The sequence below is a fragment of the Chaetodon trifascialis genome, chromosome 10 (genome assembly GCF_039877785.1).
Source record: "Chaetodon trifascialis isolate fChaTrf1 chromosome 10, fChaTrf1.hap1, whole genome shotgun sequence".
NCBI classification, from domain to species: Eukaryota; Metazoa; Chordata; class Actinopteri; order Chaetodontiformes; family Chaetodontidae; genus Chaetodon; species Chaetodon trifascialis.
Window position 1 is genome coordinate 3,194,884 of NC_092065.1, and position 141,050 is coordinate 3,335,933.

At 41.4% G+C, this 141,050-nt stretch overlaps 11 protein-coding genes and 1 non-coding gene across 18 annotated transcripts; 5 read left to right on the forward strand and 7 right to left on the reverse strand.

Annotated features, from left to right (window-relative positions):
- Positions 1-1,168: 1,168 nt before the first annotated feature.
- swap70b (switching B cell complex subunit SWAP70b) lies at positions 1,169-26,638 on the reverse strand. Its single transcript, XM_070972749.1, has 12 exons — positions 26,360-26,638; positions 24,975-25,115; positions 17,318-17,491; positions 16,186-16,413; positions 15,454-15,600; positions 15,045-15,153; positions 14,097-14,278; positions 9,165-9,272; positions 7,851-8,017; positions 6,252-6,450; positions 5,400-5,496; positions 1,169-2,576 (listed from the first exon to the last, which is right to left on the reverse strand). The coding sequence occupies exons 1-12, from the start codon at positions 26,453-26,455 to the stop codon at positions 2,458-2,460; spliced, it is 1,767 nt and encodes a 588-aa protein (XP_070828850.1). The 5' UTR covers positions 26,456-26,638; the 3' UTR covers positions 1,169-2,457.
- Positions 26,639-29,839: 3,201 nt separating this feature from the next.
- On the reverse strand, positions 29,840-37,166 carry wee1 (WEE1 G2 checkpoint kinase). The gene is made up of 10 exons (XM_070972371.1): positions 36,537-37,166; positions 35,806-36,020; positions 35,314-35,380; positions 34,966-35,138; positions 34,255-34,523; positions 34,028-34,117; positions 33,814-33,899; positions 33,539-33,709; positions 31,261-31,406; positions 29,840-30,926 (listed from the first exon to the last, which is right to left on the reverse strand). The coding sequence occupies exons 1-10, from the start codon at positions 37,023-37,025 to the stop codon at positions 30,770-30,772; spliced, it is 1,863 nt and encodes a 620-aa protein (XP_070828472.1). The 5' UTR covers positions 37,026-37,166; the 3' UTR covers positions 29,840-30,769.
- A 1,342-nt stretch (positions 37,167-38,508) lies between these two features.
- Positions 38,509-52,356, reverse strand: znf143b (zinc finger protein 143b). Of its 4 annotated transcripts, none has more exons than XM_070972316.1 (15): positions 51,891-52,356; positions 50,423-50,538; positions 47,984-48,172; positions 47,669-47,749; positions 46,861-47,057; positions 46,454-46,522; positions 46,262-46,378; positions 46,020-46,095; positions 45,740-45,865; positions 43,312-43,491; positions 42,922-43,149; positions 42,553-42,701; positions 41,359-41,511; positions 39,936-40,064; positions 38,509-38,929 (listed from the first exon to the last, which is right to left on the reverse strand). In XM_070972316.1, exons 2-15 carry the CDS (start codon positions 50,526-50,528, stop codon positions 38,846-38,848), a joined length of 1,884 nt encoding a protein of 627 aa, XP_070828417.1. In that variant the 5' UTR covers positions 50,529-50,538; positions 51,891-52,356; the 3' UTR covers positions 38,509-38,845. The 4 variants fall into 4 exon arrangements, with proteins under 4 accessions (XP_070828417.1, XP_070828420.1, XP_070828419.1 ...); XM_070972319.1 differs by having other exon boundaries at positions 39,896-40,064; positions 51,891-52,030; XM_070972318.1 differs by having other exon boundaries at positions 50,423-50,535; positions 51,891-51,909.
- A 1,511-nt stretch (positions 52,357-53,867) lies between these two features.
- LOC139337719 (nuclear receptor-interacting protein 3-like) lies at positions 53,868-60,827 on the forward strand. Its single transcript, XM_070972443.1, has 7 exons — positions 53,868-54,178; positions 54,568-54,741; positions 54,889-54,971; positions 55,051-55,190; positions 55,295-55,347; positions 55,448-55,536; positions 59,619-60,827. The coding sequence occupies exons 1-7, from the start codon at positions 54,011-54,013 to the stop codon at positions 59,638-59,640; spliced, it is 729 nt and encodes a 242-aa protein (XP_070828544.1). The 5' UTR covers positions 53,868-54,010; the 3' UTR covers positions 59,641-60,827.
- Positions 60,828-62,713: 1,886 nt separating this feature from the next.
- akip1 (A kinase (PRKA) interacting protein 1) lies at positions 62,714-67,923 on the reverse strand. Of its 4 annotated transcripts, none has more exons than XM_070972521.1 (5): positions 67,629-67,923; positions 66,826-67,017; positions 66,640-66,714; positions 66,427-66,552; positions 62,714-65,940 (listed from the first exon to the last, which is right to left on the reverse strand). In XM_070972521.1, exons 2-5 carry the CDS (start codon positions 66,982-66,984, stop codon positions 65,791-65,793), a joined length of 510 nt encoding a protein of 169 aa, XP_070828622.1. In that variant the 5' UTR covers positions 66,985-67,017; positions 67,629-67,923; the 3' UTR covers positions 62,714-65,790. The 4 variants fall into 4 exon arrangements, with proteins under 4 accessions (XP_070828622.1, XP_070828621.1, XP_070828620.1 ...); XM_070972520.1 differs by having other exon boundaries at positions 65,509-65,940; positions 66,820-67,017; positions 67,629-67,921; XM_070972519.1 differs by having other exon boundaries at positions 65,510-65,940; positions 66,412-66,552.
- Positions 67,924-68,503: 580 nt separating this feature from the next.
- Positions 68,504-71,486, reverse strand: rpl27a (ribosomal protein L27a). The gene is made up of 5 exons (XM_070972280.1): positions 71,458-71,486; positions 70,743-70,806; positions 70,563-70,638; positions 69,548-69,722; positions 68,504-68,680 (listed from the first exon to the last, which is right to left on the reverse strand). Exons 1-5 carry the CDS (start codon positions 71,458-71,460, stop codon positions 68,552-68,554), a joined length of 447 nt encoding a protein of 148 aa, XP_070828381.1. The 5' UTR covers positions 71,461-71,486; the 3' UTR covers positions 68,504-68,551.
- On the reverse strand, positions 70,072-70,199 carry LOC139338249 (small nucleolar RNA SNORA3/SNORA45 family). The gene has a single exon (XR_011602573.1). It is a non-coding gene; the product is annotated as a small nucleolar RNA SNORA3/SNORA45 family (small nucleolar RNA).
- A 535-nt stretch (positions 71,487-72,021) lies between the features above and the next one.
- On the forward strand, positions 72,022-78,611 carry LOC139337032 (E3 ubiquitin-protein ligase TRIM33-like). The gene is made up of 9 exons (XM_070971320.1): positions 72,022-72,155; positions 72,445-72,609; positions 72,724-72,863; positions 74,413-74,590; positions 74,684-75,285; positions 75,862-75,985; positions 76,184-76,258; positions 76,533-76,685; positions 77,567-78,611. The coding sequence occupies exons 1-9, from the start codon at positions 72,048-72,050 to the stop codon at positions 77,768-77,770; spliced, it is 1,749 nt and encodes a 582-aa protein (XP_070827421.1). The 5' UTR covers positions 72,022-72,047; the 3' UTR covers positions 77,771-78,611.
- A 10,116-nt stretch (positions 78,612-88,727) lies between these two features.
- rerglb (RERG/RAS-like b) lies at positions 88,728-96,777 on the forward strand. The gene is made up of 5 exons (XM_070972773.1): positions 88,728-88,806; positions 91,477-91,533; positions 92,069-92,142; positions 93,714-93,862; positions 96,136-96,777. The coding sequence occupies exons 1-5, from the start codon at positions 88,755-88,757 to the stop codon at positions 96,419-96,421; spliced, it is 618 nt and encodes a 205-aa protein (XP_070828874.1). The 5' UTR covers positions 88,728-88,754; the 3' UTR covers positions 96,422-96,777.
- Positions 96,778-106,743: 9,966 nt separating this feature from the next.
- Positions 106,744-117,514, forward strand: LOC139338135 (rhombotin-1-like). Its single transcript, XM_070973073.1, has 5 exons — positions 106,744-107,208; positions 107,786-107,999; positions 112,822-112,947; positions 113,288-113,396; positions 116,869-117,514. Exons 1-4 carry the CDS (start codon positions 107,187-107,189, stop codon positions 113,391-113,393), a joined length of 468 nt encoding a protein of 155 aa, XP_070829174.1. The 5' UTR covers positions 106,744-107,186; the 3' UTR covers positions 113,394-113,396; positions 116,869-117,514.
- A 1,633-nt stretch (positions 117,515-119,147) lies between these two features.
- ric3b (RIC3 acetylcholine receptor chaperone b) lies at positions 119,148-123,774 on the forward strand. Its single transcript, XM_070972365.1, has 6 exons — positions 119,148-119,421; positions 120,074-120,300; positions 120,735-120,813; positions 121,371-121,464; positions 121,819-121,949; positions 122,222-123,774. Exons 1-6 carry the CDS (start codon positions 119,196-119,198, stop codon positions 122,695-122,697), a joined length of 1,233 nt encoding a protein of 410 aa, XP_070828466.1. The 5' UTR covers positions 119,148-119,195; the 3' UTR covers positions 122,698-123,774.
- A 150-nt stretch (positions 123,775-123,924) lies between these two features.
- psma1 (proteasome 20S subunit alpha 1) lies at positions 123,925-127,636 on the reverse strand. The gene is made up of 10 exons (XM_070971939.1): positions 127,564-127,636; positions 126,584-126,628; positions 126,363-126,464; positions 125,956-126,059; positions 125,763-125,851; positions 125,498-125,568; positions 125,195-125,324; positions 124,810-124,889; positions 124,371-124,475; positions 123,925-124,229 (listed from the first exon to the last, which is right to left on the reverse strand). The coding sequence occupies exons 1-10, from the start codon at positions 127,564-127,566 to the stop codon at positions 124,167-124,169; spliced, it is 792 nt and encodes a 263-aa protein (XP_070828040.1). The 5' UTR covers positions 127,567-127,636; the 3' UTR covers positions 123,925-124,166.
- Positions 127,637-141,050: the final 13,414 nt, after the last annotated feature.

A 141,050-nucleotide genomic window follows, 5' to 3' on the forward strand; every position in this document is an offset into this window, starting at 1 on the left:
AAAATGACCATCACAATTTTATGACGCCAATGTGACGTCTTGTTATGTCTGACCAACAGTCCAGAACACAAAAGATACTGTGATGTTTACTTCTGAGAGCCCAGAACTAAAGAATGTTTAAATTATTGATCGAAAATGCCAAACAACAGTTAACAGTAAACTTTTTGTAAGTCATCTCATTGATAGTTTCATTTCAACACTAATATTGACATTATCGTTCATCAGGTAGCCCATTTAAATCAATGCCAGTTTAAGAGAAGTTGTTATTCAACATAATTTAGCATCCTTCAATGACATTTGTAAAACAAATTGTTTATATTTCCCCTATGGTATGAGCAAAATCATATTTTGGTATTGGTATCAACACCAGTGTAAAATAGTGAATTATTGTCCAGTTCTAGTTCACAGTAGTAAAAGCACTAAAACAGCACATGAAATACATCACATACATTACGAATACCCCCCAAAATGTTTAGTTTGATAATTGTGTTCAACCCACGTTTGTCTAAATATTAACACTTTCAATGACCTGCAGGAATATTTAATTCACTGTCTTCATTAAACTTCCCTGCCTGCCACAGATCTCAAATTACTTGAAATCCTTTATCAACCGGATGCTACAGAAAGAGGATGGCAATTACATGTGTTACGGTTACACAATTATATAACAACACATGATCCCGATGATGTTCTGTATCATTCATAGCCAGACAGGAGACAGTGATCGGCCGTATTTTGGAAAATAGAAGGTCTAGACAGTGAAGTCATGGAAATGAAGTCACCTTTTCTCTGTAACTATTCAGTCCCAGATGAGCCACAGTTAACACATTTACTACAGTTGACAGTCAGTGTGGCTCCCTGTGTGTCTGTTGTATTTTGCCATTTGAAATGCTGTGCTTCTCTGAACGCTTTCTGTAGTGATGTGGTGTTTGTGGCACTGTAGCGCCCTCTGGTGAAACAGGAGGTTAATGCAGTTTTCTACGAGACATCAGACTGATAACTGAGGTTCAGACATGTTTGTAGAAGTGCAGCTTGTTGTGGTTTTATGCAGTAGCCATGTGTGGTTGTGTGTAGTACTGTATGTAGTTTGTGTAATTTTTCAATTTTGATTTGTATTTATCGCATTCATGCAGTGCAGAGTCGAAAACAAACTACAGTCAATGCAGTATGCCAGTTATTCAAGATGTGTTTTACTACATAGTTCAGTCTTCAGCTTTTTACATATATATAAAAACATAAAATGGAAATTACAGTGTTCACTCATGACGGTATCAAAGGCACTGATGGTTACAGTACAACAAATGTTCGGCAGTTATTCTGGTTGGCAGTGAGACTTTGGCACAATGCCCTATCTCTGGCTGTTTACAACGAGGATATGTTTGAGAGCCAGCCATGTTTGAAACGCACTGTGATGGTAACAATGAAAGATTTAGTGAATCGTACATGGTATTTCAATTCAGGTAGTTTTTTTCCAAGACGACTTTGTTTAACGTCATTGGCTTTACATCAAACATGTCGTCCTCAGGTGCTACTGATGGTGCCTTCATGTGGCTAAACTTTAGTGCAGAAAACAAAAACTTTGACAAAACACAAATCATTGTTAAAATATGTACAAAAGGCCCTTCATGTAAAAAATGGTCCCACAGAGTTTAAAGGAAAATAGTGACAGGAAAGAGAGTGGTAGATCTTAACTTTACAACAGCCTCAACTTGACGCGTTAACGATTTGCGTTGGTCAGAAGTAGTGCATTTCATAGATAAAAACTGACAGTCAGGATGAAGTGGAATAAAAGGTAGTAGTACACACGGTTTTCCACTCGTGACTTTTAATAAGCTGCACAGCGGATTTAAATAATGTGTATTGTTAACTTGGTAGGATTTTAGCCATGGTCTTATATTTGTGACATTGTCCAGTGTTCATAGACTTTGAAGTGCTAACAGATTTGTATAGCTTCAATATTGAGCTGGTCACTGGTTCTACAGGAGCCTCAATGGTCTAAAGTAGGTGGAGTTGGAGAACTGATCCTGTTGCCAGTGTTATTGTACTGTTAGAGTAGGACCGGTGTGTTTTTTTAGGTAGCTAGTGCTGGGTGAATGTTGGATCAATGCTAAACCACAAAAAAGGTAAAGTTATTTCGACTGAAATGATTGTAATATACTGTATTTGTGGTGGGTGTTATGGGACCAATCAACTGACACAGTAATCAATACATTTAGCAACAAAAGGAGACAAAGCTGTTATTATTCCAGCATTTTCCTGACATTATCACTTCTTCACTTAGTATTTTTTGTTGGATCACTGCTAGAATTAGTGAACCTAGTTCTCAAAATGCAATAATGTGAGTCTGCTGCTTTATCTATGGTGACCTACAATGAAAGAGTTCACCAGGTCTATCAGTGCTGGTTCTCTCATCTTCTGAGTTGTAGATGTTTAAGGTTCAGGGCTTACAGGGGATCTCTACTGGGCCTGGGTGGGCTGGTTCTTCATCTCCTGCCATTTCTTCTCCCTCAGATTGAGCTCAGCATTGGAAAAAGCTGCTGGGCCCCAGTTGGTGATCAGCGTCGGTCCCTTGGATCCTGGAGGGGAAAAAAAAACAAAACAAATAAAGAGACTATCATCAGAGAGGTAGGAATATTTCATTCAGGGTGGACTAACCTTCAGTTATTTGTCACTAAACTGCATGGTAACCAGCAAGTCAAAGCAACAGTCACAGAGTCCCATTTCAGATTTTGGAAGTGGCTCAACACCTAACTGAAAAGCAGCTTCACCTGTCTGTCTTTGCTCCTTTTAAGTAGAGGCCAGGCTCACAATCATTAAACCAGATGCAAATAAACAAGTGTAGCTGAGGAACAGAGTACTTCATTAATGCTTCACTTACCTCACAGTGAAGATAAAACACACCTGCAGTCTCAAACTCCACTTTAGCCTCTTAGGTTTCAATTGAGCATGATTTTACTCAGAACAGACAAACTATTCAAAGTGTGCTTCCATTTTAAATTCTTGACCCTTCTCTCACCAAAAGAATTTGGACAGACCATTAATTCTATTAAAGTTGTCATTTAACTTTGTAGTAAACAACATTCTTAATATGAAGCCTCCAGCCAAAAGTGTCCATGAAATTCAGATATCTCATTGTTATGTTTTCTTGGCTGTAACCTGCTTTAAGGGAGCAGCCTGTACATAGTTGACTAAGAGCTCATGACAGAGTTTCAGGTTTAAAAAGAGCCAAGATGTTTCTCCTCGCCTAATTTAACTAATGTACTCTATTGGGAAATTAGTAGAATGAAGGCTCCAATCAATTTATTCATGGCAGGAGTCTGTTTGTAGCTTTGGAGGGAAAACAATCCAAGCACATACGATGTAATACTCTCAAACTCACAGATTAAATGTGGGTAAAAAAATAAAAATCACCTTTTAATAGTAACACATTTAGCACTATGCATATAGCAAACAGCTGCACTGAGACATGAAACGTTAGACAGATGTACTTCCACTGATGATGCATTTAAAACTGGACAAATTAATCACTCCTTTAAATCAGTTAAAATGTATATAATTTTACATGTGTACTTTTTTTGCAATGTTTCCCAACAGTGCAACAACAGTCAGATAATGTGACAATTTGTCAAAATCAGAGGTTGTGGAGCCTCTTAAAGCTGTCTGACGCAGCTCTTTGTGGTCAAAGATCCTCCATGTCTGTTTTTATAAACACTTTTCAGTCCAAGTCTGTCAAGCACACTTCACTTGTTGCTGTGCTGTCAGTGAAACGTTTGCTCTTTGATGTTTTTTCCCATCATGCATATTATTGTTACTGAGCCTAGAAAAGTGCAGGTGGAGATGTATATGAACGAGATTTATTTTTCCTCAGTGGACGTAAATACCACACATGGGCCCACCAGTAACTGTGCTTAATAAGATATTTAGGGCAGACAAACAGTAACGTTAACCTCAAACAGTGTCGCTCTGACTATTGTTACCCATTGTCATGCAGTGACTCTCAAAAGGTTTTAAATGTGCCTCTAATGACTTTTACAGCTCCATCAGACTCCCTGTTTTCCAGCAGAGACTCTGACAGTAGCTTCTCGTGGCTGGTTAGTGCTAACTGACGGCTCGATGGCGCTATCAATGCTAAACTGAGCAGGGCTCGGCCAGTGCCCCCCATGTTCCCACAGCCCTTATGTCACACATTAAGTAGCTAAGAAAAGCCACACCTTCTATAGTCGTACATGTAATTGAGCCTGATGTGGTAGCAGAAAATCTTCATTGTTGGTACCACTAACTCAACTGCAAGTCTGCAGCTAATGCTAAGCTAGATAGCTGAATCTGTTGCCGAGCTGTGGGTGCCGCTGCTACTTGATGGGTGATCAATCATATTCATTATATTATAATCATTATATGATCAATCATAGGGCTGTTATGATTAGCGAGGCTGTGACAGTTTTTAGTGGGTGTAAAGGCATAGAGCTGAGCGTGGTGGTAAAGCTACTCCTGAACTCCTATGGTGCATGTAACACAGCTATTCTATCCAATAGCAGTATCAGGTTCAAATCCTGGTGGGAGTGTCGGACTTGAACATCACTTTTTGGCCAATGTTCCTTGAAGGAGTATGATAGTGAGCAAGTTGAAACCAGAGCTATATCTTTATCCTCAAGATGTAGACGTGCACTTTGAGTCCTGTTCAGGAGGTGGAATAGATAATGTGGCTGGCGCCAGACATGACAGGACATTTAGTGGTGTGTGAGATGGAACAGAGAGAGCCTGATAGCAAGGCAGACTACTTCTACAGACAGGCAGCATCGCTGATGGATCACTGGATGATGAACTTATTTTACCTCTGAGGCCTTTCTCAGAGTGAATCCACTGACACATTTTTCACATAATTTCATCATTTGAAACTTACTGGAGAGCAAATTGATTTTCTGTTTTATAAAGTCTGTCAGTGGACAAGCACCGAATAAGAGGACAATAAGAGGGATTCTCATTTAGTTCCTATCTGGAGGCTCTTTATGACTCTTTTACAATATTTCCTAGTTTATTTAAATGTTTTTATTCTCTTTGTGCATATTGGGCTCTGTGCTTCTGTGAACTTTACGTTAATCTCACAGCATCAGATTGAGACTTTTACTGTGTTGATACAGAAATGTTACTGGATTTCTCCAAGCAACACTGCCATTGGTACTTTAATGTGAAAGTGAGAGGATTCCGTACCATTAACATAAAGAGGTGCATGTCTGAAAAGGGCTATATTGGCCAAAAACCCAAACTGTGTTTGGTGCAACTCTTATTATAACTTTGAACTAAGCTAATTCTAACTTAAAAATCAAGTCTCACCCATCGAACAGACTGGTCCTAACAAAGATGGAAGTACAGACAGACAGTGGTTGGTGTGCTGCTGTTACCTGGTTGAATGAGCCGTAACAAGCCCTCGTGTTCAGCCACCTTGTGCTTCCAGGACTTGGTGTTGTTCGCCGCATCTTCCAGCTTCTTCATCACTGTCTGGCTCACACCAGGAGGACAAACACACAGGACATTAATAGATAGGTTTTTTTTCTGATGTTTAAATAGCTGTCACCCATCCCACAGTCATATAGTGACACCCTGTGGTAAAGAAAGGAACTTTTTAATTGATGTAAAGTGGCTTATTGATCTAAATATGTCTGTATTGTTTCATATTGCATTACTTTGCTTTACCCTCTTAGTTAACATCCTAAATAACAACAGTGATGTGGGTTTCTGTGTTTACCTGTTATCACTTTTACAAACAAGCACACAGTGTTCAAACACGAGGTTGTTCCTCATAGCTTTGTGTCAAATTAATATTACAGAAGAAACTTCTGAAAACTGCAGAATCTGAAACAAAAGCACAAAAATGTTGAGCCGTATGCCTTCCAATCAATTTTATGCTGGCCTTTGTGAGTGTTACGTATGAGGAAAAATCTGTTTCTAAATATTTTGCATTGCTTTTCTTCACTTTATGTGGTTTTTGTATATGTGCTCTGTTAAAGACACAAACTCCTCACAGCTCCCAGTTGAGTTCCCGCACATCAACACTGAGCTGAAAGGACATTTTGAGAGTTGCTGCCGATAATTTGAGAGTTTTCTGTAATGCCATTTTTGGCCTTTTATATGCATGACTGTTAAAATAATTGATAGACTTGTATGTTGAAAATTGTTATGTGCGGTTCCACTAACTACTGTGACATAGTTTACTGGAAATGCAGACCATTGGCTGCTGTAAGTTCTCGGCTGACCTGGTACTGCTCCAGCGCCCCCTGCCTCTCTTGCTCCAGCTGGTCCAGTTGTTTCATGGCGGCCTGCAGGGCGTTGTCCTTGGCCAGGCGCTCCTTCTCCAGCTCCTGTTTCTCAGCCTCTGTCTCAGAGATGGCACGCTGCTGCCTCAGGTGGATCTGCTCCAGCTCTGCCCTTTTTTCAGCCTCCTCCTCCAGCAACCTGCTCCACACAGACATTAACACGGGTGAGGGCAGCCTATAATAGATCTGTCTAGATGCATGACTTACTAGAGGCAGGTTTCTCAATTCCAGCTGGTATGGGACCTGCTTTAGAGTGTCACATAAAACACTGTCAATGGTGATGCATATAATAACCTAAACAGAGCTACATTTTCTTCCTTTTTTCACCGACAGAAACCAAAATATTAGATTTCTCTTTCAGGGCAATATTAGCTGCTGTAAAATCCCAACATTTTTGCAGTTTTCACAGTAAGTACATGCGTTATATATATCTATATTTAACTCACTTTAAAAACAAACTCTCACAGCATAGAGACATTTATATTAATCTGATAATATCAAACCTATTGTCTTAATTTAAAATTTGTCAAAGATGATGCAAGAAATCTTTCCTCAGTCCAAAAACTAATCTGAGACAACTAACATATAATTCAGTTTTAAATGGAGGTGGCTGTGGCATGTCAGCAGGTGGCGCTATAGTGCAATTCTGGATTGCCTGTTTAAGATTATAGTTCAAGTGTAAACGTAACTACAGATTACACCTCTGGATAAATGTTATTTGCATTGTTTATCAAACGATATTAACACTCGTGTCTTCCTCAAAAGCCAGGACTGTGAACCAAAATCTAAGGCCACTTTTTACTTTCTGCAAGTCTCCTCTCATAATCTGATAATTTCCATAAGTCTCTTACTTCTCTAACTAAACGACCCCATGTGGCTGAGTCCCACAATTACACTGCTACAACTGTAAGCTTTACAAGAAACTTCCAATTTTGTGGCAGAAGGTTGAACAACCATCATATGGTGGACTGTTTGGATGATTAATGATTAATTTAAGCATTGTTGTGAGCGCGGTGGTGCTCACTGCTGGTTCGTCAAATGTGAGGTGGAAAGCAAAGTCAGCAGAGAGGAAGGGAGGACAAGGGAGGAAATGTGGTGGAGAGGGAAGTAGAAGTTGACTGTCTGGCTGCTTTTGTGACTGTGTCAGAAAAACAGGAGCAGGCGGTTTCGTGCTAAAGGATTCCCATAGACAGATAAACATGCAGTGGAGGACTCTGACTAGCTGATAACAGAACATTTACCCACAATCCAGTAAATGTTCTATGAAGTGTGAAGGGCAAAATAATAGTTGTGGCATAACAGAATTTCTACATTCAGTCAAACCATTAGGAGAGGTTTTACAGTATGTCCTTTGTGATTTTGGATTCTGGAAGGCTCTTTAGACACCTGCGCTGGGTTGCATCAGCTATGCTTATTTTTTATTTTTGGACTTTATGCCAACAAAGTTAAGATGACCCTCACGTGCAACCAAATGATGACAGACAGACTAGTTCCAGCGTATTGTTAAGTTTCTCCCTCCTACGCTCTTTGTTGACTGACCGTGCCTGCAGCCTGCGGACGGCCTCCTCGTCCTGTCTGGCATGCCTCTCGTCCTCCAGAGCGTCCTCCAGCTGACGGTACATGTCCTCCAGCTCCCGAACCCTCTGCAGGTACTGCTCCAGCTCAGTGGACTTCTGGGCCACCTGCTCCTCCATCTGCTGACGTACCTGTTGAACCAGGAAGTACTTGAAATACTTAATCTGGAAGTCAACATCAACACTTGTATTGAACAGTTTTATTTAATAAGTGGTTCTAAAGGAATACATCAGGTTTTCAAATAAGACGCCATTTATACACGGTGCTCCTGATCTCTGATGATGAACATCAGTAATGACAGGAAACTACCTTTTGCTTTATTGAGAACAAAGCCGGTTTTCTTGATTATGAAATAATTCTTGTGATCTTGACAAAACTGCATTGAAAAAAAGTAACTGCAAGCACCGCTGTGCTCTTCACCGTGATAATGGCTGTAAAGTACACACAAAAGTACACTCGACTGTGATTAATAAATATCTCACTTAAAATCATCGTTTCAGTTATTTGTCGAGCTAAATGCCAAACATTGACTATTTCCGGCTTCTAATAAGTGATGATTTGCAGCTTTTTTCATTGTGTTTCATTGTAAATTTAGTATATTTGCTTGTTGGGCCAAAAACAAACAGTGCAGAACTCAATCTTAGAACATGACCTAAACTGTGGTGAGCGTTTTATAGACCGAATGATCAGAAAAGTAATCAGCAAATAATTGCTTGTTTGAGCTCTGTGATGAATGACTTGACATTAAATGTGAAGGTACTGCAGTCATGTTATACACCCATCAAAGTTAGATGAATGCGTTGAGCCTTGGTTATATTGCGCTGCTTTGATACACTGATGTAGCAAAATCAAACTCAAGTTGCTTTTTTGTGAAAACGAGCCTTAAAGTCAGTGATGGACGATAAACATCGCCTGCACCACCTGTGGTGCACCACATCCATGCTGTTTCTCGGAGCACATGGACATGGTGACATTTACCAAACACACCTGCAGAGAAACCAACTCCAATTACAATCAAACAGAAAAGCCAGTCAGTATGAACTGAGCCACCAAAAAACGTCTTCTCCACCTCCAGCATGACTAAACGTCAGCGCAGCTTTAAATGACCTTTGCTTTGAGCTGTATTATGCTTTGACTTTAAGTTTTTGTCAAGTTATTCACGTGATGATCTGTATTACGCTCACAGTCTCCTTGCGGTATTTCAAAAAGAGGAAGTTGTCTTTACGTTTTCTCTTGCTCCATCACTTCTTCTAACTGATTTGGTGGAAGATGACGTACCATTTTCTCTCTCTCCAGGTCCATCCTGTAACGGTCCTGGAGTTCAGTTTGGGTCTGAAGACGCCTTCGTTCTTCTTCTGCTGCATTCGTCGCTGCCTCCTCCAGAGCCTGGCCACAAGAGAAACAGACGGCAGTCAGAAAAAGGTCACATATTCTCAGCAGATTAAAGCACCTTCTTTCATTTCTGATGGCAGACACACGTAAACTAATGTTACAAATGGAGATGGTGACCCCAGCAGGCAAGCTGTGGTCTACAGTAAGGAAACTTATAACACATGTTTCACACAGAGGCAGATTCATAAACAGAAGTGATTGCTACTTTAAAATAGGTCTTTAAGGTAATACTTTCTTTAACACAAAGAGATCTAAAGAGAAGAACAAACATGAGTTGTGTCCAATGGAAAGAAAACATTCCTTGCTTACAAATGCTGATTAACTCAAAGGAAACTGGGAAATTGTAACTGCTATGGCAAAATGTGTTAATGGACTGTATAACTGAGTGTTTTAGCTCTGAAATTCCTACAAACTGCAGTATTTTACACCGACAAAGGTTATTTTCCCTGTCTGAAAAGCTGGCGACAGATAGGTAAACGGTGTTGGATCCAAGCAGCGTCAATAAATACACAAAAAACTGCAGTCAGTAGTCACGAGCAGATATTGTCAACCTGAGGACCCCCCCTCTGCTCCTCTGAAGAGATCTATCCAACCTTTGCTTGCTTGCTTCAACTGCAGTGTAAGACTCAATGGACCACACAAAAATAAGCATTATTCTCTGACTGATTTACTGATACTCCACTTCTGAAAAACTAGCCGAGTTATGTGATATACAGCTAAAGTACTCCTTTCTGCTCTCTCACTGTACCTTCCAGAACGCTGTCAGCCCTTTAACACACACACACTGTAAATCTTCGAACGATGTGTCACAGCCGCTGTCTCACGTCTTCAATCTGTATTTTAAATAGTACAGTGTGAACTTCCTGTGTACTGTGACGGTGGTGGTGTTGGGTTTCTTTTGCTGTCTGTTGTTGATTGCTTTTATCAATTAAAGAAAAACGTATTACGTGAGACACAGGAATGATGTTTGTGTATGGTAGTGAGTTTGGAAATTCAGCTTTAGGAAAACATTGTGGTCTCTTCACATTTTCCATTTTTATAACTCGTTTCAAACTTTGGAGGATGTCTCCGTTGTTGCGTAGGTTAAAAGCAGAGAAACAGGAGAAATTCATCTCTCTGTTAATTAACTTGTGGTTGATCACTAACTCAGTGCTGACTCGTGTCACCCAGCTGTCAACTGTCTCAAGACGGTGACAGTCCACTACTTATAGCAGCACAGTGTGACTCTCTGCAGAGGACGTTGAGTCTGTGTGTGTGTGTGTGTGTGTGTGTGTGTGTGTGTGCGTGTGTGCGTGCGTGCGTGCGTGCGTGCGTGGACATACGTTCATTGTCCATTCATGCAACTGTCCATGTGAGACCAGACTTAAGCTCAATGGCAGATTGTTGTGCATTCATGGCAGAGCGGTGTCACACCAGACAAAGACAGACTGTTGTCTCTGCTGTCAGTTTGACTGACTGTCGCTGCATCTCACGGTTTGTCACAATTCTGCGGCCGTCGCAATGGTCCCACTGGTGTAACTGTAACCTCGTATCTGTGTTTTCAGTTTAGTAAAAGAATAATATGCTCTGAGACTAAAGTTTCATTCGTAAGACAGACTTCTGCCCAACGACTGTGGACAGTGCAGTAAGACAATACGAAGCCTTCAAGCTGGTTATGACTCATTATTTCTCAGATACGTTTTGTCTGTCCGCATCATGATTAAGTCCAGGGGTCAGATGTATAAATGGTACAAAACAATGCATGCACCATTTCCCCACACACAAATGGTTATTTATAAAAGCAGAACATGTGGTGAGAGTGTGCACATGAGGCCTACCTCAGATCAGGTCTGCACATGCTCGACGCGAGTGCAGTTATACAAGGTGGAGATAGTAAATAACGAGGCAGAATCTAAATGAAACGCTGCTTTGTTTTCGGTTGTTAGAAACTTTGTAAACTTTGCTAACAGCTCTGTAGCCATTGATTATCTTTCTGACACTGAGTAACGATCATTGAGATGTTGCTGCCGCTGATTGTTCACAGATACATGTGATGGCTTAATGACATAAACAGCCACAGCTGTGTGGACTGACAGCCGCTCTGGTGCTGTTTTTCATCACTGGTCTGCAGACAGAGATGTGCTGGATATTTAGTGGATGGAAATGAGTCATTAAGGGCATCTACACCCATTTATGGGCAACTGCAGGAGCAGAAATGAGGCTTGTGTAAATGTCTCCAATTCCACGACAGGTGAAATTTAGAAAGGAGAACTAAACGTATGTTTGTTTCTTTTTTACTTTGACAACTTATATGTACATTAATAGCTGGAGCCTACACAGCGTTATGCCTCTGGACTTCCTCGTTCTATACCTGACAAACCTTTATGTATGTAAATACACTCAGTGGCCACTTTATTAGGGACAGCAGTGCAGTCCAATCCAGCTCAGCCATAAATTCAACCTTTACACAATATAATAATGTTTAGTTTGGATTGACACTGTCAGAGAGGTGTTCATTTAACCATATGTGTTTATTATTGAGGTTTTACTTCGCAGTAACTGAACTGCTTTATATTGAGAAGTCTTTCTAACGTTGTCTGCCCCATTTAAAAACTACAATGTAGACCAGTACAACACCAGCACTAACAGCCACAGTGATAAACAGAGTACAGGTTAACACCTCTCTGACAGTGTCAACGAAAACTGAACATTATCATCTTCCTAAATGTAGAGTTTGTGCAGGTCATTAGGTTGTGTCCCTAATAAAGTGGTCAGGGAGGGTTTAGTGTGATCAATCAACCAAACCAAAAACCACCCTGAAAATACAAACTGCTGTCATATTTGAAATGGTTTGATGTGATAACACTGTAAAATCCATCCACTGCATGAACAGAAAGCCGTCACTCACCATCTGCATTTGGGGAATCCACATAATGGCTGAGTTTTAGCACAACCAGCCGGTCAGCAGTGCCATCAGACAGGAGTGTGAGTCCGGTTTAGGGTGATTTACTGGAAAAACATGTTTACTGGAGGCTTAAGTCGCCTCACTGCCCCTTCCTGGTTCAGTACACATTCCTCTGTTTGCAGTGAGCAACAGACTATTCATGACTCGAAGGCCGCTGGGTGGAGCTGATCTATTATTGGTATTCATGAGCTAGCAGTGAGTTTCAGAGGAGTTTTTAGGTGACCTACTTTAATTGTTGCGTGAAACAAAGCAGCAGCGGAGTGTTTGAGAGAGGCTGAAAGCAGCAGCGTGAACAGAAAAATGACACTGTTGTTTATAAAGAGCTGCACAGACGATGCATGTTGCTCTCAGGTGGTGTTACTTTAAGGTGCAGTGTCACCTCTGAGGAATGCTGTCGAATCAGCTTTCAGACTTTGTTTTAGCTGCGGTTGTGGTGACACAACGCTGACTGTAACTGCAGGGATGATTGAACTGATTGGGACAATATCTCTTTACGGCACTTCCTTCCAGGAAATCAGTTTCCATCTATGATACATGACATAATGCTACGATGCCCTGCAGGGTTTGCTGCTTTCACACACTATCAGAGGTGACAGCGCTCATGGAAGCACTGATTTTGTCTTACTGCAGGTTAGACAGTGGAAATGTAGAGTCTGCGTTACAACCATCTACCAGCAATGTGTGCTTGCAGATATTTGGTTGTATTGCAGCGAAAAGTTAAGCCAGGTTTTTTTTATTCCTCTGCAATGGCAAATGAATGAGAGGACTACCTGAACGCAGCCTTCAGTCTGATAATCAAACCAATGTTGAGATTTCTGTCTGTGTGAAGTTTGATCTTCTTGGTGAGACAGAAACTCATCTCTCTGCTTCAGTCAAGAAGTGACTGATGTCTGATTACAGTACAAAAGAGCTCCCATTTCAGTGGAGAGACGAAACTTGATGGACGTGGAAGGTTTCCAGATAAAGTTCTTATCATCACATCTAAACACTTTACTCAGTTCCTTTATACTGACAGCAATCACTGTATTTTGTCACTTTGTTTAATTTACCAGCTGTTCATGTTAACTTTGACTGTATGTTTTGATTCTGATTATTTAAGGATGCGACAAACAAACACGACAACATAACAGGATCGTTTCATTTCAAATATGAAAGTATTGAAAATGAAGCATTTTCCAAAGGGTATTTTTTAAGTGTAAGCATATTCCTAATCTTGAACAGTTAAAATGAAGCCTTTTCCAAACAAACTTTTTGTTTTCCTCCCCTCATTCATCAGAGTGTGCCTCGATTAATTGCCTTTTTTTAATCTTTCAGGATTAGATGTTCCCTCTGGGGAAATCCCTCAGGTCTCACTCACACATTCCAGTCAATCGCTTCCTGCACGCGTCTTTCCTTGTTCACCTTTCCTGGTGTTTCAGGTGAACAGTGGTGACGTTCTCTACAGAAGGTGTTTGTGTTTACAGGTTTTATTTACAGTCTCTGCCAGTCTGTGTGTTTTATGTTGTTTATCTTGGAGTGGGCTGTTTTATGAGCCTCTTATCTTCGTGTTTGTTTTTAGTGTCTTTTAATCAGCAGTTTGATCCTGTTTTTTTCCCTTGTATATAAAAGGTATGTGCAACTGATGCACTGCTTAAACTTGAATCAACACACAGAAGCTGCAGTCAGACTCTGGCCAGTCAGCACACCTTGTTTCCACTCCTGCATCGTGTTTACTCTTTACTCTGTCCTCGTGCATCACTCCTGCCCTTCTCACTTCCACGCTGAACTATTTTAAATCAAAGATGCTGCAAAAAGGAACTAATGTGGCAGACGTTTCCTGACCAGACCGGATTGACGGGTGAACATTCAGTGTTTGCGTGTCTCCTCCTCCTCACCTTCCGCATGTTCTCCAGTTCGAACTGTTTGGCCTCATTGGCCGTCTGCAGCTCCCTCATCCTCAGCTCCAGCTCCTCCTGTTCAGCCTGAAGTTTCAGCCGCAGCTCCCGTCGCTTCTGTCGAGCCTCGCGGTGCGGCGCCGGCCGTCCCTGACGCAGCAGGTTCACGCTGGTCTGAATGGCTGAAAGGTGGAGGAGAAAAACCTGTTCATTCAAAGACGTCTGCGAACGAGTGCACACGAACGTCAAGCTAACAAAGGTCCAGATGATCAGTGAAGAGCTGTGAAGCTTTGGAGTCATTATCATTAAAATTTTCAAGTACAATCGTGACAAAGTTGAAGGAAAACACAAAAATCAATGTATCAGTGGCCTTCATGTTAGAACTCTGCTTCCAGCTCCTCACATGGGAGATTTGCTGCTTTTCTGTCTTTCTGTAAAACGAATGTGTTTGGGTTTTGGACTGTTGGTTCTGCAGAGGAATTTCATATTTTCTAACATTCTGTAGAATAAACGATTAATTGACTGATTCAGATGATAATGTGCACATTAGCCAGTAACTGAAATAACTGAGTTGCAGCCCTGTTTTGATTTTTAAGAGAAGTGATGTAATGACATGAAAGTAAAAAACGTTCATTTACCTGTTTGTCAAAGTATAAACTGTATTAAAATAAATTTCACAGTGCTGCTCAAGTTTGTGTGAAGGTTTTAAAAATGCAGAAACATGTTGAATTTGTATTTCCCATTGAGATCAAAGATGTATGTTGGCAGCTCAAACAAAAAATTAATCATTCACTATCACTGAAAGACAGCGTTGTGCGCGTGCATCATAAGAGTGAACGAACTAAAACAGACTCAGTCACCAGCTGAGGCTTGAATAATGATTATGTGTTCAGTAATAAAAGGAATGACGCCTGTGAATTTTAGATATCACATCACATCATGACTCACCCTGGATCCACTCCTGCTTCTTCTTCTTGTCCGACGCACTGATTTCGAAGCTTTTCTGTGTCGACTTGATGAGGAAGAGACACTTCTTTCCCTCTTTATCTTGCAGAGGCTGCAGCGAGAACAACAGACGGCGATTAAACCAGCCGATGAATACACAAACACACAAGCAAACAATGAAATATTGTCATGAATGTCTGCTAAAGGTCCACTTATTAGCTTTTTTTTAGAGCTTTCAGTTGTGCTGGGGGGCAGTGACATTAAGCACTGATCCCAGAGTCCAGAATAATAATAAGAAATCAGCCCCGGCTGTGTGTGCGATGCAGGCGATACTGCTGATTATTTCATACAAGCTGGTGTCAGACATCACATTGATCTCTGTGGCTGACTGATGGAAGCAGCAGGTTCTTGCCTCCACGCAGCACTTCCCGTCCAGTAAGATGTCTCCTTTCTGTTCTGCCAGGTCCTCGCCGACGTAGTAGGAAATGGAGTTTGGTTTCAGCACGAACCAGCGCTCTGTCCAGTTCTTCCTCTTGTGGCCTTTCTTCATCATGTAGCCCTGCAGAGGAAAAGGAGCACATGAATGAGGGTAATTCAGACTGGATTCTCTGTTTGAGACCTTTGTCTTCTTCTTGTAGCTCTTTGACAATCATTTTCTGCTTTTACAAGCTTTTTTTTTTCTCTGCATGACCTCAGTAACGACATACAGCTCTGCCCCACTTGACCACAAACTCTCACTTCCTTAGTTTATATATATTGAGAGGGCTGTTTTCTTCTGTTCAGCTCATATTTCTAATCCATTGATCATGACATCACTGTAGAGCCTTGGGTGAGGCTTCCTGTTCCTGTATTTTATATGTGGTCATCAAATCCCCTGAAAAGATCCAAAACAAGGTGTTATTCCATCTCTCAGCAGCTTTCAAAGACTGCCTGTGGCACTCTGCTCCAAACCCATTGGACAAATCTTCAGGTCATGAAGTTCAGTTTTAAAAAGACATTTGTTTCATCATAAAGAATCTGAGGTGTTAATTATCTGTTATCGTTGTAAACGGCTCATGTGCTACATGAGGCAGAAGGTAAAGGGACCGGGCTTCGTGTCCGTTATGGGGACTGTATCGTCAGCCTGTGCAGGTGTGCTGCCCACCTGTTTGAGCACGTCCAGGATGAGCTCCTGGTAGACCTCGCTGATGCCCATGGAGAGCGTCTGGCGGTCTATGCCCTTGCTGAAGTGACCCGACCCCACCAGGCGGATGAGCTCCCAGGCGTTCAGACTCTGCTGCTTGGAGTTCAGCTGCAGCTTGTAGTCCTCGAAACGCTCCTCCACCCAGCTGCCCCCCATCGCCTCCGTCAGCTTACGCAGGAAGTACTCAATCTGTGTATGGAGAGACAATCAGAGATCATACGGTGGACCAAACACTTTTTATTCAAACACATAACCGTCACTGACCTTCAGATTTCCCACCGTTGGTCTCTACGTGGGCTGACTGGAGCACATAAATACAGTTTCTTTTGCAAACCATCTTCCTGTGATTCAGCTCAGAGGTTTGTTAAACCCAACAATAAATCTTCCAGCATTTGTTAAAGAACAGGAAGCTGGAAACTTCCTTTTCTGCTCTTGAGCAACAGACGCTTTCAGCAGGCCAGTTACTGCAGCAGCGAAGCCCCACGTCTGAGAGAGGGCAACTAAAAACCAGTCCTGAGCTCATGTTTGAGCACCTGAAGCCTGTTGACACGAGTCTCAACTGGAGTGGGAAGTTCACGCTGACAAACAAACGCTGACTAATTTGATTGTATTGAAACATTTACATGAACAACTTCCCCCAGTTTGACAAATAACCAATCACGTTGGAGGAAGTGCTTTTCCAGATCTAAACTGGGAGATCCTTCAGCCAGTACGCAGTAAGCTTACATGTTAGTACTCGTAAAAGTAAAACTGTGGACGGAAAATCATCTGAAGATCAGAATTTTGGAAATCAGACAATCCTGAAGTTTGGAAGAAAAAGCAGTGAACAAACTGCAGCTTTAAAAAGAGTTTTTTTTGTTGTCTAGTTTTGTACAATCTGAGGTTTGATTTATTAAAAGTTAATAAGTGGACGTGGCAGCCATTGCTGTTGTCTGTTGATCCGTACGGTGGTTCACCGATATCTTCATGTTAAAGGACCCAGACCCAAGGTGAATGTGGAGTTTTGCAAACTAAATGACGTTTGGTGAGAAAAATGTCACTGATCAGTTTATGAGACGCAAAAACAGGAAAACACTGGTTCTTCAGCTCTCACCTCCTCAGTGACGATGATCAGCGGGTATCTGTCCTCGGACAGGAAGTTGAAGATGCACCAGATCTTGAAGGCGTCGTCGTTGGAGATGAACAGCTGGCTTTGATCTAGGTTCTTCCTGGAGCATAATGTCCAGCACATTCTGTTGAAGTCCTGACGGTCGAACTTGTCCGTCACCTGTGACAGAGAAGAAGAAGAGCGAAGGTGAGTCACACTAAGAAACAACAGTCTGCAGGCCAGATAAACCCTGAAGCCATTCATTAGAACTTTTGGGTTGCCAGATTGTGAAAAATCCCTCTTAAATGATTGGACCAGACAGCCACTTTCTGTCTTTCTCAATCTAAATCAACATATTATTACCTCATAGAACACATAATAAGTTATGACCAAAGAGAACAGATAAAGACCAGCTGAAGGGATTTTTCACAACATTTCTTATCATGGCTCATTGGCTAAAAATCTGACCCTGTAAAGAAAAGGGGTGGTGTAGATAAAAATGGTACCAGATTAGGATATGATTTAATATTTGAACAGATAGTATATGAGAGGGAACAAACATGAGGAAAAAGGGGACAGTGGACAAAATGTCAACAACTCAACTGTCAAAACGAGTGAAGGGAAAGCAGTGTGTTTGAGGACAAAGTGCAAATCTGTAGGATTCAAACTCCAGAGCTGCATGTGAGGAGAGCTCTTGAAAAGGTACAATCGGCACTGTGGAGGCAAAATGTTCTCCTCGAGCTGCTGAACAGGAGCGTCTCCATGGAGACTCCTGGCAGGCCCGGCGTGCACTCGTGTGGATTAGCGGCACGTCTCGTCCTGCTGGCGGTCGTCCCGTCAAACAACCACCAGAAAACCCCAAAACAAGCACCAACGCTCGCTGATTAAAACCCCGTCTGAACACGAAGCGGACCCTGAAACTGAACTCCGAGTTTGATGAAACTGTGAGCTGGAACGATGTGAGAAACGTGGTGTGGCTGCTCTTGCGGTTTGAGCAACCGCTGAGGCAGAACCTGGTTTCATAACATCAGATGTTCTTCTCCACGCATGGAGGTGAACAGCAGCTGAAAGAGCTGCAGATTCGTCAAGGACGTGAGCAGCTGTAACAGGGCTCAGTGCTGAAACAAAGAGGAAAAACTACTGAAACGACCGTCAAACAAGTGACAGATCTGATGTTTTGCTCTTGTATATTAGACAGCAAACAACTTTCTGTGACTTTATTTGAGCTGAGGCTGCTCTGTAAGGTCTCAGGAGTACACGATAATTATTATTATAACTCCATAATGCAATTAATATAAAATAAAAAGCTTTTTAATGAATTTCTAACTCTTAAAGGGTCATTCTGGTGTTTTTTAAACATGGGCCTATTTATAAATATTCTGGGGTCTAACAAATAAATGCTTATAAAATGTTTTGGAATTTAGATTGTAGATTGTGTCAGCTGGCAGAAATGAAACAGGCTGCAACATAATCCTACTTGTACGTCCATTAAAAGAGCCTATTTGTGCCACTGATTGGCTCATATTGTTATTCTAAGTGTCTGATAACATTATGGAAAGGATCCTCGCAGAGATCACCCCTTTGGTGAACAGTAAGATCCTTTTGTTCTGCCAGAAACACGTCATGTCACTCTCAGTTCAAAGCCACCAGACTCCCTTGAAAAAAACCAGTCATTTGAAGTCGGAGAACATGGGAGTTGCTGGTCCACCACTGGCTCCATCGGTTAGTTTGTTTGTGTAATGGTGTGACTTTTAAAGGGTTAGTTCAGATCTGAACTAATGTGTTAAAGTCACTCTATAACACAGACAAACAAACTGATCGAGGCCGAGGTGGACCAGCAACTCTCTGAGCTCTGAGAGGTAAAATTACTGTGTTCCTCAAAGGCGTCTGGTGGCTTTGAACAACAGCTTCGGTTCCACTTAATAAAAGGTCCATCTCTGCAGAGATCCTTTCCATAAGTTTGTCAGACACTTAAAATAATGATCTGAGCCTGTCAGATACAACTGGACATAATTCAACAGGCGCATTTGTCCCAAAGGATTACTTTGCAGTCAATGCAACCTGTTTACTGGCTTTCTGATACTGGACGAACTCCAAAACTAACCTTAACCTATCGGCCAACTCTATCTATATATCTGCTATTTACTGTATATTATCAATTTTCCATAATGTTAAGATCTGCCTGCTTAGAGATCAGCCGAAGGCTCAGAGTCAGCGGTGCTCTGCAAAACAAATGATCCTGAATTCTCTCACGGTGGTTTAATTATTTTCATTTTCTGTGCTGCGAGAGAGACATTCAGTCCAAGTGAATGACTGCAGTCAGGGTGAACTTTTCTAAAGCTCCCCAGGATCTGATGTAACTCTCCATTGTGCTAATTGAGGGCGAGTGCCTGTGTTGAAACCTGTGCTGGATGTTAAAGTGATTCTTCACCTACAAACCTCTGACACAACTCATATCCTGCAGTCACTTAATCATTTATCGTTTTTCTGCAGTTCAGATCAGTTACGATGTGTTTTCACAGAAGAAACAGAAACTCATCACTCTGCTGTCTGTTGACCTTGAGAGTAGGATTAATAGGAAGGTTCTTGGATCAGCCTGCATCAGCTTTAGGCTGGTGGACCTCATAAACTGCACCGATGCTACAGTTGGCAGAGCTGTAGAGCTGCTGCAGAGTCAGACTTGAGTTACAGAGATTAGGATCAGAGCCCAGCAACTAACAACAGCACAGACACACTGCATGTTTCCCAATTTCTGTGACGAAACGATCAACACCACTTTGGAAATAAAAGAAAGACACATGTTCACAAGTGTTCGCTTTTGCCACTGACAGGATCAGATTGTTTTTCTGTCTGACAACATTATGGAAAGGATCCTTGAAGAGTAACATCCCTTTTGTTCAACCAGAAACACGTTAATGTTGCTCTCTGTTCAAAGCCACCAGACTCCTTTGACAAGACAGTCATTTTAGCTCACAGAACATGGGAGTTGCAGGTCCACCTCTGCCTCAAGCAGTTGGTGTTTTTGTGTTATTGTGTGAGTTGGTGTTTTGAAGGGTTAGTTCAGATCTGAACTAATGTGTTAAAGTCACAATATAACACAGACAAACAAGCTGATCGAGGCAGCAACTGTCGTATCCTGTGAGGTAAAATGACTGTTTTTGTCAAACACTTTGAACACAGCCATAGAACAGCATCAGTTCCACTTAATAAAGCTCTGTGTGAAAAAACAGGCGACATCAATTCAGTCTGCTTGACTTTGTGCCATAAATCAAGCCTCCATCTTTCCAGGAGATTCAAGCTGAAAACGGCTCAGAGCTGAAGTCCTCCCGTCATGACTCAGCAGCGAGGCCGTGTCCCTCATGTGAGGATGAGGATGGCAAAGGCTCGGCTCGTCTGCATCGCCCTGCTGGTTTTAGACTTGTGGTTTTGAATGTGTCAGCTCAGACTGACTCTTGGCAGGGTGACACGGGGGGAGGGGACAGCGGTGATGGCGTGAAAGTCGGGTTTGTTATGAAGGAGCAGCTCTTCTTCTTCCATTGTTTCATCGCTGTCCTCTTGTTTGTCTTTGTCCTCGAGGCTTGCTGGCTTTCTCTTTTTTCTACTCCTCTCTCACTCCTCCCGTCGCTCCCTCTCTCCACACTCGAACAATGAGAGCCTTGTCAGTGCTGCCTTCCCTCCCTCTCCACAGCCACATGTTCATTAGGATTCAGCCTCCAAACTCCAGCCTTATCTCCTGCATCCCAAACCTGACGAGGCTTCAGCAGCGCACTCACAAACCCCACAGGGCAAAAGCTGAAGCGAGGCAAGAGGCGTTGGGTTAAATGACGACAAGACAAAAAGCCTTGTTAGCAGTTAATTAACAGGACTATCAGCAACTTAATCAATGAGTGTGTTGAGACTGAAATATTCATCAGGGGGCTCGATCAGCGTATTGAGACGTGATGTGAAGTTAAAGTCCCGTAAAAAGGAGAAATGAGAAGTTTTTTTAATGGTCCAAAGCACAAAACTACCAAAACAATCTGCAGGTGTGGAATTTTTGGTTCAACGATTGAGTGACTTTAAAAAGGTTCAGTTCACCCAAATTACAAAAAACTTATCCATTGCTGTCCAGTGGAACCATCCATCTTCACATTTAGTTAGTTTTTATTCTGTTTATCCAAATTTTCAGGTACTAGTCCTTCAAATTTATGCCTCCAGTCTGATAAACAATCTATAGCAACAAATAATCAGTCACTAAATCTCCTGCAGAATCTGAGAGTCTAGTCATTATCTAGATGATCTGCACGCTGCCAACAGGTTTCACTAGAAATATCTCAGACTGAAGAAATCTTCCCCTGAATGGTGCTACAGCTAAGAGGGGTTTCTAATATTTCCATGCATCTTAATCCATCCATCCATTATCTATACTGCCTATCCCTTTCAGGGTTGCGGGGGGCTGGAGCCTATCCCAGCAACAATGGGCGAGAGGCGGGGTACACCCTGGACCGGTCGCCAGCCGATTGCAGGGCCACATGTAAGGACAAACAACCATTCACACTCACACTCACACCTACGGACAATTTAGAGTCATCAGTTAACCTAATGAGCATGTTTTTGGTCTGTGGGAGGAAGCCGGAGTACCCGGAGAGAACCCACGCATGCACGGCAACCTTCTTGCTGTGAGGCACGCGCACTACCTGCTGCGCCACCGTGCAGCCCCATGCATCTCAATGAGTGTGAAAATTAGAACACAGACTGCATTAGCACTTCAGGATCACTTGGCTGTACCCAATAAACTGCACACTATGTGTACTGAAGAAACAGATCCTTAAGGGACTCAAGTCGGACTTAAAAAGGACATTGGGGGAAATGAAAAATAATATTCATCTGGATGTTTTCATCAGTCCAGAATCACCTGAAAATCAGCATAGTTGTGTTTTAATGAGGTGGAAGTGACCCTTAAAAAGACACGCTTGGTATTTTCAGGGTCACTTGTTTCAGTGCAACACTCCATCAAACCACAAGCATCTACAGCATCTCTTCTGTCTGCAGCCTGCAGGCTGTCAAATGTCTGAGGTGAGCACTTTGTTTTCTGCTGCTTCATACTGATGAGTGAAGTGAGTCAGGCGGGTGAGGTTCACACACACACACACACACACACACACACACACACACACACACACACACACACACGCACAAACAAATGCAACCCATCTAGTATTACAAAAACACACACAGGTGTCACTATTACTGTTTTATTTTGAAGGACTTCAGTTGGTCTAGACGAGCAGCTCCATTCATATGTAAAACAGGACTCCTGTTGGCCTGCTTTCTTAGTTTCTGCTCACACACACACACACACACACACACACACACACACACACACACACACACACACACACACACACACACACACACACACACACACACACACACACACACACACACACACACACAGAGTTTCCTTGTGTGATTGTGTGACCAGGTGGAGTTTCCTCAGGACTGAGCGGAGTTGAATGCACTGACCGACGCCCTTGCTCTCCACGGCCCCTGTCACCTCCACTTCAATGGGTGGGTGGGACGGTTGTGTGTGGAAAAATACGTAAAAGCGTGTGCACTGGCATGTTATTAATATCTTCCCATGATGACATCACGCCTGCACTAATGAACCTGAAGAATTTAGGTTTTCTCAAAAAAAAAGTGCCCACAAAAGGGTGAGAATGAGGCCGACGGCACAAAGTTTAACCTCCATGACAGACGCAGAGTTCAAACAAAACACTGAAAAGACACACGCACGCACACACACACACACACACACACACACACACACACACACACACACACACACACACACACACACACACACACACACACACACACACACACACACACACACTTTGAATCCACAGAAGGATTTCACACAGCACACTGTTCAGATCTCTGTGAAGGAAAAGACTTCTTCACAAAAACCAGCAGAACAGAACTGCAGCACAAACCCTCCAGACATCAGAGTTCAAGTCTTAAAGAGATGCCAAAGCTCAGATGATTAAATAAAGGTGAGAAATAACTCAGTTTTTAAGCACCACAAAGTAAAACAGCTCATAAAGAAGCCGTCACTCATCACAGAGATGAGTGACATGTGTGAGAGAATCAAACATTTACAGATGAGACATTCGGCTTCATGCAGGGAGACCAGAATAAACTGACTTCTACTGTTTTAAAAAGTAAAAGTGAAATTGGCTTTAAAAATGAAAGTTTTTCCTGTGTTTCTTCTCTCTCATCATATATCGTCTGTCCGTCCACCCACGGAGCGGAAACAGGCACTCTGATTGGCCTGACCACCTCCAACACTTATCAGCTACCAGTGACATGGACACAAACAAAACAAAAATCCTTTTGAAAATAAAATTTGCTATCCATCCATCCATTGTGCATGCCCAACTATCCCTTCGGAGTTGTGGGGGGGCCGGATTCTATCCCAGCTGTCATTGGCCAAGAGGCCCTGAGCCAGTCGCCAGCCGATCGCAGGGCAACATATAGAGACAGACAACCATTCACGCTCACACTCACACCTAAGGACAGTTTCAAGTCACCAATTAACCTAATGAGCATGTTTTTGGTCTGTGGGAGGAAGCCGGAGTACCCGGAGAGAACCCACGCATGCACGGGAAGAATATGCAAGCTTCACACTGACCCAGGGATCGAACCGGTGACCTTCATGCTGTGAGGCACGCGCACTACCTGCTGCTCCACCGTGCCGCCCATAAAATTTGCTATTTAATGTTTAAATTTAATGATAATGTCGTCATTTAAAGACAAAGGAAAATAAAATATTGGTTATGATTTCAGTTTTTTGCTTTGTTTTAGAAGTGCATCAGTTACAGTTACAACTTAATTCATGCATTTACTAAATAATAACACAATGCAATCAGTGACACGTCTTTTCTTTGAATTCGTTAGTTCTAGAACTTCAGGAGAGTCCACGTACAACTACAGTGTTCCAAACATGTTGGAATGTAATGACATCATACGAGAAGAATTCCAAACAGTCTGTTGGCGTTCTGTAGCTGCTCATGACATCACAAAGAGAGAGAGGATCTCAGCTGTCAAAACAATCAGCACAACGCCATTCATAGCTTGACCCCTGATGACATCACAGAGGGGCAGATGAATGGGCTGGGTTGGCACTCAATAGCGGGTTTTGTGTGACTGACTGACTGGTTTCTGGTTTGTCACCAGCATCTTTAATGAGCGGCTGCTGCTTCATCAGACAACAAATAACATCTGAAGGTTTAACATTAGCTGCTTCTTCAGCTCTGAACAGCACAGAATCCTCTCTGACCCCAACAAGCTCATCAATCAGAGGGTAAAACGCAGGACACACACAGAGCCTGACACCCCTCACTGCTGCTGGTAAAGCCTCTGGTTAAGTGTTTTCAGTCCTGCTGTGGAGTTTGTTTGTTCTGCTGATATTGTTTCATTCCCCTTTAGGAAGAGAAGAAGAGTCACTTCCAGCAGCAACCGGTGACTCGTTTTACCTCAAAGAAACCTCAGATGTCAAAACCATTGACCATCACTGTTACCTACAGAGAAATCACTGAGGATCCTGCTGGGGAAGGCTGAGGCCTAATGCCTTGCTCACAGGCACATTCTCAGTCTGAGTATCATCTGGACAGTTTCCTACCTTATCCAGGATGAACTTGTTCAGGTACGGCATGTATCCCTGGTTGGAGACGGGCCCCTCGTCGTCATCTTTGAAGTGCTCCTCCAGTGCCACGGGGTCGTGTGGGATCTTCATCACTGTGCACAGGTTGTGGGACAGAACCTGGAATGAAGGACAAATGATCAATGTTCTGTCACTAATTGATTAACCGACTATTGTTTTAACACTAAAAAACAAAAGGATCTCATTCGTAAAGTTTATCTTCCAAGACTGAAGTGAGTATGACATGAGACTAGAGGATCTACCTTCAAAATAAAATACATTAAATATTCACCTCCTCCTACAAAATAATGACTTCCTTAAACGTGACGTGCTGATGGAACTCTCTGTGCTACTTCAGTACATGTGAAGTTATTAAAAGACCTGAAGTTATTTATTTAGAAGAAAGTATAACAGTTGGATATTTCGGTGGATTTCCGTCAGAACTCTGTTGCTCAACTGTTCCGGAGAACATTTCTGCTGTGATTTCCTGTATTTCCCAGGTTGCCTTTCGACAGCATGTTGGCTTGTCATGGGGTCAACGTGTCACCATGTGGACGCAGCAGAATGTCTTCTAGTCAGAGGACAGGGAGTTTTGAGAGTTTCGGCCCATTCGTCACATCAGACTTGTTGAGGAAACTGGTGCCAATGAGCTTCTCCCCCTCAGACTCAGAGGCTGCTGCCACCAAACTTCAAATCCTGATTTCTGTCACACTAGACAATGTCCAGATGTTGAACATGAGACATGTTACTTTCTACTTTTACTCCACATGTAAACATTCTTTCTAGAAGACAGTTCAGACTATTGATTGGACCTCACTTTTTTCTGAACTTTTACAAATCAAATCATCACCACGTCCAACACAGAACAGTTCACAATGAGCTCCACCACAACCAGCGACAACAGCCAAATCCTGCGTTTAACCAATGCATGAGTCACAGTGATCTGATGGTATCACAGTACAACCGTCACAGGTGACATCTGATGCATATTTTTAGTGTGGCATCAGTACTTTTACTTAGTATTATCAGAAACCTGCTTCTCTTGTGATAACAGATGATTTGCTCTGATTTTGTTAAGTTTATAGTGATTTGAAGCTGTTGTTATTCAGTGCAAACGTGCAGATGTCGCGTTAGTTTTCGCGTTATTTGCCTCAGTCGGTCCGTGGAAACTTCGTACAGGTGCGTCTGCGCCGCCGCGCACGGACAGCAGCGCGTCGGTGTTTTTCCACGAGGAAACGCGTTCAGCGTGAAAAGCCGAGGTGGTTTTAGAGTAAAGACACCCAAAGGTGAGAAGACAGTCACAATGCTTCCTGTCGGACCGAACACCAGCTCAGAGAAGACACAGACACGGACACAGACTTTACCTTCAGCTGAGATTTGGACACTTTGCCGCTTTTGTCCACGTCCAGAGCCGTGAACGCGTGCCAGATGGACTTGAGAAGTTCGTCCCGCAACGCCATGATAGTGAACTCAGCCTGTCTCCCGTCTGTGGCTGTGTGACTATCTCTTCCTCCGTCCGTCCGTCTGTCTGTGAGACTGAAGCGTCTGCTGGATGCGATGAGGAAGAGTCACATGACGCGCTGTCAGAGCGTTTGCGGCGCAGGAGAAGAGCGCGGAGCTGCAGCACCGCTCAGCGAGAGAACACACACCAAACACACCGAACAGTGTGTGTGTGTGTGTGTGTGTGTGTGTGTGTGTGTGTGTGTGTGTGTGTGTGTGTGTGTGTGTGTGTGTGTGACTCCATGAGTGTGTGTCGTGTTTCTCCAAGGCCAGCGCTGGAAGAAGGACAAAAATACAGTACACGTATTTAGTCACTTTCCACCAGGGACGGCTGGCCGATAGAGGGCGCTAGGGCGCCGCCCCGTCTGTCTCACATCACGTAGAATCAAACAGCCCTTCCTTTAATGAAACGTTTTTGAAAATGACTTTTACATGTATATTCTAAATTTTAAAAAGGCAAAATGAATAAAATAGTAAAATGTAAAATGTGCACTAAATAGTCAGAATAGAAATGTCCCACGTTTCTACAGTTAATAGCTGACATATATCTAGCCAGGGGCGCACACATCTTTCCCCATTGATTCTCGTTATAACTTTGACATGCGCAGTTCGTTCCTCTTTAATAGGAGATAGCGCCCCGCTGTCTCCCTCTGATCACTTTACACACCACCGGCCATGGGGTGGCAGCAGAGAGCGAGCGGTTTGTTCACCCTCAAGCCTGTAATCAAAACCGCCAAGCGAGTGACGTTGAGCGCAGAGTGTCGGAGTAATTAGCAAACAAGGTCATTAGCTAGTCACAGGGAGAGCTGAAAAAGGAGAAAATGGACAGAGAAAATTCAGTAAAGTCACTGAAAACTACGGAAGCAAAACAACGCCGTTCGAGAGGAGAACACTGCAGGAGAAACTGAGAGTGAAGGAGCTCGGACCTGACCGACTGGAGGTCTTAATTAGACAGCAGTCCCATTGATAGTCTTAAATGAGGATTTGCTGTGCTTTCATTGTCATTTAAGGTTGTTAATATAAACGTTAGCTAACAGAAGCACTTTGGGCTTTAAGCCTGATGGTTTGATTGTTTTTTAAACAAAACGTCCAGTATTTGTTGGTTTCATGTGTATGTATTTGCAGGTTTTTTTTATTATTATTATTAATTTGAGTATGTAAATATACATATGTTGTTCCAAGCAGTTAGCTGGACAGAAGAAGAACTTGGTGCTCTTGGAAGCTGTGAAAATGAATTGTTTCTCTTTTTACTTTTGAAGTAAAAAATATATTTATACATTCTTGGTTTGTTTAATGATAGAAAAGAAGATTTTAAGGGTTTGTGTGTACCAATTATAACTTATCTGGAGCAAAACATATCAAACACTGGGGAGATAAATTTAAATTCACTAACTGGTAACATTCACCTGCATTTAACTGTCTATTTGACTCAGCATAGTGCTTACGTGTACCCTAGTAGTGATACATAGTAATAGCACATCAAATGGTTGTAAACATAATATACATTCAATCTTGTGGTCTGGCGTTGCCAACTCCACTTTTTGGTTTGGTAAATTAAGAACAAGCTTACTGCAGCCATAGCCAAGTAATGTTCATTCTTTCTGGAGAGAAATAAGAGGCTGCATTGATCAGCCTCTGGTGAATAAACTGAAGAGCATCACAGTCTGACTGCTTGTATGTTCAAAGGAAACTGAAGAAAGGAAAGTTTAAGCCATGGTTTAACTGCTCTATAGCCTGAGTCCTAGTTTACAATGATGTGCACTTTGTAACTTTATCTTGGATCACCGTTTTGATCCCTTAGAAAGGGTTGTTGAAGGGGCTTTTTTGTAACCACGTATTTATTTTTTGTCATCTGTTTATTGACAGTGTTAAATTGTGTGAGATTTGATTCATTCAAATGTGAATGACTGCTCAAAGTGAGAATGTTAGTGTGAAATAAAACACTACACATTGTTTTCAATAAAAACATTTGCATAAAGCAAGCCTATCCACTTTTCCATGTTGATAACAGTATTAAAATGATAATTAATGGGACATTTAGAATAGATAAAAATGTGTGATTAATTTGCGATTAATCGCGAGTTAACTATGACATTCATGAGATTAATCGCGATTAAATATTTTAATCGACTGACAGCACTAGTGCTAATATTTTTGCAGTTAATGAAGTAAAAAGATGAGTACATGACTTTTACTTGTAACAGTATTTCTATAGTGTGGTACTAAAGTAAATGAGCACTTCCAGCACTGATGTTACCTCTTGTTCTTCCTTTCATTAAGGAACAAAACAAATCTTAAAAGATTTTTTCTTCAAACAAAGTCATTGAAAAACTCTGGTTTATTGATTACATATTTATCGATTTTAGTTTCACTTGGATACTGATACACTGATCTCAAGAGCTACAAACATTGATGGGATGACGTGTGACTGGATAATGTTTCACAAATAATGAATTTAACAATTGTGTCAGCATAACAATGCTTGGGCAGATTATTCATCTGTGGTATAATGCAACTACGTACATTTACTCAAGTACTACACCTACGTACAGAGTTGAGTTACTTCAGTGTTTTCTCCTCATATAAACGTGATATGTCAGAGAGGGCTGACAGTTCAGAGGGAAATATTGTACTTTTTACTCCACTACATTTTCCTGACAACTTTAGTTACTTACTTACATGTAACTAAATATATCTGCTGTAACTGCAGTTCAATACATTTCCAGTTGGAATACACTTCATGAAACTAATACACCATAAACTGATTGGAAATTATTGGAGCTGCAAATGATTTATCTCACTGATATATCGTTACCTTTTTTAATGAATCTCTTAACTCTCAGACCGTAAAATCAGAAAATTTGAAAATAAAAAACGACAATTTCTAATCCCTTGAATTTGCTTGTTTTGTCCAACCAACAAAATTGAAACAAATAAATTAGAACTATAAGATATTCATGTTTGTTTGGCACTTCATGAATTTCATCTATGATAATTACAGCTGTGCATAAATAACCAGAATACTCACCTTGTCATGTCATTTCAGGCACCTTCACAACGAGTATTTAAACACTGCATGTGGGTGCTACCTTTACCACATCATATTAGCCAAAGCTGGGAGGAAACCAGCCTCAGAGCAATGTTTCAGATGTGGGAAACGGCGAACCCACGGCTGTGTTATGACAACTACAACTCCAAATACTATAATCTGACAGATTTACAGTATTTGAGGGGAAGTTCCCTCTATGTCACAACACCACACTGAGCAGAACGAGTGTGGATGGTGAGAATTTATTAAAAGAACATATGTACAGGTTACAACAGCGGGGGGGGGGGGGGGGGTCTGTGTTAGAGGTTACAAGAACAAAAACATGAAGAATACTTTGAAACAGTAATTGAAGATGAGCCTTGTAAGAAAACAGAACACATGAAAATCCAAAGAACGGGACAATGATTGTTCTAATGCTACAGGCAGGGTTGGCAGCACCAATCAGCGGCGGAAATTAAAACACTACGGATCAATCCTAACCTCACAGTTAATGAGCTACCTCCCTGGTTTTGGTACTTCAAACCAGCTGGATGATTTTCCTCAAACAATAACGGCATGATCCAGCTTCCGTCTGACCAGAAAAATGACTCCTCCTACTTGAAAATAAGAGCCAATGACCTCCAGAATGATCCAACCAAAACTGGCCAAACCCTGATACTCACAAAACATCAATAGCAGCAGGTTTTCTCTTTTTTCTTAACAAACAAAAAAAAAAAAAAGTGGCAAATCCCACGTGTTGCCTCCAAAGTGCTCCGTTACAAACACAAATCGTCAGCTCTCAGACCCTCCGGTACCCAGCATCAAGGCATTTGACAGGCAGTAAGGTGCGCACGGCTACGGCAAGTACATTCACAGAGAGCTTCACTGTGGCTTCGGTCCGCTGCCAACAGGCTTCGGCTTTGTCGAAGGAAGTGCAAGGACAGAAACGGAGAGAGAGCCTGACGTCTATGCAAACTTAAGGAATGACAGAGTGTGAAAGGTAGAGGAACTACCTTTGAGGAATGACAGCTTGTTCCAAAGAAGTCCATCAGAAAAAAAGGACTGAACTATGTCGGCAAAGAGAGTCTATCGAGATGAATTCCAGATCGATGTGGTAACAGTACAGACTCGACGTGGCGGAAGAGCCCAACACCACAACCGACAAGGAACAAACGAGAGAGGCTGTCTCTGATTGAAAGGTCCATGAGCCTTTGTGTTTCACTTCCTGTCAGGGTGGATTAAAGTCTCAGTAGATGGTGAGGCTGACCGATCGATTCATCTTCTTGCCGATGAGTCTGGAGGTTCTGGGGTTCGACTGGACTGTGGAGCGGGTCAGGATCCTGTCAGTGGACAAAACCTTCTCCTCTGCTGCAGCCCGAGCCAGCTGGGCCTTCTTCAGCTCCCTGAGGACCATTAAAGGTACAGTTAAGACACTGACAGAAAGGTTAATGCCAGCATTAGTTTCTCTGACTGAAGTAGGGCGATTCATTTCACTAAAGATTAAACTTCTACTGTAAAAAAGCGGGTCCGGTAAATAATCGTCTTAATTGTTGCAGTTCTAATCTGCAGATTATTTTTTCTATCGGTGGTTTAAAATACAATTGTGGGGAAAAAAAGCAGCTGATTATAATTCCCCAAAGTAAAAGGTGTCGTCTTCAAATCGCTTCTTTCGTCCTACCTAAGATATTCAGATGAAAATATTCAGAGGTTTTTTGGCCTGAGCTGTTGTGAACTTACTTCTGGAGCAGCGCGTTCTTGAACTTCTCTGCGTTGAGCTCGACTCTGAGCTGGTCGGCGCTCATTCTGGCAGCAGTGAGCAGCACTGGGTGCTTGATGAGGTCAGATGTTGATGGCCGTCTGCTTGGATCCGGATGGATCATCAGCTGAAAGGCAAAAGAGGAGATTCAGTCAAAACAGGAAAAGCTGCTTAAAAAGCGTGTTGTTAAACATCTCTGGCCAAACGGGAGTTATGTGCCTCCAGGGGCAGAGCCATTGCATGGACTGTGCGAACTGTGCAACCACACAGGACCTCACGGCACTAGGGGGCCTGCAATCCTGCTGCTTTTTTTTTTTTTAATTTAATTTTTTAATAAAAATATTAGTTGTATATGATTTTGTCTGTCTCTGTCAAGGTCACATTAAAAACAAACAAATGAAAAACAAATTAACTGGGTTTTTCATTGTGGCTATGTCATTGGGCTTCACTGAAGCACGTCTGAGCACGTCCAAATCTCAGAATATAAATGCACCGGACATCTTCGCGAAGTTAAGGATACTTCGAGAGATAATCCCAAAGGGAACAACTACAGCATTTAAAACACTTCGATACCTCAAAGGGATTGAAGGAACTTTCTGTAACTGTGAGGTTGCACTCAGGATCTTACTGACTTTTTCAGTAACAGTGGCATCGAATGAGCGAAGCTTTTCAAACTTGAAACTAATTAAACTATTTGCGCACCACCATGTCACAGGACAGACTGTGTGGGTTTGCCCTGCTATCAGTTGAAAAGGACATTGCATCCAACTGGATTATAAAGATCTTATTGCTGAGTTTGCGGTCAAGAAGGCAAGGAAAGTGACTCTGACATCATCAGTTTCTGCGTAATTTATGCAGGTGAGTCCGTCTTATTTGTTAGAGTTACAGCGCAGTAAATATGTTGTGCATAGTTGTAATGAAAATGAACGTATATTATGAATGAAGTGGCACTTTAAAGAGTGTTGCACATTAATGAAAATCAATGTTATTTAATTTCACTAAAAAATTCAAAGTGCAGAAATGTTTCTAGAGTGACTGAACAGAAACATGAAACATCCTGTGAAGGCTAAAAAGAGGAGACATGGCTGCTGAGCCGTGATTTGACAGCAGATATAAAAACATGAAGGAATATTACAGAAGATTGGAACTGGTGCCTGATGAAGTCTATGTACTGCAAAACAGCCAGATACAGAAAAAAAATAAAATAAAATAAAATAAAATAAAATATATATATATATATATATATATATAACACCCCCCCCCCCCACACACACACACACACATCCATTCGTTCAGGCTAATGTGTCACAAGGAACATTTGATGTTGGTTAGCAGTTCTTCTTATGGAGATATTTTCTAAATCAAGATTGTAGTGACATTTCGAAGAAGATGTTTTGGCTCTCATCCAAAAGGTGTCCTCAGTTCTAACTGGCTGGTGGGGATTCCCAGACATTTGTCCTCTTGCAGGATCACAGCTCCTCTCAGCTATCCTGTGAGTCGTTAGAGCCACGTGAGTACCGTTATCAGTGGACTGCATTTTAAGTGGATGATAAGTGCTGTCTTAGACCACCTCCTCTGTGATGGTCTTTCCACTTTGACATGGACAGCTTCTTTAACTTGTCTTTCAACCCATCAGTCTTCCCTGGTCAATATATGTATATTATTGTCCTAAAATAATGTCCCTTGTCTTTGAGGTCCCCATTACTCTGTTGTTGATGTTGTTGTTGAGTGTTTTGTGCTTCAGGTGGACGAGCTTCTGCCTCAGGGTGTCACAGGACTTGAGAAGTGAACAGGGATGTTGTGTTTGTCGAAAATCCTCCTGAGTTTTTCAGATAATCCTGCAATGTAAGGGATGACACATGCTTTTTTTCTCTTTCTTGGGTTTTTTTGCAGTCTCGATGACACCCAGTTTAAGTTGCCACACACTCTGAGTACTTCCCTGATGTGTCTCTGTTCCTTATCCTTGCCTTCTGTCCTCGTGGACACGTTCTGAGCTCATGTTGTCGGGTTCTGATAACCCCCAGCTTGTTCTCCAAAGGGTGATGAAAATCAAAGAGCAAACATTGATTTATGTGTGTGGATTTTCTGTATACTTCAATGTTGAGGCTCCTGTCATCTTCAATGTGCACTGCGCAATCCAAAAAGGCCAGATGGTCTCCCTTGATATCCTTGGTGAATAAAACAGGACAACTACGGTCCTCATGTAGCTGCTCGCATTCAACAGAAGGAAAGAAATAGAGGACAGAGATTGACGATTACCTTGAGTAGACTGAGGAACTCTGGAGAAAGCACTTGAGGGATGGCAGGAAGCTTGCCCCGTCGGATCTCATGCCATTTGTCTCCATTTGTGGGAAGAGGCTCGGCCCCTGAAGCGTTGATGACAGTCAGAGCCAGAGCAAAGATGTCCGCCTTCGTCAAGTTACTGTAGTCCTACGAGGAAAACCAAAGCAACGAGGGAAAATATTAAGACCTCAGTGAAGCTTGTTATTTAAAAAAAAAAAAAAAAGAGGCAGCTTGTAAGTAAGATGACAAACCTCTTGTAAAACTTCATTGGCCAGGTATCTGCTGTCACCTTCCTCCACCTGTGGATTGTTCACTCTTGTCACATGACCAAGATCACCTGGAGAGGGAGAACATACCGAACAAATTTAAGCCACGAAGTTGACCATTTTACACCGAGTACAGTTTGAAAACATCAGTAAAAGGAACAACAGACTTAAAAGAAAAAGAACGGAGGAGGCAGTTTACCTATTTTGTAAATAGCACTGGTGGTCAGTCCATCATCCTCATCACATTCATCACAGCTGGCTACAGACTTCCGTGAAATAAAGATGTTGCCTGGGAAAAGACGTTAATACTTATTTTCTGATCAGAAAACATTAGACTCAAGCTTTCCAGAGCATTATCTGTATAATTCCTTTCATCATAATCTGACAATTACTACATTTAGGGCTTTAACATCCCTCAGTACTCACTGGGCTTGATGTCCATGTGTACCAGAGAAGTCGAGTGGATGTACTTGAGTCCTCGTGTGACTTGCAGCAGCAGATCTTTCAGTTCCAGCTCTGACAGGTAACTGAGCCGTCTGTAGTTCTCTGCGATGACATCGGACAGTGTACCACCATTGCAGTACTCGTTCTGGATGAGCATGTGGTCGTCCTCGGCCCAGGCTGAGTAGTAACGCACCACGTGGGGATGCTGGCCCAGCACGGCGTGGGCATACACCTCCCGTAAGGCGTTCTGTCTGTGGAGGAGGGGAACAGACCGTTTTAATTAAGACATGCCTCACAGATGTTTTCTAGTTAAAATGAAGGACAAAGTGTGCCTCAAGTCTTTCCAGTAAACAACTTGTCAGTCCACTTACACTAAAGAGCACTTGGATGACTTTTGGCACATTTTGTACTGCATGATACTGAACACTGAGGGGGAACTTCTACGTTAAAACTGCATTTCCATCATCTTAAAGTGCAACTTGTCTTACAAAATACGTGGTATCACAAAATTAAGATGCTGGTAGTTTTACGCCTTGTAACTGATTAAATTATCACTTTTGGACAATTTTAAGGTCTGGACACTGTTGACACGTTTGACACTGGACATCAGGGAGAGTCCCCACAATAAGATGAAAAACCTTGAAGGCACGACCCTCAAAAAGCATTTTTCAGATGGTTATAAACTCAACTCACTCGTCCACTGATCCTGCCAGAGGCTTCTTTGATCTCTTGATTGCATAGATGCAGCCATCTAGTCTTTTCACGCACTTGAACACAGCACCAAACTCCCCACAGCCGATCTTCTCCAGCTCGAGGAACTCTGTGGTGTACCTGGACATCATGTTGCTTTCCATCATGGTGATCCTCTGAGGGTGGAAGAAGAGTTGCACAATAAATTTATTCTCAACATTTACATTTTTGTTAATCCATTATTTTCCACTAGCAAAAAATAAAAAACTGATGTCAACTGTCTAACATCACTGACTGTAAAGGTATAAGCATCATATGTAACTACTGCTAATCACGTGAACTTTTAATTACCTTCGATGGCGGCAAGACTTCCTCCTCTCCCTCACCATCACTTGCCTCCATGTCTTCTCCACAAGAGCTGAAAGATCAAAGACAATAGAGGATGTTGGTTCACATTCTGTACAGCAGGGGGCAGCAGTAGGGGCTTCACAAGCATATGGCAGAGTTCACCAGTAACCATGAGGTCTTGGTTCCCAGCCAAACTCCCTGGCCTTAGTTAACGGCTTTAACGTTTCTGGTTATTATAACAATGGGTTCGATCTGTACTCAAGATAACAGGTACAGTTGTTCAGCATGGCTCTGCTATTTGAGATAAACAGCTTCTACATTACTGGGAAGACAAAGCTGAAACGTTTTACACCAACTGACTGGGGTGTGAATATTGACTGTTGAAGTTCCGCAATCTGCACATCTTTTAGGTACAACAGATGTTTTGGTCCCTCTCTAAAGATAAAGGTGTTTGCAAGAAAACTGTGTCAGACAGAAAATGTCTGGGCAACATACTCGTTCCAGTGTGCCCGTTTCCTGTTGTTTCTCTGTTGTGTGGCAGACTGGATGAGGAGAGAGTCGGGGGTGAAGGGGTTAAAGTTGACCAGAGGGGTCTGCTGTCTCCTGCTGCTGTCGGTGATTGACTTCCCCGAAGGCTCGACATTCTTGAACAGGGCGACTCTCCTGCTGGAGGATCCCAGGCTGGAGCCCCTGGCTCGGGACAGCAAACTCTGGAAAAGACAGATTTAGTGGTTACTTGAAAGCAGCAGCAGAGAAAAAAAAAACTCACAAGAGAAATTATTTAAAAGGAGACAATCTGATTAAGAGGATTTCCAATAAGCCTGGTGCACAAACAATATGATGGGTAGTTCTGAAATAAAGTTGTGTGGAATATCCAGGTTTAAAATTGATTAAAGGGCAGTGCTGTGTAATGCAGGGCTCACTGATGGAGACATGCCCAGACATAAAACCACAGCTCACATCATCAGACTGACTGTAGTGAGTTATGCATTACGCAATAGTACAGTTGTACATTAACTGGGTCACTGTGGTAAACTGTGTTATCCCAGCTATCCCATAGAACTCAAAAAATGACCAGATTTGTTCGTATAGTTTTGTGGTTTTCTTTCCAATTCAGTGTTTCAAGGATACAGAGCTTAATATATTTTAGAGACATTTAGAGAATAAATTGATCCCAAAAACAATTAACATTCATGAACTTTTTTTTTTAATCAACAAATACTAACCTTTGGTGTGTGTGGTGTGTCAAAAAGTCTGAGTTTTCTGAAGGTTTTATGTGGAGGTGTGTCTGGGCAGTCTGGGATCGGGGAGCTGGACCCTTCCCCGTCGTCCTGGACGTAGGACCGCTCCGGTGACCCTCCGTACAGCCGAGAGGTTTTCCTCGGTGACGGTGAGCAGTTGGCAAAGATCACACTGCTCGGTGACCGCAGGTCAGACGGGGACCCGAAACTATCTTCGTCCCACAGCTCCACGTCGTCGTCCCCACCGGACTGGTTCAGGGGGCTGCTGCTCCCTTCCAACCGTTTGTCGACGGTGTCCCGTCGCACCGGCATCGGGGAATCCATCTCCGTGAAGCCAGACTCTCCTCCGGTACTGTTGTTAACGTCCTCAATTGGGTCGTCCTCCCCGTCGCTGGATGTAAACTGTAATTTTTGACGAATTGGTCGACATTTCGGGGAGGGGGATCCGTGTCGGTGGCGACCGTAGCTCGACATTTTCAGGATTTAAACCCCGGCTGCGTCGACGGGAAAATCACGCGGTTGGACCCCCGCTACAGTTGCGTTTCTCGCAAAAATAAAACACAAAGCTAATCAACTTCTAACTACCTTAAAATAAAGGTATCGATTCTAGAAACTACAGAGAAACGCTTAAAGCTTCGTTAACATCTCAGAAAAAGTTAACTTGTTTACTAACTCCTACACGCCCATCCAACGCTGAGAAATGGCCACGGACTAACGTTAGTTAACGTTAGCTAGCTAGTATTCGCCGTAAGAGCAACGTCCGAAGTTGGCTTCAAACTAAAAACAAACACAAAAACTACCGGGTCCGGCTGAGTATCGGTATCCGTCACCACCTTGCTGATGGCTCACCGACACAGAAACACGTCTTTCCGCAATAAAACCATACCAATGTTTACAAAAAAGTTTGAATGAGTCAAGAACAGTCCTCTTCCTATCACGCGCGTGGCAAAGGACTTCCCGCGACCGTTAGTCACATGTCCTCGAGCAGCCAATCAGAGCGCTTCTGGAAATTTTGAAAGATGGGCGTTCCAGAGAGGTTTCAGGAGGCCTTACGTCATCGATGGCCGAGGAGCAATCTGGCGCGAACGCGTCTCTTTCATGTGCCTGAAGGCACGCGGTTACATTAACTTCCAGGCGATGCGTCCATTGTTTAGAGGACGTGATGAAAGAAACCGCGACACATGAAAACGAAAAGTCAAAAGGGAATATAAACCCAATTTGTTTCAGTTTTTACAAGAAAATAGTGATTAGTGAAAACAAAAAAGTTTCCTCAGGTTGAAAAGTCCAACCACCACCTCAAAATGATAACAAAAATCGCACCATTCGTACTGTTCCTACTTGAAAACACCTGAGTTAATTTCATCAAGTTAAATCCACTTAACATTTTTTTTAATTGATGGATTCTCAGATGAAGTATTGATCTGTATTGTAAAACTAGCAATACCATCATATAAACATACTCAAATACAAGTAATACTAATATGTAAAGAAACAATTCAAATTCTTATGAGTATATAAGTATAAAACAGCTAGAAAAATGCATACTAATTTGCCCCTTTAAGAGTGTTACTATATTATAAACTTCTGTTTTATATGATTTTATTCCATCAGGATTAAGTTTAATTGGGATTTTGTAGCTGGTTGAGTTTGAGCTAATTTTCTCCTCTTTACAAATTGTTGGTTACTTTAGTCTGTAAGACTGGATCATATTTTTTTATAAGATGACAAAATCTTAGTCTACAATCAAACTAGTAATTATAAACAGTTAAATAACAAATGGCACGCACACAGCATGTGTGCCTTGTAGTAGGACTCTTATCAGGTATTTTGGATAATACAGCAGGTGACGACCTCATGAAGCCACATAATTCCATGTGTTCTTTTATAGTTTTGATGTCAGCAGTATTAATCTACAACATAGAAAAGCTCTATAGGTGTTTTATCTTCACGGCTGTGCAAAGGTGAGCAAAGTTTAATGGGAACTTGGGTGGGTATTCAGAATCAAGTTCAGTCAATTAATCACACACTCTTTTTTTTAATTAGAAATAGCATTAGCTGTACACTGCACTGTGCATTGTGCACCATAAACATAAGAAAGCATTTTTCCCCTCTCCCATCTTTTTGGTTGAGGGACAAAATAGCATAGCAGAAATCCAGTTATCAAAATCCTATGTACACATAAAAGCTAAGGTCTTTTGTGGAAAAAAACCATAGAGGAAGACTTGTGATTTCTCTCGTTGATATAGTCCAATTGAGATGGTTTTGATCCTACAACATAGTCCATAATGAGTCCGTCAATCATCCAGGCCCGGCGACTCTCCTTGTTGTATTCTTGATGCTATTCTGATGGCTTCCTCCAGGGAAGGCTGATCACTGAGCTACAGAGGAAACAGGAAAACAATGTTCGTAATTCAAACACCGGTCGACATGCTGATAACCACTGTTAATCAATCACTACGCCTGATGTAATCCATTTACTCTGCCACCCCTTTAAAATACGATACCCATCAGACTGTGATTGACTGTAAGGCTGTTGAATGTTACGCACAACAGTCACAAGGTAAGAAAACAGTGTTGGCTTTGTAATTAACATGACAGAAAGAGTGGGGGGGGGTGAATAGTGTTTTTCAGGATAAACAAGATTTAGTCCTCAGACCTGCAACCTTTGATGTGATCATAGCCCCTCTGGGAGTTTAGGCATGAATAGTATTTAAATTGAATATGACAGTCTAACATGAAGTTGATGTAGCACATTGATTTTAGAACAGGTGAAAGATTATCATTGTATCAGTGTTTGCCAGCACATAACTACCCACCAATGGAAAACTCTTACTATAAAGTCTGGACAATTGTAAGTGTAAATGCTGGTGGTCATGAATTTGGATTCCATGTAAACTCAAACATCCTGTGGTGGCTAAGTTTTGGTTTAGTTTGAATAATCAGTGCCCCAGCAGGACGGCAGCAACACCTACACCCACTGAACTGAACCCCACCTACATTAAATAAATATCTGTTCAGCCACTATCTGTCACGGGATGAGGTAACACAAAGTCCTTGGGTGTCTGCTGTCACCATTGCTGGAATCTTCACAGTATTTAATTGGCCAAACATGAGTTGACTTATCATGAAGGAGTCACAGGACCTGTAGCATTAAACCTGCAGGTGTCACCAAATTAACCAGGACTCACATCTTACAACTTAAGCGTTTATGCAAATAGCTCAACAGGGTGGGGTCAAGTACCCCCCTCCTGACTGAAACTCCCGTCAGTATCATATGAGTGACACAACACTGAGAGTAGTTTTCAGCAAAAACAAAGTCAACAAATGCACAGATTGGAACTCACCCCACCAGTCTATTCACTCCTATGGTGTCGGTCTACCAACCTGCACAGCAATGTGAGTGCCGTTGGAGGTGGCCAGTAATGTGACAGGATGAATGTCATCCTGGTCTTGGCTGTAGGCTGCCTCCTCCACTGTTTGGAACGAGGCCATGTCGGGTGTCATAATGGCCACCTGAGGGAGACAGAAACATTGGACAAAAATCAAACAAGGTTTTTTTCTTGTTGGGACACAAATCAGTCAGGGGCCACATCTGGTGACATGGTGGAGGGCCAGCAGAGAAGGGCTGAACATCCAACAGCCAGGCTAAGAATGGGCATGAGACATGATAGAGACAGTTCTGGTGGGGCTGCTTGTCTGGTTTGTAATGTTTTAAGTGGGGCTGTCAGTTTAACGCATTAATTAGATTAATTAATTACGCTGCAAATTAACGCGCTATAAAAATTAACGCAATTAGTCATGAGTGGCAAGTCAATGCGCAAGCATTTGAAATTTGGCCCTTTGAGTGACCCGTAGGCTGCAGTGAGGTCGCATCCTACCTGCGCCACTAGTAAAAAGCAGGGTGACAACAGACGTGGATGCGACACCGGAGAGCGAGGCAAGCCTACTTGGACCTTTGAACGGCAAGTTTATTTATAAAAAGAACAAAGACGGGACTATTAACAAGAACGCAGTGATTTGTACCTTGTGTAAAACAGAATTTTCCTATCACCGTAGCAGCTCCAGCCTGAATTATCATTTAAACGCTACATGTAAACATGTAGTTGCTGCTAGTGCCGCTAGTGCTACCGTGAGCTCACTCCGCCAGCCCACACTTGCTGAGTTAGGAAAACGAATGAGCAAAGCCACGACAGAAAAACTGACAAACTCAATCGCAAAGTGGGTTACTGCTGATTGCAGGCCGATTTCAATCATGGAAGACGAGGGCCTAAAAGAGGCGTTTCAGATAGCGTCATCTGACTCTAATTTCTAGCTACCGTTTTATTGCATTTTTGAATAATGCACCTGGCCTAATTGGTTTGCTGATGTGCTTGACCTTTTTTCTTTTGAATTTCATTTATGAAGCACACTTCACCAATAAAAATGTGGATATCAAATCTTCTCTTCTTGGTGTATTCAATTGATTAGTCATGCACTACAATTTTGTAATGTCCTAGAATTCAAATTCTTTATTTGGGGACCTTTAGCAGATATGAGATTAAAATGTGATTAATTAGATTCATTAATTACAAATCCTGTAATTAATTAGATAAATTTTTTTAATCGCCTGACAGCACTAGTTTTAAGTAAAATATCTTTTACAAAGTATATTTCTTTCTAAAGTGAGACAGAGTGAGTCCTGAGTTTGCTCTTTTCTTTCTGTCAGCTCACTCAGTGAAGTTCTGCATCAACACATCGCCAGACAATGAATGAAAGACCTCTGTACAAAAAGCTAATCTGACATCTTTGTTCATCTTTGTTTGTTTACCTGTTCGTCTGAGCCGTCTGTTGTTACCATGGTAACCGAGTGAGCACCTTGCGTTGCCAGTTCGTGGGCTGGGATGGTTATGGTTGTGCCTTCCTGGGTGACCATAGTGATTGTGCCACCCATAGCTTGCAAGTCTGCTTCAGAGATACTGACCTGATGTGAGACAACGCATTCAGTTTCACAGCGGCACAAGAACCCAAATCTCACCCCAACACCTCATCTCTTATCCTGCCTCAAGTCCTTTGTTGTTTGAACACCAAAACCCAAACAACGCACACAGACACAAGCTTGAAGAAATCACAGTGTTAGAGGTACGGCGGAAAGGCTGCAGCCTCGATCAGGGCTGGAGGGCTCGTGATTAAAATGTTACTGCAGGGCTGAGAATTAGGCAGTTTACATCCACGTCTGTCCAGACTCATATATGATGTGAAGACTCTGAAGGAATATAATAAAAAGGCATTAAGGCCATTTTTTGAACAAATGGAAATTGTCCAAAGAGAAACACACTGTCTTCACTATTCTTACAGAGGAGCACAGAGGACTGATAAAGAGCTTCATCACATGCTGCAACGACAATCACCTGAAGCTCAATAGCAACACAGCCAATGAGCCTGTGGCGGACAACAACGCCTCAATTATGGGTGTTGCTGCCTTTAGCAACTGTGAAACGTGGATGCTTCACACACATCTTCAACCCACCAGCACAGAGGATCCACACAATCAGCACAGTTTCAAGATGAACAACAAAGATTCAGTTTCTGACCAAATGTGAAATATGGTCACAATCTGCCCATCTGCTCCTGAGCTATGGTACTGAATAAAGGCCAGAAAAATGTTTTTTTGCTTCTTCAGAACAGTCACAGTGAGGCTGACTTTTGACCTTTTGGGTGTGTGAAGTGTAATCACTTTATCATTGTATCCTATGAGACATTTGGGTAAGTTTTGCCATGCTTAGCACGTTAATTCTTGATGAACCAGAATGTCACTGAGCTAAAATAGTTAAGTAGCCCTGAAAGCCTTTAACAGAGAAAAACATGTGTAATTTCAGTCTTATCTTAAAATGACCTTTTTCCTTTGAGGTGGACTCACATCTGCTAGAACTATTACTGTTATAGGTAGGCTGATGTAAAGACACTTTTATAACTTTTTAGCATCAAATGTTGCCTTAACCGCTATCAACCCATTCTCCATTACCTGCTGTTGCGTTCCATCCTCCTGTGTTACCAAGGCAACGTGCTGCTGACCAACCATGTCTGAGGTCTCCACAGGGACCTGCTCTGAGCCAGAGTCCTCAGCCTCAACCACTGCTGTCGTGTAGCTGACGTTAGGGTCGTCGATGGCATCTGAATGGAGATGAAAGATTGTGTTTTTCCATGTTATTTATATGCACTTTCATGTTATCCGTGTCCATTCTGTGTATATAATGTCCACAGATTCATTTTCTGTGCACTGACTAATCATTGCAGCTCTATATTCACGTTTTTGCATTCTTACACATTTCACAGAGCTTAATCAAAAAACGCCCTTTAAGGAATTTCTCTCCATTTTTACATTCACACAGACCTGTTGGGGGTTCAAAGTAGGCCTCCTGCTCCTCCTCGATGGGCTCTGTGTCGTTGTGGGCTGTGCGTTTGTGCATGGCGAGCGTGGAGATCTGCTTGTATGTTTTCCCACAGTGGTTGCAGTTATAAGGTTTGCAGGGTGTATGAACCACATGGTGTTTGTAAAGGCTGGAGTATTCTGTGAAACGCTTTTCACAGCCAGGCACTGTGCAGACATACGGCTTCTCTCCTGGAGGAGTAAAAAAGGAAGCTCAGTTCATTTGTAATATTAGAAGTTGTGAAAATTTCAGTCCTTCAGCAATGCTTTAAACACACACTGGAATCAAAATTCTCATTACAAGTAGACAGGGACAGACCAAAGGAGTTGCCAGACTGATGTAAAAGGACTCACCGGTGTGTATCCTCATATGGTTCTTGTAGTTGGTGGCACTGGCGAATGACCGTCCACAGCTGGGCTCAGAGCAGTAGTACGGCCGCTCCCCAGTGTGTGTTCGAATGTGAACTTTGCGGATGTTGGAGGTGGTGAATGACCTGCCGCAACCTTCAACCGGGCATTTAAAAGGCTTCTCTCCTGCAGATGAGAAACAGGATGTCAGCGTTTAAGGGGTCTCCCATCAGTCCAGGTTTAAATTAGAGATCGACCATTATGGATTTTTCAGGGCCGATACCAATTACTATTAATCAAGCAAAACCGATAGCTGATATTTAGAACCGATATTCATTTACAGCAAAAATGAAAATTTTAGTGTCAAAATTTTGAGTAACACACCTGGGATTAAAATGAATACAGTATACTGTTTGTTTGTTTTGTGTACACTGAAAAAAAGACTTTAACTTTTTGTAAAATAACACAAACACAAAATCTTAATTGAAATGCCTTTAAGTTTAATTATTTTTAAAACAAAAAGTGCAGGGGCCTTCCAGCCGCATTTCTTAAAACTCACTCGAATGAATGAATGAATGAATAAATAAATAAATAAATAAATAAATAAATAAATAAATAAATAAATAAAATAGCTGCCTGAATATTTTAAACATCAACAAAATAAACTGAGCTGAACTGTTCTGAAATGTGGGTCTGAGTTAGTAGCAGGAGACATGCCAGCACCACGGTTTTCATATCTTCGAGCTTGGAAAAGCGTTTCATTACACACGTGAGTTGTAGACGCGACGGTAAATTTATTGATTGAAAATAAAACACACTAAGGATAATCTCCTCAACGTGTGCTCTCTGCCTGACTCATATCCCTGGACTTTACGAGTGACAGGCAAAAAGACGATCATTTAACACCAGTAGTTACGTTGCTGCACCATAGTGTCGTGAGAGCACGAGCGCTGAGGGAGAGGCGACTGTAAACAAACAAGGACACGTTAGCATGTAGTACTGTTAAACATAGGCTAGAATCACCTCCGGTGTTGTTTATTGATAAACCGCCCCACGGGCTGAGGCACGTTAGAGATTTATTATTCCCACAAAGTAAGGGTAACCCAAAGGGCCTATATTATTATTGTGCGTCTGGCCACAGCTATAAAGCGGTTGCGGCAATTCTGATGTAGTGGTAGTTTCATCGCCAGAGCCAAACAGCGGAACTAAGCAGGTTTTCATCCCTTATACTTGCTGTAGTCTACCTACCGGTATGTCGTTATGTCTTCTTTTTTTTTTTTTTTTTTTTAGGTCAGGTCATATTCACTTAGTTATATCTTTTCTTTTTTTTTGGTGCGTGACACTACTTATCTTGCAAAGTCGTATGCTTGATGTGATTAGACAAGTAGGTCGGTGAAATGTCAACTCCGGGCTTACATGTTATCACTGAAATTAATCATAAGGTTGTGGTATTTTTAAAACTTCATCATAGAGGGTTTTTATTGCAACTTCGACTGACTCTGTCGCTTTATCTCTGCTGGATCACCGGAGCAGTCGTCTGCTTCTCCTTGTCTGTGGCGCTGCATGTAGAGGCTTCAGTGTTGATTGGCTGTCACTGACTCACTTGTGCAATGTAGCCAATCAGTGAGGGCTGTGGGTGGGACATTGTTACACAGCCAAGAGTGGTGACTTCAGGCGGAGAGACGGCTGCATCAGAGCCGAAGGAGCGCGTTTTAAAATACATTAATTAATTTCATCGGTTATCGGTGGAAAAAACGGCCGATGCCGATTATCAAAAAAATGCCCAATATCAGCCAATATTATCGGCCAGGCCAATAATTGGTCAATCCCTAGTTTAATATTGTCAAAAGGCATTGTAAGCGGCTGTTGATATTTCTTGGTGTGACCAGTAGATATAATTAGTGTTATATATAAGTGTTTGACATAACACATGTTGGCATTTTCTGTGAAATACTGCAGATCTTCCCACTTTTTAAGTAACCAATGAGATTAAAACTGCAAAAATCTTGTGTTCAAAAATAAACAGCAACCTCTCAGCGTCGTGCTTATCATGGTGATCAAGTGCCTGAAAACTCTTCCAATACTTTGTGAAAAAAATCCAGCTACAAGCATCCAGCTGACAAAACCTTGCAATTTGTTCATCTTATTCTGGACAGAGGCACCGCACCACAATCCGAGGTCTTTGAAAAAGACATGCATGACTCTGGCCTGGTAATTTTGACCAAAATAACATAATTTCAGTTTTGAACTCTCAGTCACTTCCGCATTAAACAAACAGCCTTGAGGCCAAGTGGTAGTTATCATTTTGGTTCCCAGCAAGTAAACAGCATTTAAACACTGTGCAAAACCAGTAACACAATTATGAGATATCTGAATGCCCTTTCAGGCATATAACACAACAAAATTATGATTGGTCCCAGGTGCAGTTGTGTACCTGTATGAGTCCTTGTGTGCTTCTGAAGGTCTCCGGATGTTTTGAAGGACTTGCAGCAGTTCAGCTCTTGACATCTATATGGCTTCTCCCCCGTGTGTGTGCGTGAGTGACTCTTCAGTCCATACCCTGAAACCAGCATAAAACACAAAATGAGAGCCCTTATTCCTGATTAACATACCTTTATTTATATACGATTGTTTGTTTTAGCCACTTAACAGTGCCAAATGAATTTTTGAGAATATTCTGATGTCGGCTGCATCTCTTTCTACTTAACAGGTACCTGTTGCAAACTTCCTCCCACAGCCAGGATAGTCGCAGACATACGGTTTATCTCCAGTGTGGGAGCGCTCATGTACCTGCGTGACACAAACAAAACTGTAGCAGTGAGGCTTAAAAAGCAAACATGCAGCTAACAACAACACAGGAAGATGCTATAAGAGAATACTGTGTTCCCACACTCGTGTAGGCACAAGCAAAACTTTCTTTTACGTGCACACACAACCACAAAGCGCCCAGGCTCACCTTGAGATGGTGGGCAGTGGTGTAAAGCTTTCCACAGCCCTCATATTCACAGCGGAAAGACTTCTCGCCTACATTTGAGGTCCGTCCTTGCCTGTTGTCTTGACCCTGTAACACAATCTGAAAGACAAATGAATTAGACTCAACTGTTAATTGTGGATACAGGATGAAAAGCCAAAATTAGAAACACTCTACCCTCATGTGGACGCCATTGTCTGCTTCCACTCTGCCATAGGAGCCCAAGGGGTTCTCTATGTTCTCCACCTGACAGGCAGGACAAAAGGACACTTCCTATTATAGTACATGTTGTCAGAATTATGAACAAGTCCAAGCAATGGCACACAGGTATGTAATCCACCTGTACAAAAAGGTTACCCAAGATAAACACTTCAAAATGTAATGTACACATTAGATAAATGTCAATACAGTCTACATTAAGTAGCAGAAATTATTTTAAAAAATTAAAACAAAAGTACATTTAGATATTATGGGGAGATACAAGCAAAAATATGATCTTATAATTTCCAGCTTTTGATTTTGATCCTCTCATAACACGTTTGACAGACCAGTGCCACACCAGTCCAATCATGTAGTGTGTGTACCTTGGTGGTGTACTGTTCCAGCACGCTGATGGTCTCAGGGTCCATGGCCGTGGCCTCTGTCTGCAGGTCTGCAATGGTGCCGTCAGCCTGGATGGCCAGGATGGTGTTGGACTGGGGCATGTGAACTGTGTGGTGGATGTAGGCGGTGCTGCCGTCCTCCAGCTGCACCTCCTGTAGCCCGCTCTGGTCATATGCATCTGCACAGAAACCAGGAGAAGGAGATTCATGGAGAAACTCTGGATGAGGAAAATGGGCTCAGGTCCAATATGAAAACTGTGATGGCTGTTTGCTCAGGGAGGATGGATCATTTACTACACAAGAGTAGTCAAACTTACTGCTTCTTTGTACAAATACAAAGAAGCAGTAAGTTTAAAAAAATAATTTGGTGGTTAGTCCATCAGAAACACCACAAAGACTAGTTTTTGTCCTCAGAGTAACAGAGCTGAGCTGAATGCAGCCACAAAGACTGAGAACTGCATTTAAAGAAAAGTGGCTCACATGTTCATAAACACACTCCAATGTCCACACCCTGACTCGGTGGATAACCTTTGACTCACATTAACAAGTTGCTGGTTCACTGCTTTTCTGGAGGTTGTAAAACGACAAAAGAGAAAGAAAAAAGAGGCAGAGGCAAACTAAATCAAAGCAGGCAAACCAAAACTCTGACACTGCATCTTTTATTCTCTCTTTCCTCTCCTTTTGAGTTGTGATGTGTTTTTACTTCAAAATATTACTGAAATGAGACACTTTTTCTCAGATACCTGAAGAATGAGATGAGAAAAGAGCTTCAGTGTTCAACATTTCTTACCTTTGGGTGTGTGAATGTAGGCCGTTGTTCCATCTTCTAGCTGAACTGCTTGACCGTCTTCAAGCTGTAAACTGTCCCCTCCTACAACAGAAAATCAGGCACAACGACTTCACCAACAGTAATCTCTGCTTAGCCTGAGTCTCTGGATATCTGTATGTATGCATTCAGTCCTACAAGACACCATTATCTGATCCAGATGAAATACAAACAGCTGGTTGGTATAACAGCATACAGCAGCGTATAACATGAATATATTTATATTCAGCACAATACTATTCCCTCTATCCTGACATACTGGATGGGTTTGTGTTTTACCTGCTTTAGGCATTGACACGTGCTGAACGTAGGCAGCCGAACCATCCTCCAGCTGGATCACCTGGCCATCCATGATCTGTCCATCTGAAAAGGAAGCTTTGGAGTCGTGCTGGATGTATGCAGTGGATCCATCTGCAAGCGTAACTGCCTGCAGGCTCACTGTGTCCATGCTCTCCATCTGATCACCATCTGGGAAATGATTTGACAATGACGAGACTTTAACTGTCGGGTTAAGAAGTAAGATCATGTTGCAAGATCATTATGTTATGTCTGCACGCACCAATGTTGAGCTGAGGTCTTATCCTTTAAAATACACACTGTACGCTCATGTTTACTTGCATGTATGGGCTGCATGATCATCTCACAGCTTTTCCAAAGGGACAAGAGAGGAAGAAGATCTCATAACGATAAATACAACTTCCTCTGGATGCAGAACGCACTCATCGGGATTTACTCTTTTAACTTGGCAACTGAGGCAAATTTAAAAGTTTCTTAATTATAATGAAATGAGATGTTCAAATATTGTACTTCTATATGACTGACCGTGTCTTATCATGTCCCAGGATATGGGACATAATAAATCTATCATTTCATATTTCTTTTTCAAGCCTCATATTGTTTAAAGTTTGAGGTAACGTAACAGAAATCCAACTAGTTGTGATATGACGAAAACAGAGCCATGTTTCATCATTTCTTACGTTCATCATTCACTACACAAAATGGACATTTATCATTGAAAGACAGACACCTCATTGCTGGAATACCAAAAACTAACTGAAGAAAATAAAAGTGATGAAAATGTTTATGAAATTAATAGTGGAAGTGATGAAATGTGTATGAACTCAAAAATAAGAGTGCTGAATTGACAACTGATTTGATAAACTTGATTGGCAATTTCCATTTGTAAGTGGTGCTCTGACAGTCACCTGGGCTGTGTTACTATCTACCATTCATCAGTCACAATATGTGACATTCATTGTTTACAGCAAGCAATTTGTTATTTCTGCTGAAAATATCAATCAAAAAGACACCCGCTGACTAACTGACTGAATTTTTGGCTGTCAGCTTGCAGGCCTGTGGCGTATTCAGCACCGACAAAACCAAACATCAACCTCAGGGCTGAAAAATTTAGTCGATGTACAGGTGCCAAAAAGCTGCAGTTCATCACATGGCCACTTGAGGCTGGCTCCAAAAGCAAGTCAATCCCCATAGACCCCCACTATAAAAGGACAACATTACAGTAGCAATAAGCATGTTTACAACCTGGTGCATAAAACAGTTCTGGACACTATAGATAATTTTCAGTTTGTTTTTACAGTTTGTGACAACTGTACTCACTTCGCACTCACATGCATAATTATGGGCATATCTGCTCTGAGTGACCGTTTTTGGCAGTGCCAAGATGGTAACAACCCGATCCACAGTCAAAACATAGCAAAACATTTATTTAAACAGATATGGTAGGGCGTTGAAAACCCTGTAGCGTTTGCACAAGCTCACTGCCTTAATCCATCAGGGTTTCCATGTCACTGCTGATTGGGCAACACCTATGACACACCAAGCAAACAAAAGAAAATGTACCTCAAAAGCCCCGTGTCACACCATTTCAAGGAAACAAGTCGCCCAACCAGGAAACTGTCGCAAAGTGGTGTGCACCTTTTCCAGACTAAATGCACCTGAGAGCCTTCATCTTGACAGGGTAGCAGCAAATCAAAAACTTCATCAGTTAGTCATGGGGTGTGGATTTTGACAGAAATTTTGGGCAGAAGTAACAAAAATGGCTCATTGCAGATGACAAATGCCAATAAAAATGGGTATTGTAAATGATGAACTGTGGACAGGAACACAGCCCAGTTGATCATCAGAGCAACTCTGTTTCAGATCAAATGTCACAAGTTTATCAAATCAGTTGACAATTTATCACTGTTTTTTAATTCACACAAATTTCATCACTTCCACTCTTCCCTGTGTAAGCATTTTCATCTCCTTCATTTTCTTCAGTTGCATTTTGTTTATCCCTCCCTTGAGGCGACCACTTTCCTTAAATGACAAATGGTAATTTAGTGTTGAACAATCAATGATGAATCGGGGAAAAGATGGGAAAAATGATGAAACGTGGCTCTGTTTGCATCAAGACTGTTTAATCAAATCCATTGATATGTTATTGCTTCACCCCCCCCCCTTCAGTCCATATGCATTTTCATTACCTCCATTTTTATCTTTTTTTTTACTTTCACCCCTCACATTATAACAGATGTACATACTGCATAGTAGTCTAGTTATCTGTATACAGTATAAAGCTGCTCCTGTACGTCTCTTTTGTACTACTTAAATTTTCATGGGATCAATTAAGTTTGTCTTGCTTACCCAGCAATGTCTTTGTCTTTTCTTTCACTAATTGTGAAATAAAACAACTTTACCAGTTCTTTCTTAGCTCACCTGCCACCGTCACAGCCTCTGTCAGACAGAGAGTGACTGGCTGCCCATCTGCATCATGAAACTCTGCCATTCCCTGGGAGTCCCGGTTTATCTGGGCCAAGAGCATGCTTTAGCTGCTGGGGTGGGACACACAGAAGACACATTTAAGACTTAAAACCAGTGTCCACTTGTCAGCATTAAACAGAGACACACTGGGACAAACACAGAGGATGGAGATACTCTGGGAGACGTGACAGCTTGTGATGCACTGATGAAGGTTAGTCACTGGTCAGAGGATGAGGTGCAGCCAGCAGACATGCAAGCAGGGTCAGGGAACAAGCGCAATGTAGTTTTTCTATGTTGAAATGAAAATGCTCTGCATAAACTTGATTACATGAAATTTAGGAATTTGCACGAAACTACAATTTAACACGGGCACCACCTCAAGCCAGGGCCTTAAATTGATGCTCATAATTCACTTTAAGGCCTCTATCATGTCAGTTACTGTGCTTTTGTGGTGCATATTCTTATAGAAAATCCCTATTAGATTATAGAAACAAGTCAACACTTTAAATCTTCAAGTTCTGAGGCCCCTGAAGCTCTGTGGACCCCGGGACATCTCCTAGTTGGTCATTACGCCTCGTTTTCCTCATTTGACACCTCAGAGCTAGCTGCATTTATGACCGGCATATATGCTAATTGCAAAAAACATGTTCCAACTATAAACTTGACCACTTGTGGATTTATTCAAGCAGGTGTAAGATAAGATTATTGTTTACTTTTTGAGCTGATGGGTGCTAACTGGCTATTTTAACTAACGTTCCCGTAAACGGTGCTGTTTTTGGCGCTTGCTAATTTGAATATAGCTTTTGGGGCTAGCTAGCTAAGATGCAACTTAGCATAACTATGACTTGCCACATTTGTCACTCTAAAATTGAACATTTTCTAGTAAGTGCAGTAAACTGGCTCTGCTGTAAGCTTACGATGTGCAGTTAACACAGTGACAGCGTGTTTGGATGGTCAAACGCCGCAGTTACAGCCACCGAAACGTTGTCATAACGGGAGTCGGGGAAGATTAGCCATCATGCTAACAGCGATGCTAACTACACCAAGCAATGCTGTCACGACTTTTTTTTAGCGATAAGCAAAATGATTCTTGAAGATTGTCTTTCACGAGAGTGCAGCTAGTTGAAGTTTGTATCAGAAGTCTAAGCTCACTCGGTGGCAGCTGAAGGGCTAGCTAGCTGTCCCCATGAAGCCTCCAACCGTGTTCATCTAACTAACGACGCAGTTAGGAAAGAAGACCGGGGAATCCGTGAGCTAATTAATGATAACATAAGCATTTTGACTCGGTGGATGTCAATTTTATTTTAAGGCATAACAGTATTTTCCATTCTTCTTTTGAATCCCTGCCGCCGCCTGTCATTCCCTTCACAGAGATGGCTGTGGGAATAATGCATACTGGGTAAAAACCAATTTATATACTAACCTCCGAAATTTTCCAACAATTCCTCCTGTTCGACCACCATGCACCAGTGCAGGAAACGCTTCGCGATGTCCACACACCGGGAACGTGTATGACAGCACAGTCGTCCCAGCGATGTACCGCCTATTCGAAAATCCAACACGGTGATTGGTTGAACTGATCACAGCTCACACTTCTATTCGTCAACCACGTCCTATTCGAGCCTAGGTTGCTGTTATTCAGATTCATGGGCCCCTAGCAGACGCCATTCCGCGTCAGTTTTCGTATTGTCTCGGGCTTTTGACTGAAAATGCGCTGCGTCGGCGAAGAAAATAAATATTTAAGCATCATTATAAGACGACAGTCAACCGAGACTGTGGATTCCAGGCCACGCAGTCCCACTGGATGTTGTTAGATTCGTTATTCAGCAACATAAACAGCGATGTGAGGGGAGATTTTTCGGCATCCATGTTGAAAACAAGGTCGTGTGGGAAAAAAAGGGGGAATCTGGGCAATGCAGTGAAGAGAGACTCTGAGGGATGATATGTCCAGCTGACGATAAGGCAGACTACACAGAGCATTACACCTGAAACAAGAAACCCACAGCAACTTCCAACACGTCGAACACACGATTTCAACTCATTAACTGATACCAAAGATAGATAGACTGATCGATAGATTCTGATCGGTGTCACAGCAGCCAATCATATCAATCACAACACTCGAGAACAACCACAGGTAGTAAGAAATAATGCTAAGGAAAACATACATGATAAAATAATGATTATATTTATTTTATTATGAATAAAAAATAATTAAATATCGAATGATAAAAGATAAAACTAGGCCAATGCTCTCAATAGACCATATATAATTTTAGCACAATTATACTGTAATACTTCAGGGATTATCGCTGATATAGTAGTATTAGCAAATTTTATTGACAGTATTTGGAAGTAACATCTTGAGTCAAAGCTCGAATTCATTTGGGCTCAGGTCTATTAAAATAAAAGTGAAGAAAGCCTGTTTTTCCGTACTACACACTCGGTCAGAGCAGATCTGCTAAATACAGCTTCCTTAAAAAGTCCCACAGCACCCAGGATGAACATTTGGGCAAAAATTAAATGACGGATGTGGATTTTGAACACGAAATACGAGATTCTGCTCATTTCCCCGATAAAACTACATTCCTAAGCCTTTTGACTTATTCTATGCAAATTATTTGTCCCGTCAGCAGTTTTGTGAAAGACTAATTAATTGCAAATGGAAGGAACTACTTGGTGTTTCACCATCAAAACATTACTTTGTCCCCTAAAGGAGTCACGAATAAAGTGACTTGGTCTGTTTCTTCCAGTGTTTTCAGGAAAGTTGAAGCTGTTAACCGACACAAAAACAGGATGACACCGCCAAAGTAAAAGCACCCATTCAGCTTTAATTACTCGACACATCCATCCATCCATCCATCCATCCATCCATCCATCCATCCATCCATCCATACCGCCTATCCCTTTCGGGGTTGCGGGGGGCTGGAGCCTATCCCAGCTACAATGGGCGAGAGGCGGGGTACACCCTGAACCGGTCGCCAGCCGATTGCAGGGCCACATGCAAGGACAAACAAACATTCACACTCACACCTACGGACAATTTTAGAGTCATCAATTAACCTAATGAGCATGTTTTTGGTCTGTGGGAGGAAGCCGGAGTACCCGGAGAGAACCCACGCATGCACGGTTACTCGACACAATGAGGCATTATTGCAGGTTCTTCTGGTCCCCCTCTAAAGCCACTGCTGGGGCTGTACTTAGTACTTAATATGTATGAAAATGAACTATAAATACGGTTATCTGGGGGTACTGTAATATTCTTATCTATAGTATTCATATCAAAACTATCAAGCCTACAGCTGTTTTATCTTTTTGTGATAAAGCGTCTCTCTACACGCGACTGGTGTTAGACTTTTATTTTAAAGGGTTTGACCAGAAGTCGCACCGTTAATCTGTCTGACTTGACTACCTTCACGGCAGTAACCATGCTGGGGGTGTCTCCTCTCCTCCACTGACCTGGGCTCATCATCGGGGATTCCTGGTCAGGCTCGGCTGAGTACAGACACACACCGCCGCGGTGTGACTCGCAGACGCGCCGTCATGTTTACAGGGATGCGGACGGAGAACCGGGGGGACCCGGGGGTCCTGGATGCTGCGGCTCTGAGGCAACAGAGGAGGCTGAAACAGGCGATCCAGTTCCTCCATAAAGACTCAGCTGATCTGCTGCCTCTGGATGGACTGAAGAAGCTCGGGACATCCAAGCAGGGGGTGTGCCTCTTATAACAGGCCTTGTTTTATAGAGCCGCATTTATGGACGCTTTTTGGGCTGATGCCTGTCCAGATTACACGTTTTATCACAGGAGGTTGAAGTGATGAAGTTCTAACGATGGGAGAGTCACTGCAATGATGAATTATTCTAAATCATAGCCCATTGTGTTACCCATATAATATACTGTAGCTAAAAGGAGAAAAATAAAATGGCTAAAAAGGATGTTTCAATGGGACACCGACACCAGGTGTTCAATAAAAATATTAGACATATAGAAGGTCACAGCAGGTGGCAGCATTATTATACATTATGGACTTGTGCATAAGCTCGAGCTCCACAGGGAGGAGAGTTTCTAACCATACTGTTTGTTTTTTTATTTTTATTGCAGCAGCCACATCATATTCTCCAGAAGCGCCTGCTGGAGGCCAAGCTGTCCCGGGGCAGGATGAACATGTGTGGAGTGACACCACACAATGGAGGGGTCCTTCTGAGTTGTCCTCATTTAAATTCACATGAGGACGTGGAAGAGGAGGAGGGAGATTTCATCTATGTGCCCTGCAAGGTGAGTCTAAACAAGTCTGTCCAGTCAGAATACTACTAGTACTTCATTTTTGTTTCAAAGACCTGCTTTGAACTCTCTGCACACACACACACACACACACACACACACACACATCCATCTCCAGCTCCACCCTCTGTGTGTCCACAGTGTTTAGGACAGCAGGCGAGTGTGATGATTGACACCGGCTGCAAACTGAACCTGATGTCCTCACTAACTGTGCAGAGATTCGGGTGAGATGCTCGTCATCTGTCCATCTCACTTCCAGGTCGCTCTCAGCATTCAGTGACTAATGTTTTGTTTCTGGTGAAGTTTGAAAGAGCTGGTTGAGGAAAACAAAACAGAAGCAGACGGCTGTCCTTTTCAGCGGAAGCTTTGCATTGACGGACAGATCAAAGAACTCAGCCTGACCATCGGAGAGCTCAGAGTAATGTGCTCCTTTGCTGTAGTAGGTAAGGAAGAAGAAGAAAGAGACTTTAAGAGATGAAAGATTGCATTGATTTTTGTGACGTCCTAATGTATTTTGTTATAATATTGTTGTCACATTTATTTGCAGAGTCTAACAGACCTCTGATGTCTCTGGGCAACAAGACATTAAAGTTCCTCAAGGTAGGTCTGTGGATGCTGCAAGAGGAAAGGCCACGTTGTCACCTGCCTACATGTGAATGTGTGACGTGTTGGCATGTCACCTTTTTTTTTTTTTTTGCAGTGTGTAGTTGACACTGAAAAGCAGATGTTGGTGTTTGGGACAAACGTGAGGGAGCAAGTTCAGTTTACCAAAAAGCCATTTAATGAAAGGTAAGATGTGATTACTTCAAACAGAGAGTGCATGTCCTCTTTAAGGCGTACCGTGAATTATACTACACTTCCACACAGTCACACTTCAAATTAAAATGACCATAATATAAACATAATATCACTGATGCTAAGAAATGCATGAAACAATTTTTATGCTGCAGATTTTAGTGTTTGGACACATTTGCTTTGTGCACAAAATGCAATTTTTAGACAGTCACGCATTTCAGGCTGACACTGCACGTCGTTGGGAGTGAGCCGGCTAGACTGTTTATCCACGAAAATGCTGCAAAACACTTCAAAACGTTATCAGACTTCAGAACTTACACAATTTTCATCATGAAATACTTTTTAAAAACAGGTTTATGTTTGAAAATGTTCCTGTAAAACACACTTTGAATCAGTATAACATTCAGAGGCACAGAGAGCGTTAGACAATGGGTGGAAAATAACTAAGTTCATACACTCAAGTACTGCAATTTAGTGTACAATTTTGAGTACTTTTTTTTTTTTTCGGTTTAAAATTACAGGGACAATGCACATTAATAAACATTTCTGTAAATGTGCCAGTTTAGCCATCCTGGCTAATTTTCAACCGCAGTCCCTGGGCAGGTGTGATGGCAACTACAAGACTTAAGAATACATTAAAACAAGGACAACAATACTGTACACTTCATAAGCACACATAAAATACATAATGAAGACAATAAATACATAAAAACATTAAACAAATAAAGCACGCTTCAAGTTATATGAGCAGGTCACAGAGTATGGTCACACACATGATTGTCTTTTAACCACGATTTTAACTCCATTTTGAATGAATAATATGTGTCATTGTTTCTGATAGATGTTGGCAAACTGTTCCATGTTTGAGATGCCCTTACTGAAAAAGCTGACTGTCCAAAAGCTGTCCTCCTCCTTGGTATTATGCAGTCCCCTCTTGCCACAGACCTAGTGCATCTATCATCAGTTGTTTTTTTGCTTAATAAAGGCACTAAGAGGGGGAGGAGCCAAGTCATGGAGTATCTTGTAGACAAGACAAGCATCAGTGAATTTGACAAGATTATCCCAACTCAGTAATTTATGATTTCTGAGGCAGTTACAATGATGATAGGTGTTTGGCTTCTTGTCAAGTATCTTAATAGCTTGGTGGTATGCTGACTGTACAGATTTAAGAGTTGTACAGGAGGCTTGTACCCAACTTGTCAGACAATATGACAGATGTGACACAATCATGGCGTTGAAATATAATGTTGCAGCGTTAGTAGTTAGACAGTTTCTGATATGACGAAAATTTGACAGATTGAATTTTATGACATTTGTTACGGTTTTAATCAGTTTTTTAAATGTGAGATTAGGGTCAATTGTTATTCCAAGATATTTAAAATCAGATACCACTGTGATCTTTTCACCTGCAACATAAACATCAGGTGTGGGACTGTTGACCGCTTTGTGAAAAACATACATACAGTTTTCTTTCTCTGTGTTTAAGTGGAGACACGAGTTATTAAGCCAGTTTGTGACATTTTGCTGCCGTAAGCTTACATGCAGCTTGTTGTTTGGTTGTTGCATGGACGTAGATGACGGTGTCATCTGCGTACATTTGGATCTCAACCTCACTGCATACAGTGGGGAGATCATTTATATAAAGGCTAAACAACAGGGGTCCCAGGATTGATCCCTGAGGTACACCAACATCACAACTAAGGGCTGATGACAGCTCATTATTTATCCTTACACTCTGTGCTCTACCTTCAAGATAGGATTGCATCCATTCAATGGCATTAGGGGAGAAGTTGAACATTGAAAGCTTTGATAACAGAACATTATGGTCCACAGTGTCAAAGGCTTTCTTTAGATCTAAAAATATGGCCCCAACAACTCCCCCCCTATCTAGTTTAGATTTCATATTCTCCAGTAGAAAGCAGTCTCAGTTGAGTGGCTAGATCTAAAACCAAATTGCATAGGATGCAGTTTGAAGGGGCTGTTGTTAAGATGGCTGGTAAGTTGTTCCGCGATATATCTTTCAATTATCTTTGTCATAACTGGTACTATACTTATTGGTCTCTAATTACATACCTCTGTGGGACCACCAGTTTTATAAATAGGTGTAATTATGGCTGTTTTCCATGCTCTTGGAAAGACCCCCTCATTGATGGATTTATTGATAATATGCGTTATTGGACCAGACAAACACTGAATGTTTTCAAGAGCATTGTGTCCAGGCCATGCACATCTTTAGCTTTAGAATTTTTTAGGGAGTTTATAATCATTCTTATTTTAGGTTCAGATATTTCTCTAATCACAAAAACAGGTTTATCATTATTTACAGATATGACACTTGGTGAATTGATGGAGATGCTCTGTGTCAGTGTCCGTACTGATTCCACAAAATATGAGTTGAAAGTTGCTGCTATTTGAGCTTCATCCTGTGTAATACTACCATTCACACAGATTTCAAGGCACTTTTTATTGCCGATATGATGTTTCCCTGTCAGCCTCCTTAAATTCTACCAAATTAACTTTGAATTTCCCTTTGCTTGGTCAATGATATTAATGAAAAAATTTGCTTTTGCTTTCCTAATTTCTTTTGTTACCTTATTTCGCAGTCCAGCAAACTTTAATCTATCAGTGATTAATTTCGATTTAAAAGCTGTTTTTAGTGCCGCATCACATTCTCTTATTAATTTATGTATGTTACCATTTAACCATGGAAGAGTGTTTTTTTGTCTGCGGGCAGGTTCAGTTTTCCTTAAAAAATTATTCGTTGTGCTTTGGATTGTGGACAGAAAGGCCAGGCAATAGGAATCAATGTCAGTGTAAGACAGAATATTATTCCAATTGATCCCTTTAATTGCGTTTTCAAAGTTATTTTGTTCTCCCTTAGGTATTCTGAGCTGACTGGGCTTTCTTACGTCACAGGGACTGAAGCGTTTTTTTGACAGTTTCCTAGCTACTAGGGTTAAATTATGATCTGATAAACCCTTGATCATATTGAATGATTTGATGATTCTCTCTGGTTTATTGCTAAATGTGAGGTCTATCTGTGTTTTAGAAGACTGAGTTATTCTTGTTGGTCCCTTGATTAACTGTGTCAGGTCAAAGGTATTTGCAATCTGTTTAAGAGCTTTCCTATTACATTTGTGTTCCCAATTTAATTTAATCCCCCATTAAAAGGACCTCTTTGTCAAAATTGCATTCCTTTAATATACTGCTTAGTTGGTCAAGAAAGGAAATTTTGGAAGAGGGCGGTCTATATAGACCAACAAGGGTAAAGGACATTTGTGGAGATAATATAATATTAAGTCCAATACATTCAAGTTCATTATCACACTGGATTTGACTGCAGCTGATATTGTCTCTAACATAGAACATTATCCCCCCTCCTTTTCCCTCAGGTCTGTCCCTCCTGTAAACATTGTATCCTGGGACACTTAATGCTGCACTTGGGGAGTTTTTATGTAGCCAGGTCTCTGACAGACACAGATAATCCAGATTTGAGTCCGCAATAAGATGTTGAATTTGTTCACTTTTCCCGGTGACGCTGCGAATGTTCATGTGCCCACCGAGTAATCCCCTGGGCTTACTTGTACTTCACTTGGGTATTTCTATTTTATGCTACTTTCTATTTCTACTCCACTAAATCTCTGCAGGAAATATTGTACTTTTTACTCCACTACATCAGTCTGAAAGCTGTAGTTAGTTACTTTGCAGGTTACTATACTAATAAAAACACAATTAACAAGTTAATTATGTAAGTAAGTATTACTAACGGTGAAGCTACCCAGCAGTATGCAAAGTAGTTTACCAGCTGCAGCATTAAAGTGCAGCTTGCACATAAACACATCAATAATTCTATTGCAGTTATATAATGACTTTTATTCTGAAATGGGACATTCTGCATATTGTGTACTTTTACTTCAGTAAAATTTTGAATACACGACTTTCACTTGTAATAGGAGTATTTCTACACTCCTGTATTAATACTTTTACTGAAGTAAAAGATCAAAGTACTTTTTCCAACAGTGGGGAGTGGACACATTTATAGTGTTTGTTCTGCTTTTTTCTTATTTTTTTTGCAGTTATGACTTCAGCAACCTGTGATACTGACTCCTCTTCCTCAACACACGGTGACCAAAAGCAGTACTGTTATTTACTCTTACAACTAGCTGCCTCATTGGCAGTACTTCTGACTTCTCGTGTCATAAATTCTCACCTTCTCTCTGCCCGTTTGACTGTCAGATCATCCACTCTGAATTCACCTGTTTTTACACGAAGCCAGTGGTTTACAGCTCCTTGTGCGGCACGGACAGCCAATAGCATTCCTGTAGCCTCTGTGTTCCAGCTGCCACTGCGGCGGTGTGTGTTGTGCAGCAGCTAGCAAACTAACAATTAAGACATGTTGTAGCACAGTAGATTTTAGGATTCTGATAGAATTGTGATTTTTCGCTCTTGTACTATAAATATGTCTCGTTCTGCCAGACTTAGAATTTTACATTTCTAGCTGGAAATCAGCGTTAGAGGAGGAAGGTCGAAGAGTAGCTGATAGCTGAACTTAGCACAGAACAGCTATTTATCTTCTGTATTTTATAATGTTGTAAATGTATTTTCTAGTCCAAAACATGTATTCCCAGGTCAAAAAGTAGAATACTTTAGTGTAGAACAAATATAACTTATGTATCGAAAAGTCATTACAAATACACTTTTTGTGCTTTAATATAAAGTATGTTTGACATGTACTTTTAAGAAGTGTTCTTCTAAATAGATTTCATTAAGTTCTACTTAAATGTATTAAAATGAATATACTAATTCTGCAATACTCAAAGTGGTATTTCAAAGCATGTTGAGTATAAATTGTACTTAAGCTGCTTTTAAGATGTGTACTGAATTAGAAATACCTTTAATAGTAATAAGGGTACTTAAGTATATTTAAGTATATTTCCAACACATTAGTGATATGGTACAGCTGTACTGCGAGTGTGTTTTGAATGCTCATGAATGCTGATTTTCACTGGTGTACTTCAGTACACCTATAGTTTGGAGAAAGTTGTGCCAGTTTAGCAGCTATTTACATTTCTAGTGGTACTCAAGGACTACTTGAGTACGCTTAAGTGTACTTGAAGGCCACAAAAATAGCACAAAAGTGTCATTTCAGTGTAATATTTTTTCACCTGGGTCTGCATTGAGGTCACTGCCTTTCAGAGTTTACAAAATGATCGTAACATTTGTTTTATCCTGTGACTGTAGCAAAGTGTAGCACTGAGGATCAAATAAAATCTCAAATGACGTGAGAGTTTCTGTGTTTTTGCAGAATTTTTCACACATGCAGCACACACGTACATAACTGGCCTGTGTGCTATTTTATCCGAGAGCCATTTATGAAAGTGGGCCAGCCAAAGGCAGCCTGACACAATTAAAGCTTTTAATGAGAAGTAGAAGAGAAGAAGGATACTGACACTCCAGCAGGGAGCATTTCTCAGCCCTGCACAAAAGGACGGGGAGCAGCTTTAATTGCTCCGCTGACCTACGACTGTGCCACGGCGACTGTGCCATGACAGCAGTGTTTGGTGACGCTCCCTGGTCAGCTGATTGGCTGGTGAACAGCCCCTCCAGTGGCCATGAAGTAGGCTGAGTCAGTCTTGAATGTTTCTCCATGGAAATCAAGATCAACAGTGAGGCGAGGCTGTCGTCTGCAGCCGACTGCCGGTAATGTAGCCTCTCACTTCATCTGTGCATTAACTGACCAGAGAGAAACAACAAGAGAAGTCGTGAGTTTAGCTGCTTTCTGTACAGAACAGAAACATGATGGTGTTTTCTGTTTCTTTCAGTCAGAGGAGGATACATTTTAAATGTGTGTGCAGAGCGTTTCATATTCATGGATAAACATTTGCTTTTGACTGTTTTAAGTCCTCAAGGAGGCTCAGTGAAGAAAAGTTACATTAATGTAGTAAAACATGTTTTAATGTAACAACATAAGAGCCGCAGAAAATAATAAAACTAAAGTAAATCATTAGATTTCAATGCTAGCCTGCATAACTTAATCTTTGGTTACTTTTTCATTAACAGATAACATATTGTCTCACGCACAAGTTTTGGAGCTTAGAAAAAATTGTTTTGTTCCTTTCTCTGTAAGAAATTCATGTTTTGTGACAGGAAGTAAATGTGTTTCAACAGAAACAATTTAACATTTAAGACAAATTACATTAAGAAATTAAGAAACACATCAGAAAGTGCAGACCAGATGTCACAGTCAAGTTCACAATTGAATTTCATCTTTCTGTGTTTGAAACAAGCAGATATTTTTAGAGTTTCTCTGTTTGTAGATTTACCAAACTAAATTGACAATGGCACAAAACATTTCCACCTCGTTTTCTTGACCCTTGACTATGAAATTATGCAAAAACCACTAAATGAGAGAAAATGGTCATTTCCTGACATTACTGCAGTACAGGGATGACATCCAGGCAGATGGCGGCCTCCGAGGCTGCACTGATTCCACCATTTCTGGGCAAACGGAGATGCAACGTCACTTTTGTCATGGACAGCTCAGAGGAGACGAGGGCTGTTCTGGGGTCAGTGAAACGCCTGCTGATCCAGACGCTGCTGACAAAGGCTTCGCTCAGGGACTCGCTCTTCAACATCGTGACATTCTCAGGCAAGGTGAGATGACAATACAAAGCATGTTTCTGTTTTGTTCTATGAGGTCTTTTTTTTAAGTGACTGATTTCTCTCTCTTCTTCACAGTTGACCTGCTGGTCCCACCACATGCTGCCCTGTGCTCCTGACACAGTGTACCTGGCTCTCTCCTGGATTCATTCCATCCGCTGCAGCCCTGGCAGGGACCTCCTGGCCGCCCTGAGCGTGGCCCTCGCTGACCCCGCCTGTCACACCATCCACCTACTCTGCACGGACCTCCCCGACCATCCGGAGGCCGTGCTCACAGCCCTGCCCACCCTGGCAGCTGGCAGGCCCGTGAACGTCTTCTACCTGCAGGACTCAGGTGTACAACTGGACAGCAAAGCTGGAGACTACCTGCAGTGTCTGACGCAGACCACGAGAGGGAGCTGTTATGTGATTCCAGTTGGTTTGAATGGAGTTCTGGAGAAGGTATGGCTGGATAAAAAAAGATGGATTATTAAACTATTGAAAGACTGAAAGAGCACCCATATTTGTCTTTACATGAATATTTATTTAGGAGATTAGAATATTACATTTTTTGTAAACTTACAAATGACTGTGGATTTGTTAATAAATCCAACACATCACATCTACACATACGGCTGCGGCTGCGGCTGTGTGTGCTTCCATGCTGTCAGGTGATTCCTCTATGTGTTGTGGAGAACCAATCATCAGCCATCTCGCCAACTGAGCGCTGCTGTCCATCCACTTCTGTCTTAATCCCACGTGAAGCATCATCACCTCTGCTCAGGTTGGTTTCCATCATTACACCATTGTTTTTTTTTAGTGCAAACAGTTTTCCAGGCATGCAGCAGATAATGTTACAAATGTTGACACCCTTTCATCATGTGACCTTCAAGACACTGTATGTACTGATGATGTTGCTGTGAATAAAACCATCAGCTCAGTGATGTATGAGCTGTTTCTTGGCTTCTTATGATCCCCCAGGTGCACTGTGGGTAATCCCCTCCATCCAGCTAGCTCCTGCATGCTGTCTGGTCAAACCCTGAGTGCAGGGTTCTTTCCAGGATGCCGAGTGCTGGCCAGGAGGGAGGTGGACGGCCTCTACTACTTGGGCACTGTGATACAGGAAGTACAGGTGAACACCTTTAAATAGGACGTCAGATGTGGATGCACACGCCTCATATTCAATTCATAATATTTCTACGTTGACATCTTCCCGTGCGTCAAAACTCAGGGCCACCGAGGAGTTTGGTTGGTCCAGTTCGACCACTCAGGAGGCACCGGTCTGGGGGTCATCTCCTCCCAGAGGCAGCTGGTTTGCTCCCTCGACATGGTGAACCACACCAGAGCTCACACGCTATGCCTGGTGCCTGGTGATGCTGTGCTGTCGCCATGGGAACCAGATCTGAGGAGATACGGGCCGGGGAGAGTTATGGCCGTCACAGACTGTGGAGACGGTTTCAGAGGTATGGAGTTACAGTGTATATAGAGAGTGTGTGTGTGTGTGTGTGTGTGTGTGTGTGTGTGTGTGTGTGTGTGTGTGTTTAAATTGCCCAGTACATGTTGAATTATAAATTGGAATAATAAGTTATTTGCAGAACTTTCTGTTAAAACTGGGCAGAAAAAAGCCCCAAAACAAAATCTTATAAAAAACGCGACTATAATCTGTAACTGCACTGTGATTACAGTGAAAATGGAAACATTACTCAACAGCCCAGCTTTAATTCAAAAGTCACACAAGTCTCCCCAGACTAATATTTTGCTCCCCAGCAACAATAATGTAAAAAATATGCATATCATAACTACCCCACTTAAAAATTATATATATCATAGTTGTAAAACAATGATAATATAAATAATCTCATTTCATCTTTCTTCTCTGTAAACTTTGATTGATGAGATGCTTGGTGGGTGGGTTGGGGTGGGTTTGTTATAGTTCATATTGTATGTTTATGTACACTTCGTATCTAAATCAAAATGTCAATAAATATATGGTTACAAAAAAATGTCATTTCAATATCAAGACTGCAATTATTAAACAGGTACTCAGTAATTTAAAAAAAAAAATTTCATTTAGTACCTGTGTGCCTTGTCTGCACTGAATAATTCCACAGAATGCCCGGGCTGTAATAGTTTGTGTGTAATAGTTTTACATTAAAGGAGGCAATGTTTTATGATTATTATTAGATTCATTTTCACACAAAAAGCAGTACTTAGCAGTGAATCACTGTCTCTCATTGCAGCTGATGGTGTTTCGAGCCTCAGGGTGCTGATGTGGAACAGCTGTGTCTCTCTGGTCCCTTCCAGTCTGGTTTGGCCCATTTCAGCTTGTCAGCATGACAGAATAGTCAGAGAGCTACAAATCCCAACATCGGCCTCCAGTCGTTGTTGCAGCTGGCTTTGTGCTCGAAGCTCCTCCTGCACTCCTCAGCTGTTCTGCCGCAGCTGGCATCAGCCTTCATCTCACTGCTGTCCAGCCACAAACCACCGGTCGCACTCGTTTCCATCCAGCTGTTGGTCCAGCTGTGGAAGAATGGATGCATTTGAGAGGGCAGAGCCAGATACACAGGTGGACCTCACAGATACGGATGTGAGGAAGAGCGATCCTGAGGAACCCTCCTCCTCTTCCTCTCTCTCTGAGGAGTCCAGAGCGATGTTTTCTCCTGCAGTGATGCTGAGGGGTACAGAGCAGCGCCCTCCCTGGAGGTACTGGAGAAGAACTGGTCCAGAGCCACAACACAGACAGCCAGGTGGGGAACAGACTAAACCCATGCATCCTGGTCTTAAAGTGATCTGACCTTGATTTAAATAAAAGTCCTGAATATTTAAAAATTGCAAAGTGCTATAAAAGTAGAATTGCAATCATGACTGTATGGCAGGGAATCTGCTTGATCGCATTACACCACAAAACTGATGCTGAGGTTTTCTGACACACCTGCAGTGGCAGGCTCAGACACCTGGTTCACTGTTCAGCTGTGTTTTAACTCCCGGCAAGATGCTAAGTAACCTAGCAACAGGTCCCGTGAGATCTGGTGTTGATGTATTTCTGTGTTTATCTGCAGGGAGTGCTGTGCCGAGGAGGCCGTCACAACCTGTCAGATTCAGCTCCCCTGTCCCACAGGTCAGTGCCTTGCCCAATCACAGCTCTCTGTTTCAGTCACTTCCTGGTATGAAAGTAAGAAGAGCGAATATCAGAGATGTTTTTGGAATGACCAACTTCAAACCTCGACCCCCCGTGGGACTGCGGCCTTTCTCTGGAAACAATGCACCGTTTACACAAGTGCAGCTACAGCTTCAAAATACACCTGCCTAATGTAAAAACCAACAAAACATGATAAAAATACTTTATTTCAATACACTGATGCGGTATTAGTGCAGGTAAAAATACTGCATTACAAGATGTTCTAGGGCAGAATCTACATGATAAAATACTCAAGTAAAATGAAATAAAATTATGACTTTTCAATATGCAGCAAATAAAATACTCTGACAGCAAAACCAAATGCAAACTCTTAGTGCAGAAATCAGGCAATAAACAAACAAAGAACATAAAGAGCATTGGTCAGTTTAGTTATTGAAGGTTAAGGGTGGCTGGTTGGGCCAGGTGAGGCGTCAGAGATTAAAGGTGAGGTTGATGCTCTCTCCAGCTTTGACGCTGACCAGCTGAGTCTGCTTCTGTGACTCTGGCATGCTGGCAGTGATGGCGTACGTACCTGGTGAAACCTCAATGAAGAAATCTTCAGCCGCTGGCGACACTGCACCCTGAAGAGAGTGAGGCATGAACGTTAAAAGATCAGATTTCTTACGTCTTGGTCCTAGCAGGAACGAACACAGCTGAGGAGTGAGGCTGATATGGAAGCACAGACCTCCACTTATGGCCAGTGAATTTACAAATGCTGAATAAACATGTTTTCTACAAGATGTTGAGATTATTTGTTCCTCATTTATTGTTTGCGAGGTTTTGAGAGTATTGCATCCAATGTTTTTGGATGCATCACTGACAGATGTAGCCTATTTTCAGAGTCGTAATTTAGATTTGCTGAATCTGTTCCATGAAAGCCTCATGTCAGTCTAACCTTAATACAAACTATGTCTTTAGAGCTGCATTTAACAGCATTGGCAGTTTGCTTGTGTAAAAATGCTACTAGTACTGTTAGTCCTGCTGAAGAGTAAGCGGCTGGTTAGCATGAAAGCTTTACAGGACTCAAAGAAAAGGCAGCAGATTGTTGTTACTCTGTTGGACGGAACCTTTGCGTGTTTTCTGGTTGACAGCACTGGCGTTGTCGTCTCGGCAGGTGACCGTGTGTGGAACCTGGACACATGGCTCCTCTCAGTGTCAGTGGGCTCAACGCAACAGCCAGACTGATAAAACCTCTGCAGCCAGACGACATTAAGGTTTCAGTCAAACACATTCCAGATCTGCAGCTGAAAGCATAGAGGAGCAGGCTTATAATCACCGACCTTGCACTGATGGGTCGTCTGAGCCATGAAGTCTGCGATGGTTGCGAAGACATCATCAAGCTCTGTGCGTGGTCTCTGAAGAACGACAAGAGCATGAGAGAAGATGAGCAGAAACAAACACAGAAACGGCCTCGAGATGCTAATTTCATCAACGATGGGGTTGATACACAGTAAGCATACCGGCACCTCGACAGGGATTTGTGTGTCTTCATCTGTACTAGTCGGGGTCTGGGATGCTCCAGTGCTTGTCCAGTCCACACTCCGCCTGGAGGCCCGCTCCAGCACCTCCAGGCCCAGACTGGCAGAGCGCCGCAGAGAAGACTCCAGCCAGGCCTGGCCTGCCATGAACAAGCTGAGCTAAACTCAGGCAGCCTGCACCTGGGCGGAGCAAGACGCAGAGAGCTCTCAGCAAGTTCAGTTTTTTTTTTTTTCACCTTACAATATATTAAAACAGAAATTTTAAACACATTTCTTTCTCCTCTTGGCAGAAGTGATACTTAAACTTAAGAAGCAACAGTTTTTTTAAGCCAGTGTGCCGAAGTTAAGTAGTCCCAACCTCTCAAATGTAAATATTTGCTATCTTTATAAGTCTTCTTTGATATTGAACTGAAGATTTTCTGGACAAAACAAACATTTTGAAGGCACTACCTTAGACTCTGGGAAATGAGATGGTCATTTTCTCCATTTTCTAAATCACTTTAATTGCTTTATTGAGGAAAACAATGTCATATTAATTTATAATAAAAAACAGATATAGATGTAAATTCATATTTTACCTCCAGTATATCAGTGAAAAATGAATGTATATTTCGTCCGTTTCCATAGAAAACAACCTTTAAAGACTAACAAGTCAATAAGTGTAATATATGTAATAATACCTAGTTCAAATGAATGCTGGGAAACAGCGCATGCGTGGAGATTACCGCACGGCTGAGCCGCACCGGAAACCGTCAGATCTCTCACTTTTATCCACAAAAGCAACTTCTCACCTCTTTCAGTCAACCGCTGACTTCACCGAAAACACCGGAAACGTCACACCATTCCAGCGGTCCACGTCACGTTCTGCTACTCCCCAGCTCCACGCGCTGTCAACGTATGTCCAATAGAGATTATTTACGTGATCAGCGCAGGAAGATGATGGCTGCGCAGCAAGAAAACACACATTAAAACGACCTTAACGTGCCTTTAATCCTCATATTCTACTCTGTTAGCTGCGAAGTTTAGCTTTCGCGCCGCAGTGATGTTTTCTAGCAACATGACAGGAAGTCCTGGATGTTAAACCCCGCCCCACATCCAGTCACGTGGATCCTCCCCAAGAACTCATGAAACATAAAATAAATTGGGATCTATAGTTTTTTTTTTTTTTTTAATGGCATCTTAAATAATAGTTTACTAAACATACCGATTTTTTGTCTAATTTTTGCAAAATCCATAATGGCTTTGTGTCTTCAGTTCCCTTAAAATATTTAAATGAGACATCTGGAAAGGCACATCAGTGCTAAGTGTGCTCATAAACACAACCTGTGATGACATGGGGCTGCAAGAGGGGCCACAAGCCAAAAAGGTAGAGGACCAGGGACATGAATTCAACATATTCTCCTTCATTTCTGTTAAGATGCATCTGTTCCCCGTTTCACAGTTCATGGATTCATTCTGATGCCATATTGCAGGATTATTTCAGCCATTGTAATGATTTAAACCTTAATGTACAGGTTTATGAAATTTGACCATGAGGCTATTCCACAAGAGCATCAATATCAAATTTACACCTAAAATGCATGCAACAAATACTGAGAGCAGAGCAAAAGCTCAAAATGTATATATACACACATATGGAAGCATTTAAAATTAGACATGACAAATGTTTTCCATTTATACATTTTATTTTTTCAAAAACACACTGATGAGAACATTATGCCATCAGCACACAGGCTCCTCCCACGGCCTTGATCTTCTCCTCGGCCCGTCGGCTGAAGAACTTGGCCTTGACGATCACGGGCTGCTTGGGCAGTTTGCCTTTGCCCAGAACTTTGTAGTAGCCCTGTGAAAGAAAAAAAAAAAAAAAAAATACAATATGGATGCAATCAGATAACCACATGCAACATCTGCATGGAGACCATTTTATCTGACAATGCTGCTGAACCATTTCCGTGTACAAAAAAAAAAAAATATATATATATACACTAGCTCAAGACACAAAATTCAGGCATGCTAAACAGGAAATAAAACAACTTACTTTACAACATCTGTCAGCGAAACCAACCTCCTCAAAGGACTGAAACTGAAGCAAATCTATACTAGATTCTCTTATTAACACTGATTGTTGAGCACAGCGCCAAGTACATTCCTACAAATCTTCATCCAAAGGCAAGCTCAGCGTTTCCTTTCCAGACTTCCAAATATGCTGGCGAGATACTGTGCTGTTTGCATGTTAGCAATTGTTCTCCAAAGTGTGTATGTTATTGTCCGGTTTACCATAGCATGCAACATATTTCAGAATATAGTGACAATAGAATGATTGTGAAATTACAGTTGGGTCACTGAGTGGGAAGGCAAAGACTGAATTTGTGATGTCTGAACACATCTTTCACTTTGTGCCAGACATGTACCTGTGTGTACCAAAATAAGGACTCACATTGAACAAAACCAACTTTGGAATTATGATTGCCACATGTTAGGTGGGAGCACTAAAAGTGCATCCAGAGCAGTACTAGATATGTTAAGCCTAGCTTAGCTCAAAGACAAGACCAGGGAAAAGTTATCACTATAACAGAAACAACTTGAACAAGCCAAAAGCTTTGCTCAGTTACCACAGTAATTCAAGACAGCAGAGTCCCAACACTTTTTATAGTGATGGTGATGGGAAAACAAACACAGTTTGGTAAGGAAAAAACTGGCCAATACTTACAGCGCGGACAGCATCGATGATGGGGGCGGGTCCTTCGGGCTTCTTGCCATAGTTGAGCCTGGTCTGCTCGCTCACCAGCGTCCACAGCTTGTCCAGGTTGATGGTGGGGCAGTGGGCTGTGTTCCTCTTCAGGTGGTAATGTCTCATACCCACCTTACCAAAGTACCCAGGATGGCTGAGGAGACACAGCAAGGACAGACAAAAAGTCAACTGCCATCTATCCAGGGTGGTAAAGCAAGTGACTTTAGGACATAACTGCATTTGGTAGCTTTATTTATACATGTTAGCACTTTGGCATAAGCAAATATTCTAAGCATTGCTCCATTATAAATATCTCTAGACTTGATTAACAAGGTAACAGTTTCACCTAGTTTATAAAGAACCACGTCACATTTAAATGTGTGCATACTTCTCACACAACATAGTTCCTGTTGGTTGAGTACATTGATTAAGTCTCTCCAATTCTGATTTGATGTGATCGCAGCATCAGTCCAGCAGCAGCACAGTAAGATCAAGGCATAACAGCTTGTAACTGCCCATGTGGCTGACTGGCCTACAAGAGCCAGTCGGTGAATAGGACCAGTCTTTACTCTAAGAGGACTCTAGCACATCAAGACAAAGATCTGTGTCAAGATGAGACTCTAGTCTCTACAACATGGACCATAACTGACTGAGCAGCACCAACAGTGATAACATAACATACCAGACTAAGAGAAGACTATTGGTAAACATTTACAGTGCAGTAAGCTGACTGAGGAATAAAGAATCAGCTATTTGTGATTCAACCTACATGTTTGCTCTTAGCCTAATTGTTCCCAAACTACACACTGAAACAGTACATTGCCCCTTCAGAGTATTTGTGCACAATGATAGGCATGCACGTTTTGTTTTTTGTTTTGATGTTAACGGTTTGCACACATACAGGTCCTAAACAGGTTAATAGCAGCCCACTGACATGCTGTCTGTCTTCTACACGAAACATCACTGGAATCTCGTCACATTGCACAGCACTTACTATTTGTCGAAGTTGATTCTGTGGTGATGCAGACCACCAGCATTACCACGACCTCCAGGATGCTTTCTGTGTTTGCCTGTGGGTTGGACAAGTTAACGTTAACCATGTATTACACATTCACACTGACAGACTGCTCCTCATCTACGAGGACCACCTTGAGACTAGTAAGGTAAAACTCACCAATGCGACCATGTCCGTGGCTGACATGTCCACGAAGCTTCCTGGTCTTAGTCTTCTTGGTAGGCTGTCAAGATAAGTTTGATACACGTTAGGTTACATAGTGAAGTTCACCATACGTGGTCCCATCATTGCCCGTGGAGCTAGCTAGCTAGCTAAATTAGCCAAATTACCTGTAACTTTGGTGTATTAACAGTCTTGACAGTCTATTTTGAACAAATATCAGCAAATGTGAATGAAAACAGATGTTCACATGCTGCTTTCTTCTTACCGAGGTTAATACTGCAATCTTACAACCACCGCTTATTAGTTATTACTGGCTTGAAGCTGCCTAGCGTTCCGTGAAGCTAATGCTAATTCAACAGCATTTACAATGATGTGACTCCCAGGAACGCTTGCTTTTTATACCGTGGCTTCATTTGTCACAATTATGAAGACCATGTAGGTTTTGGTTACGCGGTTAAAACATGTGAGCAATTCAAAGAGAATATGCTAGCTGACTGCTACAGCCGTGGGCCCAGGAGAGACGGGCTCTCACAATGAACAGCTCACAAATACCCATAATGATAACAAACCACGAGAATAACGTCTGGTAAGTGACCGTGGGAGATGGATATAATGTGAGCAGCCATCGGATGATAGTTTACCGTACGAATCAACAAGGATGGGCACAGATATAATTCAATTTCAAAGCACAGGGATACATGATAGCACCTACCATCTTGGAGGCTAGTTGAAAGAGGAACGGGATTTGTAATCCACGCGGTTTTGTGCGAGATTTGGCAACAAAGTGCAAAGGAATACACAGCGACGCCTAGTGACGGCTGAGAGAAGTGGGTTGATGTTAGCTGACTGTGCCGCTCCTTTTGTTTCATCAGGTTATCAGGTGATATCGCATCACACAGAGTTAAAGTTAAAGTTGATTTACATACAGTTTGTCTGTTATTCAAAACCTGAGTCAGCTTTACAGCATGTCACTTTTCATTGGTCAGAATTACTCTGACCAATGAATTCTGACTGTACCTCCAACTGGAGAGCTCCACCTCATCAAATCTGTGAAGGAATTTCTCCTAAATGTTTCACTGATAGATGCACTTCATTTCACTTTGGTGGCCTGCTGCTCTGCTTTTTCCTTCATGCTTTAATCCCCTGACTACTGCGAAAGGCTAATAACAGCATCACATGATTCTGCAACATGGTTCATATGATACGCTTGCTTGCAGTGAGCAGTGCTGAAATGTCAGGAGGCTGAGGCTGGATCCGCTCTCCACCAATCAAATCATCCGTGCCCCCCTTGGTACTGGACACATGGAACAGTGCCGTGCCTCTCATCCTCAGCTCTCATACACCTGGAGACACATACTCCTGCCTTTCCGGAGCAGACATCTTTTTTTCCTCGCTTACATTCACATTCAGGTAAGTTTTGATGCAGCTTAAACCTGATTCCTGTAAGTTGTTAATGTTCTGTTACTAATTATCATGTAGCCAGTGGCTTTTTTATATGCAGAATCATCGTTCATTTTACTTAAATATGAGATATTACTGTACAAATGAGCAGTCAACTGCATCGTAAAAGAATCCTACAGCTCCCTTTACATCATGTTTGGTGATTTTCTTTGGTGTTTCTCGCCATCAGACACTGAGCTTGCAGGAGATTTCAAACCTGCACCTTCCTCTATGTTTTCCTCTCATGTTTTTATCTCAGCCCAAGAGCCCAGATCTCCTGGAGATGGCGCACCTGGCTTACAGACGCCATGGAAACTTTCCCCAAAGGCGGGTCGCCCTGTTGCCACTGGCACTCGAGGCCATGCCATCTGAAACTGGTTTAAATCCAGCAAGCACAGCAGAGGAGCCAAGTCTCACTGAACATGTAACACAGCACACAGTTTAAGCTGAAGTGGGAGAAGATTGTTGTTGATATTTAGTTAAACTATTTATATGATGGAATGACATGACAAACATCTGTTTTTCTTTTTAAAAATAGCTCTGCAGCGCTGGATTCTGTGAGATGGAACAAGAGACGAACTGGTCTTGCAACGGACAGACCAGAGCAGCTTCTCCGTCATCTGAAAAACCACTCAGACCACCTGGAAAAGATGTAGCAGCTTTATTAAAGAAAATAAGGTACAAAATAAATAAACACAGGGAAAAACACAATGACAACATGTATTTTATAGTAGTTTGACATCTGCTTTGTCCGTAAAGTGGTATTTCAAAGTACTTACAAAAAGTGTACTTTATTGTAAGCATATGGTAAGCATACTTATTTTCAAGTCTTTTGTATTTAACTATCAGCATGCTTAATTAAACTGTACTTTAATTTCACTTCATTTTAAGTATCTTTAAGCATATTTCCAACATTGGTGATATAGTGCAATTGTACTGCAAATGTGTTTGGAATGGACTGCACGGTGGCGCAGCAGGTAGTGTGCGTGCCTCACAGCAAGAAGGTTGCCGGTTCGATCCCCGGGTCAGGCGGGGCCTTTCTGTGTGAAGTTTGCATGTTCTTCCCGTGCATGCGTGGGTTCTCTCCGGGTACTCTGGCTTCCCACAGACCAAAAACATGCTCATTAGGTTAATTGATGACTCTAAAATTGTCCGTAGGTGTGAGTGTGAGTGTGAATGTTTGTCTGTCTTTGCATGTGGCAAATCGGCTGGCGACCGGCTCAGGGTGTACCCCGCCTCTCGCCCATTGTAGCTGGGATAGGCTCCAGCCCCCCGCAGCCCCCTGCAACCCCGAAAGGGATAGGCGGTATAGATAATGGATGGATGGATGTGTTTGGAATGCTCATAGATCCGGGCAGCATGGTGGCGCAAGCAGGTAGTGCGTGTGCTTCACAGCAAGAAGGTCGCCGGTTCGGCCTTTCTGTGTGAAGTTTGCATGTTCTTCCTGTGCATGTGTGGGTTCTCCCCGGGTACTCCGGCTTCCTCCCACAGACAAAAAACATGCTCATTAGGTTAATTGGTAAATTGCCCCTAGGTGTGAGTGTGAGTGTGAATGCTTGTGTGTTTGTGCCCTGCGATCGGCTGGCGACCGGTCCAGGGTGTACCCCGCCTCTTGCCCGTTGACAGCTGAGATAGGTGAGGCCCCCGCGACCCTGAAAGGGATAAGTGGCGTAGAAAATGGATGGATGGATGCTCATAGATCCTGATTTTCACCAGTATACTTCAGTACACTTTAAGTTTGTAGAAAGTTGTGCCAAATTAGCAACTATTTACACTTCAAGTACACAAGTATACTCACATTCAAGGACTACATCAAGACACTTAAGTATTCTAAAGATTACAAAAACACATAAAGTGTACTTAATACGTTCTTGAAAAAGTGCCATTTAAGTGTAATATTTCTTCCTCAGGGTCTGCATTTAGGATGGAGCTGGAGCAGGGAGATGATTAGCTTAGCTTAGCTTAGCATAAAGACTGGAGAAAGGTGGGAACAGCTAGCCTTTGTCCATTCTTCAAAAATCTGCCCACATGCAGCTCTAAAGCTGGCTAACTGGTCAGCCTGTATTTTCTCTGTGTACAGTCCATGTGGTGATAAATTGAGAGCTGCATGCGGGCGGTTCACGTGGACCCCTCAGACCCTCTTGGATACAATGAAAGCATGATTTGCATTTAACACACTATCGCTCCACTTACAATCAGTCATTCAAGCCTTCATTGACTTCCACAGCATTCACCCAGAGGCCCAAAGGATTCTGGGTAATTCCTGCATACCTGTGGTGAGCTTGAAGCGTCTGAACTTCCAGTCAGTGCTTTTATCGTCATCTCTTCAGCCTGTGGTGTCTCTGGTGCGACTGCCATGCCAAACACAAGCCAAGCTCCACCGTGACGTCTCCCATCCTCAGCAGGTACACCGATGAAAGTCTAGACCCTTTCATGTGGGTCAAGGATCGGCTGAACTTCCTTTTATGATCCCCTTTTCTCCTTGTCTCTACCTGCAGAATGACTTCAGGCAAAATGAGGAAAACACTTTGCAGATGAGAGAAGCGTCACCTCAGTGTAATCCAGCAGATCTGAGCCAGCCAGGTTCAACACAGATGTCCTGGACTGAACCGTACTGTCCTGACAGCTCCTCCACTGGAGAACCAGAGCAGGACTCAGGCTTCGACTGTGAATCTAACCCTGATCAGCCGTACATCCTGTTTGAATCTGGGTCTGATGAATGGGAGCCGGATGGGAAAACCGATTCAGAAACGTTTTATTTGGATCCAGATCCGGAGCAGACCATGGTGATCGAACTGGATCCAGAACCACAGGCAGATCAGGATCAATCCCTGGAGCTGGAGGATGAATCTGAAACTAAATGTGAAGGAGATGTGGTTCAAATGGACAACAGTGATGACCAAAGACCGGATCTTTGCTGCTCGCAGCAGGAGGTGGACTCGTCCATCCAGCAGCCTGAACCTGGACCAGAGACCGAGGAGATGGAGAGTGAAGATTTCTGTGCCGTGTGTCTGAATGGAGGAGATCTGCTCTGCTGTGACCGCTGCCCTAAAGTTTACCACCTGGCCTGTCATATACCTCCTCTCATCTGCTCCCCACTGTAAGTACAGTATGGTCACCCAGCACCTTCATCAGCTCCACACACACTGCTACAAATAACAGGCACAGATTAGAAAAGGGTCTAATTTAGGATAATCTAGACTCACATTTTTCTTCCCTCATGGGATTAAATGTCTGCAGTTTGGGGTTAAATGTCTGCTTAGGGACACTTGAACGCATGGAGAGGACGAGGGAGTGTGTGTGTGTGTGTGTGTGTGTGTGTGTGTGTGTGTGTGTGTTTCCTGCGTTGAGGTGCGAGAAGCTGACTCTGCTGCTGTGCTGTTGTTTGCCTTTCTGCCAGGCGTAAAAATATATCCAAATACACTTTGTACTATTTTTGTCACCTGTAAGTATACTTAAGTGTGCTCGAGTACCCTTGAGAATCCTTGATTACTTGAAGTGTAAATTCTTGCACAACTTTTTAAAAAGTGTACTGAAGTAGAAATATAACTAAATATACTTAAAAATGAAGTGAAATGAAAGTACACTTTAATTAAGCATGCTAATAAAGTAAAATAATCAGAAACTACATTTTTTGATCTCTGACCTATGAAATGACCTGTGTGGTCCTGTGCAGAGGTGACTGGATGTGCACGCTGTGCAGAACTGACCAGGAGCCTGCGGAGAACTACGACTGTGAGAACATGTACTCCTGCGGGGGAGTCAAAGCTCCGTACACACTGTCTGACCAGGACCAGAGGGTGAGCTGCAGGTGTAGAAACAGTTCATTCATTAGGCCAATAGTTACATCAACATTGATTCAAAGTGAGAAAATAAACTCTCCCACCCTCATATAACATCCGCCCATGAGTCGATGAACATAGGCTTTTTATTGACTCTGTGTGTGTGTGTGTGTGTGTGTGTGTGTGTGTGTGTGTGTGTGTGTGTTTCCTGTGCAGAGGTGTGAGAAGCTGACTCTGCTGCTGTACTGTCACACACTCAGCGCTCCGTTCCATGAACCTGTCAGCCCTCTGGTCAGTCCACCAGATTTGCATTAACCCTGCATTGTAACATGTTTATCTTACAGAACCATGAATAACATGCATCAGTGGAAAACTGCACAAATACATGTCATAATAACTACATAGAGAAATACAGAAACAGCAGAGTGATGGCCGTATGTGATGGTTTTACCTAAGAAAACACTGCACTATTGGACTGTGTATGCAAACTGCTTCACTTAACTTTCACAACAAACCTCGATTTTAAAATGAAAACAATGATGTTATCCCTGTAAATGTGCTCCAGGCTCAAAACTACTACCAGATCATCAAGAGGCCCATCAACCTGTCGGTGATCCGCAGGAAACTGGATGAGAGCAACACTCTCCATTACTTCAACGCCGAGCAGTTTGTCGATGACGTCCTGCTCATGTTCAAGAACTGCGCTACCTTCAATTATGTAAGTTTTTACTTTGCATGGACTCCCCACTTTAATCTAATTTCTCCTGGAGGCTTATTGAATCATTTCTGCTCTATAGCCGGTGGGAATAAGTTGTACATGTAGCAGAAAACTGGGCCACTTTTCCTCTTTGATTTCTTCATGTAGAGACTGCCAATCAGGAGTGTCCATCAACCAAAATGACATTTAACAAGAGTCTGCAGCCATGCTAGCTGCTCTGTGAGGCTGTCCTAGAGGAAGTTTGAGCTCAGTGCTAACGTTAGCATGCTAACAAGCTCACAGTAAGAGTGTTTCTAATGTTTAACATGTTCATTGTTTTAGTTTAGCATTTTAACATGCTCATATTTGCTAATGAGCTAGCAATGAGCAGAGGACCTCTGAGGCTGATGGGAGTGCCATATAAACCAAAGTAAAATTTTTAATCTGATGATGTCTCCAAATGAAAAAGATCAGCTAAGTCAGTAGGATTCATCCTCTGGAGACCATGAGTGTCTGCACCAAACTTCATGGTCCCCTTATGTGTTACGTACGTTAGGGATGTTAAAATAAGTCACTGTTGACTTTTCACATGGGACGGTCCAGTGTTTGTTGGTCCCATCCATCCACCCCCACCTTTCTTTGCTCTTTGTAGGACTACTACATCACCTGACTTCCTCCTTTGCTCCTGTCATAATTACTCTGGCCACTAGAGGTTGTAATAAACAACTTGGGCTGACGACTTAAGACAGCTCTTTGTCTGGCCGATCTTAAAACTGGCCCACAGGCCAGTCACATAATGTCTGTCTGCTGTAAATCAAATATCCCTGGATAAACTGAGTTTAAATCCAGAATAATAGTCTCTGAACTCTCCATCTTCATGTATATCTCCCTCTGCTGTGCAGCCGGACTCAGAGGTGGCCCAGGCCGGCCGAAACCTTGAGGTGTTTTTCTTGAGCAAACTGAAGGAGGTTTTTCCTGACCGGACGTTTCCATCAGCCAGCCAGGACACAATGGACAGAGCTCGCCTCTGCTGGCTCAGCAGGAAGAGGAAGGAGAGCCACAGGAAGAAGAGATACGTGTTTGGTGGGAAAAAATATTACCTGTAACTAGTTTAGGAAATACGTGCAGGGTTCTTGAAGCCTTTTAATGGATGGAGACCGTTAGAATAATTTTATACTTTTACTTTTCCATGAATGTAAGCATATTATGGGGAAATGAGCGGATTCAGTCATTTTCACATATTTTCAAAGAATTTCAGGCACAAATATATTTTCTAAGTGACTGATAGTGATTTGAATGGAATCAGTCAAATGCACGTTATTGTTAATGTATGCGTAGAATCTCATAAATGTCTTATGAAATGTGAATGAGACATTTTTCTGGTTGTTTAACAAATTGAAACTGAAGACACATGTTTGAAACACATTTAGAAATGTCAGTGTACCTCTTAAACGTACTGTATGTTTTAATATTTGAACTTCAGTTAACTCTACTCAGGTTGAATCAGGGCCTCAAAGATCACTGTGTAGGCTGGAGGTAATACAGGTACAGTACATACTTGCAGCTGGTTTTTCATCCTTTATAACATAAAAAATTCTCTCCTGGCCATACTTCCTTTCAAAAATCTATTTTTATCTTCAGTCACTGTTACTGTTTTCAAAGAGTTTCTAAAAGCTTAGAAAATAAAACTCCATACAACTCAAACGCTGGTAACAGAATCAGCATGAACAGTTGTGAAAGTGCACCTTTGATTTGTGGAGGAATATTGTAAAACTGGCTTTATATTTTCTCATTTGAAATTCTGACCAGGCTGGGAAACGACCAGCAGCTAATAAGGATGAGTATTACTCTGCTAATTATTTCCCAGAACAATGTTGCTTATCTCTGCCTCCCTCTGAAGAAAACTTATGCAGCTGTGTGCAAATTACAAATAAATCAAAGAGGACTAAACAGATGCATTTGACTAAAGTTCTTACTTATTTACAACTTACTTTACTAAAACTGGAGGTTAAAATCAGAGTCATAGCACAATGATCCACTGTCCATGAAAAGATGTTTTTAGTGGTTTTTGAGGTTAATTTATTTTTTGTTGCGCTTCTCCAAGCTGTCACACAACTTCTCCACCAGGGGGCGTTGTTGTATCTAAGACTTTACATTCGTACCATCAGAAGTTTGAAATTACAGTATTTGCAGTGAGACTTTTCAAGCTGAAGGTTTTGTGCGTTTTCTTTTTTCTGTTTATATGATATTCACTATTTTGGTTCCTGCTTCTTTTCACATTCTGTCCGCTGGTTTCTGCAAACAGCTGATCTGCAGATCATCAGGGTTTGTTTTCTTCCACTCTGAAGATGTTGATTCTCTCTCTCTCTCTCTCTCTCTCTCTCTCTCTCTCTCTCTCTCTCTCTCTCTCTCTCTCTATATATATATATATATATATATATAATAAGGTGATATGTAAATTCCTCAGACAGTAAAATGATGCAATCAGACTGACACTAACTAAAACATAACTTCATTTCACTTTAGAGGTTGCTGAGGATGAACTCCTTTGTCTTGTCTGGACAGTGACGGCTCTGCAGGAAGAGAATGTGAGAGTTTCACAAACACGAGACAGCGACTCATCTTCTCTGAATGAAATCATGCAGAGTAAATCATGAAACACTGAGATGAAATGCTTCACGTCAACATGCACTGCATGTCTTGCTTTGACTGGGATTGAATGGGGGGAGTTTTGCTTTGATTCATCCTTCAGACTGCCAGACAGTGAAGTGTGATTCATCACACCAAAGAATCACATTAACACGCAGCGTGTTTTGCTGAGCAGGCAGTTCATCAGTGTGTCAGGAAAGCATCACATACATATGTGAATATCAAAGACCTGCTCAACCACTGGTCGCACAAACTCAACTCTCTCATGTCTCTGGACAACAAGACCTGGTCCACAACCTGCAGTGGAACAAGAACATGGTGCCCATTTGTCTGTGAACCATATGGTGATGCTGTTCGTCCATAGAAGCCCATCTCATGAAGCTCCTGACACACAGTTTGTGTGCTGATGTTGCCTCCAGAGGCATTCACTCTGTAGTGATTGATGCAACTGATAACAGGTGATTTTTACGTGCTTCAGCCCTGCTTGGTGAGTCTGCATGGTTTACCACTTCGTGGTCAAGCTGTTGCTGCTCTTAGGCGCTTCCACTTCACAATAATACAGTACTGCTGAGCAGGGGGGACCTGGTAGGGTCTAGGGCAGCTTTATGATCACTGTGTCTATTTGTCTGGCTCAGTCAGTAAGAGGACTGCTGTGAAGGTTTGAAGTTTAGGATTCAGTCCTCAGGCAGCTTTTTGAAGTCCCACATGCAGAGGAAAGAGTCAAGAGCTCTAAGAGACACAGCGTTGGAGTGTTTGAACAAATATCTCTGGATGTTTAAGGTCTGCTCGGGAGGTTTTGGTGGAGGGTTCAGTCCTTATGAGGCTCAGTGAAGTTTGAAGTCTGACGTCTAAAGAATAGAGTTTGAGTGTCTTGGACTGAATGACTCAAGGAGTAACTTGAGGACTTTTAAGGTTGTGGGGTTCATTCTGGAATGTCTTGATTAGTTTGCAACACCCAGAGGACGACTCAAAACCTCAAGGAACAAAGGTTCAACGGTCTGAAACAAGTGGCAATGTTGAACTGTGGTAACACTATTGCCTCACCGCTAGAAGGTCCTGGGTTCGATTCCCGCCTGGGGTGCCTATCTCGAGGAAAGGGGCCTTTCTGTGTGGAGTTTGCATGTTCTCCCCGTGTTCACCTGGGGTATCCTCCACAAAAAAACCCACTAAAAACATGCAAGAAGATCACCACCTGACCAATGGTGACAAAGATAGTTGGGTCCCCAGGCGCTGCTGTCAGCTGGCAGCCCACCGCTCCTGGTCTGCCGCAGAGGAAGGACTTACCAGGATGGGTCAAATGCGGAGGAACAATTTCACCAAAAAGCACGGCATTGTGCATGTTGTGTTGTTGTTGTTGTGTTCACCGATGCATGGCATGTGCATGTTGTGTGGTGATTAATAAAGCATGTCTTCTTCTTTGTTACAACCCAGCTCGCTAGGGGAAAGGAAGTAACAAAAAAACAACCGAATGTCAGTGGTTGAAATTAGTTATTTATTTAAATCAAAGTGTTTTAAATTGTTTTAGTACACAAAAGGCAAAAGGCCAGGACAAGACAAAGAGCGAGTGGGTGCTTTTCAAACAAATGAAATAATCAAAACCAAAAGAGAACTCTCCAAAAATGAGAGCTTACCTTAACCACACAGAATAGAAGTAAAACCCTCTCAAATGAGGCCTACAGTAAAAGGTGAGAACCAAGAATCAAAATACAACATGAAACAGCACCCCTAAGCCTAATGAGGCTAACAATCAGCATCTCTAGTGTGTGCCAAAAATCAATCCCCTCTCTAACTTAGCTCAATTTGAATCTGGTGACAACAAAAATATCAAGAACACAAGCTCAGACAAAAACTACCTCAGACCATGGAATGCTTTTCTATGTGCGTGAAGGACTGGTCACGCAAGATGCCAGCCGCAGACTGCCAGGCTCAGACGAGTCTTGTAGACTGCAGGAAATAACAGCTCGCAGGGGATTGGGCACCGGCTGGCTCAGAGGAGGAGTCCTGTTTACACACCCCTTCACCTGCAACCATTCACACACATGCCAGGCAAAAGGACACACACATACACACATTAACACCCAAAGAACAGTGACAGCCATAACATTCTTCTTCGATAGCTCAGTATAACAGAAGACCGTTCTGAGGATGTGGGTTCGATCCTTGAGACTCTGAGAATTCTGAAGTCGCAACACTCAAAGTGAAGACTTAAATGTGCTCAGAGAAACAATCTCAGTGTGAAGGGAACATGGTGGGTTTGTTTCTAAGAGGCTAGCTGTGCTGTATCTGGTTCAAATCTGTCTGAACCTGGAGCATCAGTCCCACTGTGGTGGGTAATGGAGGCCGCCATGACCCCTACTGGAGCTTCAGCAGCAGGAGGTTATGGGCATGCCAGTGAAAAAGGTTTGGTAAGACCCTTTTATTGATTACAAACTAACATAAAATATATCTTATATCACAATATATAAAGATTCCCATTTAAACAAGAAACTTTGAATGAGAAACTGAACAAATGTTCTTTCTGGCATGATGGCAGCTGTAGAAACTTTTTCTGTTCCATTGTTTAAACTCAGAGTCAAATTCATAATTTAAAGGAGGACATGTTGCTTTTCTGTCATGTTTTCTTTGGAAATGCCCTTAAATAAACCTCTGCTCAACCTCAACGCTGGCTCGTTGAGCAGACGTGACTGCTTTTGTTTCTCCTGGACTCTGCGGCAGTCCTTGGTGGTCTGCTCCCTGCGCGTTACTGCCGCGAGGTTCTGATTGTGGTTTTCGACTCTTAAACATGATAGTTTTAAACATGAAGGACTTCAGAACATTTTGTTCATCCAAGATTCAGCTAAGCATAATTTGTCAGGCAGGCAACAGCATGAAGCGACTGCCATTTGAGCCAGAAAGCTCATACTTTCATCCATGTTTGCCAAAATGCTCTTCAATGAAACATAATCAAGCTGCACCATGAGTGCTTTTAGTGTGTGAACCCAATAAAAGATTTTCAAATGGACAAAATCTCTTGCAGCCACTGATAAAACCCATTCCATACTGGCTTTAATCTCTGATCTGTGTTTACTTCATGTAAGACCCAAGAGTCGTCAGCCATTGAATGAAGGCGCAGAGAAACATGAGAGGGAGCTTTCATGGGCCGGCAGCCCTGTGGCTAATGTTAGGATAAAATGGGGGAAATTGACCGTGAGATGTGTTCAAAGGGAGGTTTATGCCCCTCTTGTGTCTTTTAAACCCACTTTATTCAGTCTGGTAAACCTCAGTCACATGCCTGCTCTTTTTCTTTTTCCTCTCTTCGCAGTCTTTATCTTTTTTTTCCCTCTTGTAACGTGCAGATGTTTCATTTAAGGACATCAAAAGCCTGCATGCAGCTCCCCTCTCACTGTCTGAAGTTGGGTGAATCACTAATACACACAAAAAGGAGGAAAATACTGACGTGCCTGCAGTGCTCTTCATCTGAGATAAGACCTACATCTAATGTTAAGAACAAACTCAAGTGTATGCATTTGCCACTATTAGGCACTCTCACATTCATCTGCGTTTAAGATTCCTCCAAAAAGCTGCCCGCCAAGATTTGTTGGTACTCTTTGTGTTATTTAGGGTCATTCAGACTCATTTCCTCACAGTCCTGATAAGTTATTGCATTAAAATTCTATTTTCTTGAATTATCTTGTCTGGTGTTTGATGTTTTCTTTGGACAGTGTTGAGAGTAGAGCGGGTACGCACAAACCAAGTTTAAGTTTTATGGCCTCAGCTGATCTTAGCAGGGGTAAGGAAGTTGGCTCAGAGAGGACACATTTAACTTATTTCTGACTGTATCTCAGTGAGATAGCTCTGGGTTATAACATGCAAAGAAGATAACATCGAACATAACTTTTACGTATTTAACTTGAGAATGTTCTCGTGTCAAAGACAGAGATTAGGGTGCTTTCAAAGCCATGAAGCTCCAAACAGACTACCATCCGTCACTTCACTTCAAAATTCAAACTTCTCAGACGCATGTTGAGACATTTCTGGTGCCCAAATTTGGAAATCAAACTTAAGGAAAGAAGAAGAAGAAGAAGAAGAAGAAGAAGAAGAAGAAGAAGAAGAAGAAGAAGAAGAAGAAGAAGAAGAGGGGTTATGGAGGCCAAACACAAGAATGAGAAAAAAGGGTCGGACCCTCGCTGCCTCTGCTCTTCATCCGTCCAGTCTGAGGACAATGGTTCACTAACATGTTCAAGATGTGTGTGTGAAGTTGTGGAGGGAATCAGTGGTTTCAACTCAACCAACAGGCATGGGACAGTAAAAGATGTTCACAAGCTTTTTCCAAACATCAAAGTCAAATTAACTCTGATTTCTTGGAACAATTATGAAGTGAAACCTCTGTCAAAGTGATCGATGGCTGCCAACTCGAGTCACTGGTGCTGTTTTGGCGAGAGTGGCCAAAGATTAAGACCACATTTCTCATAAATCCTGTCATTTCCTGTGACAAAATCAAAGGCTTTCACTGACTTGGTTTTCTTGAAAAAGACAAAAGGGCCTAATTGGGATTTTTCTATGAATTCACTCCATCATCTGCAGCTGATGGATGTCTTGAAAGAATCACACCCTCTGCTGGTCGTGTGGCATAAAGCAATCCAGCATTTCCTCTCAAATTTCAAACTGCAGTAGTGACACACTACAGATTTTCTCAATGTGATTGTTTGTCTCGAAGTTACATGATAATTATTTATTGATTTCGTTCTTTCAGACTGTGTGTCTTTTGTAAAACACTTTGTACCATGTTGTGTTCAGGTGTTTAGTTTTTTTGTTTGCTTGTTTTTATTACATAGACTAACTACATCACTAACCCAAGTCAAGTTGAACTAAACTAAGTCAAGTGCTCAGGTAAGATGCAATAAACTAAACAAAATAAACTAAGCTAAGCTGAAGTTGCTAAACTAATTTATAATCGACTAAACAACTAGATAAGGTTCACACTGAGAATTTTGGTTTATCAATATATTCTGAAAACATCGATAGGTTACTAAGCTAAGTCAAATTAAGCTAAATTAGCTAAGGCTATGGTACAGGAAAAGACTGAAACAGTTAAGTTAACATAAGGTTAAGCTAATGTGCAACCACAGAATGAATCAAAGCTTTACAAATTTACTTTGCTTGTCATTTTTACTTTGGCTTTCTTTAATGAAAAATTTTGGATCGTTTTTTGGATCATTGTTGTTATTTTTACATCACTACCTCAATTTAGCTAGGCTAATTTAAACAAACGGAGCTAAGATAAAACAACTATAAGCTACAGTGAGCTAAACATGCTTCAGTTCACTTTGCCTGATATTTATTTAGTTATCTTTTATACACTGAGCATTTTTTTTAATTATTATTATTTAACATAATGTTACTAAGCAAAATCAAGTTAAATCAAGCTACATCTGAGCTAGATCCTCAGTGCCTTGCCATGTCTCGCTACTGTCAGTGGTGAGAATGTGTGTGTGTGTGTGTGTGTGTGTGTGTGTGTGTGTGTGTGTGTGTGTATGTGTGTGTGTGTGTATGTACATACGGAGGGTGGAAGGGATGGGTTTTCTCTGTTTTTCTATAATGTTTTTAACTGTTGTAAAGCACTTTGTGTTGCATTTTATTATGAATGAAAAGTGCTATATAAATAAAGTTTGATTTGATTTGATACTTGTTACTTCACAAGATGCTTTACAAGTGTTGAACTTCTCTCCATCCTGGCTTGTGAATGACTGAGCCTTTTCTAGGATGCCCCTTTCATACCCAATCATGATGCTATCACCATTCCACAACTTTCAGAATAAGCAGATATTTACAAAAATCAATGAGGCTGATGAGGTCAAACATTAAATATATTGTGTTTGTACAGTTTTCAATGGAGCATATGTTAAAAGGCATTAGCAAACATTCCGTTCATCATCTTCTGATGATTATTGTTGCCAACATCTCTGGAAAAAATATCAGGCTAGCCACTTAACCTAGTGACATTCAGTAACAGGAACCATTTCGTCTTTAAATGGCATCTCTTGCTTGGCGAACAGCCACAAGGAAATCTTCTGTCCAACATAACTTTTCCCATGTCACACTTGGTAGATAATCTAATTTCACAGAATAAACAGAAAGCTTCCAGACAGATTCCTGGTGCACAGACGTTATGTAATGATGTTGCTGATGTGCTATGGTGCCCTTTGATGTTGATTTGTTGAGGTTTTACACATGTGTGAGTGTGTGTGTGTGTGTATGCAGCTGTGAGAATAATGTGTTTCTTGGTGTGTGTAGTTTTGCGGGCACATGACGTCGTCCCACGTGAAAGCCTCTTTACAGCCACGTGTTGATAAGCTCAGGAGAAATGGCCTTTCCCTCCGCCTGATTAAAAGCTGCCATAGATGGCCGGGCCTTCCACTGTGTGCAAGCCTTGGAAGTTAAACACAGGACTTCCTGATTACAGCAGGGAGGTCAATGGAGAAGTTTTGATGATGGCACGCATGAAAGGAAAAGTGGTTTTATTTAAATTTTTGTGTTGTTGGAGCATGGTGGTTTTTCTGATCCAAAGCGCATGCAGATGATTGAGGTCATCAAGCTCAAGTGTTTCAGCATTCATGGCTGATTAAAATTCTTCCTTTACTGGTTTGAGATTAGGCATGATTGAGGATAAGATATTTTCCCAGTATGCAATATTAATCTCTCAACATTCCCCTCCATTCTAACAAGTGAGTCAAATAATTTAAGTGATGTTTTGGTGATTTCAGTCTTCATCTGGCCTCCCAAAACATAAAGTTATATGGTACCAATTATTTTGCCTCATGCAAGCTGATTTGCAGGCTATATGATATCTAAACATCACTGAATGGAAGGAGTATAATTTAGTAAACATTTCAAAAGTCCATCAAGTTTGCAGGCCGTGCATTATGAATGGATTTGGATGCACATGAGGTCAGGCTGTTTCTATTTAATCATTACAGCTTTTGCTTTATGGTATTTAAAGGTCTGACTCCATGATCTTAAAGTCACAGAGAAGAGTGGCCCAAACTCCAAAAAAGGAGTTTTTGAAACATTTCTTCAGTCTCACATTAATTGATTGTTTTCTCGATGCAAAGACATGTGGAATAATGTACTGTGTGTATAATATACTGTTAAAGCCTTGTTTACATATGTGGTGTTTAAAAGGATCTGGATTTGGAAATCCTAAATTTTGGGGTATTTATTCCAACCATTATAATCACAAAGAAACTGTAAATAGACCAAGACAAAACAGTGTTTTTGTGAAATGCTGTTAACATAAAGATAAGTGGAGCCAAGTCATAAATTTAACCCTCTCTATGGTCGACAGTAAAATTCAAGACTTTCTTCTGGAAGAGGGTCACTGACTTTGCACGCAAACAAGTACAAGATCAAATGAAGCCAGTTTGGAAATGGGCCCAAAATGCCCAGAATGAGCATGCAAGAGGATCCGGGGGACAAAAATGTGGTTTTAGTCCAAAGAATATTCTTTTTTTTGGCTGATGTTGGTGTGTGTGTGTGTGTGTGTGTGCAGTTAATCGGAGCTACTGGAGGATGATTTATTGGCTGCATGTGCCACATGTTGTGTGGTGGCTGAAGCTGAAGGAAATGGATTGCTCGTCTGAATCGATTCATTCTGATGTCAAGAGCATGACTGATGCTCTAATCAGTGATTTTATTGCTGCCCTTCTCATGGTTTTGCTTCTCAAAGTCACTCAACTTTGCTTTATTGCTTCGGTCTCTTGAGCTGTGACTTCAGTACATAACTGAAGTCATCAAATTTTATCCCCATCTTATCACTGCATTCTTTTCACTAAAATCCAACAACCAGTTTCAATGAAGTGACTCTCTGTGTAGCCAGAATATTACAAACGCTGGACTCTGAGAGATGTTGCCAGGTCTTGTCACAAAGAGGTCAATAACAACTCCACCACCTGAGGGAATACAAAGGAAGCCAGACCATTTGTGCCAGAAAAAAGAAAAAAATAGATAAAAAGCTCTGAAGATTAAAAATAAAAGAAGTTAAACTTTTTACATATTAAGTTAGTGTAAAGTGCAGGACTTTGACGTCAGAATCCCATGTGTGGTTAGGTTTACATACACAACCCATCCATTACTTCAAGTCACTGTCAACCTTTTCAATATTTAAAACGCTGGTGTGAATGTTTTGCAGACATGTAGATATTTGTCAACTTGTCTGATACTTTAACTAAAAACATTTCCTTATTATCTTGAAAAAAGTCATACAGGCAACATGATGTTTATGTGTGTTTATTTTTCTTACTTTTAAAGTAAAAATTATGAAATATCAAGAGAAACAAGAGGTCCTGGCCATCAGATAGTAAGTCGAAATGTAGATTTTTTTTTTTATATTATCATTATTTATTGTATTAAGTAACAACTATCTCATGACATTTACTTTAAAAGTCACAATATTAACTTATTATCTAAGTACTAGGATGTAGTATCCATAAATCTGTCCAAGTAAATCACACAATTTATTTACTGTTCAAAATTTTGACCTATTATGATTTTGCGTTACAATTTATCCTTTTAATTTTACTGTGTACAGTGTGAAGGATTTTGGTCATATCATGACCATAAAAACCACTATTTTTGGTTGCGAGGTACGGACACTTGATTTGAAGTGCGGCTACTGTAGAAAAAGCAAATGAAGTAAGCCAGTGAATGCTTGAATTTGCTACTTTAGCAATTTTCCAAATACGTCCCTTGAAAAATTTCCTCACTAGGTTGATAAAAAAAACATATCTATTTGCTGTTGCAAATAAGCATCTATATGTAAGTAAATGTAATTTCGAAGGGACATGGTTGCATCACTTTAACTTATATTAGTGTAATTTTGTCCTAAATGTACAATTTGTGTATAAATTCGGACTCATTTCATCATCAGTTAACCCTTTTCCTCTTCCTGATGGGAATGGGCTTCCATAACAGTACACTTCGATGACACGAATGTCTGTAGATGGCAGCCGCACAGTTACAGTGCCAGAGTTGAAACAGCACAATAGGTTTAGTCAACCATGACCTCCCACTGACCTCTGTGTAAGAGGGGGAAAAGACAGAAAAGAGAGATATATAGTCACAAGAGAGGAATGAAAGAAGGAAAACAGATGGACTGAGAGGAAAGAAAGAGGGGCGAGAGAGTTATGTTGGATGCAGGAGAGACAGAAAACAGAGAAAGGATAGATGTGACAGAGTAAAGGAGCACTTGGCACACAGACACACAGAGAGAGAAGAGGAGGGCGCTTGTCCCCCCCTCCCTCCTCCTCTCCATTGGGTTTTAAAAAGTGAAACAGCCCTTTGAAGAGCAAGAGAGGGGGGCAGTCCTGTACTCCAATCCAGGGTGGACTGTAAGGAGCACTTAGTGTGCCGACGCAAACCCAGATACCAGACACAACACAACTGAGGACCTGACAGAGCACAGGCATGAACGACATCAAGCTGGCCCTGCTGGGGAGTCAGGGAGCTGGGAAATCAGGTGAGTGGATGGACGTGATTTTTAGCGCAAACAGAGAGAGAAAAAACACTAAGTCAGCATGTCTGTATGTGTATAAAAGCTCTGTTTGCTGCCTTCTTTTTGTTCCAACAGTTGTGGAAATCAGTGCAGTGTTTTTCAAATGATGATGGTTTCTGGTGCACAATATATCACAGATCCAGGCATGGAAAGCTTCTTTATATCCATCCATCCATTTTCTATGCCACTTATCCCTTTCGGGGTCCCGAGCTTCTTTATATGCTATATTAAACCACTATACAACAGGTAGTATACAAGTGTAGCAGACAACAGAAAAGAAGCCTCTGTGTCGATTAAATAACTTTCAGATGGGACAGATTGGAGATTAAGGCTGCAACTAATGATGTATGATGATGTATTTTCTCCATTAATCAGTTAATGGTTTGGTCAACAAAGCATTGCAAAATTGAGAAAAATGTCAAGGTGACATGCTAGTTTATATTATTTTGCCTACCCAGAAGTCCAAATATATCAAATTTACAGCAACATAAATGAGAGAAAAGCAGCATTTAGAATGTTTGCTAGAAAATTTGTTTATTGTTTCATTGATTATTTATGAATGGTGGCAGATTAACTTTGTACAATTTGACTAATCGATTAATTGTGTTTGCCTGTTTGGTTTTCCCTCCAGACACTCAAATTAAACTTAAGGTGGTTAAATCTGTGCTTACAGTATAACCTCACTCTTTGTTTTGACGAAATAACACACTCTATTCTGAGGTTGTGAGTTAAAAAAAATATAAAATGTGATTAATAAGACATTAATTTGGTCTGTACATGTTTGCAAAAATCCTACATTTTGGTGGAGTTAGTCTTATTGGGGGCTTCACCAACAGACAGTGACTGTATGTTGAATTGCAGATGTAAATAGAAGGTAAAGCAGCACAGGTTCAGTGTCTTATTGTCTTAACAACATTGAGGACGCTGAACCAAACGTGAGCTGGACTAGTTGATGTGCAGATGAGTTGGGGATAGCCTCCTGCTCACTACAACACACCCAAACACACCCAGCTCTGTTTGCTAACAATGTCCCACATTATATATTTGTTTATTTTCCTATTTAAATCAGGCTAACCATCTTAAAGCAAAGATAGATGATCTGGAGAGACTCATAATGATGATGAGCTGCTTGAAGCCAGTTGGTACCTTTTGCTAACTGGCTAACTGTAACTGTAGCTGTTAGCTAACTAGCAAATAAGCATGAAATGTTCATTCATGAACTTGAAAACAGTTGTTAGCCAAAAAAAGTCCTTAATTGAAACAAGCTCCACTTCTAACCACTTTTTTTCCAGGGTATTCAACCACATCTTTTGGTAAAAACTTCTGTTTTACCCAGACCTCTTAGTAAGCTAACGTAGCTAGTTGGTTGTTGCAAACTTTAACAGTAGTTTCACTGGGCTTTGGTTTCATATTACATGAACAAACAAACAATACGTTTATTGGCTCCATTCGTTGAAATTTTATGAAAATAATGAGATTATTTTGGCCTCCAGAGGGTCCCTGCATTTAAACTTTGTTAAATTAAAACTCATCTGTCAGAGCCGATTTCAAGCATGGAGAAAGGAAAACACAGCATACTGAGGTCTGGTCAGTCTGAGTCAGTGCACTATACTTTCAGGGAGCTAAGATTCTCCACCACTGGTTTTGTGTATCTTGTAATTAGCCAGATGAGGTTTTTTACTCTGGCTTTGCTGTATTACGCTGACAGTTGGTGCCACTCAGGCCTGCTCTTTGTTTACATACGGGATATGTGAAAGAGATCTGTAGCAGCTGAACCGCCTCCAAAGATTCCACAAGCTTATTTTCCAATGCGTTCAACAGTTTATGTGACCATATCTTAAGTTTGCACGGTCTAACACTTTCCAGGTTTTATTCAGTGAAAAATGTTGGCAAAGTGCGGCAAGTTGTCGGACCCATGTTGCTGCTTGGGGTCTTGTTGCATTTATCAGTGTTCAGTCTCTGTGGTGCTGCTTAAGAGTGGCTCTGTGTTGTGTCCAGGGTCCATAAAACAATGGGATGTCTCCATTTGAGCTGCCTGGCAGTGAAGCAGAGCTGTTACTGTGAAGATGTTGTAGCATCTGGTGGCTGCATGAGGGCATTTAATATGTTTTTCTGCTCTTTCCCTCTTCTTGTTGCTATGCAGCATGTGTCTCATTCTCTTGTTGTTTTGCTGTCTGAATAAATCAATATTAATGTGAAGAAAATAATTGCTATTGTGTCTAAAAGTCCTATAAGGTGAATTTTCTTGCATATTAATGTGTCCCTGTAGCATAGAACCCCTTCAGAGGCCTTTGACCACCAGAAGCAGCAGGCTTCAGAGTACTTCGGTCCTTAATTGAAACTGATTGTGTGGTCTGTTTTATGTGTAGCTCTCAGTCTGGAGGCAAAGCAGAAGGGGAAATATAACCATTCAGCTCGCCAAATATGCACGCAGGCTTCCAGAAAAGCCGTGGAACCTCTTTCATGCAAAGCTACGGTTTCACCGCTCCAGTCCTGGAGACTGTTGGCACCGTGTTTCGCCTGCCCGAGTGAATGAGGGTCATTTCCCCCCCTGCTGCTGCCACCTGTGAGGGATGAGAGCTTAATGATGCCGTGATTCGTTTCGTTGTTTTTCATTTCGTCTGTTTCCTCCAGCTGTCCTTGTGCGGTTCCTGACCAGGCGCTTCATTGGTGAATATGCCTCGAATGCCAGTAAGTGTTTCCAGATTTGATGATGATGATTGTGGCTTGATTTGGATTTGTTTTTGGACCTGGAGAGCAGTTTATCTTCAAACATTGTGGATGTTGCCGTTTAGTCACTTAGTGGTGCACACATTTCCCCTGAGCATCCACAAGATTAACATTCAGGAGACCTGCAGCATAATTCAAAATGATTACAGATGTAGAAAGATTAAAACAGTGAATTCCAGATTCTACTGCACATCTAGTTCATAGTTTCTCATATTTAAACTCTGTTTTTCTCTCCACCAACTCTTGAGGGCAATATTCAACTCTTTAGCTGCTAAATGCTCCACTTTGATAATGGTAGGAATGAACAAAACAATGAGCTGAAAGATGCTAAAAAGCTCTGCAGAGCTGAGGGAACCTGCAGCAACACCTAAAGGAAACAACAAACAAACCTTAAAGATGACAGGTAAAAAAAAAAATCACAGAGTGCAAAACACACCATCTACCCATCAATATTTGAATCAATTGATTGGTTTCTCACTGTTTCTAATCCTTACAGATTCCCTCTACCACAAAAGGCTGTCGATCGATGGCAGGCAGCTGAACCTGGAAGTTTTTGACCCTTGCTCTCAGGTAAAACACATCACCAACACATCTAACGTTGTAATGTATTTTCCAGAACTTTTTAGTAGAAAAGCAGAGCTGCATAACTTCCTGTTTTCAGTTCTTTGGTTTCCTCTTACATTTCATCAGTCAGACTGGAAATCTACTCATTGTGTTTTTTGCCTTGCACTTGACGCATGGATGACCCTGAGAGGGGATAAGTTAGCCAAATGAATAATGCATTACATCTCTTCAAGAGAATACACTGAAAGCCACCCATGTGAAAGTTCATATTCTAGCATTTTGTTTGACTTATGATAATCATCACTTACATGCCAGACCTCAGTCAATAGTTATTTCACCTCTGGCAATATCACTGTTGTGCTAAAAATGCCAATAAAATTATCTGTGTTGGGAGAAAACCAGCTGTCTCCAAGATGTCAAGGGCCAAGAGAAGCTTTAGCATTATTTCTAAACCAACCCATTCAGGTCAAAAGAGTTCTTAAAGCCCAAGTATGGGAGAATTTTTGATGCAATCCTTCAGCTGAGGTGAAAAGATAATAATTTCTTGTTTTGGAGCTGCAAGCGTTACACAGAACAACAGCAAACACTGTCTGGTTTTCACTCTGCTGGGAAAGCAGCACACATGCCCTTGAATGAACCATGGTCAGGTACTTACCTTTGGCCGGCACGTGTACGATCTGCTCAGCACTTAAAGTTGGGAATCTAAAGGGTTTATGAGAGTATCCTGAGGCGATGTGTGCCAACGGCTGTCTCTTTGAAGAAAAGAGCCATATAACCTGCTTACTTCTCTTTCAACGTGACCAAAGACCTGAGAGGCCTTTTACTACAGGGTTAGTATTTTATTGGAATACTCCTTGGCTCAGCAGAACAAGAGCCGGTCCTTGTCTTTGTCGGTTAAACAGACTGTAACACCACCCTTTCATAAGAAACTCTGAGTCGATGTCCTGCCCTTCTGACCTGGACCGCATAAAGAAGCTATGGAGTCAATAAAGAGAGCAGGATAAATGAGTTTTTACAGTGCTGAGGCATTGCTGGTCGAGGGCTCAGACATGTCCTCGGGCCCCTTGTCCTTCCTACACTGTTTATTTCTCCTCAAGGTCACCTCTGCCGAGTCCTATCCTCACTCTGCACGTGACTGCACACTAGTGTTGTTCAGGGTAAAAAGAACAGCAGTAAAAATAGCTCTGGAATAAGTGGGACAACAGTAATGCACATGTATTGCATATAGAAAAAGGGGTAATGAGTTCTGGGAGAAATTCTAGCTTGAATAGCATTTTAATGTCATTTATAGCAGCTAAAAACAGTCTGTTATTTTCTATATTCAGACAATTTACCACCGAAAAAGTGTTAAACTTTCATCCATTTTTCAAGGTTTGTTTGTTGTCAGATTAATTCATGATAAAGTCCTGTTTAGCTGTTTGATTATATGCTAATTTGAGAACAAAAAAATACTTTCGCTATGGGTACCAGGGGTGTAAAATCACAGTGAAATGAAAAGTCAGTAATTAATATCGACTAACCTGAATTTAATCTGCTCCGTATGATGCCAAAATTAAAGCATGTCTTGACCTTGGCAGAGCTCAGGGGCCAGGTGCATACTGGAGGAGCCAGTGGACTGGGCAGATGGCTTTGTGGTGGTGTACAACATCAGCGACCGCACTTCTTTCATCAATGCCAAGAACATCCTGCGGCAGATTCGGGAGGCGCGCATGGACAACTGCAAAGGGTCAGAAGCACAACGAGGCTGTTTCAGTGAACAGAAGCTGAGCAGCTGCTGGACTGTTGTTTCAAACTATGTCCACAGAGCCTGAGCTGGAGAGGTTATGTGAATCGTGTCATATACTGAAGCAAATATTTTCTCCAATTTTTGACTTAGGTGTCATATGAGGCTCAGTGCATTAAGATTTGGGTTGAAATGTGTAAAAACTAAAGGTGTTTTAAAGCTCAATTGAGGATATTGACTGAAAGCAATCTGACAAACAAATCTTTGCTGTTGTGCATGAGTGAAAACCTTATGTAACTGAAAATGCAGACCAGCAGCCAATAGAAACAGCATGGATATGAGTTCTATTCTCAGTTTACTGACCGTGGTGGAGGAGGTTCTCAGCCTCTTTACTGAAGTAAAAACATTAATACTACACTGTAAAAACACTCTGTTAGAAATAGAAGTCCTGCGTGGAAAAGGTTACTGAAGTAAGAGTATGCAAGTATAATCAGGAAAATGAATTTAAAGTATTAAAAGCACAGAAAAATGACTCCCGTTACTATTATTACTATATTATACATATATTAGATTATTCTTGTTCTTATTGGTACAGTAATAGCAGTTTTCTGTCAATCAACTAATTGATTAATCAACAAATCTTTTCAGTTGTACTTGTATACACTGTTAGGCAGTTTAAGTCAAAAATCAAAAGTCAAAGTCAACTTTATTGTACATTTTGTGATATGTATAAATACCAGGGTACAAAAATACTGAAAAATACTAAAAAATATATATGTCTGTGCTTCTTGGGGGCTTGGTACCCAATCTATATTATTCGGAGATGCAGATGTCATCCCTGCACTGACCTGTTGTCCTGGCTCCCCCTTGCCGTAGCATCTTTGTACCATGGATGAGGCACATTGTACCTCATCAATCTCCAATTACGACAGATATTAGAGCACTGGGTCACAAGTTGCTTTGCAGTCTTCATGGATTTCATGGAGTTTTGGTCCCCCAACACCTAACGTGGACCTTGTTGGACCGGGCGACGTCTTTATCTGTTATTGTTGCTCTCATCTGAGGTGTAGGCATCTAACTGCAAAGGGTCTTGCCTAAGGACCCACCTGGATATGCTGTCCTGAGCGAGATTCGAACCCCGCCCTCCCGTGTGGCAGTCAGTAGCATATATATCTATATATACACACACATACTTATATTACAAATAAAGTGGGTCCATAGTGCAAGAACAAAACATCATAAATGCTTAGTAAAAAGTAAAACAATATTTCCTTTTGAAATGTAGAGGGGTAGAAGTAGAAAGTGCCATAACAACAAAAATACTCAAGTGAAGTACAAGTACCTCAAATGTGTATGTAAGTACTTGAGTAAATGTACTTAGTTACATTCCTGAATTCTGTGTTTCTCATCATACAGTAATGCTTCAGCTGCAGTTAAAACATTCAAATCCTCAAAAGTAAAACATCAAAACATGTTTTTTTGGCATGAAATGCTCAGTTATTTTTTGAACGTGCTGTAAAAACGATGGGAAAACAGAGCAAAGTGGAGTGCTGCTTTCCTGCCTCTGAAGCTGAACAGGGATCCTCAGGAATGCTGCGAGTCCTGCCTGATCCTGACAAATGCAAACTGATAAATGATTCACGATGATGTGCAAAGGGTTCACTGCAAACCAACAGGCATCCAGTAAATTCAGTGTGATGGAAAGAATCCATCAGGCTCCCCATCAGCTGCCAAAGCATCCTTATAATGTGCAGGGAAGAGATTTATTCAGCCAGCAATACGCATGAATGTAGATCATTGATCGGTAATTCTTAATGGAGACGAGGACTGTGGACATCTGTGTTTGTGTGGGTGTAAATCAAACGTAGTGGCTTGGATCTGTTTTTGAATGCAGTATATTAACTATTTTAAGATTATGATTTAAAAGGTTAAGATAAACTTTATTTTCACAGAAACAGTCAACAGGAAATACAAACAGATGCACAATATAAATAAACAGTGATGGAAAGAACTCATTACACCCAAGTACTGCACATTCATGCAATTTTGAGCACTTTTATTTTCTGCTACTTTATATTCTGAGAGAAATATTGTACTTTTTACTTCACTTAATTTATTTGATAAACTTTTCAGATTCATATTAGTGATACAAGATATAATTAACAAATTACAAATAAATTATGCTATATTAAAGCAATCCAATAGTATATATATTTGTTAAAATATTTTATTGGCTCCACATCCTCAAATCTCACCAGTCCACGGCTCTGTTTCAGGGAGACGGAGGTTCCTGTGTGTCTGGTGGGTAACAAGCAGGACCTGTGTCACGCCCGCCAGGTGTGTGAGGACGAGGGCCGCTGCCTGGCTCAAGAGAACCACTGCCACTTCCAGGAGGTCTCAGCGGCCGAGAGCTACCAGGACATCGCCAACCTCTTCACCCAACTCATCCGGCAAGTGATGGAGCATCTCAAGTACAGAGCTGACAGACGGCGCTACAGCGGCTCCAAGTCTATGGCCAAGCTCATCAACAATGTGTTTGGCAAAAGGAGGAAGTCAGTGTGACGGCCCCAGTGAAGGCTGAAAGTACAAGTTTCAGTATCAATACTGCATATCTTATATCAAAAATGCTTTACTATAGGGCATGAACACAAATATTCTCTGAAATATTCCCTTTAAAAGCCCTGCAAACCCACACAGGATGTTTAACTTAATCTTATAATCCTGGCGATTATGTGAGGTCATTAAAGCGTAAATTGTCCCACCCAGGTGTCACAAAGCTGTGAGGGAAATGTCAATCAAGTGCAGTCTAAAGTGGCTCACACTGTCCAAAAAAACAAGCCAAATCTCTCAAATTCACTGTTTATTTTTTATATGTTATAGCAGAACTTTGCATAAATGTGCCATAAAACTGAAATTTTGGACTAAAATCAGCAGATATCTCCCCATCAAAGACCACATAATCAGGAATCGGTTCACCCAGTGTCACCTTCCACGACCTGGCATGTTTTGCTACAGACAGTCTATTACAGCAGATCTTCTGCAGCTACTTTCTAATCATGGCCTCTGTCTGGTGTATCGCTACAGTTTTGTATATGGAACCTGACTGGGAGGCTTTGATTGGCTGTAATCAGCTTCTCCTTCACTGTTCACTCATCAGACATAACTGCTTATCACAACATGGAGGAGTGCAAGACTGATAAGCTGTTGATTGGCTTGTGACAGTGAAAATGTTCAGCTTTCCTCCCCGATGGTTTCCCCTGAAAGTCCTGAATCAAAGCATTCACATTGTGAGCTCAGGGTCGCTGATGGTCCCTGCTGTTTGCTGTGACTTTACATATCTTGTTATAATGTCTTTCTGCATTGTGATGAGGGGAACGTGTCTTCAGTTCAGCGTTGTGCTGCCTGCTGCTCTGCAGGATTTAGAATGCTTTAGGTGAGGGAAAAAGCCAGTTTTAATGCATTTTACTGACACTTAAATGAACATTACTATATATATTTTAATACTTTTTCATAGTACTTTTTGGAAGCCATAGTGTTTGTTCATAATTGATATACTGTTGATTGTAACATGTTGTACTCTCCATGGCAGCCGTGATTGAAGGCATCACTTACATTCAGTCACCTGTATGAAAATGTATGTAAGCTTTTCATATTGTGTATATATTCATTATTGTATTTATTTGCTCTTTTCATGGAAACCGAGGAATGAAAAAATATCTTGAATGTAAACTGAAGACTTTTGAACTTTGTAAAACTTAAAAAAAAAGCCCTCTAACACACACCAATTCAGGGCATGAACCCATTTGATGCTGTTGTTCTTCTTAAATCCAGTTATGTCACCATGATGCTGTGAAGACAGGACGTACCACATATCGGAAAACAAGCTGACACATGCAGCGTTTTGGGGATGAATGTTCTGTTTGTAAATGCTGTAAAAACACGGGATGTTCCAGAGGAAATTAAAGTTCAGCGTTGCTTATTAAGATGCCGTTTAAGTTGTTCAGAGCAGCTTCTGTTCTGCTTTGAGCTTAACTTTAATTAGATGACCATGAGAGCAGGCATCACTCTAAAGCCTTCAGAAAAGAGGAATTTCCTGTGTGTGGCTGCTAAAAATAGCTGGTTTGGAGGCAGGAGAGGTGAGAAATGCACCATTACTGAACTGAATTCTAGCCTCTGAAACAGACAAATGTTCCTGAAGTACCCAGTAGATGGCAGCACAGCATTCATCCATGTGCAATGATTGAATCCATTCAAATTATATAGATAAATGAGGTAACCAGTGAAGTGGAAAAAACTGGAAATATGTCAAATTCTGCTTTGGTTGATGCTGGTGGAAAACTCTGTTTCACACCCGGAGGTGTTCAGATGGATGTAGCTGGTGACTTTAAAGGTCAGACCATATAAATCAATCAATCAATTTACACAGTTTTGTCTTTTAATCATTTAAAAAAAAATTAAAAATTAAAAAAGATAGTAATAATCATTTTATAAGTTAAAGTCCCCAGAAAGAAACTGTGATGGGTTCCTCAGGGTTCAAAGGTCAATCACAGTTTAGACTTTACTCTGTTTGTGTCTTAATTTTTCTACTTTATTGACATTTTCAGGCAGAAAGAAGCCATCAACGTGGTAAACATAGCACTTGTACAGGAACATGATCTTCAGTGATAGACAGTATGATTGTTGATTTAAGAGTTATAGATCACAGGTGTGTAAGTTACAAATGCAATTCATAGAACTTGCTTGAGGAAGGAAATGATCTTGAGACTAAGCTCAAGTATAAATCTAAGAACATTAAATATAATTTGAATATGTCAACTTTATTCTGAAAATGTTCTTAATTTATTAAATATGAAAATAATGTGAAAATTTTAACTACACTGCTGTCATTTCAACTCCTCTATACAAATTTTAATTTTGGAGTCACAAAACATTATCTTAGCTTCTTCTAACAGAGCTCTCTCCAGGACCTTGAGCTGGTCTTTGTCTGGCTTTCCCAAATATTATTCTAATCATCCTCCAGGCCTGATTCTCTCTTCCATTATTTGTGATATTACATGTTTGTTGTCTTTAATCTTCTATGCACCAGTACATGTAAATGACAACTTCTTAGGTCAAGAATGAACCTTAAAGTTCTACTTGTGACACATTCAGTTAGACTACATGTGCCAAATCAGCACCATCTCAGCTCAGACTCAGTAAAGTGCAGGTTTGCAGTCTGAAGAAAGTATGAAATTTGGCAGCTTATGCAAGTTCAATAAATTCGTGTTTTTGATCAAATTGTCTCTTCTGATTGCTCAGTGCCTCCTTTCACACATACAAGAAGGGAATATTCAGTGAAGATAAGATTGCAGCCTCCTCGTGTTCATCATCATCACAGCACAGGTGGCAATGAAAGCTGAATCTTTGCGGGAGTCTTTCTGGCAGTTGTTTGGAATTGGTGAATGAAGCAAACACTTGATTCAGCTCCATCATGTGATTATTCCTTACTGCAAGTCTCATTACACTCACAGTCAACACATGGAGGAATCTTTTTTTGGGCAGCTTACACTATCTTGCATGCATTTTAGTTGTAAAGCTTTTTATGTTTTTGGTTAGAGATGCATTTGTACTTTCTGTAAGGCTCATGAAAGACTTCCCATTCTCCTCAGCTAAAATAAAATCATGCAGGAAGCCATGCTTTTTACATTTCCAGCAGCAACATTTTGCTTTAAATCGATAGCTGTTGGCAGGAGCAGCTGTGAACCACCACGGCTGAGCAGAAAAGGAAAAGAGCTCCATCTACAGAGACTGAACAAAAAAAATCTAAGGAAGAAGACATCACAGTCCACCCACTGAGTTTGACTGACAGGTAATTTCTGGAGCGAGCAGTGCAGAAACACAGCTGGCATTAGCACTTAATGGCAAAGATGTCAGGAAAATACACTTTAAATAAAACAAAAATGCTCTTTATTTAAACCCTAATTTGATTCTGCCTCATCATCCTCATCCCTCCTCTTCCTCTCTGTCTGTCTCAGGTTTTTCCAGAGAGATGAGGAGTGCAGACGGATGGAGACAGAACCTCCGAGCATGGCCTCGTAGCTTCAGGTCAGTGATCTTATTTGGCCCCTGTGTGGAGGAAGAATTGGTTTTGGCTCAGCAGAAGACAATCATCTGAACCAAGGGGATTGGATGCTGCTGGGACACCGCGAGAGCCAATCAGAAAGGCCATCGATCAGTTCCCCTTAATCTCACAGCTGGTGAGCACATCCCCACTCCAATCTAAAACTCTGCAGCTTAGTCAGACTGACAGGGGATTGGACAGCTTCCAAAGACTTGAAAATGGACCCACGTTAGAGGAGGAAGAGTTTTTCTCCAGCATCAGATGGTCCGTCAGCATCCCTTTCTGCGGCTGCAAGCTTAACTGCAAAATTAAACGGTAGTCTGTTGTGTTTAGTCTAGGGCTTACTGACAATCTCAATTTCCTTAAAGATGTGTAAAGCATATGTCACTGTGGAAAATCATCTCCGATTCAAATCACCTAAAAAAAGGAAGACAGGTGGAATTTTTCTAACTGAAACATACGGTATGTTTCCCCTGTAATCACAAGGAAGACATCAGTTTAAGTTGATCTGATCACTCACCTGTATGAGTCGCTTCAGGGGACTTTTTTTTTTTTTGTTGCCATGCACAGTACTGTGTGTCATGCTGCATGAGTGCACATAGTGATTGCTTGCTGGACGTATATACTGTATCTGAAGAGTTGATTTCTAAAAGCAGACATCTCTGAAAGATATGAGGCATCATCTGCGAAAAGAGGCAGATTTCATACTTCAATTCTGCTCAATGCAGGGAGTGTCACGAGCACATATTTTTGATTAGCTACATCTGGATCATCTGGTTTTATTAAACATTGAGTGAGCATAAAGCAGCTTTTTTGAGAGCTGTATTGTGGATGGAATCATGTGTAATCCTTTTCATATGTTATATGAGTTGTTCAAGGTCTCCTCAGTGTCCTGCAGTCTCCTGTTACACTAAATGTGATGTCCTGCTGTCTGCGCCCTGAATGCTGCTTTGTATGATGCTGGTATCTTCTTGCAGTAATGCTGCTAAAACTGATGTCGCATAACAGTGAAATATGAAAATTTATTTCTCAAATAGAGCCGAGATTAGGGGAAAACGTGGTAATTCGGCACAACATTTCAGGTGACCTTGGAGTTATGTGTATGCATATGTTCACTTAAGTTACATATGTGCATGTGTATGTGACTTACGTACATTATGGAAGTCGACTTGAGTTAAAATAAGCCAACACTGCCTTTTGGTCTCACAAGGGACATGAACAGCAGTCATCCATCCATCCTGTAGTCTCCACAACACAGACCATGTTGCTCTTGATTCTATGTTTGTCCTTTGTTCCCATCATTATTGCCCCCTACTGTGCTGCACCTTCACACTGGCAGGTCTATTACATGCTTTGGCGTGATAATGGAAAATCGCAGGTATAAATAAAATTATTGATGGCCGAATTTCATTTTGTTGCTTCAGTTTTAGGGTCCTGGTGTTGCTCATGCTGGCTCACTGTCATGATGTACTGGGACACTTGAATAGAGCCTTAATGTTAATAAATACACCTGTGTTCAGTTGGCATTGATGTTTTTAAGTGGCCTTTTTGGGACCATGGGGCATTGGGTGCAAACAGTGACCCCATGTTTGAAAAACATGCCCTTCTGGGATGCCCCAGTGGTGGATAAAACATGACAAAGTGCCTTGTGTTGTGGCCCACTGTGCAAGAAAACGTGATGACCTCTGGGGTTCCCTCCCAGTGGAGAAAATGTGAAGCAGAGTCATATAGACAGTCATATACCTGCTAGAAATGAGCTGGCCTCTACCTGCCATTAGTGTGGAGGTGTAGCAGTTATACTTCACATCTAAGTCACATAATAAAACAGTTTGAACTTAACCAGGGTTTGCAACTGTTTCACAATAAATGCATCACGACAACAGCGTTGCACATTTAACACTGTAGTTTCTGCAATGTTCTAATTATCAGCTTTGCACAATATACTAAAAATACAATTAATGACAAGTATAGTTCATAAAAAATGTCTGCACTATGTGACATTTTTGTCATTTATTCAGCATTTAGTCAAAATTACCTCAAATTTAGGCCTTTACAGGCTTGTGGAGAAGCTCTAGAAGTCTCATTCACATACCTAGGGTGCAGAGTTGTGTTACTTTGCATTGTGTTCCAGTCCTTGGAGGGTTTATACTTGCACTGTTTTTTTAAGATTTATTGCCAAGTTTGAGGCTGACAGATCAAAGACATTGTCTTCAAGTGCAGCAGCATACATCTGCAGCAGCAGAACATTGCCCAAAAATGTCAGAAGGTGCCAAAGATGCTTCCAAAATATGATCAGTGAAGAGGGCCATACAGTGCTGTATATGTGGCAGGGGTTTGAACTTCATTTGCAAGGATTTGTACATCGTGTCTGTGAGTTTACTGAGGCCTCACTGACTCAATAAACACAGACAGATGAGTTATTTCTGAAGAAGAGAAGATTCAGAAGGTATTTAAAATGTGGTATTAATGTACTGCTTCTTTTGGGTAATGTGAAACTTACAGAAAGCATGGATCAAAGATCAGTGCACTTCAACTTTTTAGTTTACGATTCAAAGAAACAAACTGTGCTTGTTTTCTGATAAAGTACCAAATGTGTCCTCCTGCCTCTCACAGCTCAAATTTCTCTTCAGTTTCTTAGAGTTAATCCACTTTGGTAAACTTCACATCAGCATGAGTTGCTCATGTTGTTGAACTTCCTACGATGAAACACTGTCTTGCCTGAGAGTGAGATAAACTCTAAAGCCACAACAGGTGTTGGCGAGGTAGATAATGATCACAGGAAAACAAGCAGCCATCATGTTCACTGTGTTTACAGAACACGTCCTGCTCTTTTGTCTTCATTGTTCGGAGAAGCCCTTCAAGGCATGTTTTTGATACTGAAGGGCAGAAATAAAACTTGACTTACACTGAAAGCCCTAATCAAGCTGGTTACACACATATAACATGGCCTTAAGCGTAAAAACAACACACCTGTAGCTGCCCAGTACGACCACAACTGATGCCCAGTCATTTGTTTGAAATTAACATTTAAAATACGAGAATGAATGTTGGATTGTCGAAAAGTAACAGAAAGCCAACGTTTTTGATTCAACAGAATCTCAAACTGAAGAAGTATTGAGTTGATGGTAACACGCACAAGTGTCTTCAGTTGATACCAATGATACAGTCTGAATGACAGCCACTGCATTATCCTTTCAGTGTGGGATCAGACTAGTGAGCTTCCAGCCACAAGCCGCCGACTATAACATTTTATACGACCACACACACATTTCCACAGGCTGAACTGGAGCCTAAAACCCCAAAGAAGCTCCACTGGTTCTTCTGAGTACCACATTCCTTGCTCAAAGGCACATAGTACATGTAAACACTTGGTTTTCTTCCCCAGACCTCCACGGTAAGTCTCGAGATCAGTACAAATAATCGCCTCCCCGGTGGTCAAACCTCGTGGGAGCTCAGGTGCAGCTCTCACAATCGGCCGAGCTTCACCGGTAAAGCACTTTGCCTGTGAAGCTTTCAGTTCCTCCTGATGGGGTTACGAGACCTCATCTCCTTTCAGAGGGATCCATTTAGTGCAATTTTCTTCACAATGAAAAAACATCTCCAATACAACAAATGAACATATATTTGAGGGTATTTCTGATGTTTTGCAGTAATTTGTTTTTTCGGTCAAGGTTTCTTTGATGTGAGACACAGTTTATATCAAAGCTGCATTATGTAAGACAGAAAAACTGAATCTGAGCTTGACATTTCATTATTAACCTCAGCAGCAATTGACAGAACAATCTCATCTCAGCGTCTGCTTACTCGCTTGTTCTTGAGCTTTTGACCAGATCACATGGTTCTCATCAGCCGACTGAGTTTGCCCAGCTGTTGTGGAACAAAACTCCTGCAACCATGCCTGCAGCTCTTTGGGGCTGAGGCACTGGGGCGCTTTGAGCTAAATGCTAATGTCAGCATGCTTACAATGACAAGATAAGACAGTTTATTAATATTAGGTGAATTTGCAATGCTAATTTGCAATGCTAACATGCTGATGTTAAACAGGTAAACAGTTTAGCATCTTGGAATGTTAGCATGCTAACTTTGCAAAGTAGCATTAACACAACGAAAAGCTGAGGCTGATGGGAATGCCATTAATTTTGCAGGTATTTGGTCATAAACCAAAGTACGGGACAAACTAAAATCTGTACATGATGATTGTACCAGAGGAAAGGTTCAGGGATCACCACAGTTGTTGAGACATTTCAGTCTGAACCAAAGTGTTCATCTGATGAGAGATGGACTGACACTGAATAGAGCAATGCTGCTAGCAAGGGTGCAAAAATGATGTCCTTAATGTTACATTTGGATAAAGATGGTAAAAAATTGGTTCCAAGTCTAAGTAACACTGGTTTTCTCCTTTGACTCTGACAAGAAGCAGCAGGCTGTGGTTTCATATGCCAAAGCATGTGGCCTTGGTGCCACAAACTGCAGCATTTTCCTCATATTCCCTCCTCTAAATTCAGCTGTTACTGTATGAAATGACCCGGCCTCTCATGGCATTATATCTGACAAACAGCCCTTCCACTAAACATTGCCTAAATTTGTCTCTGCCCTTTTCACACTGAGGACATGAGGCAAGGCAAGCAGATGGCCAAAAAGGCCTCCTATTTTCACAGACTGCTAATTAGAGCCCTTACCGCAGCTCACCTTTAATGTCAACTGCAGACTGCTTTTAGCGCAATTAGCCTAATGGGGTCCTGGCCTGTGAATAGCCAGTAATGTTTAGTCTGGGTCAGCCGTTGCATTGGAGTTTATGCATGTCAAAATAAAGGACAAGAGGGTTTTATTGCACCGCAGATCCATTTATCACCGCAGCCAATAGAGGACGAGACAGTAACCATGATAACCCAGAGAAACTATTTAATTAGATGCATTAATAATTGAACTAATTAGCTCCCATGTGTTTTTTCCAAATGAAGAGGGAACCCGAAGCTTCACTTGCACCTCATCAGCTGATTAATTAGTCTGTTGATCGTTAGCTGTCTTGACGGCCTATATGCGATCAGATGAGAGGGCGGATAATGAGGGAATTGTCGGTCGATGGTGCTGGTTAATTAGTGTGACCTGATCCAGGGGCCATGTTAGAACAGTTGTTTATGCCACAGCTTCTAATGAGGAGGATTTAGGGCCGGATGATCTATTTGGAAGCAGGCTGCAGTGTTGTTTATGGACTGGGGTGAGTACTGGCCTTGAAAACCCCAGAGAAAATCACTATAATGTTCCAATAATCTATCTACAGAGACTAATAATGTGTCTGTGGTGTTCAGTAGAAACTTTAAATAATGACCTTACCATACTTTGTGGTATTGAGATTCCTAAATCCTCAATATAGTGACTTACAGTTGGTCTGGGAGTCAACATTGAGTTTCAAGGCTATTGAGATTTCATCTTTGGTATTCCAATAGTCTTATTATAATACAAGGCTTGGTCTGTGGTAGGTCTATTAGCAAGTATAACTATTTTTAGCTACCTTCATCTCCAGTATCACATAATATTCAGGACATATGTATGGGATGGGATATAGGCCTGTTAGATTAAAGCTTTATAGTGATTTTATGATATTCTTAAAATATCCCTTAAGTCCTGTATATCTGAACCAGTTTATTAGTGCTGTATGAAGTGTATTTAAAGCATCTCCTATAATGCTACAGCATTACTTTAATATTTGAATGAATATTTGAACTTGTAGATCTAGTAGAACTGATCTAGTGTTTTTCTCACAGTTCATCCCACAAGTACCTTTAGGATTGTACAGCAGTAGTTCCACTATTGTACTCATCAATAGTGGAAAACCTTATCCACAATATTTGAGTGAATGTACCTAAGTGCACTTTCGAGGTACTTGTGTGTATTTCCATTTTCTGCTACTTTATTCTTCTACTCCACTACATTTATTTGATAACTTTAGTTGCGAATTACTTTTCAGACTCAGATTAATACTACAAAATACTATGATGTACTTGATCCACAGGGAAAATTCACAAGCTACCCAGCAGTATATTATTTATTAGAATAAGCTCCACCTTTGCTAACTGGAACATTAATGTGATGAACACATTAATGCATCAGTAATTACAATCCAAGATATATGATTCTGAAATGGGCCATTCTGCAACATGAGTACTGTTGGTACTTAATACATTGGCACGTTTACTGAAGTAATTTTTTGAATTCAGGACTGTTGTATTGTTACCACTGATCACATGTATTGCTGTAACATTCATATGATGCAAAGTTCAGGTAAAACACCTCACAATTCCATTTTCGTCTTCCAGTAATACTAGTATTAGAAATATTCCCTCCAGGACCTGTGACAGACTTTTCTGACATTAATGTTATTCCTTCTTACCCTCAGCTAAGCTATTACCGCTTTTGCATCCAAGAAAAAGACATATAAGTGCATGAATATGTGTCACACGCACGCACACGCGCTCGCATGCAGGGGCGCGCACAGAGCAAGCGCTGCATCTGGCGAGCTGAAAAGCCGCTGCTTTGACTACAGGGCGCCCCGGAGATAATTGGTGTCCTTGGAGTTGAATAAGCTCATTCTAAAACACCTCAGGCCCGGGCTGTCCTGGTGTGTGACTGCCTATTGAATAATTGATTCAGAGAGGGAGGGGGCGGTTACTATCAGATCTGAGCATAATGACTTTATATAATTAGCACGCAGCGTTGAAAAAAAAAAAAAAAACCATTTGACTGTGGGAGTTTTTTTTTTTTTTTGTGTGTGTGTGTGTTTTGCAGAGGGAGGGAAGGAGGGAGGGAGGGAGCTCCGTGAGGAGGTTCAGTCTGTGCAGGAGAGCTCGTCTGAGGGGGAAGAGCCGCAGCCTGTGCAGATACAGAAATGCTTATGCACTGCCATCAGCTCAGATAAGGCGCTGCCACTCTTCATTTGAGGACACCTCTCCTGCAGGGAAGGTGATACCCGGGGACGCTGTTTTCATCCGTCCACGGGCTGTTTTGTCTTTTCTTTTTACGCATGAGACACGGAGAGCGACTCCGTGTCTGCTCCTCTCGGCTTTCTTCGGGGTCATGAGGAGCGGAGCTGAAGTTTGTTTGTAATTTATACGGAGTGTCAAAGCCCTTCGCGTGCGTTAGTGCCTCTGCGGGTGTCATCTCGTGCGCAGGAGGAGAAGAAGCAGCGGCGTTTCTCCTGGGGTTGGATTGTTGTTGGTTTCCAGAAGGATGGTGCTGGACAAGGAGGAGAGTGAGTAGGAGGACTCAGACACGTTTCTGTTCGGACTGACATGAATGTGTTTGGTATCTGTACAATAGGAAAAAGGAAAGGCTTTGAGGGCTGTGCTGCAAAAGAATAATTAAAGATTGCAGAAAACAGATATCCCGCCCCATTTTCATATTATATTCGGTCTGTGAAATACTTTTATCAAGATTAATGATTAGGTTGACTCCTTCTTGTACTCCCTAACAGATCACTGCTGTTGTATCCTTACAGGAAAACTTATAGTTTAGGCATTATAATAACTTAATAGTGACATTATACATTTTTCCAATCATGATATTCCTATAGGAGATTATATGTATTGTTAATTTCACATTTCACGTGACTGTACTTGTTATTTTTTGTCAGATATCTTACTGACTGTTTAATGTTTAAATCATATTAAAGATCATATCTCTTGTGGTGTCACTCTCAAACCTTTGATTATTTCAGTAATCTTATTAATTCAGTTGTTAACCATGACAGACCTCTGCTTTCCACATGCTGCTGAGGTATATTTAACCCCATCTGCTTCTCTTTGCCTCTACCTGTTGTCTCCTGCCAGGTGTGTCTCTTGTGTCCCTCCAGTCCAGAGAGAAGCCGAGGGGATGTGCCGGCTGCAACAGGAAGATCCGGGACCGCTTCATGCTGCAGGCGCTGGACAGGTACTGGCATGAGGACTGCCTGAAGTGTGCCTGCTGTGACTGCCGCCTGGGCCAGGTGGGCTCCACCCTCTACACCCGGGCCAACCTCATCCTCTGCCGCAGGGACTACCTGAGGTAACCCTAACAGACTAAATGAGGCATTGGAAAATGAATTGAATGATTCACCGTTCAAAACAAATCATCCCAGCACCCAGGTCAAGTGCAGAGTACGCAGTACTGATAACGTTAAAGCAGATAATGTAAGAGGCTGAAAGGGCCGACTGAAGGTCCACTCAGGATCCAAGTCTAAGGAAAGAGTCTGATAATGTAACAGAGATTTTAACTTCAATCTAAGAGCTTCTCATCGACAAGCTGGCTGAAACTGAAGAAGGAAAGTGTGCAGATTTGCAACATACATGAGGACAGATGTACATGAGTGAGCAGCCTTGGTTTGCTCAAGATTTTACCAAATACAATAATGCATGTACCATAAACTACCGTGTTTCAACTCAGATGATGCTTTAGGCAAATTTAATAAAGCGCCCAGTACAGGCAGGCAGCCAAATTTCACAAAATCACAGAGACTGTTCACAGCTGCTTTTGCCCCAAACTTAGCAAAACCTCACAGGTGAGTCATGTTTCTTAGATACTACAAAGACCTCAATGAATAAATCAAGTCCAAGCATGTTTTACCCACGTTTGGATGTCTGTTTTCACTCATCATATCGGGACTCTGTGGTGTGTATTGAAGTCGTCAGTGGACACACACTTTTGTGCCTTCTTGTATTTGAAAAGTGTTTCTTGTTTTGTTTGGACCTTTTCTATTCTACAGTAGCAGAATAAGCAGACTGTCGACCTTTCAGTTTGCTTCAGTCTTTGTTAAAAGAGAGTGAAGCCAGAATAGTGGAGCATGTGGTTTGTGACTGCTCAGCGTTCTCTGGTTATTTAACCTTTCTTATGAACTTTCATGCCAATTTTACTTATTTTTCAGACAATATATAATGAAAAGACAAAGAAAGGAGAGAGCAGAGAGTGAAGCTGGCATAGAATGACAACATTTTTGATGATATTGTGTGCTATTTGATCATGGAATATGTAATGATAGATAGCAAAATAATTTAACCTTTTGTGAAATACGCTCATTTTCTTTCTCGCTGAGAATGAGATGCATATCTACAGCATACCTTCCAGCATATCTGGGTGGGGTCTAATGTGCTCACAGCCCTTGAATTGGGTTGTGGGTTGCCAGTTTGAGGTGACAGGTGGTTTGAAATTGTATGCAGTTTGCAGATTTTGTGCAGATTGTGCTTCACACACAGTCTGGCAACATGACTACATGGTTGTCAGACAAACATGCAAAACTTATGGATCCATGTATGATGATAATTCATATTAAAGTGTAAGGGCCACGTGGGAATTTCCTTGGAGAAAAAAACAAAATGGGAGTTTAGGCAGGCGTGGAAACAGCTCGCTTGCTCTGACGATAAGCGAGTCGCTGTGTTAAGAAGTGTTTTGTGCTAGACTATGTCTTTGCACATGCACATCAGAGATCCTGATAGCTGGAAATTATTAGCTTTGGAGAGAACCAAGCTAACTGCTTCTCCTTGTTTCCAGTCTGTTATGCTAAGCTAAACACTAATCTAACAGTCTCCTGGCTCCAGCTCCATATTTGTGTCGCTTTCTTTTCCCAAAATGCTTTAAGTACATTACTTTGAGCCAAGGAAAAAAAGTGTCTATTATACCTACAGTATCTGCTATGTAATGAGACTGGAGGTTTCTAACACTAAACACACTCTGAAGCACTTCAAACCCTTTAGATAAAGATAAATGTTTTTAGATCGCATGAACAGCTCAATTCAATTCAATTCAATTCAATTCAATTCAATTCAATTCAATTCAATTCAATTCAATTCAATTCAATTCAATTCAATTTGTATAGCGCCAAATCACAACAGAAGTTGTCTCAGGACACTTTCCATATAGCGCTGGTACAGACCAAGCTCTTTTATCTACAAAGAAACCAACAATTGTATCCAGCTCCTGGATAAAATCCTTTAAAGTGTGGTTATTCATCACTTGACCTCTCGGGCCTGTGACTCACTAGAAAATGAATTTCTTTTATTTAAAGCATGTTTTAAATATGGATTTAAACAGGTTTTAAACAGTTGACCATGAATCTTGATGACACCACATATATACAAACCTAAACCTGGCTCAAACGGCTCTTCTGAGAGTCATATACCCTTCATTTTCTAGCCTGAAATAACGATGTCTGGTGTCAGGTCAGCAGGAGAACTCCTGATATCTCAGCCACGTTGCTGAACTCATGTGTTAGTCTCATGTACAATCCAGCTGGATTTGGTTGGAGCTAAGTCTCTCATTAGCTGCACTGCACTTAAGAGACCAAAACCCTTTTTGACAGTTAAATTGGCAAGATTGCCTCCTGTTTTCCTCATCATTGCGAGGGTGCAGACCAAAAGCCTTTGAAGAGCAGGATTAAAACCATGTGATTTCTTTTAATTGGACCATTAGTAGAGAATTAGCATTGAGCCTCGTAGCCTCGTTAAGGAGACTGAAAAAACCCACCAGGTGCCTGTTCAGGACTCAGGCTCGTTAGATCAGAACATTCGGTTAATTAGGGCTCTCTTTTGTTCCAGTGTTGGTCACTCGTTTGATGACGTTTTTCATTGTCGTACGAAGCTCTGGGACTCTGGGACACACATGCTCGCCACTTTCCTCCCTCCTTTTGCAAATGTCGTTTGTCACGACAGTTCCTCCCCAAACCTCCTTTTCTGTTTGGCCTCTAATGGAATATGGAAATCGGGAGCGGCCACTTATCTTCATGTGTGTCAGGCTCTTAGGGAGCCGTTTGTTCATTCTTTTAGAGGTGAATGAGAGGTGAAGCAATCTGCAGCTGGTCAGCACTGACTCACAGAGTATTTAAAAACAACACAGGGTTTGTTCTCAGGTAGTTTGAGGACATAGTTCAAAAGTTGTCAGATAAATTAGTTTCAGAAGAGTGTAATAAATTGACTCCCAAGTTCTCAAGTTCTAAAGTCAGTGTGATGTCCTGTGAGGAAAAAAACACCCATCTGGTTCTTATAGTGACATTTTCATATAAATTCTGACATTCTCATATCAGGGAATCTCCATTTTGCTGCTCTCTATCAGCAGCTGATATAATCCAGTAGGGATCCAAGTTATATCCCTTTCATGAAAGCTTTTACTTTGACACTCGCTTCACTTCTATGAAAAGTCTCTCATGGTTCACAAGAAGCGAAGCATTTGACGTTTCCTACAAAAATAAGAACAAAAAAGTAGTAATCCTGCCTTCATGCAATGTTGGCAGAATAGGAAGGAACACTGTTACGACGTGGGAGTGCATTATTCCAAGATGGTTAACCGCGTTGTTAGCTCTTAATTGCACCAAATACACCAATGGAAACAAAGCCTAACCTATCAAGTTGAAATGAGTAGAACCAGATAATAACTTGTTAACTCTACAAAATGGTACACAAAATTTTAATTAGTTATCAAGGAATGAATAGGGAATACATCAGGCTAACTGTTAATTAATGAATTACTAAAAAGTACTTCCTGATTAACTGTGAATCTAAGACTAAATAAGAGATAATGATGAGTTAGACAACAGACTTTACGCTACTTTATTATGAAACGATATGTGAGGATTATTTTCTAGATACAGTACGAAACAAGTGTGATGAACCATGGTACTTGAGGGGGCACACACATATTAAAGACGTAACCAGAAATCAGTAGTGGTTGGTTATGTGCTGCTGACTTGCTGAGTCATTTCTATAAACAGTTGATCAGGAAGTGGACAGTATATCCTAACTATTAGTCACTAGGTAGTCCCTAATTTGTCTCAAAATTATGTTTTCTATCTTGTAAGGTGATACCGATACTGTTTAGGCTATATAGCTAACTCTGTAGCATGTTAGCACGTGCCTCTGTGGATTGCAATGTTGATTGGTTCATCAGTTGTAGTCCAGAGTGAAATATCCCAAAACTATTGAATGGATTGCCAGAAAAAGACATTTACAGTGCCCTAATGACTTGGATGATCTTCTGACTTTGGCATCAATGGCATCATTGATATTTGTGGTTTGAAGTGAACTGTCTCCATAATTGCAGCTTGGATTGTTATGAAATTTTGTACATTCATGTTCCCCTCAGGATGAAACGCAAGCACATAGCCCTCAGGTCAAAATTTAAATATTCTGGTTTATGACCAAATACCTGTGACACAAACAATCACTTCAGCTGCAGCTGCACTTTGTGTTTAGTGCTAGTTAGCAAACATTAGCATGCTAATGCACTAGGCTATGATAGTAAACATTATACCTGCTGAACGTCAACATGTTGTCGTTGTCATTGTGAGCCACGTTAGCATGGCTGTAGTCTCTTGGTCTCATTAATTAGCTAACATTAGCTTGATTGTATCAGTATTAACTTTGGATTTTACCTACATTTAACCACAGCGTGGCTTTGTGGTTATTTTGGCTCTGGATTGTTGACATTTCTGCAGGTATCTCCCGCCATGTGGGAGATACCATAGTTATCTCTCATTTTTTCATTTTCAATTCCACATGTCTCCTACTCAGAATAACAATGAGGAGGCTGATGTGAATGTTTATTCCTACTTGGCTGCTCGTAATTATGATTCCTACAATAGGATGCAGGCACTGCATTAGTGGTAGCCGCAATAAACCAGCAATAATCTGAAGGAAATGCTGTTTACCATTTTAAAACAAGTGATTATTTGTACCCGTGCAACATCTGTAGCATTGACTCAGACGCAGTGTCTGGTTGAACTACTTTTTCGGCCTGTCCTCCCTTTGTATAAGTGTTTTTTTCCCCTCTTTAACTCCTGGCTGAAATGTATCTAAGTGCGTCCAGACTAGAGGTCTGCTTGTCGCCCTCTTTCCCTCTGCAGGCTCTTTGGGGTGACGGGGAACTGTGCAGCCTGCAGTAAGCTGATCCCTGCCTTTGAGATGGTGATGAGAGCCAGAGACAACGTCTACCATTTAGACTGCTTCGCCTGTCAGCTCTGCCGCCAGAGGTAAGATTAGGGGAGCAATTAGCCAGGGAGATCAAATTCAGTCGACTTATCTGGGAGGTGTACTAGTGAGCTCACTGGTTGTCCTGAGCACATTATTAAAGCATTGCAATCAGAATGTGATGAAATTTACTGCACAATTTAAAACCTCAAGGGGTTAAAGACTACATATCTCACTTGGGTAGCTAATCAGCCAGCAATCATGCAAGATTAATTTTCTGATTATCATAACAGTGGATATATGCTGAAAATATGCCTGAAATGCTCCACTGGGACATCATGATTCACTTCAGCTCAAGCAAGAACCAGGACCCAGTTCCATATTTTTTATTTTTCTCTGCAGATTTTGCGTGGGAGACAAGTTTTTCTTGAAGAACAACATGATCCTGTGCCAGCTGGACTATGAAGGAGGCCATCTTAATGGCAGCACAGACAGGCAGCCTCAGTAAGAGGTAACATTGTGATGACGATGAATTACAGTCCCAGACAGCTGCTGCTCTGACAGTTTGAACTAAACCATGCGCTGAGATATCTGGAAGGTATACAAGTGAGCTCACTAGCTCATCCCAAATATGACCATATGTAGACATGAGACTTCAAACCAGAGGCTGCTGACATTAGCAAGAGAATGCCCAGATAAGTTGTAGCATATTATCTTTGAAGCCGTCTGCATTACGTGACATTGTGTGGATGCATATGTTAAGTTTTGAAGGCAGTTTAGGAAAATGGATTGCCGACCGATAATTTAATCCATGTTGTGTATCATGTCAGGTTTCTGAGGCACATACAGCCAGCTGAGAGCTAGATGTATCTACTTTAAAGATGAAACTCGTGTCAAATGTGCCTTACAATCCTCTCAATCAAGTAGATAATCATTTGCATTTTAAATCAGGAAAACAAGCTGGTAGTTTTACCTTGTGGAGCAGCAACCTGCCAGGCTTCAAGTTAGCCTAGTTTGTGACCAAACCACAGTCGTTCCAGACCAATCATTGTCCTATGAGGAACTACCAGCAGCTACAGGTGTGGTTTAGGTGTGATGACGGCGAGAGACTGTTTGCTATAGCAATAGCAATAGCTATAGCAGCAGTTAAGTCAGAACTGGAGAGTATTTCTTCATTGAAAATAGAGCAAAGAACAGCACTGAAGGATTTTCTTCACCCTTCTCCTGACTGGCTTCTGCAACAGTTTCACTATCTGACTAAGTCATATCACTCATTGATCTGATTGGTTAAAGTTAGCTTATGATTGACCGTGATAGACTGATAGTTCACCCAATCACCTGCCAAATATGTTTTGAAAACGCCTGTCCTTTTTTCAAACAGTTTCCAAGGAGAGCTTCCGTCCTAACACGATTATGACCCAAATCTGCAGCTCTAAGGAGCTTTTTGGCCTCTTTTAGCTCATTGTTTTGGTTGTAATGAGCAAGTGCTGTGTATGTTAATATCATCGCTCACATAAAATCCATTTCCAGATGCATTTGTTTGTCCTCTCTCATCATCTTACTGTCCCTCAATGCATCACCGGCTGATGTCTGGATTTGGAGCGCTCTCTTTTTGGGAAATCCCAGTTTTCAAACAGGTACCTCTCATTGCCGCTGGAAGCCACTAAGTTGCCTGCCTGTCTAAACACGTCTAAAGGCCGTCTTCAAAGCTTTGAATGGCAGACAAATAAATCCTGTGGGAGCAGAGCTCTTCCTGCATTGATGGGTGTGAGCAGCGGTCGGCCGGGAGGGGAGATGGGAGAGGCCTGAAAGCAAGTGCAGCAAATACCACGAAATCCACAATTATGAGGGTTTCAGGGTCTGCCTTGGTTCAAAAACATCGCCAAAAGCCACCAGCAGCCCAACCTATCATTATAATACTAAGTCTACAACTACACTTCATAAAATATACAACACCACACTGGACATGTAATAGACTCTGGGGGTGGAGAGTTTTTACTTTTGGTTGGTTTTAGGTCTTCCAGAGTTCATGTTGAGATAACTTTAGACTTCAGGAGATCATTTTCCTTTTTCTGCATGAAACCTTGACTGACTCTGAAGGTTTTTGTCACATTTGTTGTTAACTGAGGTGAAAAATGAGGAATCGTTGATACATCATGCGCTCAGATGTTTGTCATTTGCTGTATATTTTGTTTGGAGAGCATTAAAACGGGAGTACTTCAGAAATGTGGCTCCAACACTGTAATTTTGATAAAAGGGTTACACTGAAGGTTTTTTGGCTTCCACATGCTGTAACTCTCTCTGACTTTTCTCTAAAGACTCAAATAGCTTTGTTGATTTTGGATTTTTTGTACATTTATTTAAACTTTTGTCAAAGACTTCTAAATGTGACCACTGGACCACTGCTTTTTATAAGTGTATTTTTCTTGGTTCCTGCCCCTCCTGAATTTAATATATCTGACATGAGCGTCATGCCTCTGGGTTAAATGAAAGAGCTACAGAAATAAGGACAATAAATATGTGCTTCTGCATTAATTTTGAATACAATATTGATGAAATTTAATTGGGAAACATGATTAGACAAGTGACATTTTGCTTAGGTGGAAATTACTTCTATTCAAACCTCCTACTTAGTTATACAACTTCTAGGAATTAGCTGAAATCAAGCTCATTAAATCCTTAACTCAAAATACTGAAGTGAAAACAGGGAAATGTACTTAAAGGATAAAGCTCTTTTCATGGGCCATGTGAACTATGAGAAAAATACAGAATAATACCTGCCTTATTTAACAAAACAGGACAAAAATACACATGTTCATTTCCTCAGTTGTAAATGGGTTAGAGGCAGGATTTTGCCTAAGTATGAAAGTGGAGCTGATCATGGGACTCAAAGTGCGATTTTACCATGAATCAGGTACAATACTTTCTGGTCCCCTCTGGTACTTACATGTAGGTACAGAGGAAGGATACAAGACTATCAGGAACAGAGTCAAAATTGAGCATTTTAGAGGAAATAAATGACACTCAGAAGTACTTTTTGTAAACAGTAGTACCTTCATGGTACAGTACTACCGGTTTGAACAACACGAATATTCTGCAGAACCTATTTCACAGTTTTTTCTAGCTATATACATCTAGAGATGTACTTTGAGACCTCGTCAGTGATAGTACAATACAGTACACATAAAAAACCAGCAACCATATAAAATACAACAGATTATGATCCTAATGCGGTGCAGCGATGTAGCTTTTGGGAAGGAAGCTCAAGTCTTGAAGTAATCATTGAGGTGTCAGTTATTTATGGAGTACAGCAACATACTGTACTTCCAGAGAGCTCAGCAGGTTAAACAGGTGTCCACTGCACAGGCAATTCAGCCAACCAGCTTATGCTCTTTGGATTGACTGCAGTACAATAATAACAAATACCAGTGCCCTTTGCTCAGTTATGCTACACTTTATGTTCTGCAGAGTGTCAGCTGTGGTTACTCCATTATTCCTACTTCATCAGCATCAGCAGCTGCGACTTTCTCTTGTCCTCTAAAACGTCCAACTACTACTCGTAGTCTGATTATCGTCCATTGTGCCCACATTTAAGGATCTAGCTTGACAGCAGTTCTTACTGGCTGTATTTCTGCCATTAGTGCACACAAATGGGATATCTAAGGCTAAACCGAGATTTTCCACCCACGGTGCTGTTACACATACAGTCAGTCTCTGGTTGCCATTTAAGTACAACTTATCTGTCTTTGAAATGTAATACAAATTATATTTAATGTGTTTTTCCAAAAGAGAAAAATATTATTTTCTGTTGAAACTGCCATTTATTCAAAAGTATACCACAATTTATTATAAAACAAATAACTTTTCTGTCTAACTTACCGCAATTAGTGGACACATAAAGCCCATCATATGTTTTTATTGAGCCTCTGAAACCACACACAGCGACCTGGAACTGTTTTTTATTTTCTGCTCTGTCTCTGCAGATCCAAACAGGACGACTGTGAGCCAGCTGGATGGCGACACGCACAGCGCACAGTCAGCTCATCAGCATCTTCTTTCAGACTGAACCGTGAGTGGAAACAGCACTGATGCTTCCAGCAGCCCATGATTGAACTCTTTATTACAGAGCTGCGTGGTTACCAGCCCGAATGCTGACGTCCCTGATCAGACGGACCAGAGATCGAGCAGGAAGTGAAAATGGAGCTGTGGGGTGGACATTTTTTAAGAGCACTTAATGTGGACTGTGATGGTTCTGCCCTTTTATTTTTAACATTCTACAAATTATGGAAGAGTCTGTTCACCAAGCCTGAAATAGTAGATGGATGGAGAGAAGCCAGTCAGGCCAACATCGCATCAACCAAGTCATCCATCAAAGAAAACACTAAGTTCTCCTTTTTAACTTCTCTGTTCTAGCAGTCCCTGAAGCCCACCCACCTGATATGTAGGAAGCCCCCCAAAAACAGGCCGAAACATATTTTAAAACACTGTTTGTTGCAGTTCAACACTGAGGAGGATCAGCTGCTTCCCCTTCATCTCTCAGCTGAACTGAGTCGCGCTCCAAACCCACCATACTTTTGTTTTTGATCTCAAGCTGTTTTTTCTTGACTAATTAAAATGAATTTTAATTTCAGTTGGCGTGCTCATTATTTTTGATCCGAGGTGACCGAAATCAGTGTGAGTAGGCATGACAACAGAGGGAGGAAAATCATTTAAGGATCCCCTCCAGACACGAGATGTAAAAGCAACATAAAAGTTCAAAAGACCACTTAAAAAATCTTAAAATAACATCTTCTCCCTCCAGAATTTATAAATATGCAAATCTAAAAGTGTCTTTTAGTGTCAAACTCTGCAAATCCATCATTTTGCAAAGTGAAGGTCAAACAAGCATGTGAAGTAACAATAAGCAAAACACACTTTTGAGGAGAGGAGGACTTTAAATATTTGCTCCCTATAATGTCCAGAGAGATAAACGTCTATTTAGAAGCTGCATCAGCAGGTGTATTTTTATCATCCCGGTGCAGAAAAAGGGAGGCAGCAGCACAATGAGAGAATCCAGCATGAAGAAAACTGTACAGAAATAAGAGTAAAGCTGCAAAACAACGTGTCTGCAAAACAAAAATCTTCCATTATGTGACAAAAACAATTAATGATACAAATATAGATTAATTCAAGTGAAAATCCACTAACAAGTACTAATGATTTTCCATTTCAGACATTTTTTTCTGACTTAAACAAATGAGATTAAATAAAATTAAACTGCATATTTGGAAAAACTCCTCAGCTCATCTCCACCCATGTCAGAGAGTAGCATACTTTAGTATATTACAAATATAATTTAAGGAAATAAAAGTCATTGCAAGTACACCTTTACTTTGTGTACTTAATTTAAAGTATGTTTGACATACTTTCAAAAGTGTACTTCCAAATAGATATCTTGCTCTACTTAAAAATACATTACAAGTACATAAAAAATGAACATACTGATTCTGCAGTACTTAAAGAAAGTACTTATAAAATGTGTATTTCTTCTAAATGTATTAAAGTGTACTTTTAAAAGTGTACTAAATCATAATAAAGTGTACTTACACTTAATTTCAAGTCCTTTGTAATACACCATTAGCATACTTGACTAAAGTGTACTTCACTTGATTTTAAGTATATTTAAGTATATTTAAATGCACTGGTGATATAACACAATTATACTGCAAGTGTATTTTTGGATGTTCATGAATCCTGATTTTCACTGGTGTACTGCAGTACACTTACAGTTTGTAAAAAGTTGAAACATGCTAAAGTAACACTCAAGGACTACTTTTCGAACACTTAAGAATACTTGAAGGCAACAAAAATAGACTAAAGTGTACTTAGTTCATTCTTCAAAAAGTAGAATTTAAGTATAATATTTTTCACCTGTACTGTGCTGTACTGTAGACTTAGAAACAATCTGCATTTCAGAGGAAAACTATGCAGAGCAGATGGGAAAAAAAAGACAGGCATAGAAATTATTCACTGAAAATTAACCCTCTCTAATTAATTCTCATAATTAAGAAATTATGTAAAAAATGTAAATAAAGATGTTTTTACATGTGTTCTCAAAATCTCATATTTATATATATTAACTAATAGGAAATAAATTGTTTATTGGACTACTATTACTAAATATTACATGCTATATTTGAACTAAACCTTCACCAAGTGTGCAGCCTCATTAAAAACAGTAAGACGGCCCTTTGTCGCCACCCAGCGGTGAATATGTGAGTTACAGCTCGGGCGCACTTCCGCTCCTGCGGTCATCGAGGAAGTTAAACCGATGGTTGAGACGCGACCTCTGCCAGCTTCGTCCGCGCTGTGGTCTCTCCGTAAACCTGTCAGATATCATCGTGCTTCCTCACGAAATCACCGTTCATCTGCCGGCATGGCGATGTCAACATTTCAGAAGGTGACCCTGGCGACGTGTCTCGTGCTGTGCGTCGCCCTGCTGCTCCCCAAAATGCTGTTATCGCGAGGGAGGAAGGATGCTGCTGAGCGGCCGGAGGGTGCGTCACCTTTCACGGTTCCTCTGTCTCTGTTCGTTAAGATGTCTTCAGCTGCAGAATACGTGTTGAATCTTATATTCTTTCAGCTGTTGAGGTGTGATAAAATGTTTATTTTAGCTTTTCAAACCGCCGCGTGCATCACCGCTGTATTATCCTGCATGCACTTACATTTTCCTCCCTGAAGAGGGCGCCAAACACACCGTGACATCTGTTTTGTTTATTATTGTTAGAAATAGGAAACATTCGTCAGTTTATTAGGCACATCCTCATTAACTGACAGATATAAAACTGTGCAATTATTGATTTGCACGGGATGGACAGAATAATAGAAACACCTGTCATTGTAACTAAGAGTTGGTCAGCAGCATCATCACAAGCTGCAGCCTCCTAAAGGACCAGAAACAAAAACTGAACGCTATAATCTTCATGAAGATTATTGCAAGAATCTTAAATGGCATTTTATAGATACAATAAAAAGTTTTAATGAATAGAAAAATTGTCATATATCAGAAATTTTTTTTTTAGATTTTGAGTTTGTTATCTTCTTGATTTGGTCAAGACATTGTGAAAAATGTCTGAAACAGTTTTGTAAAGCCCGGCATATCAGTCCAGAGCCTAAACATATTCCTAACATGTCTTCCCGTCCCTGCAGGTCTAGGTCGCCTCCCTCCAATGATGCACCGTCAGATGGCCCCGGACGGTCGAGGCCAGAGAGCCGCGGGTTCCGGCTTTTCCAGAGCCCACAACCCGGAGGCCATAGCCAGGGCGAAGGGAGCAGGAACGGTGCCAGGAACCGGGGGCAAATCCAACCTGGCGGGACAGATCATCCCAGTGTACGGCTTCGGGATTTTATTGTACATCCTCTACATCCTGTTTAAGGTGAAACGCTGCAGACTCAACACACAGCGTCTGGATGATAATCTGTACAGACAGAGTTGGTGTGAAAAATTCTCAAAACTTTAATTTAGTTTAATTCCACAGTGTAAAAGACTTAAGTCTAAATGTCAAACAGCCCCCATGAAACCACAAGTCATTCTTACACTTTACTTTTTGTATGAATCACACAAATTCGATATAAAGTGTTACTTAGTGAACTTTAGAGGTGCTGGTAGAGACAGAGCTAGACTAGCTTTAGCCTCTGTCTCCAGTCTTTGTGCTATGCTAAACTAAGCTAACTGCTAGCAGTTGGTAGACTCATAGTTACTGTACAGTTTTGAGAGTGGTATTAGTTCTCTTAACTAACTCACCAAAAATAGCTGGTTGAAATACCGATTTGTTGTGTTTTGAGTGCTGTTATTGTCATTTTGTCCCAGATCACGTCTAAGGGGAACAGCAAACCATCAGAGGGCAGATTCCCGTCAGTTCGGTCTGAGAACATGAAGAGAAAGATCAGTGAGTATCATTCAGCATCAGCTCTGCTCATTCCTTTAGAGCTTAGCGCCCTTTAGCGCTTTCTTCCATCTCGTTTCTTTAAAATCTGAACACGGTTTTAGCTCTTGTTTCTTCAGTGTTTGAATGGTCTGCCAGAGGAAGATAATGAGATGTAGTTGGCTGAAATCAGAATTAACTGCAAGAAATGGACAAAAAACTGAGAAATTTAAGTACTGAATGTTATCACTTCTGAGGTTTTGATTAGCAAAAAGTTAGAAAACCCAACAATGAACATTTGAGCGAGTCAAAGCTTTTCTGTTGCTCTGTGTGTCGCAGCCTCAGAAATCCCTACAGTTGACGTTTGCCTTTATTGTGCATTAACGTAATGAGAAATGAATTCATGTTGGTTATTTTCTGACATGTTGATTCCTGCCAAGATGAATCGCAGCCCACCCAGGCTGTGAAACCGAGAGCTGCACACTTTCCAAATGATTTAAACCGCCTGCTTCCCGTACGCTCTGTGGTTTGTTTGAGCTCGGCTTGTGTTTAAACTTGCGGTTCATTCTGTCGCCCTCCAGCTGACTTCGAGTTGGCTCAGTTGCAGGAGAAACTGCGGGAAACGGAGCTGGTGATGGAGAATATCGTCTCCGGTGCCCACCACAGTCCTGACAGGTGTGTGCCTTTACAGAGGAATCACTGCATCGCTGCTTTTCCCGACAGGAGCTCATTCGAACAGTTGTTTATCACATGCATGTGTAATAATCTTCTCCACTGCAGAGATAAAGATGAATGTGAGACTCCTGTAGAGTCAAATATGGATGCAGAGATCATTTCCTTATGTGCATATCGCGCTGATGTGTTAAAGGAGCATTACTGGAAAATTGTAAAAGAAAATTCAAACTGATCAGCACCCGAAGCACCTAATCTATGAAGGTTAAATGTGCAAATTTAAGTTAGAATCAAGGAAAAACATCACAACCTTAACTATTCAAGACGGTTGAGGACGTTCAAGCTTCCTGTCTGCAGGGTGACGGGGGTGACAGCGGATCAGGAGGAGAGTCTCCTGCAGCAGCTGACGGAGATAACTCGGGTGATGCAGGAGGGCCAGCTGGTAGACAAAGTGGTTCCAGAGAAGAAGACCCAGGATGACTGGGAGGGTACGTAAACCCTGTCACACATGAAAGCATGTTCTCTTTTAAAATGCTCTTTTTTCACCACCTCAGAGGCTCATGTGAGGTGTTTTATCCCATTACCATAAACCCCCTTTTAACACTTTAATGCACTAAAGAGGAATGGTGCAGTCAGGCGCTTGTGGTTACTTCCATCGTCTAACACTCAAATATTCAGTGTCAGTCCTCCTCACAAGCGTCTCAACAAGACCGAGGCCTCAACATTTCTCTAAAATGATGTTTCTCTGTAATGTCCGCAGATTATCCCGAGGAGCCTCAGCAGTACTGGGAACATTCCTGCTGCTGTCAGCACAGTCAGCAGCACGGCAGTCCACAGACGGAGACAGAGGCTGAGAGGACGCAAACCAACGGAGCCGACCTGGAAAACGTGCCTGAGGACGTTATGGGTGGAGGAGATGCTCAGGAGACAGAGGCTGTGAGAGAATCTGATTTTACAGCAGTGAGTGAAGAGGATGCGGGCAAAGAGAGCGATTTAGGTGCAAATGAGACGGCGAATGACCACGAACACAAGGCGGGAGGGGGTAAAATCGATCTGGGTGTCCCAGAGGAGGACCTGGCTGGGGTGTTGAAGGAGCTGGAGCTCTCACTGAAGATGACGTCCATGATGGAGCAGGAGAAGATGGAGGACCTCAGCAAGTCGCCGCAGATGGACACCTCCTGCAGCACAGTCAGGCGGAGGAACAAGAGGAGGAAAGCAAAGAAAGCCTCGCACTGACCTCCACCATGACTGCACATGAACTGAAGCGGTGTTTGTGAGGACTGCTGGTCTCTTCTGTGTGAAGACGCTGGCGGATGCATGAAGACGTCAGGCCAGCCTCGTTTATCTTTACTTCAAGAAGTGAGAAAGTGTGTGTGCAGGGCAGAGTTTTATATCACTAATATCAGCTTCATCCAGTGGCTAAAAATGGACTGAGTACACTTTGTGGTGTTAAAAGATGTTTCCTAAGAATAAACAGGGGCCTCATCATGCCAAAAGACGCTAATACCAGTGTGCTTAATGTAGAATTTATTTTTTAATTTAGGCTTTGGAGATGGGGCGGCACAGTGGGGCAGCAGGTAGTGCGCGTGCCTCACAGCAAGAAGGTCGCCGGTTTGATCCCTGGGTGGGGCAGGGCCTTTCTGTGTGAGGTTTGCATGTTCTTTCCATGGATGGATGGATGGCTTTGGAGATGCTTCAATGAGCTCAAGATCTGATGAAAAAATGTGGTCAAAGGTCGACGCCCTGCCTGTGACCACACCCAGTATTAGTTTATTAACATCTGTCAAGGCCTTTTTCTCAGTCAGCCTCTTTTCCAGTAAAATGATTTGAGGACATCAAAAGGAAAAGAAGCTCTGACGAACTTTTATCACATCACTGTCATTTACTCTGGTGTTTGTGCCTTTAATCACTTTTATCAAAACACGTGCTGAACTCACAAAACACCATTTAAACTAGTCATTTTAAACTTCCTGTTGTCTTTATTTTTGCTAGTTTGTTCACAGACGAGGACCCTGATTTCCTTTTAACCTTTAGGCGTGAAGAGGTCGAATAAACACACTGTATGAAATGAACAGGGATGAGACCTGTTTGACATAAACGGCTCCTCGTGTCCTCTCCTTGGTGTTTGTGATGGAGAAATCGTCTTCTGTACTGATAACATTTTAAGCTTTTTGAACAAACCTGCTGTCTAGTGATCCAAATTATTTAAGAATTTTTACTTTTATAAACTGAATTTATTTATTCAATGTTCAGAAATGCACCTGGGTTTGCATATCCATGAATAAAATGTTCTGGATTCTTAACTTACTCCTCAAAGCTTTTTGTTTTATTTTACTCTAAACCATAGTGGCTCAGACTGTTGCCTTCTGTGCTGCTCGTCTCAATCTTGTAAAGATCTTTGCTGCTGCACTCACTCTGACTTGGCTAGATGTGTGTGAAGTAGGCGATTACAGTGATGACAAGTGGCAGCACAATTCAAAAAAAGACTTTATTACCTGTATCATGGTACACTTTACTCATACAAAAGCAACATCCCATTGGTTGATGTTTGCAGAGAATATTTTGGATTAACAGTTTAGCAAGTGGCACATCACAACAACAACGTCCCCTCGAAGAGTTACTCCTGTGATTTGCAATAAGTGTCAGGTTGGTCTGGGTTTGTGCCCACCCCCTCTCATAACAGGAAGTGACTTCATGGGGCCACCTCAGTGCTCCATTGGCTCATCAGATGCCTGTCCAGCAGCGGGTTCATCTGCGGGCTGGGCGACCTGGCACACAAACAGAAGTGTGGTTTAGCACTTGAACTTCATGTTAAAAGGATGCATCTATAGATTTCACTTTCACTCAGAAGATCAAATATGTTCTAGTTTGGACTGATCACATCAGTCACTCTGCAGCCTTTGCAATACCTTCCTCTGTGGCCTCTCCTCCAGGCCCTCCAGGAACGGGGCAACATCATCATCATCATAAATGGTGAACTCCATATCCTTCCCCACAATACCAATGGAAACGTTCTGAAAGATTGAGAAATACACTTAAATCAAATCTCTGAATACAATTACATGAAAAAGAAGTTTGCAGCATCCTGAAGACCAGCTGTGCTGGCCTGAAAACACTTTCCTGGATCTGAATCCTGTCACATCCCTCAGACTCCATTCAGGTGCTTTCATCAATTGTAATTAAAACATTCAAAGTACAAAAACTATTTTTATTAGTAAAAATACAAAATTACTATTTGGCCATATTACACCTGTCAGTGAAGTTTGGTTTGATTCACAGCTCTGTGTTGGTGGACACACTAATGATTGAGCTCTTGTGTGTCAGACAGGAGTGGAGAGAGTTGTGTACCTTAGTAGTGAGGTCCTGCTCAGTGGGGAGGGTTTCTCTGAGAGCACGGAGGCCATGCTGGACCAGATCATTCAGGTTACCTGAGAATGTAGAAGAGACGGTTTCATGCTGTGAGTATTTATGTTTGAACTATGTAGTTATTAAATGAGATCTGAGAGAACAGTGATGAGTTTTGACTTCCAGAACCATCATCTCATATATGACTCTGTAATTAAGGCATGCAGAACTCATAAACAAAAATTAAACAGATCCCTGACTGCATGGGTTCTAAAAATCTGACATCTTCACATTCAGTTGCAAAATCTGCAAATACGAAGCTCTTTGTTAAAACTGGTTTCTTCTAAATATGAGTGAACAAAGGCTAGTAAAAGGAATTTCATCTTACAGTCTGCAAACTTGTCCATGCATCTCTCCAGGTAGGTGCGTGCAGACTGGGAGCGTGCTCCGATGGACATGGCTTTGCAGTCAAAGTAGTTGGCTGATGGGCAGGTCTGGAAGATATGAGGTCCCATGTCCTGGACAACACACAACACATGAACCATGGTGAGATTTTAAATCCCAAATTTGTACATTTATTCTATTTATTTATTAATTTATTTATTTATTTATTATTTTATTCTTCTAGGGGGGACAAAAATAATATTATAGATAAAGAAAAGCAGTAAGATATTTAAGTAAGGAAACTTACATCATAGCCAGCAATGAGAAGTCCAACCCCATAAGGCCTCCTTCCATACCTCTGTGTTGGGATTTGGGTTTCTGAAGGCTCAGTTAAGGGTTAATGTTGTCATTCACAATTATTTTACTTGACAGAAAACAAGCTCATTCACACAAAGGATATGAGTCAATATAACCACTGATAACACACACACACACACACACGTGCACGCACGCACGCACAAAAAACCACCACATTTTACAGCAGAGCTTCGAGCTAACGGTTGTAAGGATACTGCTGCCAATAAGAGAGACAAGACGTGACGTTGGGAGGGGCCTGTCGAAGACAAATCTTGAGTCCAAGCATTCCTGACGCATGAAGTTACTGTGGGAGAGAGGGTGTCACTGTCATTTAAGGTTAATTACATTTGAGGGTGTGCAGGTTCACTGAAAAGCTTCATTCAGACCATCAAGTCAGCTGTGACCCACCACAGCAGTCTGGCGTCAGCAGTCAGGCCAGCAATGGAGATGCCGATGTGGTTGTCGACATGGAGGATCTTCTTCTGGTGGGCAGCCAGTTCAGACTGGGCTCTCTGCAGAGACCCAAAGACAAGCAATCATGCATGACCGAATACTGGTCCTTCGACCGACACTGTTAACCTGCTACATGCTGTGTTTTGTATTTGTGTTAGAATACTGTATGTTTAAATGCTTCATTAGATGGCAGAGATCACACATGTCTTTCAAGGTTTCCAAATAGAAAAGGCTTTTAGGGTAAAACCTGACATCAGGAGGAAACGATTGCTCACACCTGTTGAATGATTCTGGCTCAACCTGGGTGTCTATTGGTGTTGTAGGCTTTTGATATTAACAGACAAGACATGAAATAACTCTACCTTCAGAGCAACCAGGACTGCATGGGTTCTGGATTTGAGTCCTACAGTTGCAGAGCCTTGTTTCACTGCCTCCATGGCATACTCGATCTGATGAATCCGGCCCTGGATCAACATGAACATGAATAATTTAGCTTACATATTATGATGAGACATGTCAGTGACACACAGAAATTAACTCTGTGAAGACAGTGAGAGAAAGTTTAAGGCAAACAACGACGTACCTGTGGACTCCATACTGTCACATCATTGTCGTACTGGTTGCGAAACTGTGGATAACAACGAGAATTTGAGACTTACATTTTCTAATTATTAGAATTATGATGTTACGCACAACAGCTGATCTTACATAGTTGTCTTGCATTGTCTGCGGTCTTCCTCAGTATTTCTCACGGACTCCAAGTTACGACTAAACAAGACTTTGAGCCTGCAGCCTGGACGTTTCTAGACTCGAGTTTTAAATTACTACCACGACTAAATAATTGATAAGTCCAGCTTTGGGTACAGCCACTTACCATAGAGAAACATGCAACCGAATACAAGCATCATGCCAGTCAATGTTGTCAATGATATTCAGCACAGGGTGCCAATTTAGTTGAGTCCTGCGGTAAGCTAACTGCCATTAGCTTCATAAAATGCCGACTGTCCGAAAGTTTGCTGAATCACTGCAGTAACCAGTGACTGTAGTTATTCAAGTTAGCTTCACAGCTTGAGTTATTAGCCTTAAGCCAAAGGCTGGTGAGCTGTGGGAAACCGAAAGTAAAAGACATGATACATCAACTTGATGCTAAGTCAGTCTATGCTGGCTAGCTTCTGCTAGCGTTAGCCTGCTAACTATCTAACCAACCGATTAGAAACACAACTGTGAAACGCAATTTCGGCGATAAATCAAACTGGACCGTGTTAATTACAAATATGATTTGATGTGATATCGTTGGACAAATATTAGCCGTGAAACACGTCTTTCAACACACGCCATTTAGCCGGCATCCATGCAGCTAACATTAGCAGTTACTGGAGGTGTTTTGCTTACTCACAGTGGTCATAAGTTAGCTAGCTATCGTTAGCTTGGTTTGAGTAAATGCACCCACTAATTTAGGTTTCCTTATAAATTATACGACATGAACACGTTGTGCTACTTATTTACTGTATATAAATATACTGTTACAAGGACCGACGTAATTCAGATTTCATTCATAGTTACCATCTCTGCTTTTGAAAGTGTTTCGTCTCCTCCGCCTGTGCTGTGATCCTTTAATTTGACTTATTATCCTGGATGCGACGTCAGGGAAAACAACAGAGCCCCGATTTCGAATCAGCGATCGATTGAGTACCAATCTTATCACGGTCTTTTTTGGGGGGTCATCCTATTAATCCAAAAAGATAAATAATTAAAATCATTATATTTATCAATAAAGAAGATATAAGATATTAATAAAGAATAAATCTATTTTTTATTGATTTTCACTTTAGATAAAAGATACGATCATCATAGGCCTGCACAGCAATGACTGCACAATTTACAATTTCATATCTTACCATTGTGTGAAATTATTGAGTTACTATTTAATAATGTAGACATATGTATTTTGTAGTGAATGATTTTGACATTTCATGACAAGGAATTGATGTAAAACAAAGTGAAAATGATTATGTTCAGCATTTTTAAAAGTTCTATGTACATGACTGGGGGGAACAGGAACTAAAGTGCAACTTAGAGTAATTTTCTCACTGAATCTGTTTATTGCTGATTTTTTTTCTCTCTCTCTCTTTTCCGCCCTGACCGCACAGGCGCAGTGTTTGTGCATGAACACTAGGCGGCAGCAATAAATTACAAGAGGACCCTGTGGGTGCATCATTTGTTTTGGTGACATTGAGAAGAAACACATATCTGTTGCAGCAACACGTAAAAAGTCCCATAAGACAGATGCACAAGTTGTCCCGTAGTCAACATTGGAGTTTTATGCTTGTTTTTGATGTCTCTCCATGTCTGCCAGTGTTAATTCTGGAGAACCCGCTTTGAGATCATGGATATCTAGAATGCGCTGTTTCCTTTTCTATAAAGGTGATGGCAGATTAACACTGATGATCACTGAACTGACGCAAGTCCATCCTCACTCACTGATTTTAGTTCAGTCCAGTTTAAATCTAAAGTTTGTGTTATAATTTTCAACTTAGGGCAACACAGTGAAACAGACTTTTGATAATTACTCAAACTAGAAAACTTTAATGTATCAATAAGATGTGTCAGTCATGTGGTCTACATAACACTTGTGAAAACTCAAAAGCACATTATGAAATGAAGGCAGTCAAAGTTCATGTGCTGTCAACTTCTTCAAAGGTAAATGCCACCCATTTTAATAATTCACATATGTTATTTCTGTGCCACAGAGCACGTCAATCAATACTTCTCCACTGAGCTTTTTTAAAAGCCAGAGTGTGGAAAAGTAGCCCATGGCCTTTAAACTGGACCGCAAGCTCTGGCTCTCCTCCACAGGCAAAGAACTGGACTGAGCTGAGGTCCTGAACCAGAATTATACACTTAAAATAGGTTCATATACAGTGACCTGTGCTCGAATACTGAGTTTAATTGGTGTGTCATGTTTGGCAAAGTCAGCAGCTTATTCATTATCAATGAAGCAGCCGCTGATGCCACTTGAATCACAGATGTGATTTTTTTTTGCAGGAGCTTTTATATGATTGTGGAGCAGCTCCACAGGTACACGGGTGAGTTTTGCAGTGAGTCTGTAATAAATGATGTCTCTCATGTCCACAAAGACCCTCAATTCTTCCTAACACATGCATGCATGCTGTACATTTCATATGGTTCAATTCATTCTAGTATGTCTCTGCAGTCAGAGAAATACCCACTGATCACTCCATCCTGTGTCTGGTTTTCAGCTTTGCCTTTCTTTCTCTGTTAATGATATCTGATGTACCCTTGATCCAGGAGCTGGAAGGGGGGAGAGGGGGTGGGTGGTGAATTAGTAGGGCTGTGCTGACGAGCTCTCCTCCTCTGCCAAGGCAGTGGCAGCATGGCGGCGGCCATTACATCAGCGCGCCAACCTCCTCCTTTGTGATTGAGATTGTAGGAGCTGTGCTGAGCTCAGCATGTTTTTTTTTCTTCTGGGGGCCTCATTTAACTCTGCCAAATGGCCCCCTGTTTAATTTTTCAAATGGAGAGCAGCCTGAGTCACTGTGTGATGGGTCCAAGCCACACTGTGGACTCTGCGCTCGCACGTGGTGGTGGGGGAGCGGGAGGCGGAGGTGTTTCAGGGAGTAGAAGAGAGCGTGAGTGCGCCCATCCCTCCACTCATTCATGGTTTCCAGTTTGTTTTAATCACACGAGGAAAGAGCAAACTCCTCCTTCTATAAGACAACTTATCTGTGATTAAGATTTAATGCCCTGATCTTCCTTTGAATCATATCTATTTCTAAATGATGATTCATTTTGTCTCTGACTTTATTGTGATTTTTACATGCCTCCACCTCCTCATGAATGAATCAGCAGCACACACCAGAGCATATCTTTACTTCTATACTATAGAATACATTTTGCATCCTGAATAACTTAATATCTCCAATCCTCTTGTTGCTTAAAATAGGTCAGTGATGTGTCTCAGCCTGGAAAATGACTGGACTAATGGGTGGGAAGGGTGGCAGCTGTGCCAAGGTTGCATTAAGCTGGCAGTTATCCTATAACAAAGTGGGTCAGGGGTCAGCAGCCGCACGGCAAACGAAGGAAAGCCACCACAGCCCTCCCCTCCATGTGTTTTAAGAGTCCAAATACTGTATGTCATCACTGACGTTGACACTTCCTCAAGCACATGCCAGAGCATGTACGTGTGAGAGGAAAGGTGAAGTGGGAGTCTTGCAGAGACTGCCATCAGTTTCCTAGTGTTGACGAAAGCGCTGATGCAGCATTTCAGTGCAAATGGCTGAAGAGGCTTTTTCAAGCTAAAAAAAAAAGCAGTACATTGTGGGGCACTTAATAATATCAGCCGCTAGATAGATAGTCTCTTTGCTCAGTCTATGAACCTAAGAACAGACGGCTAATAAGTATCAGACCACACAGCCTTTTTCATAAATTACATGCATACATCTGGTGTCTATATGAGAGAAACCGGTTCACTTTAATCCAAATGATGCCAGCGAGCATTACACAGGCCTACATACTGAGTCATTCAAACATCAGCTAACAGTAATCAGCCTGCTGTGAAAAGTGACTGAGTAATACTCTTCACTGTAAGGAGGAAATGCAGTCCTGGGAGAAGCTGATTTCAGTCATTATGTTAACAGTGATTACAATTTTCCTATCCATCATTTTCATTGTTTTAATGTCAGGAAATGCACCCACACCAGTGCCGGAGTAACCGTATCCATCATTTTAATGCTCTGATTCCATCTGACCACCACTCATGAGGCATAAATTTTAAAAGTTTTCTTGAAAGGCTAAGTTTAACATTATAATGATATAAAAATATATGATATATGAGGCACAATGTGGCAGAATGTGGTTGGGCTTTTCATTCAGTTGATATTGTAAGTAAATGCTGTTGCAGGTGAGACTGAAAGACTGAAACAAGAACATATTCCAACACAAATACTGTTCAATAATATAATTTTCAGTAATGAAGTCCAGCGTTTGAGATGCAACCATAAATTCTGCTGGCTCCTCTTGCAGTTTGGCCTGTGAAGATTTCTCAGAGGAGGGCTGACTGCAACATTAGCTGCAGGGAAATCCCTCACAACTCGCAAATCAACTCACTATTGTATCTCTAAAACTAGACTTTCTCTCAGCACATAGAGGATTTTTCTCACTTTGTTGGTTATAACAGTAAACTGTGCACAGTGAGGTGTAGTATAGATATCCTCCTGTTAGAGGAATTAGCTCTCTTTGTCAATAAAGGAACTTCCATTGAAAGACTAAAGACTGCTTATGTTCCATGTTATATTGTCAAATTTGTAATAATTTAAAGCATAAGACATATAATGTATATAGCAATAAGCTATAAGGGCTGTAAAGGAAGCTAATGCGCTGAACATTAATAATAATAATGATTAACTTTATTTGAATAATATCTTTCAGAGAGGAACGGCAGCTCAAAGTGCTTTACAACAAATAAATCACATGCACAAATTGAGTGCTTCACACAGAAAGGACTTGATGATGCAATGACACTGGCAAGGATGACAAATGTTAAGACGCTAATGCATTAGAGTCTTAGCATCCATTGTGAACCTTGACTGCTGTATGTGTTACCATGTTAGCATTAGAACAGCATTCAGTTCAAAGCAGAGATGGTCACACCTCGACAACAATCAGACTCATGATGGAGCATTTAAAGCATAATCTTCTCTTTTATTCCACATTCTTCTTCTTTGTTGCACCTTCGTTACCCACAATTCAACTTGACCGGTGACTGCTTGGTCAGATATTTAGATGTGGTATGCTAGTAGCAGCTAGCCTCACTCAGAGATGGGCCTCATCTGATGCTAATTTAAGTAGCATCACGTTTTCTCTGTGCAGCTTCCTCAGGAGCCACAAAAGGTGTGCAACTTTTTGGCATATGCAGCAAGAACTCCTCAAGACCTGCAAAACTTCCATGTGTAAAATTTCCTTTTAATGTAAAGCTCTGTCTTATCCTAAATAGGCACCGTACCAGGAATAAAGTCTTGATTTAGATAACATCCCTGCCACCCTCAAGCTGAACCCTTATGGGAAGGATTTAAAAATTGCAAAGTTGTCTCTACGGTTTTCACCCATCAATGAAAATTACAATCAGAGAGGGCTGTAAGCGTCGCTAGACAATGTCAGTCTTGTCTTTAAATGACCTGAGCTGTAACTACATGTCAAAATAACTGTGTATAATTAGAATATAAGTACTCAGAAGAAGTGCCTCCATCCCCGTTAGCAATATGAAACCACAGATGTCTCTCTCCATCATTTTGGACAGCAGGAGTATCCTGCAAAGATGCTTGACTTTTGGTGATAACGAAGCCGGAGCTAATTTGAAAACTAATGCACCGGAACCAATTGTTCATTTGTCATCCTTGTCAGTGTCAATGCAGAAACATCTGATGATGCCAAGCCTACAGGACGGAGACATCCAATCATTACTTTGGCTCTCCAGCAAACATTTAAGCGCTGATTGCATTTGCTCATCTAGCACTGCAGTTTTTGGAATGGAACTAATGTGAGTGGTCACTTTTGAAGATGAGAGCATTGTCTTGTCGTAGAGCACTGCGCTGATCTGTTTAACAGCCACAAATTGTAATTGGGTAACAACAAGAACAAGAAATAAAAAGCACAATTGATGCCTCAGATTAACTCAAACCTGATTGATCAGACTCTTACTTTTTTTCCACGATGACACACGATTTGATGATAGTAAGAGCTGGAAAAAGGTGGAGGCTTACGGCTCAGCTTTACCATGAGTCACCCTTTTCATTTTGTTGTCGCTCCAGAGCAGATTTCTCAAGACAGCCAAGTTTTTCACAGTCGGTGAATGTTTGACACACAAGCCGGTCTGCTGTGTGATGCATCAGTCTGATTTCTGACTTGTGTGAAGTTCAGTTCATTGAGCATCATGCTGACGTCATCATTCTGTCTCCAAGAAATAACATTTAAATGTAATTAATGTGGGCTGCACGGTGGCGCAGCAGGTAGTGCACGTGCAGACCAAAAATATGCTCATTAGGTTGATTGGTGCCCCTTGGTGTGAGTGTGAGTGTGAATGGTGTGTGTATGTGCCCTGCAATCGGCTGGCGACCGGTCCAGGGTGTACCCCGCCTCTCGCCCGCTGACAGCTGAGATAGGCTCCGGCCCCCCGCGACCCCGAAAGGGATAAGCGGCGTAGAAAATGGATGGATGGATGGATGTAATTAATGTGCATTCATAATTGCAAAAGGTGGGAATGAAACACTGCATTTATATGGACCACATTAACATTAACCAAGTGCTGCCAGTGCCTAAACACGTGGATAGTGTACATCTATGAGTGTTTGGTTTTTGTGCGGGTAGTGTATCTTTGCATAAAGCAAATGAAATACGTTGTCTGTGTCTGTGGCAATTAGCTTTAATTTTGTTTGTAATATGTGTTGTGGGCAAAACATAAACATTAAATTCATTTTTTAATTAGTGAATTTCAGCAGCTAATAATTTAGGATTTAATATTCAATATCAGCAATGAACTAAATTTACCTGACAATATTATGAATGTATGTATGTATGATGTAAACCTGCAATAACTGATTTTTTTTTTTGGACACTTTGTGAATACAGTATAGTATTTTATTAGGACACACTTAAAAAATATCATCTAATTCAAGCCTTACAAGCTTAAATTGGCCAGTAAGATCAGCTTTAATATAGATATTAGGTCATGTTATTGCATGTTAATATTACTCATATAAAACATTTGGAGCTCTTAAGAGATGCTGATTTTTTTTTCACATTTTAATGCCTGGTTGTTAAATATATTTCTTTTTTATTAGTCCAAAACAACCCTTAAAACTGACACTAAATTAAAAAAAGGGTGAAATAAACTAAATAGGCAGCACATATGGTACAAAATGGACGTGGACTTGCTGAAGCAGGCTGAAGCTTTCACATGGTGCAGCTACAAACAGCCAGATGGCAAATAGTTTAATTCAGAACTAATTGAAATACCCCCGTCTTTAAACTTCATGTGACGCAGCCTTTGTGTGCATAGTGTAGAATTTACACGAAAGCTCATGGTTCAGCCTGCGATTGAAACGATTACAGGCTGATATAAAAAGCCATTGTCTGATTCATGACAGCCATTGCTATGTGATCATGTCATCAGCTTTGACGGTGGCGTTTATCCTGACTTTAAGTATGCATTGTTGGTTACAGCCGAGCAGGCATGACAGCAAAGGAGGACAGGAAGGCCTGCTAATCAATACTCAGAGAGACAAAGAAGAGCAGCAAACAGAATTCTGCCTCATAGCCAATGGTTAGCTCAGTTTGATATTCATACAATTTGACTCTTGCACTTTTTTGGAAATCCAATTAAATACTACTATAGACATGTTTGGATGTCTTGAGGGAATCCTTTCTCAAAGCATCAGTTTTCCGTACAGCAAACAATGTTCTACAGAAAAGTCGTCTTTCTTGCCAAGATGTGAGAATCACATCAGGTTTTTATTGAAAAACCTGCCCACCAGTGAAGTGAGAAGCCTGACTCAGAATGGCACCTAACAGGTGAGAGCTTCATTGATGGCAAAGTTTAGGTGGGCGTGTGATCAAGTGCTTTTCTGGAGACACCTGGCTGCTGCAACTAATCTATTCATTAAACCACATTAATGGCCTCTTGTGCTTCAGGATCCATCATGTCACAATAATGGCTTTTGCAAGTGAAGGGTGCTTTAAACTGCATTTGACTGATCGGTAAAGCCGTCCCATTTCTTGTGGTGGGGAAAAAAAATGCAATGGCTGAACACATCATATTAATTTCATTGCCATGTCGGCAGAACCATTAATTGGTAGACTCATTTACGTCAATGAGGGTGACATAACAAGGGAGAGAAGAGGTTCATGGGTCAGGAATTTGATGGTACACAATTTGAGATATTTTCCTCTGTTAAGGAGGACAAGCTCTCCAAAGGATGATGAGTGCTCTCTGGTAAGATACATGGCAAACTTGTCGTAGGCAGCAGAAGGTACAAGAACAATGACAAAGAAAAAAGAGACATAATGATATAAGCTGATGTGAAAAAGCCTCAGTGGAAAGGACTCGGTGCACTCTGACAAAAAAAAAAGAAACATGGTGATAACTGAAACCTTTGCTGAAAACAACTGGCTAAAAACACAGTAGATTTAGCTTTGGGTAAAACAATTACTCATTGAAATACATGTTTTGCCTGTTAATGAAGATTTCCCCCCTCCGTCTCATTGTAACTTGAGCCTCTTTGAGCCACACCGAGAGCCAGAAATTTCCAACTCTCAGCTTTGCTGCAGAGGCAGAAATGATGGCAGATTCTTGGGTCTCGGCCAGGCTTTATAACCGCATAACGTTTAACTTTCTATAAATACCACGGGACACGGTCCAAGTTGATCAAGTGTGATTGAATCTGAAATGACTCCAGAGATGAGAGCCAAGTTTCCTTAAGATACTTCAGAAGAACTGCTTGCCCCCGCCCAGCTTTTGACAGGGCACTAGCCTGAGTCACTCCACGGTTTCTCAAGATGCATCAGAATCATTCAGGCAAAAATAATGGTTGCAATACACTAAACTTCAAGCAACATCTTAAAAGGACAGTCCAGCTGTGTTTGTCGTTGTGTAAGTATTGGTGATACAGCTTGTTTTAATCCCAGAAGATGCCCTGAGATATTATTTTACAAGTTGTTTTCATTAAGGTGTCTGTTTGAGATACACCAGGCTTTCAACTAACTCCAATGAGAACCCTTTGTCAACAATAAAACCCAATGTATAATCAATGTAGTTCCACGGATAAAACTGAAGGAAACGGAACTGAAGTTTAAGAATATACTATAGCACAAGTCACACATGAGCCGTTATGCAACCTGTATAGGCAGCTGGATTCGTATCTTTCTGTGTGGCATTCAGGTAATTAATGAAAGATTGCAGCTCCTGTTTGAGCAGACAACACGTTTGTCCTTTGGTTGAAAAGACTAAAAGATGACACCACTGTTTAAACTCTTTAAATATCCCTCACTGTTAGTCCTGTGCTTAGCGCCAATGCATGTGGAGGAATCCAGAGTTTGACAGGCCTGCTTTGCCTTGTTACATTTGCTACGCCGCGAATGGACAGTCAGATAATCAGTTTTGTCTTTGTTTGGTTCTTGAATTAGCCTAACTGATGGTGCATGTTTGAACACAGCTGTCTAGTGGCAGATCAGTGCTGTATATTGGCTAGATTGGAGCTGAGTTGTGTGTGCATCAGCATCTAGGACCGGGAGAGGTCCTAGGTTTTATTAGAAAATGTGAGTGGATGAAATAAATGATCGGATGATTCTCAAAATATTTTATATAGTCGAGCTGGCAAGCATAATTGCTGCATAACTCAAATCCAATTCAGCCATATTTCTGCTAGTCAGGTCACTTCATTCAGTCTTGTGTAATCATGATAAATAGGACTTCTAGCAAGCACTTTTCAGAAACACAGCCCTTAGTGTTGCTCCATCCTTCTGCAGCATTTGTAAATGTCTAGCTATAGACTGCTGAGAGGTCCCTTTTTCTTGTTTGCTCCTTTTTTTTGAATGGATGTGGAGTAGATAGAAGCAAGCCCAGCGGTTCAGACAGTGATGTCAGAGCCAGAGGGCCAGCATCCCTCCCACGCTGCCACGTCAAAGTCCTGATTGATGCTTTCAGGTCTCAACGATTGAATGTAATCTCCCTAATGTCAGGGAATGAACAACAGCAAACGCCTGGAAAATCAGACTGCCCTGCGTGCTCCTTGACATTTCACATGCTTCCTTAACTGATGAACTATCCCCAAATGTCAGCATGACCTTGCCCTGCTGGTTTAAAGAAAGAACAACCTGTTCAAGAGTGAAACACCTGCCTGAAGCCACAAATCCTCTACCTCAACTGTTCCTGCTACCCCAGCTGGACCCGCCATGCCAGGTGTTTAAACACAGTCCCCTTTCTTCCTGATGTACAACCACAAAATGACACCAGCTCCACCACTTGAACTTGCATTTAATCAGGTGGCGAGCCTCCTTTGTGGTGGTGAGCCACTGATTAGATTTGGAGATTGAGAGCCATTACAGGAGGCTGCAGTTGGATAATGACTTAAGTGCTGTTTCACCTTCCTTTCTCTTCAGGAAGTGATTTATCTGGATGGGCTTGGCCTTAACTGACAGGGAGGTGCCCAAAGGTGAGCAGTGCCATTCATAGATCATATCACCCTGCTCTGACCCTATCAACACTCACTGTCCTCCCTGTGGTGATTCATGGCTTCTGTACATGGACAAGCATTACATTATAATACTGGCCATTTTCACGGCTTGTGAGATGGGATCTTGTTTTCACTTGTCCTTCACGTAGTATATGCCAATATGTCAGTTGTCTTGAGTGATATTAGAGTGACGTGACGAGGCTGGGGCTGAAATAATTAATTGATTAATAGAATAATTAGCAACAATTTTGATGGTCAATTAATCATATTTTTAAAGCAAAAATTGTGAAAAATGTGAAATTGTGTGATATCATTATAAGTTGAATATCATTACTATTAAAACTGCCCTAGTGCCACTGCAGGTCTGATCCTGCAGCATATAACAACTCCATGACCTGAGCTCTGCTCCCTAAAGTCTGGGTCTTAGAGGGCTACGCCTGTACTCATAGAATCTAGAGTTATGATACATAACTAATGTTATTCAATTTACAATGACATCACAAAACACAATTTTTCCTTTAAAATGCCTTAAATGATTAATTGACCATCAAATTAGGTGCACTTTATTCCTCTTCTGATTCACTGATCTATTGATCGACAAATCATTTCAGCTCTAGCCTACCTAACTTTCTATTTCGCATTGTCTTTACTCACCAAGAGCTGTTGCTACTGGTTTAAAGGCAAAGCTTATGTAGTGAATGCCCAGAATGACACTAATGTCCACTAGCTCAGATGTCCGTAATGTGAAGCGTAACACAGCAGGACTGCTCGGCTTTGCCATGGTTTAGCACCATGTCAGCCCTGTGTGGAAAAAGCAGCCGAGTGATATTACGCTCCCTCCACAGCCCTGCCACTGCAGAGGGGTGGGACGTTGATTGTGCACCATAGTGGTCCCCCATGCAGCCCACTAATCTGAGATGATGGGATTATGGGCGCACCGTTTGGCATGTGCTTCCGGAAAAGAGCCAGATCTGACAACGCATCATCTGCTGTCTAGCACGTTTGAAACTGAATGAGTCAGGAAGGACTCAGACTCATCATGCAGATAGAAGCGGATGAAAGGACATGAAGGAGCCGAGGTGCCGAGGAAAACTGAGGTCACACAGTTGTGACGGGATTAGCTGCAGGAGCAAACCTGAAGGGGGCGTGAAAGACAATGGTCATGCATGTGGGAACGTACCAGCAGCAACAGCTCTTAGAGGGTGAAGCCTATACAAAATAAACCTTCAGCTTTCTGACTGACATTCAAAGACCTTTGCCATTTTTTCACATTCTTCCTCCATTTCACCAACATTTCACCAAAATGATTTATCTATTAAGAAAAATAATTGATAATGACAAAAATGACTAGCTGCAGGTTACATTCTTTCGAATGACTGAGAAAGAAAGAGTTAGAATTTATTGATCTGAATGCAGTCCACATAGCCTAATCCTGAACTTCACCTTATAAAAGTTATGCAAATAGGTGACTTCAGATGTGCTATTGCGATAGAGGTTTTTGTAGGAAGCTGCAGTTTTTAAGGGCAACAAGCAGCCTTTATCCATGATTCTCCATTTATTTGATAGATAATAGGTTCTCTTATGTTAATCAAAAATACTTTCACACATTATTTCTTGCTTGTTTCCTCCAGTTTGCTTTAACAAGAGAGAGAGAGAACAACTATAGAATTTCAGGCAACGCAATAGATCAAACTGACACTGTGAATTTTGATAATTATGCATACAATATTTACTTTTTCCCACATTCAAATGTTAATGGATATATGCATTACTGCTTGATATGAGAAGAGATGAATAACATGCTAAATATAAAGACAGATCATTGCATAACTTAAGTTTTTTATATGTTGTTGTATTTTGAATTTTTATAAATTATGGGAACAATCTAAAACGTTTTTAAGCATGTAGTGATTGATGAGCTATTGAGTGTCAAGTAGGATCAATCCTGTGTGACCTCAGTATTTAAGTCAGTCATCTGTGTCTGTTGGCCTCTTAGTGATTTCCTGCATCTCCCAGAATGTCCTCCATCAAGCCTTAAAGCACTGGGATGAATGGTTTCCATTTATCTGTGGGTGTCACTTCAAGTATTGAAACTAGTGGTTGTAAATTATTCTTCCTCCTCTAAGTATCACACATGCGCTCATTAGTCTGGTTTTTAATTGTTTGCTTTTCAGGTTTTTGAAAGTGAGACAATAAATATCCACTGATATCCAATATTAAGCTAACTTCACCCTGATTGTTTCTGTGAAGGTGGGGAGAGCAATAACCACAGCTGTCAGCAGAGAAATACTGAGAGCCATGCTGTTAACTATTTAGTCTATGAAATGTAAAAAAAAAAAAAACTAAAAAACATCCATCACAAGTCATATACGATAAATTGGAACAAACAAATATTTGGTATTTTTACACTGAAATTACTGAAATTAGTGAAATCAGCAACTATTAAAGTAAAACTATGAATTCAGAAGAAGAAGAATTCAAGTTTTTAGCTCAGTCAATAAAATAAGCCTCACATTTACCAGCTGCAGAATTAAAATGATGCCCATATAATGCAGCAATAATTATGTCTTTACTTTAATATATGTCATTCTGAAACGGGACATTCTGCATGATGAGTGGTTTTACTGTCCGGATTTCAAGTGTATTTTATTGCTAATCCTTTTACTTCCATAAGTAGAAAATCAGAGTACTTCTTCCCCCACTGCCTACATGTGTGTTTTGCAGGTATTGAACTTCATCACATTTACCCACATGAGATTCTCAACAGTCCTGACCAAATGAAGCTGGTGACATACGATGTAGTATTTGAACTCATGCAACCACTGTGTGTGTGTGACATGAAATATACCCACACATTGCCTCTTTAATGAGCTCAGTCGTTACGTTGACATATAGCACAGCAGTCTCATGTGTCCGGTGATATCAATAATACCATTCATGTGTGTTAGCTTCATTTATGCAGGTGTACTTTCTTTTTGCTACATTTAGACTTGAGGTTCTTGATTGGCACAAAAGAGCTTCGCCATTAAGAAGACATATAGCACACGGTACACCACAGCTGTCACTGTGTCCCCAGCAATAACTTACACTAGAGTGAGTGTGTTGATCTTAACTGGGGGAGGTCCGGCTTCAAAGGTTACCATATTGACTGGATGCTCAAAAGTTTGTGCAGGCACCAGGGGAAACTCCGGAGATCTGGGATGGCCTATCAATCCAAAAACAACACCCACACTGAAAATATGAGTGCATGTACATACGTAAGCATGCACGTAGTACAGTACAGATGCGCTCACCCACACGTACAAAGGAATGCAATATATAGACCTGCAGAAGCTCACAGAGATGTGTGTGTACTCACACATGACATGGAACACACACACGGTTTGTCCAATCAATGTTAAAGGGCAAAGGGTTGTTCAAACACACTCAGCACATACAAATAGTAGATGATGATATAGACAGATATGAGATAATTGTTTTTTCCCTTTTGCCCTTTGTTTTATTTATATAGACACTCTTGCATTGACTCTTGCTTTGTAGATAGCAGCGTACAAAGTAAGACCGGTAGGTTTGCATATAGATGCAATCTGTTAATACATGATGTGCTGCATGCTGTAGATTTAGGTTTGGTTGGCAAATACAAACATAGTTTTGAAGAAAGCAGCAGTTTCAGAGTAGTAGTCTCATGCAAGCTGCAGCATGGAGCTCAACAGAACGTGGAACGCTCAGTTGCCAGTTTATTAGGCACACTTAACTAAAACTAGTGCACTTTAAAACCACAGAAGAAGAAGAAGAAGAAGAAGA

Excerpts from the sequence above, each read along its gene's own strand:
- swap70b (XM_070972749.1), bottom strand. The coding sequence starts at position 26,455 with ATGGCGTTGCGGGACGAACTTCTCAAGTCCATCTGGCACGCGTTCACG. Across the intron at positions 25,116-26,359 it reads TGTCCAAATCTCAGCTGAAG|GTTCTGTCCCACAACCTGTG; the intron begins GTAAAGTCTGTG and ends CCTTCATTCCAG. Across the intron at positions 6,451-7,850 it reads GTCCGCAGGCTGCAGGCACG|GTTGCTGGAGGAGGAGGCTG; the intron begins GTCAGTCAACAA and ends TGTGTGGAGCAG.
- akip1 (XM_070972518.1), bottom strand. The coding sequence starts at position 66,984 with ATGGCAGGCCAGGCCTGGCTGGAGTCTTCTCTGCGGCGCTCTGCCAGT. Across the intron at positions 66,715-66,819 it reads AAATCCCTGTCGAGGTGCCG|AGACCACGCACAGAGCTTGA; the intron begins GTATGCTTACTG and ends GTCGTTCTTCAG. Across the intron at positions 66,553-66,639 it reads AGACGACCCATCAGTGCAAG|AGGTTTTATCAGTCTGGCTG; the intron begins GTCGGTGATTAT and ends GTCTGGCTGCAG.
- znf143b (XM_070972316.1), bottom strand. The coding sequence starts at position 50,528 with ATGCTCTTGGCCCAGATAAACCGGGACTCCCAGGGAATGGCAGAGTTT. Across the intron at positions 46,523-46,860 it reads TGGAACAGTACACCACCAAG|GTGGAGAACATAGAGAACCC; the intron begins GTACACACACTA and ends CCTGCCTGTCAG. Across the intron at positions 46,096-46,261 it reads CCACTGCCCACCATCTCAAG|GTACATGAGCGCTCCCACAC; the intron begins GTGAGCCTGGGC and ends TGTGTCACGCAG.
- wee1 (XM_070972371.1), bottom strand. The coding sequence starts at position 37,025 with ATGTCGAGCTACGGTCGCCACCGACACGGATCCCCCTCCCCGAAATGT. Across the intron at positions 33,900-34,027 it reads CAGTGCTATTTACAAAATAG|GTGATCTTGGTCATGTGACA; the intron begins GTAAACTGCCTC and ends CTCCCTCTCCAG. Across the intron at positions 30,927-31,260 it reads AAGAACGCGCTGCTCCAGAA|GGAGCTGAAGAAGGCCCAGC; the intron begins GTAAGTTCACAA and ends AATGGTCCTCAG.
- LOC139337719 (XM_070972443.1), top strand. The coding sequence starts at position 54,011 with ATGTTTACAGGGATGCGGACGGAGAACCGGGGGGACCCGGGGGTCCTG. Across the intron at positions 54,742-54,888 it reads TCATCTATGTGCCCTGCAAG|TGTTTAGGACAGCAGGCGAG; the intron begins GTGAGTCTAAAC and ends GTGTGTCCACAG. Across the intron at positions 54,972-55,050 it reads CTAACTGTGCAGAGATTCGG|TTTGAAAGAGCTGGTTGAGG; the intron begins GTGAGATGCTCG and ends TTTCTGGTGAAG.
- rerglb (XM_070972773.1), top strand. The coding sequence starts at position 88,755 with ATGAACGACATCAAGCTGGCCCTGCTGGGGAGTCAGGGAGCTGGGAAA. Across the intron at positions 92,143-93,713 it reads TTTTTGACCCTTGCTCTCAG|AGCTCAGGGGCCAGGTGCAT; the intron begins GTAAAACACATC and ends TGACCTTGGCAG. Across the intron at positions 93,863-96,135 it reads CGCATGGACAACTGCAAAGG|GGAGACGGAGGTTCCTGTGT; the intron begins GTCAGAAGCACA and ends GCTCTGTTTCAG.
- LOC139337032 (XM_070971320.1), top strand. The coding sequence starts at position 72,048 with ATGGAACAGTGCCGTGCCTCTCATCCTCAGCTCTCATACACCTGGAGA. Across the intron at positions 72,610-72,723 it reads AGCCAAGTCTCACTGAACAT|CTCTGCAGCGCTGGATTCTG; the intron begins GTAACACAGCAC and ends TTTTAAAAATAG. Across the intron at positions 72,864-74,412 it reads GCTTTATTAAAGAAAATAAG|CATTCACCCAGAGGCCCAAA; the intron begins GTACAAAATAAA and ends TGACTTCCACAG.
- LOC139338135 (XM_070973073.1), top strand. The coding sequence starts at position 107,187 with ATGGTGCTGGACAAGGAGGAGA. Across the intron at positions 107,209-107,785 it reads GGTGCTGGACAAGGAGGAGA|GTGTGTCTCTTGTGTCCCTC; the intron begins GTGAGTAGGAGG and ends GTCTCCTGCCAG. Across the intron at positions 112,948-113,287 it reads TGTCAGCTCTGCCGCCAGAG|ATTTTGCGTGGGAGACAAGT; the intron begins GTAAGATTAGGG and ends TTTTCTCTGCAG.
- ric3b (XM_070972365.1), top strand. The coding sequence starts at position 119,196 with ATGGTTGAGACGCGACCTCTGCCAGCTTCGTCCGCGCTGTGGTCTCTC. Across the intron at positions 120,814-121,370 it reads GAACATGAAGAGAAAGATCA|CTGACTTCGAGTTGGCTCAG; the intron begins GTGAGTATCATT and ends GTCGCCCTCCAG. Across the intron at positions 121,465-121,818 it reads GCCCACCACAGTCCTGACAG|GGTGACGGGGGTGACAGCGG; the intron begins GTGTGTGCCTTT and ends TCCTGTCTGCAG.
- rpl27a (XM_070972280.1), bottom strand. Across the intron at positions 69,723-70,562 it reads AGAATCAACTTCGACAAATA|CCATCCTGGGTACTTTGGTA; the intron begins GTAAGTGCTGTG and ends GTGTCTCCTCAG. Across the intron at positions 68,681-69,547 it reads TCATCGATGCTGTCCGCGCT|GGCTACTACAAAGTTCTGGG; the intron begins GTAAGTATTGGC and ends TTTCTTTCACAG.
- psma1 (XM_070971939.1), bottom strand. Across the intron at positions 126,060-126,362 it reads CAGTCCTGGTTGCTCTGAAG|AGAGCCCAGTCTGAACTGGC; the intron begins GTAGAGTTATTT and ends GGGTCTCTGCAG. Across the intron at positions 125,569-125,762 it reads TGTCTCTCTTATTGGCAGCA|AAACCCAAATCCCAACACAG; the intron begins GTATCCTTACAA and ends CTGAGCCTTCAG.